Source organism: Mirounga angustirostris, unplaced genomic scaffold, assembly GCF_029215605.1.
Source record: "Mirounga angustirostris isolate CCGP_5_RB_7025 unplaced genomic scaffold, mMirAng1.0.hap1 SCAF_8, whole genome shotgun sequence".
Lineage (NCBI taxonomy): Eukaryota > Metazoa > Chordata > Mammalia > Carnivora > Phocidae > Mirounga > Mirounga angustirostris.
Window position 1 is genome coordinate 28251948 of NW_026991716.1, and position 140567 is coordinate 28392514.

A 140567-nucleotide genomic window follows, 5' to 3' on the forward strand; every position below is an offset into this window, starting at 1 on the left:
TTTCTTTTGTTGACTTTTTTTTTCTTTTCCAGTCAGCTTAGAACATCCTCCTCTTTTCAGAGGTTAGAAAATATTTGGATTTTTTTTTCGTATCAAATGATATTTTTGTTTCCGTTGTTTTATAATGGCACCTTTCTGCTGGGCTTTATTTCATAATTGCTTGTTTTTTTAATGAACATTATATGTTCAGTCGGCTCTTTGAGGACACTGAAGTCTCTTGCTGGTTGCCCTTTTCCCCTCATCTGGCGTGAATCCGTCTCCAGAGTGTTGATTCTGCCGGCTGACTTTCTCGGTATGTTTTTGTGTAGTTCGGAACTAAGCCTCCAGGTTCATTTCCTGTCTTTTTCTTTCTGTCTCCCTTCTCTGTTGCTCAATCCTCCTGTCCAGTGACTGAGTGGTTGCTCTCCCTGGGGCGCTGGGGCGGGTCCAGAGGGAGGTCTTATAGGCAGCTAGGGCTCCTGCCCTGGTGTGACCCCGGGCATGACTCAGGGCAAGAGGAGGCTGTGTTAGGTCCACGTGCAGACTCATCTGGGTATCCAGGGACCTCCCTATCCATCTATGTTCGTGAAGATGGTGGGGAGAGGCCAGACGTGGCTCCTGGAGTTTTGATCAGTGAATGTGGACTCTGGTCCCCCACCTCAAGCAGACAATTGAATTCTTTCTCATCACTTGGCAGGCCTTGAATTCCTAGCTGCCCTTGACTGTTCCAAGACTCAGAGCCCAAGAGGCCTCAGCTTCAGCCCTATTCATTTTTTGCTTTTATATTCCATTTCTGAGAATATCTGTGGGTATATTCTCCCCTTGTTGAACATGGATTTTTTATTTTCTCCAATATTTTATATATCATTGTTCCGCACTGGAAGCCTCTGGGCTATCTGTTCTGTTTCACTCACGTGTCCATGTCTTTTGTACAAGCATTAATTGTACGTGCTACATGGTAGGGGGCTACTCTAACAAGTTCCTCCAAGCATATTCTGCTAACTTTCTCTAGGCTGGATCAGGGAGGAGGCTCTATAGTAGTCACCTGAGATGGGGACGGGGGAGGGCGTGCTGTCCCCCACCCAACTCGAGGATGCATGAAAGGAGCCCTGGGATGGCAGCTTTAGGACAGGAAGAAGGTTTCTGCTTGGGGTTCCATGCCAACATTTCATTAGGGGTCTCAAGCCAGGCTGGATCCTGCACCAGGGAGTATATGAGAGCAAACACTGGAAGCTGGAGACGGTCCCTGGATGGACAAACAGAGGTGTCATATGTCATGGGTGTATATGATAGCAGGATGCATCAGGGGCATTATGTAGCCATGTCCTTGGGGCCCAGTGAGTAAATCATCCAATATTCCAGATCTACCCTGGTCTGGGTGAGCAGGGGATTTCCAGTTGCTTCCACAGGGAGGCAGGGGTCACGCATGGCCCCAGTTTGTTTCCCTTCTCCTGCTGCACCAGTTTTGTCCCAGGCTCGGAAGGGGATCTAAACATAGAATCTCATCAGCCTTGTTTGCAATATAAACAGACCCGGTTCCTGCTCGAGTCCCCTCTTGGCTATGAATTCAGGGGCGGTAAGGAGCAGCCTCTGCCCTCCCCGAGGCCCTGGCTCCCCTTGCCACTAGCAGTCTGCGCTCAGGCCCAGTGGGGCTGGAGAGCAGACAAGGGCCGGCTTCCCGAGCACGACCCACTGGCCTACCTGCTTGGCCAGACTGGGCACCCGTGCAAGTTTGTCCCAGAAGCCAGTTCTTCCTGGAACTGAGTGTCATTTCAGGACAGAGGATGCCAGGAGTCATAACTTGGCCCTGCAGCAAATGAAAGTCTTCCAGTCCTGCCTGAGATGGCAGATTGTTCAGCTCGGCCCGGGGGCCCGAGCTGGGACTGCGGTGGCGTGAGCAGCGGCTGGAAGCCCCACCAGGGGGAGCCCTCGGCACGTCTTGCGGTGGTGGGTCTCCGCCGAGCCTCCCCGAGGGGGCGTGGGGGTGCACGCCTGATTTCGTTTTTCTACCGCACACGTTGAACCGTGCCTCCATTTTCCTAGGTCACGGATTGGACTTGACCTTCCGCCACGGTTCAGGTCCCGCCGAGCTTCGGCTGGAGTAGTTCCGACGGGGTTCGGCACGCGGCAGGCGCCGAGAGAGAAGGCCCGGGGCGGTGTCTTCACTCCCCAAGTGCTGCTTTGTCCACCGCACCTGGTCACCGAGGTCCCGAGGACGTCCCGAAGCTTCAGAGGCCCGGGCACAGGGAGGAGAGAGGCGAGGGCCCCACTGCTCTCAGAGCCCCGGCTGCCAGCAGCGCCCCCCCCCCCTTTCTGCCCTTGCCCTGTGCTCTAGAGACCGCGGGCGGGGCTGGGAACGCACAGAGCAAGGGCTGCTCGGGGAAGACACTGCCCGGGCGAGGAGCGGGGGGGGGGGGGGGGGGGGGGGCTCGCATCTGAGGGAGGGACTGGCACGGAGAGTGGGGTGAGGCCTGGCAGAGAGGCTGCGGCCACCTTTCCAGCTTTAACTGCACAAATACAGGTGTACTCTGGCTCCTCGGAAAGCCCCACAGGCCCCCCTGCCTGGGTTCAAAACACTAGGGGGCTGTACTGTTAGAAGCAGTCAAGTAAGTCGGAGGGAATTTCAGGGTCACGGGGCTTGTCATTCTCAGGTGCAGGCTGAGAAAATGCCAGGCTCTCCCAGGAAACCTACCATGTTCCGCATAGTGCTGCCAACGTTGCAGGTAAGAGACGGGGGGGGGGGGGGGGGGGGCGCGAAGGAGGGACCTAAAACTAGGGCCTGCTGATCCTTCCGTGGCTCCCGAGTTTTAAATACTGGACCTTTGAGGGAAATGAAAGGGTTCACGGAAAAGCCAGGACTTAGGAGAAGGGGACACTAAGAGCAACATGCGCCCCTGGACTGGAGGGGCAGAGGTGATGTGATGAGCCTGGGGACACTTGTGGGTCCTAGAGGAAGGGGTCCTTGGGCTAAGCCCTGGGAAGGTGGGAGAAGTGCCAGAAAGGATTGTGGGACAGGAGGGAGGCCCCTGTCTTGCTGCCTTGAGCCCTGCAGGCTGCAGCCCTTGGGAGGGCAGCACTGTGCGGTGCTGCGGGCTGGGCCAGGTCTCAGATGCCTCAGACTGGTGCCCTTGCCTCAGCGAGAGGCGGGCGGAGCAGAAGTGCTCCCGACACACATATGGCTACTGGGGAACATGCTGCAGCCTAAACCGGAAACAGCCCAACTATCCTTCCACAAGAGAATGAGAAGAAGAAAAACTGTAGCAGCTTCATGCAGTGGGATGCTTCTCAGTGATGAAGGTGAATCATTTCACAGCAACTTCTGACAACACAGGTGAATCTTCAGACAGAAAATCGAGCGAGAGAAGCTGGCCATAAAAGGGCCCCTATTGTCAGGTTCCATTTATATAAAGCTCAAGTCCAGGCAAGACTGTAGAAGTCAGGAGAGTGGTTACCCTTTGGGGAGGGTAGTGACTAAAAGGGGACATGAGGGAGGCCCCTGGCATCCTGGGAATGTTCTGTTCCTTAATCTCGGCGCTGGTTGCATGATGTGCTCAGTGTGTGAAAGTTCATTGTGCTGTACATTTAACGATTGTGTGCTTTTCTTTATGTATATTATGTTTATGTAAATCATTTTTTAAAAAGATGTAAGTATTAGAAATGAGTCTGCAGAATGGAGTGAGGGAAGTGGGAGTGGTCTTTTGTCATCTCAGTGCCCACCGTCCTCAGTGCCCCCCTCAGAGGATCTTTGCTCTTGTCTCCTCAAGAGGAGGGGTGGGGGAGCAGAATTTAAATGGTGAAAGACTTTTCTTTTTGCTCACCCTTTTAATGGCTTCCTGAATTGATCTCATGCACTTTTCAGCTCCTGCAAAAACTGAAATGAACTAGATGGGTTTGTGTTATTGAGAGCTCCCAGTTTGCTGTCTCCTTCATCAAATACAGCTGGACTCTTGAGTGTGAGCCTCGGCATTTGTAAACCGGGCAGTAAGGCCTGTGTGCTGTTCACAGCAGCTAGGCAGACACTGCTGATCAAGTTTGAGGTCTTCCTGGTATCTTCTCCAGGGCCATCAAGTTTCATAGGTGCTGTTGCTAAAGCAGGACTCAGCTCACCTGGAATCACCCGGAGGGAGGGGGCTACTTCTATGCAGTGCAGATTAAAGATGGCCACAAATCCTTTGCTCCTTGTCCCATTAAGAGGGGGCTTTCCCTTGAATCTGGGTGATTCTATGGCTTTTTGATCAACAAAAATCAGTAAAGTGATGCTGAGCCAGTCTCCAGACGTAGGCAACTTCCACTTCCTGTCTCTTGGAACACTCTGGGAACCCTGACCTGCCATGCAAGGAGTCCAAATTCCCCAAGACCGCATGCTGCAACAGCCGTGTGCAGCACTCCCATCGACGACCGGTGGAGTCCAGCTGTCCCCACCAAGGAGACAGAAACGTGAGGGAATGTCTTGAGCACTCTAGACCAAGCCCATCTGCATCTGATGGTGCCAAGTGATTTCAGTCAACATCAAGAGCAGAAGAGGGGCTCAGTTGGTAGAGCATGTGACTCTTGATCATGGGGTCATGAGTTCAAACCCCATGTTGGGTGTAGGGCTTACTTAAAAATAAATAAATGAACTGTAACTCTTACATTAAAAAAAAAAGAGAGAGGGGCGCCTGGGTGGCTCAGTCGTTAAGCGTCTGCCTTCGGCTCAGGTTGTGATCCCAGGGTCCTGGGGTCGAGCCCCGCATCGGGCTCCCTGCTCAGCAGGAAGCCTGCTTCTCCCTCTCCCACTCCCCCTGCTTGTGTTCCTGCTCTCGCTGTCTCTCTCTCTGTCAAATAAATAAATAAAATCTTAAAAAAAAAAAAAAGAAGAATTGCCAGACTGACAGACAAAATCATGATATGAGGCAGCGGTGGTTGTTTTAAGCCACGAGGTTTGGCATAGTTATTTCTCAGCAATAGGTCACTGGAAAAGTTGAATCTTTACCTAGACCAGAGCCTTCACGCCCGTGATGAGCAGTTCCTTGGCTCTGAAAGAATTCATCTCCTTAACTCACTTTGCCAAATTGTGGCTACAGTATTTACTAGCTCTCCATTCCATTAGAATTTATCTAAGCTGCCAGGCTCGTGGCAGGATAATTTATTGTGGAATTATTTTTTATTTTGTTCTTGTTGCTCTATGCACATTTTCCTCATTGAGCAAGTTATGAAGCTTTTGTTCTCAATTCTGAGCTGCTTTTTGGGTATGGAGTGGGTGGGTGTCGTTGGCATCTGGATTATGTGCTAACACCTAGGCTGACAGAGACAGAAGTGGGCTGTGGGTGTGCGCTGAGCAGAGGCTGAGATTCTCTGGGGTCTGGAGATTTGAGGTTTTCTCCCTATGAATAGTGGACACCCAGGCCCCTAATTTTGCCCAGAGCATTCCTAGGCTGGAGGATGCCTCGAGAGGCTGGGCCTAGTTTCTCCCAGTAGGAGCACCTAGGCCAGGGTCCCCCAGGGAGACCCTGCTGTCAGTGACATGGACACGTGGGAGGGCCAGGACTGCAGGGCTTGGCAAGCCTCTGAAAGCAGAGGGAGCGACCGAAACGGTGACTGCCACAATGGACTGCATGTGTGTGCCACCTGAAAATCCCTATGTTGAGGCCCTCACACCCAGTGCCTTGGTATTTGGTATTGGCGCCTTTGGGAGATAATTCGGTTTGGGTGAGGTCATGAAGCTGGAGCCCCCGTGAGAGAATTCATGCCCTTATAAGAAGAGGAAGAGACCAGAGTCCTCCCACCCCTGCCATGCGAGGTTAAGTGAAAGCCTGGAAGAGAGTGCTCACCAGACACTGAACCTGCTAGCACCTCCCAGCCTCCAGAACTGAGAGAGAAATGTCTGTTGTCTAAGTCATCCAGACTGTAGTATTTCATTATAGCAGCCTGAGCTAAGACAGCTACCACTAAGTGCCTGGCCTTGCTTTCAATTTTTCTGGCACAGCATAAGCCCCTGATATTTTGTAACCTTGTGGAGGGAGGACGGAGCCCCACTAATGACTAGGGTTGAGTTTCTTCCCAGTGTGGCAGGTTGGGGCACAGAGTAGATTCCATTTGATTGAGAAAAAATAAGGAATGTGACATTTGGTGTACATTTTGTAACGAAAATTGATAAACAACATAATTCTCAAGTCATTGGAACATTTTATGGCCTTCTCTCTTTTTTCTTTTTTTTTTTGCATTGTGGCTCCTCTGTCCATTGAATTCTAGGCATTTTCCTTGGCAGGTTTTTCCTGAAATGTCTCCAGGCTTGGAATTTTTATTTTATTTTTTACAAAAAGAAGGGCATGGAAACAGAAGAGAGGCTTCCTCAGAAAAATAAAAACCAGGTATTTTTTTTTTAAGATTTTATTTATTTATTAGAGTGAGAGAGAGAGAAACAGCATGAGAGGGGAGAGGGTCAGAGGGAGAAGCAGGCTCCCCGCTGAGCAGGGAGCCCAATGTGGCACTTGATCCCAGGACCCTGGGATCATGACCTGAGCTGAAGGCAGTTGCTTAACCAACTGAGCCACCCAGGTGCTCTGAGATTTTTTAAAAATTCTCATCTTTTTCTCCTAACAAATATTTCCTGGGTTTTTCATTCTTTTTTCTCTATTTCTGTTTGGAAACTAGTCTGTCTTCCAGTTCACCAAGCATGTTTTATGCTATTTTTAACCCATTGTTAACCCATCCCATCTCTTGAGTTCTTAATATCAGGTGTAATTTCTTATTCCAGAATTTCCATTTGATTATTTTATAGATTTCAGTTTTGTGGTGAAAGTTTCCATTTTAATATAGGTTCTCCATCTTTTCCTCTCTTTCTGTGAACCTATTAACCATAGTTCTTTTAAAGCCCTTGCTTGTTAAAGCAATATTGGGATCACTTGTGTGTCTATTTATATTGCCTGTTTTTCTCTTGGTTTTCATTTTCATGGAAGTGTCTCTTTCATTTTTATGGAAGTGTCTTTTGTCTACTGATTTTGATTTGATATTAAAACATTGTTTATAAAAACTGTGGCTAGGCCAGATGATGATGTCTTCTACTACAGAGTGTTCACTTTTTTTTCTGCTAGGCAGACAGAGTGGAAGCTGAGCACCTTGATCCAGTTGGTGACCTAGCTATGCTAAGGCTGAATTGCAGTTGTTTATTTAGTTAGTGTTTATGGCTGTAGCCCACCTTTTATTTGTTCTTGTTCCTAGGGTATAGTTCTCAAGACTTTGAGCTAAGAGCTGGTGAGTTCACTGCAGTCCTTCCCCTGGAGAGTCCTTAACTCTAATCTGTAGTATTCAAAACTTTGAAAGACTGTGGAAAACATTATTCATTTCAGAGGTTTCTGCCTGCAGCCTATGTGCCTTCAAAATTTGGTAAATGTCTTGAAAGGATACTGTAGTTTTGAGACCTCTTAAGTCTCCAGTTTTGTCACCCTAACTCCATGGCATTCTGTCTGAGCCAAGGTCAGATTCTTAGCCTTTTGCCTGAGTCCAGGGTCAGCAAATGCCTCTGGGAAAAAAGCAGCTTCAGATCATAAGCTCACTTTCTTAAGTCCTCCCTTTAGAACTTTAACTAAATTAGTTCCATGGTATGAGTTGCTTCCTCAGAATCTCTGATGATTAGAAACATTGTTTCATCTGTTTTTTCTAGTTTTTTTTTTTTTTTTTAAGTAATCTCAACACCAAACATGGGGCTTGAACTCATGACCTGGAGATCAGGAGTCACACACTCTACTGACTGAACCAGCCAGGCACCCCTCTAGTTGTTTTTTGTGGCCACTTTAGTTTGCCACAGATTACTCTAGCCTACCCAAACTGGAAGTCTTCTTGTTTAGATTTTTAACAATCTTTTGAATGTTCTCTTCAAATGTTTTAAAATATATTTTTAAAATTACTTATTTTATTGAGATATAACTGACATAACATTGTGTTAGTTTTAAGGTCTTTTTAAAATTTGTATTTATCTATTGTTATTTTTTTAAAAGATATTATTTATTTGAGAAAAAGAGAGAGAGTGTGAGCAGAGGGGAGGGGCAGAGGGAGAAGCAGACTCCCCACTGAGCAGGGAGCCTGACCCAGGGCTTGATCCCAGGACCCTGAGATCACGACCTGAGTGGGAGGCAGATGCTTAACTGACTGAGCCACCCAGGCACCCTGTAAGAAGTCTTTTTAGTAGATATTATATTCATGTAGTTCAAAATGAAAATTATATCAACAGGTACATGAGAAATATCAGTCCCACCCCATCCCTGTCTTCTTTGTTCTCCCTGGCTTTGCCCATGTAAGTAATCATTTTTATTATAATAGTGTCTTATTTATCCTTCCAAAGTTTCTTTATGCAAATATATAAATACTTTATTTCCTCCTTTCTTTTTTTACTTTTAATTTTTTTTTTATAATTTTTTTTTTTTTTTTTTACAGATTTTATTTATTTATTTATTTGAGAGAGAGAGAGAGAGAGAAACAGCATGAGAGGGGAGAGGGTCAGAGGGAGAAGCAGGCTCCCTGCTGAGCTGGGAGCCCGATGTGGGACTCGATCCCAGGACTCCGGGACCATGACCTGAGCCGAAGGCAGTCGCTTAACCAACTGAGCCACCCAGGCGCCCTTTACTTTTAATTTTTATTATTTTTTTAAGTAAGCTCTATGCCCAATGTGGGGCTTGAACTCATGACCCCAAGATCAGAAGTCCCATGCTCTACTCACTGACTCAGTCAAACACCCCAATTTCCTCCTTTCTTACACAAAAGGCATATTATATTATGTATATATATAATCTTATAAAATATTATTATATATTCTCTTTCATTTTTAAAATTTTTTAAAGATTTCATTTATTTATTTAAAGAGAGCATGCGTAAGCAGGGGGGAGGGGTGGAGGGAGTGGGGAGAGAGCATCTCTGGACTCCGCATTGAGTGCTGAGCCCAACGTGGGGCTACATCTCACGACACTGAGATCATGACCTTAACTGAAATCAAGAGTCAGATGCTTAACCGACGGAGCTACCCAGGTGCCCCTCCTTCCTTTTTAAATTTTAACAAAATATTCTGTATATAATTCCATAACGAAGCACATTTAGCAATTCCTCATGCCTTGGTCTCTTTTTGAGAGCTGTATAGTATTCCATTGGTTGATACCACAGACTTATACATTCAACCAGTCCCCTATTGCTGGACACTTGGGCTATATTACAATATAATAAGTTGTGATTATAAACAACGCTACAATGACTAACTTTAATACCTGAACAAGTTTGCGTTTGTGTGGGCAAATCTATAGGATAGAAGGGAGATTTCTGGATCAGGGGTTAAATGCATTTGTAATTTTGGTGTATATTACAGGTTCTGCTCCTCAGGACTGTGCCATTTGCACGAGTACCAGCAATGTATGGGACAGTGGGTTTCCTCAGCCTCACTCATGCACTGCGATGTCCAACTTTGAATTTCTGCCAACCAACGAAAGATTTATATAAGTTTCACATGGTTGCACTTAGGCTAATTCTCATACCAGCATTTCCCTCAGAGTATCCTCAGACTCTTCTTTTTTTTTTTTTAAGATTTTATTTATTTGAGAGAGAGAGAATGAGAGAGAGCACATGAGAGGGGGGAGGGTCAGAGGGAGAAGCAGACTCCCTGCCGAGCAGGGAGCCCGACGCGGGACTCGATCCAGGGACTCCAGGATCATGACCTGAGCCGAAGGCAGTCGCTTAACCAACTGAGCCACCCAGGCACCCTCCTCAGACTCTTCTTTCATGTCAGACACCTTAATTAGCTCTGGGACAGGGAAACTGAAGGGACCACACAAAAAAAGCCATTTTTTCCCTCTTTGCTCCTTTTCTGGCTTCTATTCTTGCTAGGATCTGCACACCCACCCCACTCTACACAGGCCTTCTAATGCAAATAGCATATGTACTCCTTGTAAAGGACAAAGAGAATGATGTCTTTGGAAACTTCCAGCACAATAGATAACATCTAAGGAGTGACTAGGAGGGGTCCTCATAAACATTCTCCAAGACCGCTGACTCCAAACACCTTGATGCCAGGACCCCTGACTTCAGAGAATGAGTGACTTATTAAGGACACCTGGACCCTGTCCTCTGACCAGTTCCTGGATGCCTAAAAGGACACATACACCAGATCACAGTTGCCAGTAAAAACCCCAGACCCCAAGCAAAGATGAGACTCATGCTTTTTTCCTTTCCAAGTCTCCCAGACCTTGGTCTGTGTCTCTCTTTGTATGTATATATCTTCAATAAGCTCTGCTTTCACCTCTTGCTGGCTCCCATCTGATCTCTATCCTTCTCGATGCCTAAGAACCTTCTTGGTTTGTCCTGCAGGACCCCCATGGGTCCTCAGACCCAGGATGCTGGCATCAGTTTCATCCATCTAGGACTGGAATTTAAAGCAATCAGTCTGGAATGTCCTGATCAACACTGGTGAGGTAATCCGTGTGGTAAAACCCCCTGCCTTCCCTTAAGAGAAGGTAACTTTGCCTGAAATAATCCACTCCTTTTGACTTCCTGTCCCACTCTCTTGCCTATAAAAATCTTTCGTCTTGTACAAAATCTTCAGAGCTCCCTTCTATTTGTTAGATGGGATGCCTGATTCATGAATCATTGAGTAAAACTGATTAGATCTTTAAATTTACTCAGTTGACTTTTATATTTTTTATTTTATTTTATTCTTTTTAAAGATTTTACTTACTTATTTGACAGAGAGAGACACAGCGAGAGAAGGAACACAAGCAAGGGGAGTGGGAGAGGGAGAGGGAGAAGCAGGATCTCCGCTGAGCAAGACTCCCCCAGTGCGGGACTTGATCCTGGGACCCTGGGATCATGACCTGAGCCAAAGGCAGGCGCTTAATGACTGAGCCACCCAGGCGCTTTTCCGTTGACTTTTTTAAAAACAGTATCTATTTTCTACTAGTTCTGTACTGGTTATTTTATATATATATATATATATATACCTGCTCTGCTGTCCGTATATACCTGCTCTGCTGTCCGTAGCTGGAGAACCAGAAAAGCCGGTGATGTGATCAGTATGAGTCTGAAGGCTCAAGAACCAGCAATGTGACTTCTGAAGGCAGGAAGAGACAGATGTTCCAGCTCAAGCAAAGAGCTTCCTTCTCCTTTTTGTTCCATTCAGGTCCTCACAGATTGGATGATGCCCACCCCCTATGGGGGGGGTGTGGTATGGGGGGCAGTCTATTTTACTAAGTCCGCTGATTCAAATGCTAATCTCTCCCAGAAACATCCTCACAGACAGATGCACCCAAAAATAATGTTTTAGCAGTTATCTGGACATCTCTTACCCAGTCAAGTTGACACATCAAATGAACCATCACAAGGAGTAATAGCTAAGGTATAAAAATCCCATCAGAGTTAAGGACTCAGGTGAGAATGCCTGGGTCCTCTCTTGTTGATACATGAGGCCTAGGGTCCTACTTAGGTGTAATTTTTACTGCCTCACAATTACCTATTTTGAAAATTTATCTTACATTCAAGACAACATTTTCATTTTGGTCTGATTTTCAACATCTTTGGGATGAATAGGTAAGTCCAGGAGGGAACAGGATGGCTGAGGCCACACCGGGGGGGGGGACCAAGGGGGGTCTGTGCAGGTCCTCAGTAAGAGGCTACCAGGTGAGACACACCGAGCAAGGGGCTATCAGGTGAAATACCTAGCTGGGTGTCTCCTTGGCTGAAACTGTTGATTCTGCAAAATAAAACACATTCCTTCCCTGCTTTTGCCTCTCCCCCTCTTCCCTTCTGATAGCTTTTAGCCCTCTGATTTGAAAGACTTCCTACTGCATCCTGGCTAAGAGTACCAGTCAAATGAAAAGACACGTAGGGTGAAATCTAGGAGGGTCCCAAACACAGAGCTTCCACATCCTCTCCCCATAGAATGGGTGCCTCACCTTCCAGGCACATGGATGTGTTCACCAACCTGGAAGCTCTCCCAAACTTCATTATGTAGGCATTAATTGATTGAATCTTGGCCATATGATTGAACTCAATTTCCAGCCACTCTCCCCTGCTGGGAGGTTAGCCTGATTCAAAGCCCCAACCTTAAATCATATGGTTGGTCTTTCTGGTGCCCAACCCCTCATCCTGCCATCTCATTAGCGTAAGTTCAGGTGTGACCAAGGGGCTCATGAATTACAAAGATACTCCCATTATTCGGGAAATGCCAAGGATGTGGAGTCCCCTTCCCAGGAACCAGGGACAAAGAGCAATCTTTACTGTATATGGTACAACAGGGACACATAATATAAAATAAAAGAGAGTTGAGAAATGTTGACTTGTCGTGAGAAGCCTATCACGGGAGTTTTAAGGAACTCACACTTAAATATTTAGCAAGTGCTTTAGGGAAGAAATCAGCCAGGTATAGTCTCTTTTTGCAGTGGAATCATAGGACTCAAGCTCCTAGTTATTGCAGGAATTGAAATGTGGATGTAATAAAGCCCAGGGTGCTGTGAAGGAATTGGTGCTCCAGAAGATGAGAGAGGTTGAGGGACATGTCAACAGAAACATGGAATCTGTCAGTTTATGTACTCTTTGCTTTCTCTTAGGAATGGAACAAAATTAAATGTTAACCTGGGAAGTGTTATGGAACAATATGTCACAGCTGCTAACTCAGGAAATGAAGGAGTATGCCCTGGTGCAGTGCCATGGCCAACTGCCCCTCCTTGCCCCCAGAATCCTGAGGGAGCAGGTAAAAGCAAAAGCATAGCTCTTGGCTGGGTTTGCCAACAATGTTGCTGAATAAACTCACATAAACTCATTGCAAAAGAAGCCAAAAACTCAAGGGTTTGGAAAAGAGGACTGGAGAAATTTATTTTGGGTGCCAGACAGTGAGGTGGTAGGCTCACACCTTAACAACCGACTTCTCCACCGGCAGGATGGACATCTAGAGTCTTACAGGGAGAGGTTGGGGGGCAGGGATGTACAAGAGAGCAGGCAGAGGGTGCATGATCATGGGCAGGGGAGGGGACCTGTGGGGTGTGGTCTTCTAGGTGTTCCATTGCAATCAGGACTTTTCTCATCTAGTGCTTACCAGAAGGTCATTGTCAACGCCTCAAGAAAGTGTGATAAGAAATAACTATTGGGTCCATAGTTGAGCCAGAGGACTCACTGACAGAAGCATATAGAAAAGTTGACTTCCTCCCTAACTCAATCCTATGCTTTCATTTTCCACATTAAAATGTTTCCACATTTATATACATATGGAATTGACTTTGCATATAGAGAGACAATTCTAATTATTATTGTATTTCAAATGGTTAGAACCAATATCATTCTTTCCCCACTGGCCTGAAATGCATGTCTTACCATATATCAATTTATATACACGTAGGTTTATTTGGGGGCTTTACATTTTGTTTCACTGATTTATGTCATTCTTGCACCAGCAACAGTTTAACTCCTGGGACTTTTTAACATACTTTAACATCTAGTAGGTCTGACACCCCTTCTTTATTTTTATTTTTCAAAAATGTCTTGAAAATTTATTATATTACAAATCTTATTATTATTGTAATTGATGCAGGGTTGTTGAGCACAACAGTCAAGAAAGAATTGAGACCTTTACGGTGCAACTTAGTAAGTTTATTTAAGTAGCATGGAGACTGCTGTGTGAGGCTGGTGGTTACATACTTAGTAATCAAAGGAAGAGGGCATGCGGGGAGTATCAGATTACAAAAGTTTCTTTGAATTTCTACTTGCAAAAATACTTTTGCAAGATTCTTCTGGTGTTTATCAATCAGTTCAGTATTAACTATTGGTGAGATATACAGGCAGTCATGAGACCCTTAAAGAATGTAGCGACCAGCACATATTTGATCCTTATTGAAACTATGTGGGTTTAGGTCAGCCTTCCAGACTAAGGGTAAACATTTTCCTGCTTCTGTCCCTTATCATAATGACCTTGTATTCATAGATAACTTGGGGGAAATTAATGTACAATATTGAGGATTCACATTCAAGTGCTTAGGGTATTTGCATTAACATTTATGGGCCTTCAAAAACATTTGTAATCTTCCCATGGATGTGAATGTTTCTTTTCAGCATGTTTCAAGTATTTTATATATTGATATTGTAAATGAGAATTTTTTGAATGATATTTTCCAACAGGCTGCTGTTGGTAAATGGCAAATCTATTACTTTTGTATATTATTTTGCAATTATCCACATTCTGAACTTAATGGTTTTTCAGTTTACTCTCCAATTTTTAAGGAAGATAATCAAGTCTGCAAATAAGAATACATTACTCTCTTCTGCCTTTCCAGTGTATATTTACGTTCTTTAATTTTATATTATCTTATTATATTGGATATGACTGTTTATTGCTGGAAATATAAGTAATAGTTAATACTAGTGGTTATAGTAGGAAATTTGTCTAATTCATGGTATCACAGGAATAGTTCAGTAAGTATTATGTTGGCGGTTGATTTGCGATAGACATTCTTTAGCATAAGGATCTTTCCATGTCTAGGTTCTAATCTTTTTTTTTTAATATCTATACAGACTTGATTGTTCAATTTTATCAAATGTAAAATAAAAATGATCATATGGTTTACTTTCTCTGGCCTATAAATGTGGTAAGTTTGAGTATATTTTAAAATATTAAGCTATCTTTGCATTCTTGGTTGGTCATGGTGTATTATTCTTTTACTGTTTCATACTAAATTTTTACATTCTGGATTGAGACTCTGGAAGTCTTAAAATTTCTTTCAGAAACTCTTCCTATATCCAATATGCTCCTAAACTAACCTCACAGAAGGAAGACATTTTTTTCCTTTGTTCTTTGTCCAATATCAAAAGAAATTTCCAAATTCCAGGTAGGTCAGGCTGCTAATACCTACAAATCAATTCTGATAAAACCATTTTACAATAAACAACTGTTGCTAAGTGATTTCTCTTACTAGGCATTGGATTAAGAAAAATATTAAAAAAAAAAAGAAAAATATTTAAGCCCTAAATTTCTCCATAGTTTCAAAAGTATACTGTAGTGATAAGTCAGCAAAATCTTAAACAATATCCCTGTGACAAAGACCCTTACAGCTGTTCAAAAAAACACTGTGCTTGGGGCAGCTGGCTGGCTCAGTCAGCAGAGCATGTGACTCTTGACCTCATGGTTGTGGGTTCCAGTCTCATGTTTGGTATAGAGATTACTTAAAAATAAAAATAAAAAAATCTTAAAAAAACTCCACTCTGCAGGCACGTGGGTGGCTCAGATGGTTTAAGCGTCTGCCTTCGGCTCAGGTCATGATCCCAAGGTCCTGGGATCGAGCCCTGCATTGGGCTCCCTGCTTGGCGGGGAGCCTGCTTCTCTCTCTCCCTCTACTGTTCCCCCTGCTTGTGCTCTCTTGCTCTTGCTATCAAATAAATAAATAAAATCTTAAAAAAAAAACCCTCCATTCTGCTTTATGATAATTTTCAAGCACACACAAAAGTAGTAAGAAGAATATAATGAATCTTCCTATGTTCATCACAAAACTTCAACAACTGCCAAAATTTGGCCATACTCACTTAATCTACTCCTCCCACTTTTATTTTTTTCTGGAGGTTTTTTTAAAATAATTTTTTAAAAAGATGTATTTATTTATCTGAGCGAGGGGCGGGGGAGGGACAGAGGGAGAGAGTATCCAAGCAGACTTCCACTGAGTGGGGAGCCTGACGTGGGGCTCAATCTCACAACCCATGCGATCAGGACCTGAGCCAAAACGAAGAATTGGAAGCTTAACCGACTGAGCCACCCAGGGACTCCTCTGGAGATCTTTTTTTTTTTTTTTTTAAAGATTTTATTTATTTATTTGACAGAGAGAGAGAGAGCGATCTTTTTAAAGATCTTTTTAAAACTGGAGATCTTTTTAAAACAAATTCCAGACATTGTACCATTTCATCTATAAATTCTTCAGCATTATACCCAATTCTTTTTTTTTTTTTTAAGATTTTATTTATTTGACAGACACAGCGAGAGAGGGAACACAAGCAGAGGGAGTGGGAGAGGGAGAAGCAGGCTTCCCGCTGAGCATGGAGCCTGATGTGGGGCTCGATCCCAGGACCCTGGGATCATGACCTGAGCCAAAGACAGATGCTTAACGACTGAGCCACCCAGGCACCCCTATACCCAATTCTTGTTTGAGTCCCTGCAAGCTGAGAGCATAATCACAAAGCATAATTCATGATAAGAGATTCTATAAAGGTTTAAAACAGTGTGATCAAAATTTACAATGTTGTGAATGTCTGGAATTACATAATCCACAGAACTGGATGTACTGCATACCCTTCAGGGAATCCTACGTGGACTTTGTTTCACTTAACTGAGTTTTTGGTAAGAATTGGAGGGAGGGAACAATATTCAAAGTTATATGTTTTGGCAAAAACTTAAGAGTGCAAGTTATTCTTGTTGGTGTTTAAGAGAGACCCATTAATCAGAAAGTGGATTTGGCATCCTTGTTGAAAAATTACATAGCCTAATCAGAATTCATGACACCTAGTCACTGCACAGGCATGAGCTCTTGGTAGGATTCACTAAGCTGAACTGGCTTTCATCAGAATGGTGTCTCTTAAAAGTGGATAGCCAGAGTGAAAGAAGCCAGATAAAGAAGAGCACATCCTTTATGATGTCACTTTATGAAAGTCTAGAAAATGCAAATTAATCTACAGTGTCAGTAAGAGGATCAGTGTTTACCTGGGAATGGGGCCAGGGAGGGGCAGAAGGAAAGGAATTACATAAGGGAATGAAAACTTTTGGGATGGTCACTTACTGATTGTGGTGATGGTTTCACAGACATTTAGCTCTGACAAAACTTATCAAAGTGCATACTTTAAATCTGTCCAATTTATTGTATGTCAATTATACCTTCATAAATATGTTTTTTCAAAAAGCATAGCTAAAGGGCAGAGTGGTGGAAAGCCTGCAGATGCCCTTCCAGAGGTGTGTGCCTACAGTTCCAGGCCCAGGTCACAAGTGGAACTCGAAACAAGAAAAGAAAGGAGTCTGCAAGCTGACAACTATGAGCCCACAAGTTAATCCACTCTGGGTGGAGTCCTAACCAGCCGGTTGGTTGAGCCAAGGGGTGGAGACCTGAGCTCTGTTGGTTCAAAAGGTTGCCCTGGAGATACAGTCTTTGCCTCAGCAGCTTTCCTGGGATTTTCTTCAGGCTGCCTGATAAAGCTCCCAGTTCTTAGTACAGCAGGACAATTTTTGTGTACCGGGACCTTGTCATGCTCAGGTGAAGCTGAGAACATAGTGTTTGTTTCTGGTCTTCTGTCTAAATATAAAAGCTAAAAAGGAACAAAAATGAACATGGGAATTATCTAGTACCTGTATCTCCGAGAACTGTGCTGGGTGGAATTTAACTATGAGGCAGGGGGAAGGTGCCAGTCAGTCACTGGGATCTAGAATTTTGCCTGTTAGCTTAGGACCCCAATCTGGACAACTAAAATTTCAGGAAGGATTGACCAACTTTCATATGAAAAATTGGTTCAAGGGGTGGCCCAATGTATTTGGGTAGAGGGAAGGCTGCCCTTGCTGGTGTCTCTCTGCCTACTTAATAGACTGCTTCAGAGGAAGCACACCCCATAGATAAGGCCAGGTGTGTCCATTACTGGGGACAGCTTTACTTATACCACTAGAGTCTTGACCCTGCAAGCTCTGGAGTCCTATAACAAGTTCGTTGTATCTCCTACTGGAAAATATTGGGGGTGCTCCAGGGTTGATATAGGAAACCATCGTACCTGCCTTGAGCTTTTTCCTCATGCCTGAAGGTCTTTGGCTGCCCTAAGAAATGCAGGAGAGTAGTGCCTGAATCCTCCCCTTTGGAAGATGGTTGAGGTATTAGTTTAGATTTGAGCTAAGCTCTAGGTCCTCAGGGGCTGACTAGAGCAGAGCATCTTACCCAAGACAACTGAAGTTGGAAGAGTAGGGAGAGTGGGCCCCAGATCAGGCCTCAGAGAGCTGAGCACCAAGCCAGGGAGCCTGATTTCCCAGGCAAGTCTAGGATAGGCGAGGGAACTCAGTCAGGAGCAACGAGAAATGGGAACAGGCTGGGAACAAAATGGTGGGAGATGGTTGCTTTGAACAGACTCCAAGAGTCTGCGGCTCTTGCCAATCTCTCTATAGGCCATGGGAGCATCATTCATGAAGGTGGCAAGTTGGTTTGGAGCTATAGAGGCAGGGCAAGCACCACTCACACCCCTACTACAGGACTGTGGCTCGCTTAGGGTCACCAGTGGAAGATTCTGAAATGTTCTGGGACATTTGGTGCGGGAGGCTCTTTCATAAAACCATATTGTTGGGCCATACTTCCCCATGGCCCGAGTATTTGGAGATGACCGTGATGTTTGATCCTAAAAAGATCCTGATGGTTCATGTAGTGGCCACTTGGTATTTCCTGGCACCTCTCAGCAGATCATATTTTCTCAGTCACTAGTAGTTGTCCAGAGGATCGTTACACTTTGCCAGGAAAAGGCCATCCTGACTACAACAGTAGTTAGATTGTGGGTCCAAAAGTGCTCCTCTTGTGGGCTGGACAGGTTCCCTCTTAGTCTTGGCAGCCTTTCAAGTCACTGCCTGGATGCTGCTTTATGGGGCTGGGTCTTTCAAGCCCTTGAAATACAGAAACTTTCAATCCCTCCTTTTGTTAAGTGTCTATTGATCAGGAAACACGCCCTATTAAGAGAAGATGCTACTCAGTGGGTTCATGTGATTATTTCATCAAGTGAGAGATTCTTTCATTCTATGAGTAGAGTGTTTTGGAAATGATGTTATAAAGTAAGTTCAATAACTTAAAAGGTCCATCCCATTATGGGAGAATAGATCTCCTACATCCTAACTTGGACCTTGGACCCCTCTAGGGTTGGAGTGGTGAGAGGGAGAGACTTAAGGGGACCAGGAGAAGTCTGATTTGGCTAGAGTTACTGTGAGGTAGCATAAATGAGCCCTGGGTCATTAGGCATAGCTGATTCTTCCTTTCATTAGACACTTTGTGAATTTCTTGGAGATAAATCCTTGCCTTTGCTACGGTTTCTCACTCCCTGATCTTTTTTTTTTTTTTTTTAAGATTATTTATTTATTTATTTGAGAGAGAGAGCACATGAGAGGGGGGAGGGTCAGGGGGAGAAGCAGACTCCCCGCCGAGCAGGGAGCCCGATGCGGGACTCGATCCAGGGACTCCGGGATCATGACCTGAGCCGAAGGCAGTCGCTTAACCAACTGAGCCACCCAGGCGCCCATCACTCCCTGATCTTTTAACATGGGCAAATGTCTTTCTTAGGCTGGTCAACTATACATCTTTCTGCAGCCTCCAAGAGTCTGGCAACTCATCCCTTTATTAGGATCACCAAATCCCTCTGACTGACCATTTTGGACAGGATCTAACATAATCTTGTGCCCGCTCTCTCTTTTGCTGGCCCCACATCTGGTCCACAGGAAACATCATGAATCCAGTGCCTCTGGAATGTGGGAAGCTGACAGCCTCTCAACCCAGCAGCCTCCCTTGCACCACAATGAGAGCAGCTAGCCAGCCCCTTGCCCTGGGCTTCAATCAGGGCAATACCTTAGTTCTCCTCAGGAGGCTGAATTGCACCCCCTTCCTACTCGACTATGGTTCAGAAGCTGCTCTTTCACCTAGGGACTCTGGCCCCTTCTGTTGTTAGTCCCCTCTTTTATTTAGGAAGAAGTTCAAACTTTTAAGAAGCTCATTGTCTTTCTTTCTTTTCTTTTCTTTCTTTCTTTCTTTCTTTCTTTCTTTCTTTCTTTCTTTCTTTCCTTCCTTCCTCCTTTCTTTCTTTCTTTCTTTCTTTCTTTCTTTCTTTCTTTCTTTCTTTCTTTCTTTCCTTCCTTCCTCCTTTCTTCCTTCCTCCTTTCTTTCTTTCTTTCTTTCTTTCTTTCTTTCTTTCTTTCTTTCTTTCTTTCTTTCTTTCTTTCTTTCTTTCTTTTCTTTCTTTTCTTTCTTAAGTAGGCTCCACACCCAGTGTGGGGCTTGAACTCACAACCCTGAGATCAAGAGTCACATGCTCTACTAGAAGCTCATTATCTTGAGTAAGAGCCACTGTTTGCTTTCCAGATACCAAGCCCACCCACTTGCCTCATACATTCCAGGGCATCACAGAAGAATTATCCCTGGGAGCTCGAGGGGCACTGCATTCACATTCTCCTGTTTGAACTTCCAGGCCACCTTACCCGAGGCCACGTGTAGCAGGACTCCACCGCCACTGCCACCATCCCCAACAGGTCAGGGGTGCTCATCCCAGAGATGGTGCAAGTAGTGTTTCAAGACTGAGTTTCCAAAATGTAACCTGAGTTTCCCAGGTTCTCACTAGCCTACACAGATGTGCAAATGGGGCTACCTCAGGGTAATAAGCCAGATTGCAGTGTCTCTTCCCAACCCCTGAAAGGTCCCCTTCTCTGCCCAAGTATTTCTGGGGTCTGAGGGAAGTCTCACAGGTGCTCATAAACCCAGCCATCCAGCTATACTGCCATTCTGTGCCTAGCCCCTGCTGAGTATCAGCCCCAGTGAACTGAAGCACCGAAGTCACCGAGTCCACAGTGGGCATGTCTGTGCCCAGAGGGGAAGTGTCCCTCTCTTTCCTGTTCCGCCTCATCAGAGGGCTGCCGAAGCAATGGCATGTGCTTCAAGGACTTGCAGAGCTTCCAGAACCAGATTCAGGTTGACATTCAGTCCCCTGTTTGCCTGGGAGGACTAGAGGTGGTGACAAATCACATCCACTTACTCTTTAATTCAACAAATATTTCCTGAATCCCTCTTTCATGCTAGCCATGTGGCAAACAAGATACATGTGGTCTCTGCACCCATGGAGTTGACAGTCCTATTGCAAGACCAAAACAAAACAAAATACACAATGACAAAAAAAGGCCACTTGAAATTTTATGTTCAAGACTTGGTTATTGGGCCCAGTTCATTGTGCTTGCCTGCTGCTTCTGCTTGGGCGAGTCTTGCACACGAAGCCTGCCAACTCTCAGGCAAATAGATGCTGACAGCCTGCCTCACCATGTGGAGCAAACCCCTCCTTAACCCATGGCTACACTGATCCTTGCTGTGCTAAAATTGTCTGATTTTTTTCCACATGTAGTGATAACCAAAGAAAAACATGAACTGTATTTCTCTAAGAGCTTTCTTCCTGCCATTCCACACCATGGTTCCCAAACTCTCCATTCCCTGTGGCAAAACTTGATAGTGAAGAGAATGGCCTGGTGGCTATGGTAACTTCAAAACCATAAGAGGAGGCCAGGGTTTTGTTCATCCTGGCAGAAGAGGGAGGCAGGCCAGTGCAAACATGGGGAGATGGGAAAATTTGACAGAAGGTGAAAGGAAGGAGGGTGTGCAGAGGGGGAAGTGGAAGGTTGAAGAAAGAGGTACCAGAGGAACTGAGGGAGGTCTTGGAGGCACATTCTTCATTGGCCTAGGGAACCCCATGCAGAGATAGACTGAGGTTCTGGGCAGCAGGTGCATGGCAGAGAGCAATTGGTACAAACCCCTGAGACTCCATACTGTTTGGATTTTGGCCTTGAAAACCTTGAGTACCAACCTTCCTTGGGATTTTCCATGAGAGTGAAAAGTCTCCTGAACTACCAAATGGCATGTGAACGGGATGTGTTCTTGCCTCACTTTCTACAAAAAGGAAAGGATCTTATGAAAAACATCCAGTGAACAAATAGTAAGACTGAGCCCCCTTGCCTGCTTGCCATCCTGTCCTGAGTCTCCCTTGCTGCACATCTGCCCCCAGCTGTGAAGCCCACAGAAACGGAGCTCAGTTTGATGGTCATCCAGGGTTGAAAACCAGCCTGGAATTTTAGCTTCCTGTCTAAGAAAATCCAGATTTTTTTTTACACCATTATAATTTCAGATTTCCTTTTTTTTTTTTTTAATTTTCTTACTTTCTCGTTCTGTGGCTTGAAATACAGAAACTTTTTTTTTTTTAAGATTTTATTTATTTGATAGAGAGAGACACAGCGAGAGAGGGAACACAAGCAGGGGGAGCGGGAGAGGGAGAAGCAGGCTTCCCGCGGAGCAGAGAGCCCGATGCAGGGCTCGATCCCAGGACCCTGGGATCATGACCTGAGCCAAAGGCAGACACTTAATGACTGAGCCACCCAGGTGCCCTTGAAATACAGAAACTTTCAATCCCTCCTTTTGTTAAGTGTCTATTGATCAGGAAACACGCGCTATAATAACATTAAGAGAAGATGCTACTCAGTAGGTTCATGTGATTATTTCATCAAGTGAGAGATTCTTTCATAATTTGAATAATTTCATTCTATAAGTAGAGTGTTTTGGAAATGATGTTATAAAGTAAGTTCAATAACTTAAAAGGTCCATCCCATTATGGGGAGGATAGATCTCTGCAGAGAAGTTTCCTTCTCCACTTTGTACCTCCAACCCCCCGCTGCTCAGTGCAGGGTTTTCATGGAGCACACGGGCCACGCCTCACTCAAGGGGAGCACCCCGCAAAGATTGGAGGAATGACTCCAGGAGGTTGCTATACTGATGTTCTGAACCTGGCTCCTGCTGTGGGCAGTGGCAAACGGACAGGTAGCTCTTCCAGCGGAGGAGTTGGAATGCTCTTTTCCAGAGACATGTGAACTTCACCCTCAGCTGATGATCTGCCAGGAGGGGTGGCTGACTAGCAGGACACAGAAGGAGGTGCATCACTTTGTCTGTATCACTGTTGCCCTCAAGTCAGGGGACAGGTCATTGTGAAGTTCTTGAGCGATGCATGGGATGACTCTTGGGCACTCCCCCCAGGTGAATGTATCATAGATGGGAGTATAGTTTATGGCATGATGCCTAAAATTAGGCAATTACAAGTCTCAGATTGTCACTTTTGGTGCCTTGAGTGGGACATGGTGGTCTGTTCCAGGAGCAAAGCAGCAGAATTTAGCACTTATGTCAGCCTTCTTTGATTTAAAACACTGTCAGCCCCCTCCCACCCTGACCGCTGGGCCTTTAGGACCCCTCCCCCCAGCCCCCACAGCAGTGGATCCTAGCCAGGCATGAAGTCTGCTGTTTGTACTTAGGTTAGTTAGCTCCACCCAAGGGTGAAGAGCAATGAAGTTCATGGGGAGGATCTCCAAGAAGGACGGTTTTTGCTGCCTGCAATCCAGTAGGCATCATAGGTTATCTATCCGCCTGTCAGCTTTGGTTTCCTGATATGTAAATGATTTAGAATTAGAAGCAAATGAAAGACAGATGTAGTGCTGGCACCCCTGCCTCTTAATCTCACTTCCCCTTCATATCATTCTTTATAACATTATGCAAATCTGATCATGCCCAGGCTCCGTTTTAGAAAGGCTTTCCAGAACCTGTTGGATTAGATCCAAACCTCTTGGCATGGCAGGCAAATCAGTTTAAGAAAGCCTGTCTAGGGGCGCCTGGGTGGCTCAGTCGTTAAGCGCCTGCCTTCGGCTCAGGTTGTGATCCCAGGGTCCTGGGATCGAGCCCTGCATCGGGCTCCCTGCTCCACGGGAAGCCTGCTTCTCCCTCTCCCATTCCCCCTGCTTGTGTTCCCTCTCTCGCTGTGTCTCTCTCTGTCAAATAAATAAATAAAATCTTTAAAAAAGAAAAAAAAAGAAAGCCTGTCTAATCTCACGAAAGTTTTTTGTAGAGGACACTTTGGGTGCTCACAAAAACAGTTATCCCTACTTCCTTCCTGGTGAAGCTTTTGCAGATTGTATTTATTGTTTCAGTGCTGCCTTCTCATAAATTCAGGGAAGGAGGTCCCTTCAAGGTCCAAAGAGATACATGTATTACTATGATCAGTCTAATGTGTCCTCCATCGCTCTTGCCATGACTGATGTAGCAGTAGGGCTCTGGGCCCAGCAAGCAGTGAGGGAAAGTTGGCTGGGGCGCTTCTGGGAAAACCTTTCTGCCTCTGAACATGGTTGTTGAAGATGTGGTATCTACTGCTTCAGCAGCTGACCACAGTCCATTAGAATGAATTCCAGCACACTGACGATGGGGGAACAGAGGGATGGAAAGAGGCTGGGTCCTTGATGATATCATCAAGCCACCAAATTAACCCAGAACTTTTTGTCTGGAAGCCTTTTAAACCCGAACATTTTTCACTTGCAGTCACCAACATTCTGACTGATAAATTTGCATAATAGAGTCTTTTACAGTTCACCTCTTCTTTCCTTCTACTTAATGCCTGCCGTGGTCTCTCTCACACCTCCAAGCTCTCGCATTCAGTGGTGCCCTCTGCCTGGAGTGTTTCCTCCCTGCTTTTTGGCCTGTAAACTCCATTCATCCTTCCTGTCCAGCTTTGCTGTGACCTCCTCTGTGAGGTCTTCACAGCTCCCCCACGCAGACTCAGGGGAAGCCATCCTGTGGCCCCACTGCTCCCCATTGCTCCATTCTTTACAAGAGCAATGCTTCCATTTGTGGAACAGATAAGAACTTGCCCATCTGCTCTTGCCAAAATCATTTTATGAAAAAAGTATCTCCAAACCTTCTTTTACTAATCTATCTGATGGAGAAATTCAAGCATCCCATCAAAGCCATTATTCTCAGTAGCAAATACAAGTTTGTAGAACAGTTAAAATCTTAAATTAAAATACCCTTTTTATTATGGAAAGTTTCAAACATATTTAAAAGGAGAGGCAATGTGGGGCGCTTGGGTGGCGCAGTCCATTAGGCATCTGACTCCTGGTTTTGGCTCAAGTTGTGATCTCAGGGTCCTGAGATAGAGCCCTGCATTGGGCTCCCCACTCAGCGTAGAACCTGTTTGAGATTCTCTCTCCCTCTCCCTCTGCCCCTCCTGCTCATGCTCTCTCTCTAAAATAAATAAATAAATCTTAAAAAAAAAAAAGGAGAGGCAATGTTATAATAGACTCCACTGTGTCCACTCTGCCTGCCTGTAGCACATAAATGAATGACCAGTCTTGATTCAGCCACTGGCAGCCCCGTCTGCCCCGAGGCAGTCTCACGTTATGTCATTTCCCGCATTAATATTTTACTCTGATCTCCAAGAGTCACAGCTCTCTTTTGAAAAAAATATAACCACGATATCATTATCGCTCTTCAAAATATCAACATTGATTCCTTCACGGTATCAGTAAATAGCCAGTCAGTGTTGAAGATTACTTTTCTTTGATTGTGCTGATTGTTTTATGCACACACATAGACAGTTTCTTGGAAAATCAGGATCCAAATAAAATCCATATATTGTAATTGTTTGCTATGTCTCCTGTCCTTTAAAAAATTATTTAAATTTTATTTATGCCTGTATTTTACTTTACACTATGCTTTTCTAATATAGCCAGGATTTTTTTCTTCTCAGCATTCCTAATAGAATTAGTGTTTGAACGCAGGGACCACTTGCCCAAACAAGGTGACAGAGAGGACAGGCTTCAGTGGTGAGTAATCCGTAGGCTGCAGTAAGCAAAATCTCTCTTAAAGAGAAAGTGGTGAAGAGCTTCAAAAACTCTTCTGAACACAAAAGAGAAGGTGTCTTCTTCCTTCCCCTTTCTTTCTTTCTTTCTTCTTTCTTTTTCTCTCTTTCTTTCTTTCTTTCTTTCTTTCTTTCTTTCTTTCTTTCTTTCTTTCTTCTTCCTTTCTTTGTTTCTTCTTTTTCTTGTCTTTTTGTTTTTTAATTACAGTGCCTCTAACTATATCTTGGCTTCCTCAACTTCTTAATTTTGTCAGTTCATTTATGGGAACAAATCTCTCTATCAAAATCTATACTAAGAAGACCCTCCTACATTTGTGGTATGAGTATAAAATGGTTCAATTTCCAATGGAGGCAATCAAAATCACAAATTTCCTTTTACTCAGCAAGGCCCCTTCTATGAATCTTCCCTACAAACATACTCACTCACATGCAACATGACTCCTGTGCCAGGTGGTTTGTGCAAGAGTTTAGAAATAACAAATGGCCATGAGTAGGGGGCCAGTTTTTTTAAATTATGGTATTTCCATACCATGGAAACTGTGCAACTATAAAAACTATGCAAGCTCTTGATATACTGATAACAAACACTAATAAGTGAAAAAAGTGGGAAACTGAATAGTACACACACACACACACAGCATGATTCTTTTTGTTTAAAAAAACAAAAAAATGGGGGCACCTGGGTGGCTCAGTCGTTAAGCGTCTGCCTTCGGCTCAGGTCATGATCCCGGAGTTCTGGGATTGAGTCCCGCATTGGGCTCCCTGCTCAGCGGGGAGTCTACTTCTCCCTCCTTTCCCTGCTCGTGCTCTCTGTCGCTCACTCTCCCTCTCAAATTAATAAAATCTTAAAAAACAAACAAACAAAAAACTCAACCCAAAACAAAACAAGAAAAACAAAAAAAATGCGTGTGTGCGTATGTTATGATTTTGCTTCCATATGTATAGAAGGATAGAAAGAATATCAGAAAGATATAAATAACTGATTGGCAGCATTGCTGCTGGGGAAGGGAACAGGATGGCCTGGGACTTGGGTTGGAGGGAAGCTTCACTTGTAGGTACTTTCAGATCTTTTAAATTTTGAACTGTAGGAATGTATTAACTATTCAACATTAAGATGATCTAAATATAAAACTTAATACTTAAGGGGCGCCTGGGTTGCTCAGTCAGTGAAGCATCTGACTCTTGATCTCAGCTCAGGTCTTGATCTTGGGGTAGTGAGTTCAAGCCCTGCATTGGGCTCCAAACCGCCCCCCCCAAAGTTAATACTAAAAAGCCTCAGCCAAGGGATTGGGAGTGATCTGTTGCAGGGCTCACATCCTACTGTTGGCCGTGACCTCCTTACACATCCTTCCATTGGCCTCTCGGACACCTTGCTCCCTCGGCTCCTTCCTGTTAGCTCAGTTCCTATGGGGGCAACTCTTCCCCTGCTCATTTTACATATGGATGCTCCTCAGGGCTCAGTCAGGGTGCCTTCTCTTAGTCATTCTACACCAGTGGTTCTCTCTCATTCCTCCCCATGGAAACTCATGGTGCCTTGCTCTCATGTGTTTGTGCAAAGTCCCTCTTTTGTTTATTTATTTATTCCATTTTCCTCCACTCCTAATTTATTTCTCTCTCCCTTGGGCAGTCATTCTAATGTGCTCTTCGTCTCTCCTCTTGCTTGAATGTGTTTTTGTAAACTGTATTGCTATTTTGTGTGCATGTACTCTTAAATAAACAGTATTAAAATAATATCATGTTATAAGTTTTTTTTACTTCTTATTTTTTCATTCAATGCTATGTTTTTAAGACCCATCAGTATTTCTATCTTAGAGAACTGAACCCTACCCTTGCATGGTTTATAAGTCGATTAAGCATCTGCCTTCAGCTCAGGTCATGATCCCAGGGTCCTGGGATGGAGCCCCACTTTATTCAATCAATAAACATTTATCACGCACTTTCTATGTGCCAGGCCCCATACTAGGTGCTGGGGATATAGTAGGTGAGCAGAAGTGGTCAGAGTTGATGGGGCAGAGAGGAAAATAGTGGGGGGGATCCCAATAGCAGACTTGACTGCTGGGGCTGGCAGGGACTCTAGATCATGGTGGGGAATTTTAACTTCATCCTAGGAGAACAAAGGGAATCACTGAAGAGTTTTAGTCAGGGGATAACATGATCAGAGGTTCATTTTGATCTTCTGTCTGCAATGTGGGGGATTGAATGTCGTGGCCCAAGGTGAAGGTCAGGGGGGGCTGGATCATTCTCAGCAAGACATGTGAATTAGAAGGGCTGATGGAGGAGATGGGATAAATCTGGGGGACACTGTCAGATTTGAGAAATATTTAGTAAGTAAAATCCATAGGACCTGGTGCTGGGTTGAATATGGGTATAAAAGAGAGGAAGAGGTACCAAGGTGGACTCTAAGAAACTGGGCTTGTCCAGGTGGACAGTGACAGGCAACTTTCTGAGAGAAGGAACACCAGAAGAGGTCTAGTTTGGGTGGCAAGGCAAGGAGGGAGGTTCTTGATGTGCAAATTATTTTTTAAAACTTCAGTAATAACAAATTATTATGTGTATATGTGTGTGTGTGAATTGTTTATTGTTGTTTGAAGCTATTAACTTTTAGGGTGGTTTGTTACACACGATAGAAGACTAACACAATGGATTTTCACCAAATTTGAAGATTTTGTTTGATAAAGTATGACTTAAAATATATGCTATGTGGCATACACTGTATCTAATTTAACAGACCTGTGGTCACCTCAAAGAAATGGCAGTCACCCACCAGAGCAGATTAAGTTTATGTACAAGGAGAGGCCTGGAAAGACATTCCAAGCTTACTAAGATGCTATGGACGAAGTAATCGCAGGTAAGAACCTTATATAGGAAGCTATAACTGTGAGTGTTCCAAATTGTAGTGACTAATTTGCTATCTAGCTGCTTCTCACACAGGCATCTCCATGGAACCAGGCTTCAGGTGGCATAGGAATTTATTTAATATCAATTGATAATGGGGACAAAACAAGGGTCCAGCTAGTCTCTGATATAGAAGTATCATCAACTGGCCACCTTAAGTCATAGGGCTTTGTGAAGATCAAAGGAAATAATGTGGAAAAGATGTGGGGAGCACAAAAGAACTATGCAGATGTATCAAGGATTATATATCAGTCAGTTTTGTTATGGTGACAAAAACCCCACACTCTTAAGGGCCCATAGCATCCAAGGTTTACCCTTTGCTCATGCTGTATATTACAGGTTGGCTGTGGCTCTTCCCATGTCACACCAGGACCCAGGTGGAGTCATGGAGAACCACACACTGGCTTTCAAAGCTACTTACTGGAAGTAACATATCACTTCTGCTCACATTTCATTGAGTAGAGCAGGTGATGGCCAAACTTGGCATTAAGAGGTGAGAAAGTGTAGTCCTCCCATATTTTTGCTTGTTCTATTGTCCTTTCTTCCTTCCTAATGTTCCAAGAGTCCTTCTTTTATTATCTCCTTTCTACTGTAGTTTAGGGTCAGAATGATGATGACAAATTCTCTTAGTTCTTCTAAGAATGTCTTGATTTCCCCTTCATTCCTGAAGGGTATTTTTCATGGATGTAGGATTCTGAGCTGACAGTTCTTTTCCTTCAGCATTCGAAAAATATTGTGCCACTTTCTTCTGGTTTCCATGGTTTCTGTCATTTGAATTGTTTTTCTCCTATAGGGAATGTGTCATCTCTTGCCGCTTTCAAAATTTTTTGTCTTTGGTTTTCAGGTGTTTCATTATAATGTGTCTTGATGTAGATTTCTTTTTTTTTTTTTTAAGATTTATTTATTTGACAGAGAGAGAGACAGCGAGAGAGGGAACACAAGTAGGGGGAGGGGGAGAGGGAGAAGCAGGCTCTCTGTGGAGCAAGGAGCCCAATGTGGGGCTCGATCCCAGGACCCCGGGATCATGACCTGAGCTGAAGGCAGACGCTTAATGACTGAGCCACCCAGGCACCCCGATGTAGATTTCTTTGAGTCTATTCTGTTCATGGTTCACTCAGCCTCTTAAACCTGCAAGTTTATGTATTTTGCCAAATATAGGAAAATTTCAGCCATTATCTCTTCAAATTCTTCTTTATTTTTATTTTTTTTTGTTTTAAAAAATTTTATTTATTTGACAGAGAGAGAGAGAGAACTATGAATTTTTATGCTTCAATACTTGAGCAGTTATTAAGCCTTAGAAAGAAAACAAAGTAGAAATAAAAACACATGAGAGAACTGGAGGGAGAAGCAGCCTCCCCACTGAGCAGGGAGCCCAATGTGGGGCTCCATCCCAGGACCCTGGGATCATGACCTGAGCTGAAGGCAGATGCTTAACTGACTGAGCCACCCAGGTGCCCCTCAAATTCTTTTTTAGTTCCACTCTGATTTTCTACTCCTGCTGAGACCCCAATGACACAAAATTAGATCTTTTGTTATAATCACAGAGGTTCTTTCTGTTCTGCTATTGAGCCCATCCAATGAAATTTTAATTTTGATTATGGTATTTTTTGATTCTAAAAAAAGAACCCTGTAGTGGGGGCTCTTTACTATTGGGCAGGGATGAAAGTCTGGGATCTTCATTGAGTCTTCTCCAATGCCACTCCAAAAAAGGAGAGGAGGCACTCAGGGTATCAGAGCACCAGGTCTCAGAGGAAGTCTAGGCTCCTCACTCAGCCTTTGCTGATTGAAGTGGAGAGGGAGCTGCATTTTTCCCCTGGTGTCTGGCTGGGATAGGACATTATTTTTTTATTTTTCAGTTTCAGAGGTAGAATTTAGTGATTCATCAGTTGCATATAACACCCAGTGCTCATTACATCACCTGCCCTCCTTAATGCCCATCACCCAGTTACCCCATCCTCCCACCCACCTCCCTCTAGCAACCCTCAGTTTGTTTCTTAGAGTTAAGAGTCTCTTATGGTTTGTCTTCTCTCTATTTTTATCTTATTTTATTTTCCCTTTCCTTCCCCTATGTTCATCTGTTTTGTTTCCTAAATTCTGCATATGTGTGAAGTCATATGGTATTTGTCTTTCTCTGACTGACTTATTTCGCTTAGCATAATACCCTCTAATTCCATCCACGTCGTTGCAAATGGCAAGATTTCGTGGGGTTTTTTTGATGGCTGCATACTATTCCATTGTATATATATATACACCATATCTTCTTTATCCATTCATCTATTGATGGACATCTTGGTTCTTTTCATACTTTGGCTATTGTGGACATTGCTGCTATAAACATTGGGGTGCATGTACCCCTTCGGATCACTACATTTGTATCTTTGGGGTAAATACTGTAGCCTTGCACTGGATCTTGAAGGTGAGGAAATTTCTGGTCCTTAACAGGAATTTGATCACTACAGGTTGCCTTTGGAGGTTCCCAAAGGCCCAGGCTTAGTTCAGCCCTGCTTTAAAACTTGAGTAATGTATGAACCCTTTTGGAAGAACTACAATTCTCATGGACTTGATTTAAATTATTTTTATAATTTAAATGTGTGCAAACCCAGCTAACCATGAATTTTTATGCTTCAATACTTGAGCAGTTATAAAGCTGTAGAAACAAAAGAAAGTAGAAATAAAAACACATAAAAGTAAAAAGGTAATTTAAGCTAACTAACCTGATGTGACGAATAGCTGTTTTTCTGAAATGAAGTTGCTGCTGGCAAGATGAACACATACTGCCTAATACAGGTACTCGTGAAATTGACACAGTATCCGGTGTGTGCCCGGTGATGACTCAGTTCTCCCCATACTTGTGTCTATTCAAATTGCTAAGAAATCGTTGTCAGTACATGTTCCCTGGGCTTTACTTGGTACAAATGCAACCCAGACAATTACAGAAGTGCTAACTTGACCATAAGAAGGAAAACACAAACATGAACAAACACAGGTACTCACATACAGGGCTGGGATCAGTTATTTATGATCCAGAAAATGCTTATGATACTTTTTAAAAATTACCAATGAAACAAAAACATGGAATTTAATCATTTTCATGGGGCATCATGGGTTCTCAGGAGTCCAGGGACCTCGGTTTGAGAAATGCTATCTTAGTACTGACCTTGACTTCTGGTGTGACCTTGAGCAAATCTTTTGCCATTGTTGGATCTCTGTACATTCTTCGTACACAAACAAGAATGATTTGGGCCACCAGTATTCTTGGGAGATGAAGGCAGTTAAGAGTATTTTTGAGGACTAAAAGGAAGGGATAAGGCTTTTTACAGACTCTAGATCTGGGAAAATAATGATGGCTAAGACCCTCCAGTGTAGCTTTGGCTATAGAGTCAAAAGGATTCGGGTTTGAATTCCAGATCTGCCAGTTGTTACGTCTGTGTGTGGGCATTATTTGACTTCTCTTATTCTGTTTCTGCCCCAGTAAAAGTGGGCATATATCAAAATGCCACATCACAGAGCTGTGGCGAGGGCCAAATGAGATGACTCAGGAAAGTGCTGAGGGCAGAGCCTGGCCCTAGCAAGGCTCATTAATCAGCAGCAAGATCAGGAAGAGGCCAGGGGCTGCTGACAACAGAAGAGAGAAAGGGAAGATTCTGAGATTCTGTCTATAAATGACAATATTCCTGAAAAATGGCTATCAGGATATTTCACCCCAATGACACCTCCTGCGACCCTAAGCTTCCACTCAGCCTTTCTCCTGCCTCCTTCCCTGTCTGCCCTCCCAGGCGCAGGCTGGAATCTCTTGCCCTCCAGGCTTTCACGGCTTTCTCTGGTAAGTAGTGTTGGTCACCCGGGAAGCGAGCGCCCCCTGTAGCCGTTCTGTTCATTACAGGGACCACGAGCCTCACAAGAGAGTCTGAGGAAAGGGAGTTTCCAGGGGAAGCAGCGCTCAAGACGCTCAGGCGTCTAGTCTAGCCTCACAGAGGCTGTTCTGGATCCCCTCCTAGTTCCCTCCCACTTCTGGAAGAGAGAGGCAGAGGAATTTAGGAGAGGTCCTGGGTGGGAAGCAGCAACTTGCCTCAGATGAGGCAAGTTACAACCTCTCCAGGCCCAGTTCCCCTTTCATGAAGAGCCCCGCGCCACCCACCTCAAATGCTCCAGAGGAGACAACCAAATGATAGGTGAAAATACCAGAAAAATATCTAGCATGTGCACTGCTTTCCTGTAGAATCTCAGCATTTTCTCATGGCATTCCTGGCTGGGGACGAGGGGGGGGTGTGTGAAACACTGGCTAGATGTGGACAGGATGCCATGGGATCAACCCATCCCTCCCCCTCAGCTGTTGCTCTGCCAGATGCTGCCAACACGCCGCTTCCAGAAACCACCTTTAAAATCTAATCATGCCATCGCCCAGCTCAATATCCCAAGGCCCTTCCTCCTCACCTTCGGAATAAGCCAAACTACTAATGTGATTACCTCACCTCACTCTGCCTCTCTGGGTTTACTCACCTGGGCAGACCCTGTCTTCCGGTCACAGCTGCATTCTCACATAACCATGTTCATGCCTCCCTTCTTCGGCCAGGACTGGCCCTGCCTCATCCCTGCAAATCTCTGTCTGACTTAAGGCCCAGTTCAAGCTCTAACTCCTCCATGAAGTCTTCCTTGACCTTGACTCAGGAGGACCTGGGCTGCTCCTCCCCTGGGTTTCCTCAGCCCCTTCCACCTCCAGGTAGAGCACGGGTGATGCTATCTTCTGTGATTATAGACACACACACATACACACACACATATGCAGATACATGTCTGGCTCCCCTCTAGACTGTAAATGCCTGGAGGGCATGGAGTGGGTTGTGTTCCTCACTGTATGTCTCATAGTGCTTACTTTCAGGGCCCTGCCCCGCACAAACCCTTAGTAACTATGGAATCAGCTGGGATGTGGAACTCAGAGACACAGGTGACACGGTGAGGGAGCAGCACAGGTAGATCATGTTAGTGGAGTTCGGCTGGTTGCTTCCGTGAAAAGGGCCTGTGCTTTTCAGATGCCATCTCATAATATCACAGCAGACTCCAGGGGCAGGTATTATCCTGTCCGTCTTACTGGTGAAAGAGCTGGGATGTAGTAGGATGCAGCTCGAGAAGCTAGATGTGAGTGGCAAGGTCAATCCTCGCCTCTGAGAGGCCGAGCCTCGCTTTCTCCCCTCCCCATTTGGTACTCTGCTTCCTCCCAGCGCTGTGAGAGGCCTGGTGACTACCTCCCTCCCTGCCCCACCCCCTCCCAGCCTAATCCGTTACCTTCAGCTTTGAGGATCATATTTTCCAAACTAAGGATTGGCGTACACTGTCTGACAAGGACATCTGATTTCAGAGCTGACAGGTCAGCATATGTCTGAAGTTGGGGCCGTTCTTGAAAACTGAGGGTGTTTTCCGGAAAATCCTGAGAGAAGGAAGTGGATTGTTAGGGACCCAGAAGGAGGCCTCCAAAGGACTGCAGCCAGTCAATGCTACTCTCTCGTCCCTTGCCTGGATTTTCCCCCCTTGGCAGGACCAGACGCCCCCTGCCTAAGTAAGCCCTGGGCCACAGATAGCCAATGCTGCTTCCCCCCCTGCTGCCTCCCTCATCCCCCTTTGTCTGGGGTCTCTTTGTCTGGGGTCTCCCTTTGGTTCACTTTTGAAGTCCTCTGCCCCCTCCCCTCCTTTCTTTTGGCCCGGCGGCTCCCTCCCTCTCCGCGGGGCCGCGAAGCTCGGGGGAGGGGCGCGGGGCTGGGTTGCCATGGTCACGTCGAAGGCGGCCGCAGCTGGCCGGGGCAGCTGCTCCCAGCCCGGGATAGGCGGACAAAGCCAGGCGCCTTGGCAGCCCCGGACCTGGAACCCCGAAGGCCTGAGGGGGGGGACTGGGACCCAGGAGAACCCTGAGCTGGAGGTGAGAGCGCAGACTGGGAGGACAGCAGTGGGGACTGGAGCTGGGCCCACCCCTCTCGGGGAGGGACCAGGTGCTCTGGGCCTGTGGTGCGGGAGGAAGGCAGCCTGACCACAGCAGGAGGCCAAGGAGGCCAAGTGGAGTTGGGGGCCATGGTGCCGCAAATGGGCTGAGGGGCTAGGATGTCCCCAAAGGGAGGTATGGGGCCTCCGTGTCCTGTCGCCCAGAAACAGGTTCGGTTCAGCCATTAGGCCTGTCTCCTCTGGTCCGTCCCTCAGTAGCCCCTTCCTTTCCTAGCCTCTTACACTTGTCATCTCCCTCTGTGTCTTCCTTTCAACCCCTGTGCCTCAGTCTCCCTCCTCTTCCCCCATCTCTTGGTTTCACTCCAACCCCTTCTTTTCTCCTTTGCCCTTGTTTATTGTCCCCTCGGTCTCTCTGCCACCTTTTAGGCCTCCTCACTTTCCTGCCCTACTTTCTGAGTGCCCCCCTCCTCTGTCTCCACTCCAGTTAGCTTCTCTGTCCAGCTCTCTTCTCCCCAAGTCTCTGTCTCCCTCCTTCCACTGTGTGTGCCTTTATCCCCATCCTGCCCCCGTTCCTTTCTGTGACCCCTAGTCCCCCCCACCCCTCCTCTGAGTTCCATCCCCACTGTGCCGTCATTCCCCACCCCCAGGCTGCCCACCGCTGAGCTGTCTCATTTTCCCCCCCATACTATGTCATCTCTCCCTCCTCCTTCCACTTCTGGGCCTCAGTTTCCCATTTGTACTTGGTGGTATCAAGGCCTGACTCCTGGTTGTGGCCTTGCCACCGCCCTCCCCCCCCAGTCAATTCTCATTCTCCCCAGCTGCTGACCCGGCCTGTTTGCTCCAGAGGCAGCTGCATCTCTTGGGAAGGGAACTGCAGCTAGTGTGTGTGGGCTCTTCTGGTCCATCCCCCCTCTCACTGGTCCTGTGGGCTTCCTTGCAGTGACCGGGTGGTCTGCAGGCCTGAAGCTGCTGCTCTCTCCTACGTGCCTCTTCTCACGTTTTTTGAGCTCTTTCCCCTCCTCTCCTTCCTGGGGAGCAGGAGACCATTGGCTTGAAGGGGAGGGGAGAAGCTGGAAAGGCAGGCATGGATGTGGGAGGGGTGGACCGTCCTTTGGGGGCTCAGGAAGACACAGGGGTCCCTGGAGTTGGGAGTGATGCAGCTGATATGGGATGGGCTCTAGGGCCAAGAAAAACTGTGTGGACACTCTCAGCCTTTGGCACTGCTCTAGGGGCCCCTGGATAGCTGGGATTTCCCTCTCTGGCCCCTGGGAATCTCGGCTCCGAGCCCCACATTCCAGGCGGCTCCAGCCACCTTTCCACTGTCACTTGACTCCGCTGGGCCCCAACCCTGCATCCCTCCCACTCCTCCAGCTTTGGGCTGGGGCGAGGTGGGCATCACCGACGAGGAATTTCTCCTGGGGGAGACCAGGGGACAAGAGTTTCAGGATTCTATGGTTTCCTCTACTCTCCCCACTGGACCCCTCTGTCTGGCCCCGCCATGCCACCTGGCCCGGGAGCGTGGGCCTGGGGTGTGGAATGTCCCAGTGGGATGTGAGGGGCTGTCGCTCCTTCCCTGAGGCTTCTGGAAGCAGCCCAGCCCGGTCTGCCAGCCCAGGGTTCCTCCGAGCACAGTCCCTGGAAGGAGGGGTCGAGAGTCTGCCCAGGTGAGGTTACTGGGGAAACCTCGGCCCCACCCCCGGCCTGGCTCCACCCCCGGCCCAGCCTCTCCAGGGCCCAGATTCCCCAGCGGCTGTCTCCAGAGGGGTACGTGCTCTTGGGAACCCCTGGGGTTTTGTCGGCGGAGACGGTGGGAAGTGGCAATTCTCCGAGTGACCGTGGGGCTGTTTATTAATGAGTCCCTTAGCAGTTGGGCGTGCTGGGATTGGTGTGTCCTTGGTGGTTTGGAGCTCTTGCCCATACCGAGGGCCAACTTCTTCCTGGTAGTACTTTTGTGTACTTGTCTGGTTGGGACGTCGTGTTTCTTTCTTGGGACTGTTGTTGGGACTGTACGTAGGGTGTGAGTTGATGTCTGCTGTGAGGTGCAGTGGGGCGGGGATCTGCAGTGGACTCAGAGATCTTTCTGAGCCAGTGACGTTGATAGGTGGCTGACAGGTGTGGATGTGGAGAGATGGTGGCCTGAGGCCGAGTGGAGTGCAACACCTCCCACCACAGCTCCTCTGTCCTGCCCACCTCACCCAGCCTCCTTGCCCATCTTCTCTGGGACTCCTGTTCCTGGTCCTTTTGGGCTGTGTCCAGTTTTCTCTTTGTCTCTATCCCCCACAACCCCCTCACCTTATCCAGGCCTATGCCTGCCAGTGGTCAGAGCCTTGACGTCACCTGGGCCCAAGGGAGGCTTGCCCTGAGGACTCCCGGGCCTTGAGCCGGGAGCCCAAGGGAACCTGGGTCTTGGAGTCTGGGCTGCAGGGTCCTTGAGAGGACTGGGGGATGGAAGGTAGAAGTAGAGAGAGAATGGGGCTAGGAGAGAATGGGGGACCATCAGGCTCTGGGGCAATCTGGGCTGGGGTGTAGAGGACAGGAGGCCAGAGGGTGCCAGAGAGAAGCAAAGGTTGGTGGTGTGAAAAGTGTGAGGCTGGGGGGCCTGGTTGGACAGGTGAGCCCTGCTCCCTTCCTCCATCCAAACTTCTGCTGCTGGGCTGGGCACCGGGCCTGTGGGAACCTGCTCCTTCTCTGTGCCCTGGGGCTGCCCCCTTCACCTCCCTCTCCAGGAACTGAGCCCAGAAAGGGGGAGTAGGGAGGGGGCCATCTCCTCACGGGGCCTGGATATGTGGGAGGCCCCAAGCGGGGCCTCAGCTTCGGCTGTTCCCTTTAGTGGGGACCCTGGGGCCTGGGGGTTGGGCCGCGGGTAGGCGGAGGGGGCTGGGCGCACAGTGTCGAGGGGACCGCGGGGTGGTTTCCTGGGGGAGGCCGGGGCGCGCGGGGGAATGCGGGGTGGGCGTGGCGGGCGGAGCGGAGCGCGCGGCCGGGAGGGCGGCGCCGGGCGTGGGAGCGGCGCGGACGACGCGGGCCGGGAGGGGGAAGGGCGGCGACCCGGGCAGGCGGGCGGAGGGCGGCGGGAGGGGGAGCCGGGCTTGGGGGGAGGCGGCGCCTGGGCCCGAGCCGCCCCAGCCCTGGCTCCTCTCCCCGGAACAGGCCCCCGACAGCTGCTCGCGGGAGCCGCCTCCCGACACCCGAGCCCCGCCGGCGCCTCGCGCTCCCTGCTCCTGGCTCCCTGCGCCTCCCCCGCCCCTCGCCCTGCCGCCGAGGAGGCCCCGCTCCCGGGTCGGACGCCTGGGTCTGCCGGGAACAGCGATGAGAGGTAGGGGGCGCGGGCGGAGGACCCCTGCGGGGCGGAGGGGCCGAGGCGGAGGCCGGGGGCTCCAGGGGAGGCTCGGCGGCCGGGCGAGGGCCTGGCGGCGGAGGCAGGACGCTCCCGGGCTGTTCTTGGTTGTCCAGCTGCGCCAAGTGTGTCCCTGCCTGAAAATGGGGGTGGGGGGGACCTCCCTGACCTCCGAGAAAGTGTGTTCCAGCATTGAGGAAGGACCCTTTACTCAGTGTGAAGGAACTGACACCCAGGAAGACAGGTGCTCTTGTGTGGCCCCGTTGAATCATCCCCTCGGGCCCCTGGAGAAGTGGGCCCGCTCTCCCAGCAGGCCAGTCCCTGTGGGCATCCAATCTGCTAAGTGCTAAGCCTCCACCCGGCCAGCTCCCAGTGGGACAGCCTGCCCTCAGCCCAGCAGAGAGAGGCACTGACACCCTAACCCGCCAGTGACAGCCTCTGGATGGTCAGTTGGTTCTGTCATGAGACTGGGCCACTGCTCAGTGAGCACCATCCTCAGTGTCCCACCCCCCCCTCCACAGCCCCCGCGGCCTGGCCGGGTCCCCTGCTGGCTGGACTTTCCTTCCCAGCACCCCTAGCCCCAGCCAATGCTTCAGGCACCTAGGTGCGTCCAGAGTGAGTGCTACAGTGGAGACAGGTGAAGGCTGAGAGTATGGGAAAATGGAGCCGTGCCTCTTTCTCATTGCCCGCCCAGCCACTGCCTTGACTTCCCTCTGGCTTGGTCTTGGTGTGTACTAGGCAGTGGGCCCCAGTTCTCTTGGGATCCTGTGCCTGAGAGCATGAGTGTGTGTGTCTCACAGTGTCCTCTAATCGCAGGAGCATGTGGTATCTGTCATTTCACGTTCACAGATGTCTGAAGATGGCTATTTACTAAGCGATGGCACTGGATTTTAAAGAAGGCCGACATGTGGATGGCGTTGATGTGTGCGTGAGTGTCTGTGATTGCCCCGGCTGGGGCGAATGTGTGTAACAGATTCAAGTTGGTGTCACATGTGTCTGTCTCTGAAAGTCTGTGGAGAGTGTCTGCGACAGAGGTGTGTGTGTGTGTGTGTGCGCGCGCGCGCGCGCACATGCACGCGCCTGTGCACATGTGGGTGTGTATGCTACATCGAGCCCCAGTGTTTACAGTCAGCTCTGTAAGTTTGCATGGCTGACGTTTGTGTGTTGGGGGATGTGGGTGCACAGAGCTGTGTGGGTGGTGTTTGTGGGGGTGGGACAGGAGAGGGAAGGACCTGAAGCTGTGACCAGGTCCCTGCTTTGTAACGGGTTGAAACGGAGTGGAGTAGGGTAAGGCGGGGTGGGGTTGGGGTAGGCCTTCTCAGCCTGTCCTCTGTGTGTCTGACCCAGTGAGAGAGAAATAGGGTGACTGGAGTGTTGGAGGGATTGTCCCAGACATCTGTGTTTCTCTGCTTGGCTCTGTGCCGTGTACTTCTGAGCCTGCTCTATTTACCTCTTGCTTTGTGTTTCTCGCCCTGTCCCCCCCTGCCTCCTATCCTCTGCCTGTCTTTGTGTCTTTGCCCGGAGCTCCTCTCTCTCCGTCTGGCTCCGATGACTCATCTGGGATAGGCATGAAGGTTACCCAGGGGAACAAGGGCCCCGCTGTTCCCGGGAGAGGTGGGGGTGGAGAGCAGCACCCAGGAATTCCAGGCCAGCCGCCTGGGACCCTGCAGCCTGCTCCCCTGCACGTGGCTCCTGGACCTCCAAGGGACCAGGTGTGATGCTTCTGGTTCTAGCTCTTCTTTGATGCCTGGGTGCCCCCCGCAACTCAGTCAGCCCCCTCAGCTGCTGCTTCAGAGCTGTGGGGTCTCAGCTGCCTCTTACATTCCTGCCCTAGAGCATGATGGGAGCAGCTGGAGGAGGACAAAGGGATGGGGGAGTATCCCCCCACTCTTCCTACCTCCTGGGGTGACCTGGCCTCCCTGTCTTTAGACCCGCCCTCATCTCCAAGGCAACTCAGGCTTTTCCTCAGCGCTGGGCTTTTCCTTCAGAGGCAGCCACCTTGAGAAAGTGGGAACTGGGGGGACAGGATCTTATCTGGGTCTTAGGAAGGGAAGGCAGAAGGAGGAGAGCTGGGATAGGATGCTTTGGTAGATGCTGATGGCAGAGGTGGGAGAAGGACATGAGGGGTGGCACTAGGGGTTCCTCCGGATTCCAGGGCCTGGAGAACTCAGTGCAGACCTCCAAGAAGAGGCGAGGTCAGAACAGCTTCTCCTGCTGTTGGGGCTGCAGAGGGTAGATACCCAGATTCACAAGGAGATGCCAGTTGGAATGGTTTTAGGTAGTGCATGCCACTGGGCCCAGTGAAGAGCAGGGATTCCCAAATTTTCGTGGGCACAGATCACCTGGGGATTGTGTTAAAATGCAGATGCTGATTCTGCAGATCTAGGGGAGGGATGAGGTTCTGCCTGTCTCCCAGGTGCCCGCGTGCTGCTGGGGCTGCTGGTCCAGGGGTCACATTGGGCTTAGTGGGGCTAGAGGACAGTGAGATTGGAAAGCCCTGGGGTCCCCCACTTCTCTTAGCATTCTGGGATCGTAGGTGGGGTGGGTACCAGAGTTTAGCCCAGCATCTGGCACATGGCGAGCATTCTAACAATATAGCCGACGCTGTTAAGCGACTATTGGTGTTGTCACTTTACTCCTGTTCTTCCCAAAGCAGCCCATTCTGCCCGTCGGTTGTTGGCTGTGACTCGGGCCCCTGGACTGCCCTTTCACTTACCCTACCACTTGTTTGCTCCCCTGCAGAGATGCTGCCCCCGCCCCCTTAGGCCTGAGGAGTCAGGAGCTATGGGGCCAGGGGCCCTCTGTTCCCTACCGCTGCTGCTGCTGCCGCCGCTGCTCTTGGTGGCAACTGGACATGCTGATATGAAGGGACATTTTGACCCTGGTGAGAAGACTGGCTCCTGGGTCCCTGAGGATGGGGCTTGGGAGACAGAGCCAGGGGCCTTGACCCTCCGTATGCCTGTGTTCACCCAGCCAAGTGCCGCTATGCCCTGGGCATGCAGGACAGGACCATTCCAGATGGGGACATCTCTGCCTCCAGCTCTTGGTCAGACTCCACTGCGGCTCGCCACAGCAGGTAACTGGCACACCTGGGGGGCCGCTCTGGAGGGGGCTCCTGTGGGGCCTCTTCCTGCCCTTCCAAGTCCTCTGCCCAAGCCCAGGGGCTTCTGGGAGGGCCAGTGCCAATGCAACCCCACCCCCCATTGTGAGGGGCTGTAAATACTAGAGACAGAGGCAGACCGGATGTTCTTTGTGACCTCTTGCCACCCCCCCCCCCAGGCTGGAGAGCAGCGACGGGGATGGGGCATGGTGCCCTGCAGGGCCGGTCTTTCCAAAGGAGGAAGAGTACCTGCAGGTGGATCTGCGGCGGCTGCACCTGGTGGCTTTGGTGGGCACCCAGGGGCGGCACGCGGGAGGCCTGGGCAAGGAGTTCTCCCCCAGCTACCGGTTGCGTTACTCCCGGGACGGCCACCGCTGGATGGACTGGAGGGACCGCTGGGGTCAGGAGGTGAGGCTGGCATGGGCAGCCCCCAGGGAAGGTTGGCTCTCCTCTTGCCCCCAGCTATACTGTAAATGCCATCTGTCCAGCGATGACTTTCCCAATTTATACCCTCTCTAGCCCAAGCCTCTCTCTTGAGCTCCATGTCATGTTGCAAACATGACCACCTTCTGGGCGTTTACACCTGGATGTCTAAAGGGCATCTCAAACCTACCATAAACTTCCCAAGCTGAATTTGAATCCCATTCCAACCCCAAACCTGCTCCTCCCCCAGCTCAGACCAGTTGCTCAGGCCACAAGCTAGGATGATATCGCCGATTCCTCTGGTCTCTCACTCCCTACTTCCAAAGCACCAGCAAGGGCAGTCTGTTCTACCTCCACATTTCCTGAATCCAGCCCCTTCTCACCACCGCCACCTCTACCACCCAAGGCCATGCCCACACCATCCCCAGCTTAGATGAACATGCTGGCCTCCAGACTGTTCTCCCTGCTGCTGTCTGTTCCCACCTGAAGTATCTCCACCTCGAGGCTACATCCACTATACCTGAGAAAATGCAAATCAGATGAGGCACACCAGGCCCATAACCCTCCACCGGCTTCCCACTCTGCCAGAACAAGAGCTAAGCTCCTTCCGGGGTGCGGAAGCTTAGCCTGGCCTGGCTCTTGTCCGCCTCCCGTACTCCTCTTTCCTATATTCTTGCTCCACTTGGGCCCACTGGCTTTCTTGCTGTCCCTGGAACAAGCAAGGGTTCGTCCCACAGCTTTAGGACTACTTGCTGGTCTCTGTGCCTGGAGAGCTTCTCCCCCAGATGTCCCCAGGTTCTCCTTCCACTCAGTTCTCCTCTAGATGTCACCCCCTCAGAGTGCCCGCCTCTTCCTGCTTCAGCCCCACACACTGCCTCTGGCTCTTCACAGTGGTTTCTCTCCGTGCGGTGTGGGGAAGGGGGAGGGCGGGAGGCTTGCCACTGAGAATGCGCGTGGCTGGCATGGGGTGAGCACTCAACCAATGCCTGCTGAGCAAACAGAGAGGATGGGGTGAGGGGAGAGGGGGAAGGCCGCAGCACAGGTGTGGAGCTGTGAGGACTGGGTAGAATCCGCACACGGCGGGGTGGGTGGCTTAGAGACAAATGGAGACAGGCGGTGCTCGAGGCTGACTGGAGGCTGAGGACAGACCGTCCGGCTGAGAGATGTGTCGGAGGTCTTTGCTGCAGCCTCTCATTTTAGAAATGCCTGGCTGTACCCCATAGCCCTGTATGCTCAGCACCAGCCTTCATGAGTCTCCTTGGGCCACTGTGTGCTGGGCAGGGGGACAGCGGCTGACTGGGAAGTGAGGTCCAACCCGGAGCCTTTCCCACTCACCCACCCTGTTTCCTGGGCCACAGGTGATTTTAGGTAATGAGGACCCTGGGGGAGTGGTGCTGAAGGACCTTGGACCCCCCATGGTGGCCCGGCTGGTTCGCTTTTACCCCCGGGCTGACCGGGTCATGAGTGTCTGTCTGCGGGTGGAGCTCTATGGCTGCCTCTGGAAGGGTGAGTCATTCAGACCCCCGAGAATTCGCTTCCTGGGCTGGGGCCAGGGGAGAAGGGCCTCCAGGATCCTCTTTCTCCTGTTGAGAAGCTGTCACTCTGAGTGAGGGGGTGCCTGGCCAACTTGGTCTCCTCCATGCCCGTGGGCCTGTCTGGGGACACAAAAGGGGACTGATGCAAGGGAGCGGGAGGGAGGCTTCCTGCCTAGAACACCCCTCCTCCTACCCCGCCCCAGACGGACTCCTGTCTTACATGGCCCCCGTGGGGCAGACGATGTACTTATCTGAGGCGGTGCACCTCAATGATTCCACCTACGATGGACACACCACACATGCTGTTGGCGGGTAAGAGAGGCCGGCCCTGCAGGGCCTGAGCCTGGGGTGGGAGAAAGGGTGTAGTGGGTGGGGTCAGGGGCCTGGGCAGTGAGATGCAAGAACTGGGGAGAGGGATGGGTTAGGTGGGGCCTTGGAGACATAGGATCAGGATTGAAGGGTAGCAAGGTGACTACTAGCTCATGTGACACTTGGTGCGAATTCGAAAAAGGCACGCCTTTGCTAAGACACATCTGTTGGAAACCGTCACGGTAAATGTACACACCATAGGTTGCATGGTGCTCCCTAGAGGTGGTGCCTTCCTGCAGCCTGCAGCCGCAAAGGACCGAGCTAGTCCCTGGGGGTGGGAAAGAGAGAGCCACTGGGGGTTGGGGCAGGAGGTCTAGGCTGGGGGTGGCAGAGCACATGGAAGGGTGACACTCCTTTCTCTCCCACCCTCCGCTTCCTCTGCTCCCCTGCTCTCCAGGCTGCTGTACGGAGGTCTGGGTCAGCTGGCAGATGGTGTGGTGGGGCTGGATGACTTCAGGAAGAGCCAGGAGCTGCGGGTCTGGCCAGGCTACGACTACGTGGGGTGGAGCAACCACAGCTTCCCAGGTGGCTACGTGGAGATGGAGTTTGAGTTTGACCGGCTGAGGGCTTTCCAGGCCATGCAGGTAAGCGCATCGGCTCTTCTGAGACCAGGGTGGTTGCTCCTGGGGTGCTCACCTGGGCTCTCCTGGCCTTGACCCTGTGTTCCATCCTCCCTTCCCCCCCCCAGGTCCACTGTAACAACATGCACACCCTGGGAGCCCGCCTGCCTGCTGGGGTGGAATGTCGCTTCAAGCGGGGCCCTGCCATGGCCTGGGAGGGGGAGCCTGTGCGCCACGCCCTGGGGGGCAGCCTGGGGGACCCCAGAGCCCGGGCTGTGTCCGTGCCCCTGGGCGGCCGCGTGGGCCGCTTTCTGCAGTGCCGCTTCCTCTTTGCTGGGCCTTGGTTACTCTTCAGCGAAATCTCCTTCATCTCTGGTAAGCCCCTGGTCTATGCCCAGTCCTCAGCCTCTGGGATTGCCAACCTGCAGGATGCCAAAATATCCACTCCTGGCACCAGATCTATCTATCACTCGTGAGACTTCCCAATCAGGGATGCCCTGAATAATCGGAACGCCTCCCTACTCCTTTCCCCATCCCTGTCTTGCTTCATGAGCCCTTCACTCATGACTGATACTGAGCCAGTAGGACAGTGTCGGCTATAAAAATCCTGAAGTACTCTGTGCTGGTTGAGGAATAACTTCTTCTCCGGCCTCCTGATACCCCAGATCCCCACCTGGGGCTCTCTCCATGGGAATCCTGTATCTCCTCACAGTCCAGCAACTAAAAACTTTGACATCCACACCAGCCCGGCCCCTCCCCTTCAGATGGGCTGGTACACACACTGAGTATCACCCCTGCTCCTGGTGGTAGAATTCCATAGGTCTCCTGCAAGTAGCTTCCCTTTGGTCCCTCTTCCCTATCTGACTCCCTCCTTTCTTCTCATCCTTCCCAACAGATGTTGTGAATGACTCCTCTCCAGCCCTGGGGGGCACCTTCCCGCCGGCTCCCTGGTGGCCACCTGGCCCACCTCCCACCAACTTCAGCAGCTTGGGTGAGCAGCCCGGGGCCTCCTCCCGGACCAGTGGGGCCTGTGCTGCCATTCGTCCCTGGGGCCCCCCAGGGTGGGAAGCTTCCTGCGGTTCTGACTCCCCTGTCCCTGCCAGAGCTGGAGCCCCGAGGCCAGCAGCCCGTGGCCAAGGCTGAGGGGAGCCCAACTGCCATCCTCATCGGCTGCCTGGTGGCCATCATCCTGCTGCTCCTGCTCATCATCGCCCTCATGCTGTGGCGGCTGCACTGGCGAAGGCTCCTCAGCAAGGTGCGCGGGGCGGGGCCTGGGGGCCTGGGCGGGGGCAGGCGGGGGAGCGGGTGTGGGGAGTGAGGCCAGGCCGACGCCAATGTGTGTGGGAGCCCCTGCGTCAGTTTGGGTCCTGCGGGGACCACAGAACACAGTCTAATTAGAATAATCAGAGGCGGGCTTAGGAAAGTGACAGGTTGCAACGGAGCGGGCAGCCTTATGGAAATCGCGAAGAGTAGTGCAATTCCCACAGAACTGTTACCGCCCGTGGGCTGTGGGCATGCAAGATGAGAGGAGGGAAGTTACCAGAACCTGGAGTGGGTCTGGGGAAAGGCTCCTTGAGAAGAGCAGTGGACTTGGCTTCAGGGATACAGTTAGCCTGAGTCCACCTCTCAGGGAGGGGCTGGGAGACTAATCACTCTGACCTTATTCCCTGCCTGCCCAACACACTCCTCTCCGGCCAACCCAAACCGAGCCTGTTGATTCAGTCCACACTGGTCAACCTCTTGGGGCAGAAGCTGGATGGGAAGCTGGGAGAGTGGAGCTAGAGGGGCAGAGAGGAGCTATAGAGGAAGAAGCCAGGCACACTCCAAGCCCTTGCCTTCCTGGCGAGGGTTGGGTGGTGGTGAGATGCATGAAGATTGATGATTCTAGAACTATCTGGTCAGATTTGGGTGGGAATCCCACTGTGGGACATCAGGGGGCTCACCTACATGCTCTTGAACCTCTGTTTCTTTACCTATGAAACAGAGTTAACAGTAGATACCACTATGCGACTGTTGTGGGGACTGACGGGGAGAAGGGGAACTTGGCATTTAATGAGCTGGAATCATGTGCAGTTAACATTCCCATTCCCGTGACAAGGCCGAGCGCCGGGTATTAGAAGAGGAGCTGACAGTCCATCTGTCTGTCCCTGGGGACACCATCCTCATCAACAACCGCCCAGGCCCTCTTGAGCCACCCCCTTACCAGGAACCCCGCCCTCGTGGGAATCCGCCCCACTCTGCTCCCAGTGTCCCCAACAGCTCTGGTAAGACCTGCCTTGTTCTAGTCCCACCTCCATTCTCTGCTTATTTTCTTATTGTATCCCTTTTCCTCTCTGTTTTCATTCTCTTCTTTTCCTGTCTTTCCAATTTCAACTCATTTCCTTATTTCTGTGTCCCTGGTCACCACACTCTATATCACTCCCATGTCCCTACCATATAATTTCTCTCAAGAATTTTCCATGTATTACCCCTAATCCCTGTCTCTGTGTCCCATACACATCTCTCTCTCTTCTTTGTTGTGCCCTCTCGTTGTGTCTTCCTGGCCCCTCTCCTTTCTCCTAGACTTGCCATGTTCATTCCATTCATCAATCTATCCATCCATCCATCCATCCATCCATCCATCCATCCATCCATCCATTATCCATCCTTCTATCCATATTAATACATCCATTCATCCATCTGTCCATCCATTCCTCTATCCACCATCTGACCCTTTATCCATCATCCATCCATCCATAAATATCCATACATCCGTTCATCCTTCTATCATCCATCCATCCAACCACCCATCCATCTTCTATTTATCTGTCCATCCATCCATCCCACCATCTGTCCTCTTTCTATCCATCTATCCATCTATTATCCATCCATGTTCATACATCCATTCACCTATTCATCCATCTGTACATCCATCCATCCACCATCCAATCACTCATCCATCATCCATCTATCCATATATATTCAAACATCCATTTGTTTATCTCTCCATACATCCATCTATCCATCCATCCACCATCCAACCATTCATCTATCATCCATCCAGCCATCCATATATATTCATCCATGCATTTGTCTATCTGTCCATCCATCCATCCAACCATTCGTTTATCATCCACCCATCTACCCATCCATCTGTCCATCCCTTCATTCATTATTCATCCAGCTATCCAGCACTCTCCAGATCCTTGTTTTATCCTGTCCCTGTCTCTCAGTACATTCATTCCCATCAGCCCTGGTCTTGCCCTGTTCCAGGTCTCCCTGTCTGTCTAGCCTTGAGTCTCATCCCTTCCCCGTGTCTCCCCTCCCTCCTTCTCCCGACAGCGTTGCTGCTCTCCAATCCAGCCTACCGCCTCCTTCTGGCCACTTACGCCCGTCCCCCTCGGGGCCCCGGCCCCCCCACACCCGCCTGGGCCAAACCCACCAACACCCAGGGTAAGCCCCTCTGCCTCTAGGCTCCTCCAGGCTCCCCAAACCTCTACTGGGGCAGGGAAAAGTCCTCACACCTTGCACTCCCTCTCTCCCTGCTGTGGCCTCTTTTGCTCTCCTGAGCTCCCAAGGAGGAAGCTCTTATGCCCTTAGCTATCCTCTGCTGTGCTTGTTCCTTCTTAAAGCCTTTCCCTTGAGCAGAGGAGCAGAAAGCTCACTGGTTCTCAGCTCTGTCCTCCTCCTCCTCATCCACCCCATCTTTTCTGCTCTCCAGAGCCAGAGAGGAGGTTGCTGTGCTGACCCCAGGTTCTCTTGTAACTCCTCCTTTGTTTCCCCTCTCTCTAGAGCTGCGAGGAGGAGGGCCTCTCACCCTGGGTGCTTGCCCTCTCCCCCCATGCGCTCTCTCTCTGCAGTCCCAGAGGTGAAGGCTCACACCCTGCCCTTCCTGTCTGCTCCTCTTCTCCTTGGTGTTGCCTTCTCTCAGTGTTGCTGCTTCCCCAGGGCTAAGAGGGGACAGCTCTGCTTCCTCTCCTCTGTCTGTAGATTTCTTGTTGTCCTGGCTGTGAGGAACTGTCCCCCTCTCCCCCTTTCTGTGTGCCCCTGTCTCTGCTTGTCTTTGAACTTGGACTGTTGGGTCAGGGAGGGTTTGGGTAACCACGGCAGGGAGGAACCAAGGCTGATAGTGTGTGTGTGGGGGTGCGGGTAGGTAGAACAGCCAGGTGAGCAGGAGGGGCCGGCGGCAAGTGGGACAAGGGTTTGGAAAGTAGGGGGTGACCAGATGACTGGCACCATCCTTCTTCTGATGGTGGGTAGAGGAATTCCTCTTCCAGTCAAGACTTCTGTCATGGTCTCTTGGGCTGTGCTGGGATCCCTAGAAAACAGACTTTATGACATTCTTTGTTCAACCATTTCCATTGCCTTAAACTCTGGAACAGCTCACTCTCGTCTCACACCAGCGTCTTCTCTGGTTTGAGGTTGGAGGGTAGGATACCAAGAAGATGGAGGGTAGACCTAGTCTCTCACCCAACTGGGAGACAGGGGGCCTTTGGGAGGCTAGGGTGTGGAGAACCATGGCTCTCGGGGGCTGCTCCTGATGCCTCGTCTTGTCTTCTTTCCCCTCACCCCTCCAGCCTGCAGTGGGGACTATATGGAGCCCGAGAAGCCGGGTGCCCCGCTTCTGCCCCCACCTCCCCAGAACAGCGTCCCCCATTATGCCGAGGCTGACATTGTCACCCTGCAGGGTGTCACCGGGGGCAACACCTATGCTGTGCCCGCGCTGCCCCCAGGGGCTGCCGGGGATGGGCCTCCCAGAGTGGATTTCCCTCGGTCTCGGCTCCGCTTCAAGGAGAAGCTTGGCGAGGGCCAATTTGGGGAGGTAAGGAGGATCCCTGCCCAGCTATCGGTAGAGTCTCGACTATCTGGGGCTCTGACGCCATGCCCATACATCCCCATCGGTCAGAACCTGTCATCCATGACTGTGTTATCCCAGCTGACCTTGTGACCTCAGTGAACCATGTGACTTTCTAACAAACGAGCTTCTTTCCCCAGGTGCACCTGTGTGAGGTAGAGAACCCTCAAGATCTGGTCAGTCTTGATTTCCCCCTTAATGTGTGCAAGGGACACCCTTTGCTGGTAGCTGTCAAGATCCTACGGCCAGATGCCACCAAGAATGCCAGGTGAGGTCCAGGGATGCTGTCTGGGGATAGGGAAGGGAGGCCATGAAGAGTGGGGAGCCATCAGGAGAGAAATATGGTAGAGGCCAACAGAGCGGGAGTGGCTGGGGAAGGAAGTTTCCATCTCAGGCTGATCTCAAGCCAGGTCTCAGTGTCACTAGTGAGTCAGCTTGTCTGCTGGGGTTAGGGCGCTGGTCTACATGGGCAGGAGAGAAAGTACAGATCAGCCCCTCAGTAGCCCTGCCACCTCCCTGCTTTCCTAGGAATGATTTCCTGAAGGAGGTGAAGATCATGTCGAGGCTAAAGGACCCAAACATCATCCGGCTCCTGGGCGTGTGTGTGCAGGATGACCCCCTCTGCATGATTACTGACTACATGGAGAATGGTGACCTTAACCAGTTCCTCAGTGCCCACCAGCTAGAGGACAAGGTGGCTGAGGGGGCCCCCGGAGACAGGGAGGCTGCCCAGGGGCCCACCATCAGGTACCCACTTGCCCAGGCTGGCCCTTCCCTGAGAGCTCCCTGGGGGGGGTTCCTCTCCCCTTGCTGCAACCTGGATCCAACATGGGATGGGGAGGCAGGTAGAGGTTCAGGAGGGTGGGGACTGGGATGAGCAATACATGGCCATGTTCATCTGGGAACTGAGGAGCAAAAGCCAGAAGTTACTACAGTGGGGTTGCTGAAGGGACCTGGCTTCTGTCAGGAATCTCCGTCTGCTCTCTCTCACCCTCACTGCCTGAGTTCAGACAACAAAGCAGCAGCTCCCTGGGTCAGATGAGCCAAACAAATGTTGAGTGGGCACCTACCCCTGGCCTGTACATGGGCATTCCATCTCTGCACCAGGAGTGGATGTGGCCCGGTCCCAGGGAGTGGGCCCCACCTTGTCTCCTAGGAATCTGTGAGGTGGGGATGAGTCTGGGACAGCCCCCAGTGACCCTGTCTTGTTGGCTCCCTCCTCAGCTACCCCATGCTGCTACATGTGGCGGCCCAGATTGCCTCGGGCATGCGCTATCTGGCCACACTCAACTTTGTGCATAGGGACCTGGCCACAAGGAACTGCCTGGTTGGGGAAAATTTCACTATCAAAATCGCTGACTTCGGCATGAGCCGGAACCTCTATGCTGGGGACTATTACCGCGTGCAGGGCCGGGCGGTGCTGCCCATTCGGTGGATGGCCTGGGAGTGCATCCTCATGGTGAGAGGCCCTGAGAGAGGTGGGCGGGGCAGGGCCGGGCAGGGGCACACTGGCTGCTCCGTGGTCCCAGTCAGTCACTTGCCTTCGGGGCTGCAGTTCCTTCACCCCTGACTTGAGGGTTGGGCCAGTGCTCTGTGAGGTCCCCTCTGGCTCTAGGGAGCAGAGAAAGCAGGGAGGAATGGTATGATGGGAAAGGGCCCAGGAGCCAAGAGTGGGTACAAGGGCTGGAGTCAGGGAGCAAGAGAGGTTAGGGGAGACAGGAGGCTAGAGATAAAAAGGCAGGAGTTGGGAGAGAATCAGGACCAGAAGATGAGGGTCGGGGTGGAGAGGAAGGGTGGGTAGAAGAGGGAAGAGGTCAAGGAGAGGACTGGAGCCTGAGAAAGTAGACAGAGCCCGAAGGAGGGAGGAGCAGGCTTGCTGGGAGGGGACCAGCCAGGGGGAGTCGGGCCGGGAAAGTGCTGAGTGGACGTGGAGCTCCCTGTGGGGAGGGGAGGAGGGTCTGTGTTGCCTGATGTCTTTCTCCGCCTTTGTTGCTTTATCCACACACCAGGGCAAGTTTACGACTGCAAGTGACGTGTGGGCCTTTGGGGTGACCCTGTGGGAGGTGCTGATGCTCTGCCGGGCCCAGCCGTTTGGGCAGCTCACTGATGAGCAAGTCATCGAGAATGCAGGGGAGTTCTTCCGGGACCAGGGCCGGCAGGTCAGAGCAGAGGAGAGGGAAGTTAGGGTTGTGGGTCTGGGAGGGCCAGAGCCTATCATCTTGGGGACTAAAGAACATTTGTTCCCTGCCTTTTGTCCACGCTGTCTAATGCAGGTGTACCTTTCTCGGCCCCCTGCCTGCCCGCTGGGCCTGTATGAGCTGATGCTTCGGTGCTGGAGCCGGGAGCCTGAGCAGCGACCACCTTTTTCCCAGCTACATCGGTTCCTGGCAGAAGATGCGCTCAACACGGTGTGAATCACACCGAGCTGCCCCTTCCTCAGGGAGGATTCAGGCAAAGCCAGAGGCAATAAACAAGAGGATTTTAATGGCACCCCCACTCAATTCCCTTGCCCCGACCCCCCTTCACCTCTGAAGGAGACGCAGTGTGACCATAGGTGGGCTGGGCCTACCAGGGAGCTGACGCCTTCCCTTCCCGGGACATACTCTCACGCCCCCTTCCTGCTCCTCTCCTAGAAGCCTCTGCCACCCACCCAGCTGGCCCTGTGGATGGGATCCTCTCTGACCTCTTCTAGCCATCCCTGGTGGGGGGCGGGGAAGATGGGGGCACATATAGGGCAGACACTGGATAAGGCCTATTGGAGCACCTGGGCCCCACTGGACAACACTGGTTACTAGAGAGAAGGCTGTGGCCTCCCCAGCCTCTCTCTCCTTCCGTCGCACACTGGATCCCACGGCTGAGAATCTGGGGATTGAGGAGGACAAGAAAGGGAGAAAGATGTTCCCTTGTGCTAACTCCTGGAATTGTCCTTGGCTTTGGTTTCTCCCTCCTCCATCCCCTGAAACACTGGACCTGGGGGTGATCCCTGTCCCCCACCCCCAGCCATCCCCACTTCCCACCTGCTGTGTTGTAGCTAGAACTTCTCTAAACCTGTATGTTTCTGTGGATTAAATACTGGGATTAGGGGGAAAGAGGGAGCAATGGCCTGCGGCCTTGGGGTTGGACATCTCTGTTGTAGCTGCCATATTGGTTTTTCTATAATCACTTGGGGTTTGTACATTTTTGGGGGGAGAGACACAGATTTTTACACTAATATATGGATCTAGCTCAATGCAGTTTTAATATCCTGCACTAGGCAGGTAATAATAAAGGTTGAGTTTTCCACAGCTGTGAGTGGGTTTCTTGGGGTTTTGGTAAAATCTGCTTCCTGTGTCTGCTCCCAATTCATTTCCATTTCCTTTCTTCTCCTTTCTTCTCCCCATTCCATTTCCTATCGTGTATCTTGCCCAGCACAGTGTTCTGTCTATAAGCCAGGCCCTTGCCTGTGGGACCTCAGGTCCTACATGAATGTGTGAACTTTGTCAACTCCAGTGGGAGCTCTGCAGGAAGCTTGGAGGGGGCTGAATTAGGCTAGATGTCTTAACCTTGTTTGACCCATGGATCCCTTTGGCAGACTAGAGAGGTCTACTTATTCCTCCTCAGAATTGTTTTAAAACGTGTTACACACACACATACACACACGTGTATATCTCATATGATCACAGAAGAGATCAATGGAAAGAGTTTACTAAAATGTTAAAAAAAATCACACAGTAACCTATGTGTTTTTAAAATATATTTAATAACAATATCTAGCAGGAGGTGTAATAACTACTACTATCTCCAAATAGTAATAAGCATAAAAGATACTCAATACTCGGAGATTTCTACAAAGGTAGTGGATACAAACAGAGCTGCGGTGTCTCAGTGACAAGTCCCAGGCCCTGCTAATACTACTGGGGGTTTTGCTCATATTCATACTTGGAGGACATGCTAAATTTCTGTTAGAGGTTAATAAAAATGGAGCTGTAAATTTTTTGGGCCCTAATTCTAAGACCCCCTTCAAGGGTCTGGAAGTCCCAGGCAGAGAATCCTTGGATTTGGCTGATAAGATGTACAGATGACCCAATAGGTGGGAGCTATTTGGATGGGACCCAGAATCAAGAGCCTAAATTATTTCAGAGCTTTGGAAGGATGAACCACAACCACCAACGGAGCATTTAACAGAGTTTAAATTGGTTGGGGAAAAAATCACTTGCAAGTATTGGAAAAGGCAGACCTATCTTGATGGAAGTTCACGTGAAATAAAGACCCTGGGGTCTTGGCTGATGATATTCACAAAATGAGCCAATTGGATAATGAGGATACCAATAAAGGTAATCTGTTGTATTAAAAACCCCTTGGGATCCAGGTTATAGATCTAAAAGTCCTGCTGAATCCTATGTGAGTCCAACCACTGTGACCCAGGTGTTTTTTTTTAATTTAATTTTTTTTTTAATTTTTATTATGTTATGTTAGTCACCATACAATACATCATTAGTTTTTGATGTGGTGATCCACCATCCATTGTTTTCATATAACACCCAGTGCTCCATGCAGTACGTGCCCTCCTTAATACCCATCACCGGGCTAACCCATCCCCCCTCCCCCCTCCCCTCTAAAACCCTGTTTGTTTCTCAGGTCCATAGTCGCTCGTGGTTCATCTCTCCCTCCGATTTCCCTCCCTTCATTTTTCCCTTCCTTCTCCTAATGTCCTCCATGCTATTCCTTATGTTCCACAAATAAGTGAAACCATATGATAATCTGCTTGACTTATTTCACTTAGCATAATCTCCTCCAGTCCCATCCACGTTGATGTAAAAGTTGGGTATTCATCCTTTTTGATGGCTGAGTAATATTCCATTGTATATATGGACCACATCTTTATCCATTCATCTGTTGAAGGGCATCTTGGCTCTTTCCACAGTTTGGCTATTGTGGACATTGCTGCTATGAACATTGGGGTGCATATGGCCCTTCTTTTCACTACATCTGTGTCTTTGGGGTAAATACCCAGTGTGACCCATGTTTTAAGACACATGTTGATGGGTCAGGAGTTTAGAGGCCAGAACCCAGAATGTGAACAACAGACTCAATGGCAGTGAGCTGAGAACTCCCAAAGCTCTAGACCTATGCAACCACCTGGAGTTCATTTGAACTTGTCTCAGAGTATTCAAACCTGCTCCTCCATGGGTTCCTGAGTCAGTGAATGGTGGTATCATCCACTTAGCTTCACATGCCAAAAATTTGGGGGCATCCCTGACACCCCTTCTCCTCACCTTCCAAGGCCAGCCTATCATGAAGCTCTGTTGATTTTGCTTCCCAGATTTCCCTTAAATTTGTCATTTCTCTGGGCAGAAGACATGAACAGACATTTTTCTAAAGAAGACATCCAAATGGCCAACAGACACATGAAAAAGTGCTCAATATCGCTCGGCATCAGGGAAATCCAAATCAAAACCTCAATGAGATACCACCTCACACCAGTCAGAATGGCTAAAATTAACAAGTCAGGAAACGACAGATGTTGGCGGGGATGCGGAGAAAGGGGAACCCTCCTACACTGTTGGTGGGAATGCAAGCTGGTGCAGCCACTCTGGAAAACAGTATGGAGGTTCCTCAAAAAGTTGAAAATAGAGCTACACTATGACCCAGCAATTGCACTACTGGGTATTTACCCCAAAGATACAAAAGTAGGGATCCGAAAGGGTACGTGCACCCCGATGTTTATGGCAGCAATGTCCACAATAGCCAAACTGTGGAAAGAGCCAAGATGTCCATTGACAGATGAATGGATAAAGAAGATGTGGTATATATATACGATGGAATATTATGCAGCCATCAAAAGGAATGAGATCTTGCCATTTGCAATGACGTGGATGGAACTGGAGGGTATTATGTTGAGCGAAATAAGTCAAACAGAGAAAGACATGTATCATATGACCTCACTGATATGAGGAATTCTTAATCGCAGGAAACAAACTGAGGGTTGCTGGAGTGGGGGGTGGGGTGGGAGGGATGGGGTGACTGGGTGATAGACACTGGGGAGGGTATGTGCTCTGGTAAGCGCTATGAATTGTGCAAGACTGTTGAATCTCAGATCTGTACCTCTGAAACAAATAATGCAATATATGTTAAGAAAAAAAAAAGAAGAAGAAGAAGAAGGTAGCAGGAGGGGAAGAATGAAGGGGGGGAAATCAGAGGGGTAGACGAACCATGAGAGATGATGGACTCTGAAAAACAAACTGAGGGTTCTAGAGGGGAGGGGGGTGGGAGGATGGGTTAGCCTGGTGATGGGTATTGAGGAGGGCACATTCTGCATGGAGCACTGGGTGTTATGCACAAACAATGAATCATGGAACACTGCATCTAAAACTAATGATGTAATGCATGGGGATTAACATAAGAATAAAAAAAAATTTGTCATTTCTCTTCATCTCCATCACCATCCTGGCACATGCTACCTCCATCTTGCCCGGACCACTGCAGTAGTCTCCCAGGTTCTATTCCTGCTCTTTTCTGATTTGTTTTCAGCTGCAGCCAGACATAAATCTGACCCCGCTACTTTATTTCAAATCCTTTAATGGCTTCCTGTTGACCTTAGAATAAAGAACAAAATCTTCCTGACCACGTTTGCTCCCCTCGTTCCTTCAGCATCCTCCCCCAATCTGTCCTTTATACACTACTGGCCTGCTTTCAGTTCCTGCAACTGGCCACAGTCCCTCCTGCCATGGCCTTTGCAGAATCTTGTTTCCCTCCCTGCTGTCTTTGCCTTGCTAAGCCCTGCTTGCCCTTCAGCAATCTTCCCCAACTTGGCCAACCAGATCAAATCCCCTCTTGCTGCTCTCAGGCACAGGACTTTCTTCTTTGTAGTAGTTACTACAGGCGTGATTTTTTTTTTTTTTAAGAAAATAATGAATAACAATAGTATTTACTGGGCACCTACTACGTTCTAGGACCATACTTATTACATATTATGTCTTATTTAATACAACATATGAAATAGGGGTGCCTGGGTGGCTCAGTCGTTGAGCGTCTGCCTTTGGCTCAGGTCATGATCCCGGGGTCCTGGGATCGAGCCCCGCATCGGGCTCCCTGCTCAGTGGGAGGCCTGCTTCTCCCTCTCCCACTCTCCCTGCTTGTGTTCCTGCTCTCGCTGTGTCTCTGTCAAATAAATAAATAAAATCTTTAAAAAAAACAACATGTGAAATAATTATTGCCATTTCACAGAAAAGAAAACTTAATTGGCTTTTTAAAAAGATTTTATTTTTATTTTTGCGAAAGAGAGAGCGCACGAGTGGGAGGGGGAGGGGCAGAGGGAAAAACAGATCCCGCTGAGCAGAGAGCCCAATGTGAGACTCTGATCCCAGGACCCTGAGATCATGACCTGAGCCTAAGGCAGACGCTTAACCTATGAGCCACCCAGGCGCCTGAAAACTTACATGTTTTAAGCAACTTGCTCAAGGCCACACAGCCAGGAAACTGCAAAGCTGGTGAGAAGCAGCTGGTAGGCTCCTGGCTCTCTATTCTTTCTCTCCAGGATGCTGCCTGAGGGGAAGAGGTTATGAACTCTCCATCACAGGTTGGATAATCCTATGTCGGGAAGCTCCTAGGAGCCCAGGCTGATTATCCTGCTCCAGAAACTCAGCCTGTTCCTGACATCAGACAACTTGCGCCCATTCACTGCATCCCTTCAAGCAGGAGAATCTTTGATCATAGAAACAGTCTGTATCTGCATGATCCAATAGGTAGCCACTAGCCACACGTGACTATTGAGTACTTGAAACGGGGCTAATGTGGCTGAGGAACTGAATTTAAAATTTTAGTTAATTTAAATTTAAATAGCCACAGGTGGCTAGTGGCTCCTATTCTGGACGGGGTAGCCTTAAAGATTTTTCTCTACACTGCAGGGTCTCCCCAGCTTCCCTTTGCTTGCTCCTGTCAAAATGAAGCATATGACCTATTTCAGTTTTACACACACATAAAAGCTTCTTACAAAGATGGCACTGAACTAGGCATGCCATTTTGTAATCTGCTTTTCTCCACCTCGTGATAGGTTGTACATAGCTCAGCCACTATGCAGTGTCCTAAGTGTTGCCAGTATTCTACATTGTTGCAATGACCCACATTTTATCTAACCAACTCCCCATGATGGACATTCCGGCTGTTTCCATTGTTTTCATAATACAATAACAGACACACATAAATATCTTTATAATATCTTATAAATATCTTTGCATGTATATCTCTGTATCCATGTGGGAGAACTTCAGTATGATACATTTCTAAAGGTGGAGTTGGTAGGTCAACCGGCAGTTACATTAAAATAACTGGTACATACTGCCAAAGCCCCCTTAAAAAGGTGTGACTATGTCGACTTTCAAAAAAAGTATATGAGTACTTATGCTCCTATGCGGTGACAACATCCAGGTTGTCAATTGCCCCCCCCCTTTTTTTTTGCTAATCAGATATTTTACTGTTTCTTTAATTTACTTTTCCTTAATTACTGGCGATGATGAGAGCTTTTTCATTTGCTTATAAACAATTTATATTTTTTTCTGTTTATTGCCTGTTACATCTTTCTACAATCTTTCGATTCTGTTCTTTTTCTTATTGCTTTGTAAAAGCTCTTTGTATTGTCTATTTTGTCAAATATTTCTTCCAGACTAATTTGTCTCTTATTAGGTTAGCCATAAATAAGCTTTGTCAGTTTTGTGTCATCCTTGAGGATTTTATGCACCGACTGTTAAAGAAACGGAAAAACAAAACAAACATGGGTGAGCGTAACAGAGTCTTACACAGTTCTTGCCATTTTGGTCCGTGGTCCCTCACATGTACTTCAAATCCCAGCTTCGGGATTTTCTAGATGAACGATTGGGGGCAAATTTCTTAATCTCACTAGGCTTTGGTCTTCTAGTCTGCAAAGTGGGAATAATAAAACTTACTTTATAGGAACTTGGGGATATTTGTAGCTCTGGCTTTGGCTTAAGACGTTCCCTTCCCTTTTCCTGCAGTAGCCTCATAAATCAAATCAGACCCAACAACTGGTTTCTTTAAAAAATTGTATTTATTAGAATCTTCGAAAAAAACGGGGTGGTGGGAGCACGGTGGACGTGGCAATTAAGACTGAGTACTAAAGTTGAAAATAGAGCTACCATATGATCCAGCAATTGCACTACCCCGAAGATACAAAAGTAGGGATCCGAAAGGGTATGTGCACCCCGATGTTTATAGCAGCAATGTCCACAATAGCCAAACTATGGAAAGAGCCAAAATGTCCATCGACAGATGACTGGATAAAGAAGATGTGGTATAGGGGCACCTGGGTGGCTCAGTCATTAGCGTCTGCCTTCGGCTCAGGTCATGATCCCAGGGTCCTGGGATCGAGCCCCGCATCGGGCTCCCTGCTCCGCGGGAAGTCTGCTTCTCCCTCTCCCACTCCCCCTGCTTGTGTTCCCTCTCTCGCTGTGTCTCTCTCTGTCAAATAAATAAAAAATCTTAAAAAGAAAAAAAAAGATGTGGTATATATATACAATGGAATATTATGCAGCCATCAAAAGGAATGAGATCTTGCCATTTGCAATGACGTGGATGGAACTGGAGGGTATTATGCTGAGCGAAATAAGTCAAACAGAGAAAGACATGTATCATATGACCTCACTGATATGAGGAATTCTTAATCGCAGGAAACAAACTGAGGGTTGCTGGAGTGGTGGAGGGTGGGAGGGATGGGGTGGCTGGTGATGGACACTGGGGAGGGTTTGTGCTATGGTGAGCGCTGTGAATTGTGCAAGACTGTTGAATCTCAGATCTGTACCTCTGAAACAAATAATGCAATATATGTTAAGAAAAAAAAAAGAAGATAGCAAGAGGGGAAGAATGAAGGGGGGGAAATCAGAGGAGTAGATGAACCATGAGAGACGATGGACTCTGAAAATCAAACTGAGGGTTCTAGAGGGGAGGGGGGGTGGGAGGATGGTTTAGCCTGGTGATGGGTATTAAAGAGGGCACGTTCTGCATGGAGCACTGGGTGTTACGCACAAACCATGAATCATGGAACACTGCATCTAAAACTAATGATGTAATGTATGGGGATTAACATAACAATAAAAAATTAAAAAAAAAAAAAAGACTGAGTACTTACCTGCCGAGTAAGGCGCAATGAGTAGTGCTAACTCCTCCCTCTCAAGAACGCTCTAGAGAGTGCTTTACTCCAATTTTACGAGGAGTAAAAAGCTCAAGGAGCTCAGTTTGTGTGTCTCTAAACTAAGCGTCTCACGAAGGAGCCATGTCCGCGCCTCCGCCAGGAAGCCCTCGGGGCACTTTTCCTCCCGGGGTCCCGCCTCCCGCTCAGGTCGGTTAGACTCGCCGTCAGCGGCGTGAGCTGAAAGCGACGCGGAACAAAGCGGCGCGGCCTCGGGTGTCTTCAGCCCTCTCAATTAAAGGCCGGCCTCCCTCCTAGCGGCTTCCTCGCGGTGCCTTTTGGGAGTTGTAGTCAGACGCGCTTCAGCCTATTCCGGGGCGAGCCTAGACAAGACTCGAATTCCCAGAATGCCCCGCGGCGGGCGAGTGTGTGCAGCGCCTATTCGTATCTTCCCTACTTTTCCACTCCTTCCCCTCCTTTTCTTCTCTTCTGAATCCTCCACTCTGGACTCCTGTCTAGTTCTTTGTCCCTCTCCCCATCTTTTTCTCTCATTTTCCATCGTCCATTCTCCAATTCCCGGGAGCCAAGGCGAGACCTTAGCTACGATTAAGCGACGACTTGAGACTCAAGGTGCACGAAGGGGGAGCGACACGGAGTGGTAGGGGGGCGCCGAGAGAGAGGGGATGGGGGAGGTATGAGAGTTGGGTGAGAAGCGAGGAGTAGGAGGAAAGTAGGAGAAAAGTTAGGAGATCGACATGTCGATCAGGGTGAATGGGGTGAAGTCTTGCGGGGCAAAGAGGAGAGGTGGACAGATTTGGGAGACAAGGAGGAGAAAAGTAGTTCATTGTTGTGCCCGGCAGGACCTTTGGGGCCAACAAACAGATGGGAAGGACTGACAAATTTGGAGCTCATGGGCTAATCTGACCAGGAGAGGGGAAGGGAGAGGGGATTGGGCTTAAACAAGTTTCCTTGACACTGCTTAGGTAAAGACGAGACAAGACATTGAAATAAAAAAATGATTTTGCCAATATGGGACAATTAACAATTCTCTAATTTGGAAATTGAGAGATGACTGGAGTTGAGGCTAGAAGTGGGGGGAGGAGGCAAGAGAGAAGAGGAGGTTGGTCAGGTCTGGGAGAAAGGAGAGGAGATGAGTAACATAGAAGAGGAAATCATAGAAAGGATGGGTTATTGTGGGGGCCAGTGGATCTGGAATAGGAATGAGGTGAGGGATGACATTGGCATGGACTGTGGGGGTGACTTTCTAACTTTGCATCTCTCAGGTGATGGAGAGCACCCCCTCAAGGGGTGGACTGAACCGAGTACACCTACAATGCAGGAATCTGCAGGAATTCCTAGGCGGCCTGAGCCCTGGCGTATTAGACCGATTGTATGGGCATCCTGCCACCTGTCTGGCTGTCTTCAGGTAACGCTCCCCTTCATGGCAGGGACCATGTTGAGGAAATGTAATGAGGCCTTCAGACTGGAATAAGTTATCATGAGTTGAAGCTTAGCCCTCGGGGGCTTGAAGACTGAAGTGTGTCAGGCCAAAACAGATGGAGCTAGTGGGGACAGCAAGACTGGTAAAGGAGTGGGGGGTGGGATGAGATGTTTGCGAGCTTGTTGAGGGCAGAGATGCAGATAAGGCAGTTTCTGATATTAACATTTGACCTGTACCCCCTTCCAGGGAGCTCCCATCTTTGGCTAAGAACTGGGTGATGCGGATGCTCTTTCTGGAGCAGCCTTTGCCACAAGCCGCCGTGGCCCTGTGGGTGAAAAAGGAGTTCAGCAAGTGAGTCTCTGCTGCATGCTCAGCCAGATGCAGATTTCTCAACAACTAGCTATTCTAAGTGTCCCTTGGAATACTTCTAGGAAATATTAATGGATACACCACAAAGCTTGTACGTAAAAAATAAATTTGGGAAACTCTGCGTGTATTTTCCCTCTTGGAAAATTGTGATGTCTACAACAAGATTCTGGTAGGCATTGCTGTAAAGAAATTTGCCTTAAGAAGACACTCTTTTTGCTGTATGAAATGGTGTTCCAAGGGATAACCAGTTCGGAAAAGGCAGAAGTGGAGGCTTTTATGGGCCCCCTTCTTCTTGTTCTCCAGACACCCTCTTACTTCCCTGCTTCTGTTTCAGAGCTCAAGAGGAAAGTACAGGGCTGCTGAGTGGCCTCCGTATCTGGCACACCCAGCTGCTCCCTGGTGGTCTCCAGGGCCTCATCCTCAACCCCATCTTCCGCCAGAACCTCCGCATTGCCCTTCTGGGTGGGTATGTCACTTCCATCTTCCTAAGCTAGGCCAGGAGAACTAGTATTTAAACTGCTGGGGGCGGGGGGTGGGGGGGAGAGCCCCTGAGGGGCCCCTCTGGAACCTTGTGGTCTCCACCTTTGGGAGCTCCTTTAGGAATAAGTTGGACGAGATGTAGCTGCATGATGTAGGAAAGAAATGTCTCACGCTCATAGCCCATGGAGATGAAGGGGGAAAGAGGACAGAGAAGCAGGCAGGGAACGCAGGCAGGGTTCCTTACTCTTGGCCCATCCTGGCGTAGGGGCAAGGCCTGGTCTGATGACACAAGTCAGCTGGGTCCAGACAAGCACGCGCGGGATGTTCCCTCACTTGACAAGTACGCCGAGGAGCGATGGGAGGTGAGGACTTGGGACTCTGTGCCTCTGCTTGTGCTCCTACGTCTCATGGCCCTTAGAGACATCGTTCTCTCTATCCACTTCTGTTCCTCAGGTGGTACTGCACTTCATGGTGGGCTCCCCCAGTGCAGCCGTCAGCCAGGACTTGGCTCAACTCCTCAGCCAGGCTGGGCTCATGAAGAGGTGAGGAAACCAGAGATACATCAGATCCCTGCTAAACTGAGTGTCTGGGGTGGGTTAGGATTGCAGGCAGTTAACTGAGAAAGGAGAGCTGAGTGGAGTACAGCCAGAGAGAAACCAAGACAAAATATGAGAAGACAAGTGGGGATGGTGGCCTCTCTCTGCAAACCTCCACCATTGTCCCTCTCTATGTCTCTAGCACTGAACCTGGAGAACCACCCTGCATTACTTCGGCCGGCTTCCAATTCCTGTTGCTGGACACCCCTGCCCAGCTGTGGTACTTTATGTTGCAGTATCTGCAGACAGCCCAGGTGAGGAGGCTGCTTGCCGGCATGCTCTGATCTTCTCAGGACCCACTGAGAGATTACCCTTGCAGACTGTCCCCTGATGTTCTATCCCCTCATTTTCTCCCTTCTATCCCTGCCCCTTTGTCTCTGCCCATTCCTCCCTAGAGTCGGGGCATGGACCTAGTGGAGATTCTCTCCTTCCTCTTCCAGCTCAGTTTCTCTACTCTGGGCAAGGTAAGCAGGGGGATGGAGTTGGGGGCTTGGGTGGGCAAGCTGGTGGGTAGAGAGATGGGAAGGGGAAATCAGGTTATGGGCAAAAGCATGAAAGATAAGAATGAACAAAGCATAGATGGGAAAAGAGGGAATGAGTGTATGAAGTTGGGAGGGGGAGAATGGGATATTTTGGACCCAACTGGCCACCTCTCTTTCCCAGGATTATTCTGTGGAAGGTATGAGTGATTCTTTGTTGAACTTCCTGCAACATCTGCGTGAGTTTGGGCTTGTTTTCCAGAGGAAGGTATGCACACCCAGATACATGGCTTCTAGGAAAGAGGCAGGGTGGTCTCTTACCTTGGCCTTTAACAAGGAGTGGGGTCTCAGATGGTACCTTCATTTGTAGTGAGTATAGCATAAGTGTAGAGTTGTTGAATCACTATGTTGTGCACCTGAAACTAATGTTACATTATGGGTCAACTATACTCAAAAAAGAGTTGGGGTCTTGGGAGGCAGTAGCAGAGGGGAGTCGCCAGGACCGAGTACTTGGGTCCCTTGGAGTTGATAAGTTGGGAGTTGGGGCTCTTGCCCTCGGAGGGGTCTGGTGTCTCAGGCAGGAAGATGGTTAGTGACAGCTGAGAGAGAGCCAGCCCTCTGCCTTCCCCTTCTGTATTTTCCAGAGGAAATCTCGGCGTTACTACCCCACACGCCTGGCCATCAATCTCTCATCAGGAGTTTCTGGAGCTGGGGGTACCAGCCATCAACCAGGCTTCATCGTCGTGGAAACTAATTACCGACTGTATGCCTACACTGGTGAGGCCAGACAGAGGGCCCCCGAACAGCAGAGCGGGGAGGGGAGTGGGGAGAGGGAAGGAACCAGGAGGGAGTGCCAGTTTATGTTCATGTTTACCTGGCAGTTTACAGAGTTCTCGGACATTCCTCGTCACCCTTGAAGGTCTTGAGGGAGTCTGGGTGTGGGGATAGCCTTCTCATCTTCTCTTCCTGTCCCTGGGCCAGAGTCGGAGCTGCAGATCGCCCTCATTGCCCTGTTCTCAGAGATGCTCTATCGATTCCCCAACATGGTGGTGGCGCAGGTGACCCGGGAGAGCGTGCAGCAGGCCATCGCCAGTGGTATCACAGCCCAGCAGGTATCCCCACTTGGGGAAGGTGGGGGCGGGAAGATAGGCTGCACTTGGGCTAGGGGGTACAGGGTGCTCATCTTACAGAAGGCTAATAGTGGCTTTGTTTCAGTGGATGGTGGTGAGTTGTTTGTGTTTGAGTGTAGACCATGCACATGAAGGGAAGTCAAGGCTCTACGCGTGGGGAAAAACACAGGGGGGTGGGGGAGGTATAGATTTGTGTCTCCACCACCAACCCCTTCCTAGCTGTGTCTCCACCACTAACCCCTTCCTAGCTGCCTGGTTGCTTGACTTCTCTGAGCCTCGCTTTCCTCATCTGAAAAATGGAAGTAATAACATTTCTCCCCTCATGGGGCTTGGGGAGGATTCAATGAGAGAATAGCAGTAAAGCCTTTGGCTCAGAGCCTGTCATGCAGTAAGTGTTGCTGCTATTTTAAAAAAGAAAAACAAACAAGACTATAGAAAGGGCAAATGTGCTAGAGAAGAAATAGCAGACATGACCAGTGGGAACAGCAACTTGGGATGACAGCTGAACAGGAATGGGTTAATGACAGGCACGTGGCTATGGATTTTTAACAGTAAGCTGATATTCCAGTGACATTAGGTAACAGCTTAGGTACCTTTCCTGCCCTCTTACCTGAGCCCCTGATCCCATTCTTGTCTGTTTTCCCAGATCATCCATTTCCTAAGGACAAGGGCCCACCCAGTGATGCTCAAACAGGTACCAAGCTGCTGGAGGCTGACAGCCCCTGGCACCTGACGATGAAGTGATGGAAAAGAGAAAGGGACAGCGCAGTCTGAGGAATGAGTAGACGGCTGGGGTTGTCTGGGGCAGTATTCCTGCATCTTCACAGCCATTGCTTGCCCCTACAGACGCCTGTGCTGCCGCCCACCATCACAGACCAGATTCGGTTGTGGGAGCTAGAAAGGGACAGACTCCGGTTCACTGAGGGTGAGTGGCTTCTAGTAGCTGGTTCTTGGTCACGGGCCAGGGGAAGGACAATTTAGTCTTCATGAACTGAGAAAGCTATTCATGCATTTTATTTGTTTGTTTATTGCATGGGTTGGGAGAGAAAAGCTGGCAAGACACTATTTTGGGGGTGAGTGTGTAGTAGTAGATTGTCTTAAATCAGTGCAGGGTGGATTTAGCTAGAAGTGGGAAATTGGGAGCCATAATTCATAGTAATTTCTCCGGTTTGGTGAGCATTAGTGGGTTTTCTTACTGTGTTCTATTGCCTTACTGAACGTGGCTGGATCACACTACTGTTACTGGAACAGACAAGCATCAAGAACTCGTTTTTAAAAATAGTGGTGGCTGGCAAGCCCAGACCACTGCCCTGAGGCTGCCGCCCAGGGGCCTCACGTTTTTGCCTTGTCTCCCGGCTGCCCCTGCCCTGCGGACTCCAGGTGTCCTGTATAACCAGTTCCTGTCGCAAGTGGACTTTGAGCTGCTGCTGGCCCACGCTCGGGAGCTGGGCGTGCTGGTGTTCGAGAACTCGGCCAAGCGGCTGATGGTAGTGACCCCGGCCGGGCACAGCGACGTCAAGCGCTTCTGGAAGCGGCAGAAGCACAGCTCCTGAGAGTGCGGGCTCGGACCCGGGCGGGGTGGGGCAGGGTGGCCGCGTGGAGGCGGGCGCGGCCTCAGAACTCAGGTGTTTTTTATTTACACGTCGGACTCTTAATTGTTTAATAAAGTTGTGGAAATGAGCCACGCGGCCCCGGGCGCCTCCCCGCGAGGCTTCCTCTCTCCTCGAAGGACCCGCTGGTCGCGGCGCCGGCGGCCATTGGACCGGAGGGCGGCGAATGGGGCCGAGCCGGCTACCGCGCATGTCCCGAGCGGGACCCCGCCTCCCTGCCCCGCGCGGCTCGCGGGTCACGTTCCGGGGTTGGGTTCGCTGGTTCCCTCCCCGTTTGCTGTTGCCGCGGCCGCGGGGCGCCCTGGGATAGCGGCGGGCTGGCCCGGTGAGCGCGCGCCGGAGCGGCCTCCGCGGGGAGGAGGCGGGGGTGGGAGGTGCCGCGCTGCCGGGACCCACGCGGTGCGACGGGCGGGAAGGCCGGGCCGAGCAGGGCCGGGGGCAGCGCGGGCGGTGTTTGGGTAGGACTCCTTGCTGGCTCTCGGGCGCGCTGATGTCGACCTTCTCCCAGAATCCCTGAGTCCTTTCCCCGCTTGGGTGTCGGCGGTCATCCCCCGACGCGGATGCACAGGTTGAGGGCGACTCCCGACACCATGCACTCTAGTCCTCACTAGAAAGCATCGTGTGGGAGGGAGTGGACAGAAAACAGACCAGTCCTAGTACAAGGCAGGGAATAAGGAAGAGGGTGTGACCCACCCACCCACATCTTCTCCTGTGCTTTATCTGGAACAGATCTTGGCCCTTTCCAAGCACTCCTGATGCCTCATTTGCCTTTGGCCTCTTTTCGATCACCATTCTGGGGGCTGAGGCCCTCACAGGGCCTCCCCAGGTTCCATCCCCTCTCTACCCACTCAAAGTCCCATGGATCCTCCATCTCCCGGAGGAACCATGAAGCCAAACAGAAGCGCCAGCGAGAGAAGCAGGCGGCGCTGGAGGCTGGGATAGCCCGAAAGAGCAAGGTTAGGGGTCAGACAGCTTGCCCTTGGTTCTTTTGAGAAAGCTTTGGAGCGGGCTGGAGGAGAGACTGGTTGGATTCCAGATGCCCGGGGTATCCTGGAAATTGTACCCCCCCACCCCCGCTTTTTGGTCATTCTCTCCAGTCAGCTGCAGAATCCAGTAAGGCCTGGACTCCTAAGGAGGTGGTGGTGTATGAAATCCCCACGGAACCTGGTGAAAAGAAAGGTAATTGGGGAACTTGAAGGCCTTTTCACTCACATTTTTGTTGCCCATTTGGGCTGCTAAAAATGCGGCCTGGGAACAAAGTTCAGGACTTAGTGGAGCTCTCCTCTGCTGCAGATGTCTCCGGGCTCCTGCCTCCTGCATACAGCCCTCGGTATGTTGAGGCTGCCTGGTACTCTTGGTGGGTGCGAGAGGGCTTCTTCAAACCAGAGTATCAGGTTAGTACCTGGAACGGAGTGGTACTAAATGGTCCCCAGGACAGAATGGCCTTTGAGCTTGGTGGGTAGAAAGGAACCTCAGAGTCTGGAGCTTACAGCTGGCCTGCCCAATAAAACGGGAGAGCTTGTCTTCTGCCCCTGGTGTCCAAAGGGTTTTCTTGGCAGGGTTTTCCCTTTCCTGTTATTTGCCGGACTGTTTTTCCTGCAGTTCTTTATGCTTTGGAGACACCAGAGGGTGCTATTCCCCCAGGTAACATCCAATCATCTTTTGCCCTTTGACCTTTCAACTTTCTAGATGAAGCTGCCCCAGGCTACAGGGGAGACCTTTTCCATGTGTATCCCACCTCCCAATATCACCGGCTCCCTACATATCGGGCATGCACTGACGGTGGCCATACAGGATGCCCTGGTGCGCTGGTGAGAGAGGAATGGGGATGCTTGCCTTCTTGGAGGGGAAGGAGAAAGTGTGATAGGCTGGAAGGAGTAAGAGTAAGCTCAGGGATTTGTGTGAGGGTGTTTGTTTTGCAGGCACCGGATGTGTGGGGATCAGGTGCTGTGGGTCCCTGGCTCCGATCACGCAGGAATTGCTACACAGGTATGCATTTTGCCACTTTGCCCTTTTCTTGGGTGAAGGAGAGTTGTTCTGCCAAAGTGACCTGATTCTCTGTTCACTTGCCTCCTAATCTTACTGTAGGCTGTGGTGGAGAAGCAACTGTGGAAGGAGCGAGGAGTGAGGAGACATGAGCTGAGCCGGGAGGAATTCCTTAGGGAGGTGTGGAAGTGGAAGGAGGAGTGAGTATGATGGGTGGAGGTGGAGGGGCCGAGGTGGCAGGCTTCGCCCTGCTTCCGGCCGATCTCCCCAACTTGACGGGCTCTTCCCATCCAGCCCTAACTTCCCTCAGCGAGGGGATCTCTGGATTCCTTTAGCTTTCAGCGGGGTCTCCAAGCTCTGTGTGTGGTATGTGTGTGTGCGCGTGTGTATTATATATATGCTTTAAAATGCACACATTTATGGGTATGGGCATGTATGTATATTTTTTCTTCACTTATCCCATGTTTCCTGACCTGGATTTCACTATCTCTTCTACTTACTTATTCCTACCTTCCATTTGCTTGAAATTACCCTCATTCTTACGGGTCTGTTACCATGTGCCATTTTCTCTGTAAAGCTTCTTCTGGTTTTTCCCAAATTAGCTGCCCCCTCCTCTGTTATCATAGAACGTTGTTTTTTTGTTTGTTTCTTTAAGTAAACTCTCCACCCAATGTGGGGCTTGAGCTCACGACCTCCAGATCCATAGTGCGTGCTCCACCGCCTGAGCCAGCCAGGCAGCCCAGAACTTTATACTTATTTTAATGCCATAGAAGGTCCCTACTGAGTTTGTGTGTCTGTCTCCCTGGGCTTCTCGAGGCTAGATCAATGCCACACTCCAATACCCGGCATTGCTGGTAGTATCACTGGGCCTGGTACATAGTTGGTGCTCGGGACAAGCTTGCTGACAGAAGTCTCTCTGGCACAGGAAAGGTGGAGAGATCAGTGAGCAGCTCCAAGCTCTGGGGGCCTCCCTAGACTGGGACCGAGAGTGCTTCACTATGGATGCTGTGAGTGCTCCATGCCTTGCTCCCTGTGGGTGTCGAGGCAGTGTCTAGAGACAGGTGTGGGCAGGCAGGATGTTGTGTGTGTTGGGGGTGACGGGAGGTGGGGAGAATGCCTGGGTCCCTGAGTGTGGTGATGGGCTGAGAAGGGGCTGTTAGATGTGGACGCTGAGGTCATTCCCTAGGGCTCCTCGGTGGCTGTGACCGAAGCTTTTGTGCGACTCTACGAGGCGGGGTTGTTGTACCGGAGCCAGCAGCTTGTCAACTGGTCCTGTGCTTTAAGATCAGCCATCTCGGATATTGAGGTGAGGCAGAGGAGGAGGAGCGGGCCTTTGAGAACTCCTAGGTGGGCGAAAGCTCAGACTCTGCAGCCAGACTGCCAGGAGTCACTGGGTCCTGCTGCCTACCAGCCGTGTGACTTCTGGCAGGCCGTTAGCCTCTGTAAGCCTCAGTTTTCCCAGTCTGTAAATTGGGGGTGATGGAAATGCCTGTGTCAGGGGGGTGTTGTGAGAATCAAATGAGAATTCATGGAAGGTGTTCACGATACCAGTACACAGTGTAAGTGCTCAGTGAATATTTCTCTAACTGTGACTGAATTGGGGGCTGGGGTGGCAGTGGCTCCTGAATTCTCTGAGTGTCTTTAGATGGGCTGCAGGGAGCCTAAGGCAGGTGGGTGAGTGGAGGTGGGAAGCCTGCAGAAGGGCTGCTCTCCAGCCCTGCTGCTTGGATTCCTCCAGGTGGAGAGCCGGCCCCTGCCTGGCCGCACGGAGCTTCGACTGCCTGGCTGCCCCACCCCTGTGTCTTTTGGCCTCCTTTTTTCTGTGGCCTTCCCTGTGGATGGAGAGCCTGGTGAGGGTAATCCTCCAAAAGGTTGCCTGCTTATCTCTGCTTTCTTGAGCATGTGTTGGGTTGATGGGAGGGAACCCACCAACCCGTTTCCCACATGGCCTGGTGGGAGGCAGATAAGGAACCTTGGTAGTGTTTGTGTTCTCGGGGGCGTTTATTCTGGGTATTCTGTGTCACATGAGAAAAGTGCACATGGTAGCTGCCCTTCAGGAGCTTAGCATCATTCTGCAGGAGGCTGCTACCCTGAAAGAGACAAAAGATCAATTCTGAAGTATGGTTTGAACAGTAAGTGTCTGGAAGAGTTCAGAGAAAATGAAGAAAGATTAGCCGGAATACACAGAGGAAGTTTCTCAAGGAGGGGCTGGTGCTTGCCCCAGAGTGTGCACAGCATTTGTGATTAGGGCCCCGAGAACTCTCAATGTTCTCTGGGCACCAAGTAAGGATTCTAGTTGCTTTTGTTAACGATCTGTTTCTCCCATGCAAGTTTTCGAGAAATTCCTTAGCACCAGACAGCCTCCCAGGCTTCTGGTCATCAGCTTACATGGAAACCCCAGGCTCCTAATATTCTCTAGTTGCTCCTCGGGGCCTGCTCAACCTTGATGGCTTCTCGCCTCCTCCCTTCTCTGGTTCTCCTGGCTTCAGTTATGGGAGTGAGGGGCCAGGTAGATGACCAGCCTCGAGTGCTTGACTTCTGTCTTCAGACGCAGAGGTTGTGGTGGGAACCACAAGGCCAGAGACATTACCTGGAGACGTGGCTGTGGCTGTTCATCCTGACGACTCCCGACACGCGGTAATACACAGCGCGCCCTCTGCCCCCGGAGCTTTCTCTTCCTACCCTTTTTGATGGGAGCGCCTTCTTTCCTTCGATTTCCTCTTCCTAAGACTTCTCTCATCTCCGCTCTCCAGTGTCTCTGACTATATGCCTTTCTTTTCTTGATGTTCTACCTTTTCTCTAGCTCAGTGGTTGACAAATTATGGCCCATGGGCCAAACCCATCCCATTGCCTGTTTTCGTATGATCCACACTTGCACGTTTAGGTATAATCTGCAACTGGGTGTCATTACCTAACTGCCGCAGCATCAGAGCAGAGTAATTGTGCAGAGGCTGAATTTGCCTCTTGGCCTGCAAAGGCTAAACCACACTCCGGCCCCTAAGAAGAAGTTTACTGGCCACTGCTCCGGCTCTTTACCTTCTGGTGCTGAGCCTCTTCTTCCCAGGGTTCTCGCACTCTACACGTGTGCCTGTCCTTGATCTCGTGCCTTTCCTTTCAGCATCTGCATGGGCGACAGCTTCGTCACCCCTTGACCGGGCAGCTTCTCCCCCTCATCACAGACTGTGCTGTTCAGCCACATGTGGGCACAGGTGGGTGGAGGTCATGGGAAGGAGAGCAGGCCGGGGATTCTGGAGGAGTGGGGAAGCACCAGGAAGAGGAAGAAAGGAGGGGAGGGAAAGCCTCTTCAAGGGTAGTCTCAGCGGACAGTGAGACGAAAAGGGGGCATAGACCAAGAAGAGAGGGGAGGGGTGGGGGCGTGGGCGCTGACAAAGCCCTGTTGAGGGTCCGTGCTCACGGTGGGTCTGCTCTCCCAGGGGCAGTGAAGGTGACTCCAGCGCATAGCCCTGCAGATGCTGAGCTGGGGGCGCGGCACGGCTTGAGCCCCCTGAGCGTCATCTCAGAGGATGGGACCATGACCTCCCTCTGTGGGGACTGGCTACAGGTGTACCGGCCTCAGTGTCACCCTGTCCTTTGGGGGCACCCTCTGCCTTTCCTCACCTCCTACCCTCTCTCGCTTTCTTGTTTTTTTAGCGACCTTTACCCTTTACTGTTGCTATTTTCTCCCCAGGGTCTTCACCGATTTGTGGCCCGAGAAAAGATTATGTCTGCGCTGACAGAGCGGGGCCTGTTCCGGGGCCTCCAGAACCACCCCATGGTGCTTCCTATTTGCAGGTAACCCCATTTTAACCCTTTTACGTAGGACTTCCCCGGGAAGGGCGTGGACAAAGTTCAAGAGTACAAGACGGAAGGCTCTGTACCCCTTGCAAGGGAACGGAAGCTCTGTGTCAGTTTTGTTTTTTGCTGTGTTCTCTGTTCCGAGGGCCTGGCGTGTAGTAGGGTCCCATGTCCCCTGGGGGGAAAAGCACAGAACCCAAGGAGCAGCATACTCACCCCGTCTCTTTCTCAGCCGTTCTGGGGACGTGGTTGAATACCTGCTGAAGAGCCAGTGGTTTGTCCGCTGTCAGGAGCTGGGGGCCCGAGCTGCCCAGGTGAGGCTGCAGGGCGAGGAAGGGCCAGCGCCTTGGGCAGCGAGAACTCCCCTGCAGCTTGGAACGAAGAAACGGGGAGGCTGAGACCCTCCTGCCCCACGGACCTCTGGCCCCGGCATTTGAGAAGGAGAGCTGTGGGGATGGAGGCAGGGTGGCCTAGACAGGGCTGGCTCATCTCCCTCTCAAACCCAGAATCTCCTCGGGAGCCTTGGGAGGTCCTTTCTGCGTAACGGCACCACCTCAGGCCGCTTGTCCCGTCTCGGGAGGGTGCTGGTACGGGTGCAGGAAGGGAAGCACTGCCTAAGGGCCTTTTGCTCCAGGCTGTGGAGTCAGGGGCTCTGGAGCTCAGTCCATCCTTCCACCAGAAGAACTGGCAGCACTGGTTTTCCCACATCGGGTAAGGGTGAGGGGAGCTCTGGGGAGGTGGGGCGGGCTGAGGCACTGCTTGTGCTGAGAAATCCCCGACGTCCTCTCTGCAGGGACTGGTGTGTCTCCCGGCAGCTGTGGTGGGGCCATCGGATTCCCGCCTACCTGGTGGTAGAGGAGCACACGAAGGTTGGTAGGAGGAGGAGGACGGGAGGGCTGGACGTGGTGGAAAGACAAATGGCCATAGCACAGGAGTCAGAGGATGTCCGGTGCCGGTCCCAGCTCCCTGCCTTTCCTGGGCTTCATGCCTTAGTCATGTAACCCACCATGGGGTCAGAGCTCCTGAGCTGGCCCTTCTTCCTCTCACTGCCAGAGGGAGCTGGCCATTCCCAGGTCACATGCGAGGACGTGAGATGCAGTGATGTTTCACACCTGGCGGGTGTGACTCTTCCTCACTCTCCTCCAACCCTTACTTTTTCTGTAGGGTGATGAGGAGGACTGTTGGGTGGTCGGGCGGACAGAGGCTGAGGCCAGAAAAATAGCTGCAGAACTGACAGGGAAACCAGGAGCAGAGCTGACCCTGCAGAGGGGTGAGTGTCTGGGTTGTGGAGGGCAGGGGAGGGCAGCTGGGCCATTGGGGGAGCAGATCCTGAGGTGGAAGAGGTGGGGTCAGGAAAGTTGAGAATGGGGCAGAGGGCCTGACAGTGGTCTTGGGGGGAGGGGGGTGTTAGGCTGGAAAGATGCACAGCCGTGGGGTTCCATCTGTCCCCATTCCCTGTTCTGTTTCTCAGATCCTGATGTCCTGGACACATGGTTCTCTTCAGCTCTTTTCCCCTTTGCTGCCCTGGGCTGGCCCCAAGAGGTGAGGGGGGTTGAGAGGAAGAGACTGAAGGTGGGGATATGATGAACTAGACACCTGACACCCCCCCGCCACGAGAGCCTCGAGGAGAGCTGCAGACACAGGGCTTGGCTTCTCATTGCTTCTCTTTTTCCTCCTAGACCCCAGACCTTGCTCGTTTCTACCCCCTGTCACTTTTGGAAACGGGCAGTGACCTTCTGTTGTTCTGGGTGGGCCGCATGGTCATGTTGGGGACCCAGCTCACAGGGCAGCTCCCCTTCAGCAAGGTAATGGCCCTTCAGTGCCCAGCCCCTCTCTTTGACTCCCCAGTTTTCCCTAAATCTTGTCCTCTCTTCTAATCCCTAACGTGCTGTTGTTTGTGGTCCCAGTTCCTTTCGCCTGATTCACTTCCTATCCTAACCCCTGATGCACGGGGGCCAGAGATGCCCTGGGTACCTCCAGGGAAAGGCTCCCCTGGCCCCTCCGCTGACTCCCTCCGTGCCCCCAGGTGCTTCTTCATTCCATGGTTCGGGACAGGCAGGGCCGGAAGATGAGCAAGTCCCTGGGGAATGTGTTGGACCCACGAGACATCATCAGTGGGGTGGAGCTGCAGGTCAGGATGAAGAGTCTGGCGAGGGATGGCATTTGCGGGAGAGAAGAAGGGAGCCTGAGGAGAGGAGCCGGCTGGGAGGGAGAGTGGCTGGGACCCTTGTAGGGGCAGGGTCCCAGACCAGGGCCACTGAAGTACTTACCCATCCCAGGTGCTGCAGGCGAAGCTGAGGGATGGGAACTTGGACGCCACAGAGCTGGTGATCGCGGCCGCAGCGCAGGTGAGTCACCAGCGTCTGCCCCTCTCAGCCTCAAGCTCGCGGCCGCCGGTGTCCTGCACAGCCCAGGCTTCTGGCCCTGCAGCCGCACAGGCATCTGCCACCCGTCTTCTCCCTCTGGTTGCAGAGAAAGGACTTCCCTCATGGGATCCCTGAGTGTGGGACAGATGCCCTGCGGTTTGCCCTGTGCTCCCACGGGGCCTTGGGTAAGTCTGGGCAAGGGAGGGGCTGGGGCTGTAGGCCCCCCGGCAGACGGGGGTGGGCCAGGGTCAAGGATTCCCCATGCTGCTGCCACCCACGTGCACACTACCCCCTCCCTCTCCCTCCCAGGGGGCGATTTGCACCTGTCTGTCTCTGAGGTCCTGAGTTCCCGGCATTTCTGCAACAAAATCTGGAATGCCCTGCGCTTTATCCTCAATGCCTTAGGGGAGCAATTCGTACCCCAGCCTGCAGAGGAGGTAAGAGAATAAGAAGAGAGGCTTGAGGGGCAGAATCATCAGGTCTCTGAGGGTTGAAGATGGCATTTGGAGGGAAAGGAGATGGGGAGTCAGTCATCCCCTCCTGAAGCCCCCTTCTGCCCGCAGCTGTCCCCCTCGTCTCCGATGGATGCCTGGATCCTGAGCCGTCTTGCCCATACTGCCCGGGAGTGTGAGCGAGGCTTCCTTGCTCGAGAGCTCTCACTCACTACGCATGCCCTGCGCCACTTCTGGCTGCACAGCCTCTGTGATGTCTACCTGGTGGGTCAGACCGGGGCTGTGGCGTTTCCTTCTGCCCCCGCATACCTGCTTCCTGCTCCCTGCTCCCCTGGAGATCCGACTCCCTGGCAGAGAACTCGGTCTCTCTTTTTTTTAAAATGTTAAATATCATTTACAGAATCATTATTTTTTTAAAAGATTTATTTATTTGAGCAAGCGAGCGAGAGAGCATGAGCACGGGGAGGGGCAGAGGGAGAAGGACAAGCTGACTGTCTGCGGAGCAGGGAGCCCGACGTGGGGCTTGATCCCAGGACCCCGGGATCATGACCCGAGCCAAAGGCAGCCGCTTAACGACTGAGCCACCCAGGCGCCCTCTGTCTCTCTGCGATAGGCGAGAAAATTTAGTGCTTCGCTTTCTAAATATGCAAACCACACGGACAGTTTTACCCCCCTCCCCACCCCTGAGGACACCTGCCGTAGTTTTCCACCTTCCGTGTGCGCCAGAGTGTGTTCTGGGACGGCCAGTGGTGCCCAGGATGCTGTGTGCTCCTGCCTCGTTTACCCACAGCCTTTCCCACGGGCAGGGCAGTGCGTGTGTGGGAAAGGGACACGGGTGTGGCCCGGCCTGTCCCCTGACCCCATGGCTTCTTCCCTAGGAGGCTGTGAAGCCAGTGCTGTCGCGCTCGCCCCATCCCCCGGGCCCCCCTCAGGCCCTGTTCTCCTGTGCCGACACCGGGCTCCGCCTCCTCGCCCCACTGATGCCCTTCCTGGCTGAGGAGTTGTGGCAGAGGCTGCCGCCCAGGCCTGGCGGCAACTCTGCCCCCAGCATCTCCGTTGCCCCCTACCCCACTGCCCGCAGCCTGGTGAGTCACGTGCCCCCCGTGTCTGGGGATGGGAGCGCTGGGGAGGGGCTGGGGAGCAGTCTTCTCCAAGGGTTTGGTGCTGTGGGGTCACGGGGAGTCTTGGTTTGTACTTCAGCGTAGGGTCTTTAGGAGGATGAGTTGTTCTTACAGGGCTGTGTTGGGGGCAGTCTTAGCCCAGTGGGCAAGAGCAGGACTGCACTGCTATGTGACCGTGCCTCAGTTCCCCGTCTTTAACCAGGGGTAGTAATAGTTTGTGTCATGGTTGTGGTGAGGATTAGATGTTAGGTATAGGAGGGCCCCCAAATACCTGCAGTTTTAAGCTTTAATAATTTCAGAAGGATAAATGCTATAAACTCACCCCCAAAATCATTTTAAAGTTTATTTAAATTTTTTTCTGCTTCCTTGGTCTTGTGAGTACTTTTGGTTGCTCGCCATCTTTGATCAGAGCAGTTAACAGACCTTAATCACAGACATCGACTGAGACCTGCTTAGATGGTGCCCCAGGTTTTGCTTGAGGTGGTGCATTTTGTGTGTGGTGCAGAGGCCGGATTCTGTCGCCCTAAGCAGGTTGGGGTGGCGGGTGTGGGACGGAGCCAGGAGAGCTGATGCCGAGGCCCCTGGGAGCCTGCCTGTCAGCTGTGGGTCTTCCTCTCCAGGGGCACTGGCACCAGCCCGAGCTGGAGCAGCGCTTCTCCCGGGTCCAGGAGGCTGTGCAGGCACTGAGGGCTCTCCGAGCCACATACCAGCTCACCAAGGCCCGGCCCCGAGGTGAGATGGGCCCTGGGTTCCTGAGTCCCTGCAGGAAGGAGGGGCTGGTGGAGGAGCGGGGTGAGCCTGGAGGGCAGAGTCCAGAGTTAGGAGGTGCAGGGTGGGAGGGGAAGCAGGATCTCATGCTCTGACCCTGACAGTTTCCCTTTCCGCCTCAGTGCTGCTGCAGAGCTCAGAGCCTGGAGAGCAGGGCCTCTTCGAGGCCTTCCTGGAGCCCCTGGGCACCCTGGGCCACTGTGGGGCCGTGGGCCTCTTACCCCCAGGTGTGGCGGCGCCCTCCGGCTGGGCCCAGGCCCCACTCAGTGACACCACTCAGATGTACATGGAGCTGCAGGTGCCCAGAGGAGATTGGAGGGGGAAGGGAGGGATTGAAAGGATGTTGGGAGGAGGGCAAGGTGCGGGTTCTGTAAAAGTGAGGCGGGCTCCTGAGAATGGGGCAGAGAGGCATTGGACAGGCTGCCCATGAAGCAGAGCTGCACGGGGTGCAGAGAAGGCTGAGCCCTTACTGTTCTTCCGCAGGGCCTGGTGGACCCCCAGACCCATCTGTCTCTGCTGGCTGCCCGAAGACACAAGTTGCAAAAGCAGCTTGATGGCCTCATGGCCTGGACCCCATCAGAGGGAGAGGCAGAGACTAAGAGGCAGCAGAGGGTGAGGCTGGAGGGCTGGCTCCCTGCAGGAACGGGGGCTGGAGGGCATGGGCCTTCTATCGGGATCCTCACCTCCTTCTCTTCTCGTTTAGCTTTCTTCCCTCCAGTTGGAATTGTCGAAGCTGGACAAGGCGGCCTCTCACCTCCGGCAGCTGATGGATGCGTGTCCCAGCCCCGGGGAGCTCTGAGCACCAGCTCACTATCCCTGGCGGTTTTTTCCTCCCCCAGACCTGCCTTCGAGGACAGACCGATATGGCAGCTGTCGGGGAGACCATGTGGCTCACCTCCCTCATTTCATAAATGAGGAAACAGACTGGCTTGGTCGGTGTCACTGGGCGTCCTCAAGATGCCTACGTTCCTGCCCAGCCTCCCTCCTATGCAGTCCCACCTGGAAGTTTAGGAATGAGATAAACCTTTAAAATCCCAAACATCCCAAAGGCCTGTGGGCCTTTTATCCCTCTATCCCCTAGTGGTGGACTTTCTTGCCTCTCAGTGGTTCCCTGAGACTTTGGTCTAGGAAAGGAGGGTGGCTGCCTCTTGGCCTTGGACTCTGGGCTGCAGTGGAGTATGCATGCTGGTGATACCGGCCTCGTTGGAAGAGAGAGGAGCTTCCTAGGACGGTCTGGGTACAGTGACTTGGGTTCCACCTGCTTCTTAGAATTATTGCCAGTGCCTTGGCTTCTGCGGGCCCTTCCTCCTCACCAAATGGAAGCTCCCCTGTTCCTTGGCCTTATCTTGGGGGGTACTGGAGAGGAGCAGGTACTTCCTGTGGGCCCGAGGGGCTCCAGAGTGCACTGGGGCTGGAGTGCTGCTCCCATGCCGTGTCCCTGACACCAGTTGCCAGGGACATGTTGCCCAGCCTCTGACACCTGTACGTCCCCACTGACGCAGACAGCCACCCACCCACCCTGAACATCTCGTGTCCTCCCCGTGGAATTCAGGGGCCTGCCTCTTACACGCCCAAGTTATATTCTGTCCAGCATCTCTGAGTAGCTACTGTTTATGGTGGGCCTCTCAGGGTCTGGGTCTTCCGTGATGCCATTGAGAATCTCATGGTGGATATTTGCTCCATTTTGGAAATCAAGAAATGTGCTCTGAGAATAAAAGCAACTTGTCCCAAGTATCAACTGGGATTCAACCCAGTAAACAGGTGCAGTTCACTTTGGCCATGATAAGCAAGCTTCAACTAGAATGGTGGCTTAGGCAAGGTGGACGTTTCTGCTGCTGGGCAGAGGTAGGGCAGGGCTCTGCAGAAATGGAGGCCCACACCCCACTGGATCTTATTTCCTGCCATTCTGATGCACTCCTTCCAACTCGGGGTCTAAGATCTGTCCCAGCTCCCCACCCCCGTTCAACAAGTACTTCTTGAGTACTTACTACTGTGTGCTGGGCCCTATTCTGGACCCTTAGATTCATCAGTGAATAAAACAAAGATCTTTGCCCTTGTGCTACTTTCACTCTAGTAAAGATTCAGAAAGAACCCATGTAAATAAACTGTGCAGTGTGTCTGAGAGTCATAAATGCTATGGGGAAAAAAGGGTAGAACAAGTTAACATGGGAGGGGGGCAGATTGTAGTATTAAATAGGGGGTCAGGGTAGAACTCGTAAAAGTGAGATGTAAGCAAGGACTTGCAGGAGCTGCAGGAATTAGCCAAGTGGATGCCTGGGACGGAAGAGCCAGAGCAAAACTAAGGAGCATATCTTGAGTACTCAAAGAGTAGCAAGGGGGCCAGTGTTGGGGCAAGAATAGGGGGTAAATTCCATTGTGGGGTAGGGTGTCGGGAAGGCTCAAGGCAGACCATCCAGTGCTCTGCTGTCCTAAATGGTTACCCCTTGACTAATTAAAATTAAATACAACTAAACATTCAGCTCCTCAGTCACACTAGCCACATTTCAAGTGTTCAGTAGCCACATGTGGCTAGTGACTACCATACTGGTCAGTGCGGGTCAGTCTTGGAAGAGAGATTTTTTTGGGAAAAGAATTGGGAAATCACAGCCTGGTGATCCCAGGCCCTGAGATCTAGGAATCAGGTTGAGGAGCAGTTAGCGGTTTGCTCCTCCAGTCTTTTGGAAATCCAGACATCCAGTCCCCCAACTTGGTTAGGGCCTACACTCCTGACCCAGGGGTGTCACCGGCCCACTGGTGCAGGCTAGGAGCAAGTCATGAAACACTGGGACCCTTTGCGGCTCCCAGTTACTTCTCTTCTAGCCTGCTGGTCCCAGGACAATTGTAAAAAACTAGAGGAGTTTTGTTTCACAGGTTTTTCTTTTCACTCCGCCATTTTCTATTCTCCCCTCATCTTCAGGGATAGTCTCTACAGAGCCATGCCTTCACCTCCCTCCAAAGGAGTTAGCATCTAATTTCACATGGTGTGTAGGTGGGAAGTATGATAGGCAGGGCTGAGGGCTGTACAGAATAGGAAACGATCACATTAATACACCCAAATGGTCAAGTTTGGGCTGCATGCTTGCATTTTGAGAGAGGTGGTAAGAAGTCAAGGTAATCTTGGGTGAGGAGTCAGATGAGTGCCTGCCTCACGAGTATCCGGAGGAGGACCCTTGACCCCTGAGGGGACTAGGACTTATATGTTGGGACCGGGGTTCCACCTTAACCACCCCTACTGCCCATTCCCACTTATCTGGCATGTGCCCTCGGTAGCTGGTCCACGTAATCCTCACGGGGGTCCAAGCGGCAGGTACTAGCAATCATCCCCAGGTTGCAGGTGAAGCAGATAAGAAATGTACCTAGGACTCAAGCGTGGGCCTGTGGGCCTGGATGTCCTCATAGCCAGCCCGTACAAGCTCTGCTCCCCCACTCCTCCCCACCACTCACACCGGGCTGGCCATCCCTTCACGGGTAGAACCTCTCATCTCCCACCGGGGCTGCCTCCCCCCATGCCTACCTCCTACCCTAACTGACCTATGTGGGGCCTGTTCTGTCCACATTCCTCTCTGGGCTCCTGAGCTCCCAGCCCCAAGGCTGAAGCGAAGAGAGATGAAATGAAAATCCTGCTCAATCCGAGGCAGTTGTCTGGTGTCGGACCTGTGTCTGCTGCAAATGGCCCTCGAGGGAGTGACTCACCCTCGGTAAGCCTCAGTCTTCATCCGTAAAATTGGATAATGACACCTGTTATGCTACATTCAAGATCGCTGCAAAGCATCAAAATGGGAAGGCATCGAGCCTGGAACGAAGTAAGAATTCAGTACAGGCTTGTTTGCTTTACTCCTGGGTGTTCTGAAGATCTCAGCTTCAAGTGTATGTTCACACACATGCGTATGTGAGTGTGGTGCGTGTGTCCCCAAACAGTTAATTCCCCAGATTCTTTCTAGGCCTTTCACACTGGTGTTGAGGAAGAGGGTGTCTGTCCCGGAACCCCTCTGCTTAATAAGGGGGAGAGTCAGAGACTTTGGTGTCCAATTCTCTTTTCCTGCTGGCCCTTTACTCATGAACCCACAAAGGCAAGTCACTGAATTCAGCACATTTACTCAGCAAGGTTAGGGCATCCCTCTTGTACCTCGGTGGCCAAATGCCTGGGCCAAGGCGGGGACACAGGGTTTGACCATTCTCAGACTTTGCAGATGACATAGCGTGGGGATCCTGCATGATGGAGGGTGACGTTGGTCCCTGATGGGAGGTGAAGGAGGAGGCAGAGCTGGGGGAGAGAAAGGGTTAGAGGGAAAGGTGTAAGATGGTTCTCACTCATCCCTTGGAGATGGCCAGGCCCCAGCAGAGAGGCTCACACCGAGTCAGAAACATACTTCGAGGTCACACAGCCTTGTCTTTCCCCTCCCAAAGAACTACCTTCTCGAGCAATTCCAGGAAGCTGGACTCATAGGAGAAATTTGTTAGAAAGGAGTCCTTCAGCTTCAGCTGCAAAGTCATTCCTGGCCCTAGAGATCCAAAAACAGAGCTTAGGGCCCAGTAATTAGGGCCATATTCCCTCAGAGACACGAGTACCCCATCCCCTGCTCCCCTCCCCCATTCCTCTTCCCTGACAATGCCCTTCCAGACCCTATCGATCCAGGGGTTCAGCCCCAGGCTGAGAGCTCAGGACTGGGTGCTGTGTCCCTCTCACTCCCCTCTTTGGCCTCTCCCTGCCATGAGCACCCAGGCATCAAGCCCTCCGGCCCTCACCTGTTCCCTGTGAGCTGCCCAGGAGAGTCAGGAAGAGGAAGAAGGGCATCCTGGCCCCCATTGTGGCCACCTTGCTTCTTGCTTCCCTGATGGACAGAAGAGATGTCTGAAGCTCTGGCTGGCTCTCCTTACCAGGCCTGCCTTTCTGCACTCCACTCAATCCTTAAGCCCAGGCGTTTGGAGGGAAATGGGAGAGGGAAGCTGGGTAACTGGATTTTCCGGTTTTCCCAATAAGACTTTGAGGACCCAGGAGAGGGCCATTCACTGGGCTGTTGGGGAAAATAGAAGGTGGTTCCCTTTCCTCAATCCTGTGCCCCCCCCCCCCATATCTGGAGACTTGAGGGGGAGGGTGCCCAGTCCTACAGAGAGAGAAGTTAAGGAGGTGTCCCTCCTATAGTGTCTGAGCCCCACCCAAACTCGGGCCTCTCCTTGCTCTTTAGGGATTAATTATTAACTGCAATTAATTTCCATCTTTCACACCACCAAAGGGTTCAGGAATGTGGGCCCAAAAGGGAGGGGTAGATTACACCAAGTTTCTTCCCAAACCCAGGTGTCCTGCTCCCCCAGGCACAGTGGTTTTCTAGGTGAGAGATCTGGGTAAGGGGGAACTTTCATCTTTGAATGTTGTGTTTTAGTTGTTCTAAAGCAACCTATCTATTCAGGCGGAGACACAAGTTTCATCAAATATCCTCCCACCCCCTGCCTTATGAACAGTCATCCTCCCAATCAACAGCTGTATACACAGGCACCCCGAATGACGAAACCAAGGACAGATATGGAGAGAGTTTGGAGCCCATCTAGTTTACCCTCTTACAAATTAGGAAACCAAAGCCCAAAGAGGCCACATGACTCACTAAGGTCACACAGCAGGTCAGTAGCAGAGAGATTAGAACCCATCCCTCACCATGCCAGACACAGGGACAAGCTCAACAGATTGACACACTCGTCACATAAACCCCCCAGAACACACAAAACACATGCCCTTTGTCCTCCTACTTGCATGACTGTATTATCGCCCTCCTCCCTCGAAAACCAGTGGGCCCAAGCACGGAGGGATGGAAGCAGTGAGACCACTGGGCGGACTCAAGGAGAGAAGCCAAAAGCAAAAGCAAGGAAATAGATGGAGGGAGACACTGCCTACGCCATAAAAATAAATAAAGTGAGGCATTCAAGGATTCGCAGACTTGCACAAGAGAGCAGGCAGACAAGAACGGAAAGAATAAATGGACAGAAAGATCAGCAGGCAGAGGAGGTATGAGCCGGGGGCAGAAAGCAGGGGCACAGACAGATGCTTTGGGGCATCTGAGTCTTCTTAAGAGGCAAGTGGGGGCACCCTTATGTCTTTCCCAGCTGGTGCCCCCAACTCTTTCTATATAGTCATAGCTGACGCTGCTGTTTGCTAGGAACATTAGAACCCTTATTTCCTTTGATGCTTGTAACGACCCTTTGAAGTAAGTACTAGATCACCCCATTTTAGGGGTGAAGAAACGAAGACTTCGGTCACATGACTTGCCTGAGATTGCATAGGTTGGGAGTAGTGGATTCAGCGTAGTCTGGCTTCAGAGCTAGGTTCTGAACTTCTGCATTGCACTGTTCCGGAACATGATTCATGTCTTCCCTGGTGCTCCTCTTCTCCCCTTGCCTCTTCTCTGCCAAAGGAATGGAAAGTTTTGTGAGCCACAGCCAGCTAGGTGAGAGATGGCTCAGGTGTTTGCCCTGCCCTGAGGTCTCCCAAAGGTCAGATGCAGGCCCCAGGCTTTGACATTCTCCACCTCCATCCAGCTCCCAAAATCTGCTTCCTCAAGGGACCCGTGTATCCTCACCCCCCAGTGGTTGTACTTCTAGGAGCAAGAGCACTCTGGGAGAGGACACCCTTCCTTTGAGGAAGGTCTGGGCTGGAGATTGACTTGGGCATGGGAGATTGGTCCCAAGTCTGGGAAGAGCCTGAGGGCCAGGTAAGGGAGTCCTCAGCCTCTCTCACTCACTCTCCCCCTCACCCAGTGTTTCCTGGGATCAGGCTGGGATAGGTTAATCCCCCGGGGACAACTTGGTGATCTCTCCCTGGGGATGGAGATCCTGGGGTTGATGGAGGCCCGGACATATCTGGCTTTCCTGAGACTTGTAATCAGCCTGAGAGCCTTTAAAGAGTCAGGGAGATGGATCTGGAAAGGCACCACGGATGCTACACTGGTGCTGTTTCTGGACCTGCAGGAACACCAACCTTCGAAAAGGGGTGTTGGGGTGAAGATGTGGGCTCTGGACCCAGGGACATGGCCAACTCTTCTAACCCCATCACTTCATTTTTCTTCTTCTTCCAACAGCTCAGCTGAGCTTATCGGGAAACACAGTATCCGGATGCATCCTGACTACCTCTGAGAGTCCCTCAGGCTCTCAAGATACCTCTGCCAATCTCCTAACTATTTCTGAGGAGATCTCTGCTGGTCTCCTCACTGTCTCTGCTGGTCTCACCACCATCTCTGGCAAGATCTCTGCCAGTCTCCCCACTGTCTCTGCCGGTCTCCCTGTCATCTCTGCTGGTCTCCCCACCATCTCTGCCATCTCCTCACTGTCTCTGCTGGTCTCCCCACCATCTCTGAGGAGATCTCTGCCAGTCTCCCCACTTTGTCTACCAGTCTCCCCACCATCTCTTCCGGTCTCCCCACTGTCTCTGCCAGTCCCCCCAGCATGTCTGGGGAGATCTCCACCAGTCTCCCCACTTTGTCTACCAGTCTCCCCACCATCTCTGCTGGTCTCCCCACTGTCTCTGCCGGTCTCCCCAGCATGTCTGGGGAGATCTCTGCCAGTCTCCCCCCTGTGTCTACCAGTCTCCGCACCATCTCTGCCAGTCTCCCCACCATCTCTGCCGGTCTCCCCACTGTCTCTGCTGGTCTCCCACCATCTCTGGAGAGATCTCTGACAGTCTCTGCACCGTCTTTGTGAGTTTCTCAACAGGTGCTTCAACTTCTGGGGGTTTTCCCAGTAGTCCTCAGACTTCAGCTACCACCATTTCTGGGAGCACTGCAGTAACAGTCTCGGTGTCGCCAGGTGATATTTCTGTTGCTCAATCCATCTCTGAAGGGCTCTTTAGCTTGGCCTGTGGCTCAGGGCAGGGGCTTCCGGTGCTTGGCCATGGGTAAGTCGACAGTTCCCCAGAAGCTCACCGAAGCAGTGCCCTGGCCTTGGTGGCTATACAAAGGCCCCCCTTCTGCTTTTCAATTCACAAAGTGTTTCTCTTGTAGTTGGTGCCTTTTGTATCCTGCCCAAGACTTTTTTTTGCCTATGTCAAAGTAAAAAAAAATATTCTCCTATATATTCTTCTGGAAGCTTTATTATTTAGGCTCTGAAATTTAAGCCTATGATCTATCTTCGATTAATTTCTGTGTATGGGGTGAAGTAGAGGTCAGTTCATTTTCTCCCCTTATGGGTAACCAGTTGTCCCAGAACCATTTATTTCAAAGACCCTCCCTCTCTGCGCACCATTGAATTGTGTGAGTACCTTTATCCAAAGTCAAGTGAGCATATATGTGGGGGTCTATTTCTGGACTCTATTCTGTTCTTCTGTGTCTATTCTTATGTCAGTGCTGCAGTACTTAATGACCGCAGTTTTGTACCAAAGTTTCAAGATCTGGTAGGATAAGTCTTCTACTTCCGTTTTGCTTTAAGATTTCTTGGCCATTTGTAGTCTTCATTTTCATAGAGTCAGTTCATTAACTTATACCAACAACTTGCTGGGATTTTGACTGAGGGTGCACTGGATGTAATTTCTGCTTCTGCTCTCACTTTGATTTCTTCTGGCCATTTTCTCTCTCTGCCCTTCTAGGATCTGTCTCTCTCACAGCAGCCCCAGGAACTGCTCCCACTGTGCCTGGCCTTCCACACCCAGCATGGCTCTCAGGAGTTTCCACTCCCGTAATGGCTAGAGCGGCCACCACATGCCATGAGCTCAGCCTCCACACCAGTAAGGTGCTCTTATTTGCATTGAGCCATTTAACAGTAAAGGTGTTGGTTGGACCCATTCTCTCTTATTCTTCTGCAGCCAGCCCTCACTCTTGGAGGGAGTGTAGGAACAGGCATTTAGTGCCTGCCTTCAGCTGTGTTTTGAGTATGTCTGAGGACGTCCACAATTCTTAAAGGGGTTTTGGTGCTTCTGGTCACACCAACAGCCAGATGTCTCTTACCTGACTGCTTCCTTAAAAAGTTTCCAACTTCCTTCCTCATGGCCTGATCTGTCTTTCTGGTGCAAGAAGCATCCCCTCCAAGATCCTATTCCCCCTCCTCCCTCTGTTTCCTCCTCTTCTGCCCTCCATTCCCAGCAGGGAAGGCATGGGCAGCCTCCCCCCAGGTAGCTGAGGACAGGAAATGAGGAGAGGGAAGACAGAACAACAGGCTCTAGCTCCCCTTGATAACTAGCATCAGGCCAGGGGGGTGGGAAGGACTGGGGTTCAGAAGAAGGAGAGAGGCATGCCTGGGCATCCTCATAGCAGACACATCGCAGATTGAGAGAGATATAGACAATAGAGCCGGAGATACTGGAAGAAGGTTCAGAAAGACGGAAAGACGTGGATGTCAGTGAAGAGTTTAGAGACCGACAGACATACGTCCACAGGTGTCGGGGAAGAGCTGGCTGTGGCTTGGATGGAAGCCCTTAAAAAACCCCTTCCACTGAGATTCTATTCTCAAGATGCAGAGAGAACTCCACAGAGAGGTGTGGTCTTTGAGCTGCATAGACATCAGAGTCACAGAAGGAAAGATGGAAAGCATGGAGGACAGTGGGGAGCTGGGGGTTGAGGTCCCTCCTGCCTTGATCACTGTTTCTCTCTGCTCCTCAGGCCCAAAGCCTCAGGAGAAGAATTCCGTCCGGGACTGGGCCATCGTGCCAATCAGTCTCACTGTGGTGGCCGCAGTGGCCAGCCTACTGTATGGTATCAAGAAGGTGCGTGAAGCTGTGGCCCAAATGTGTGGGTCCCCAAGGCCAGTGGGGCTGGGACCTGGCATTCCAGGACTCTGAGAAGAACAGGGGCTTCAGGGAGGAGGATGACAGCCTGCCACACTTAGGGAGAGGTGAGGGGGAAAGGAAACCTTGTCTGGGTGGCCGAAACACTGACCAGGCAGGGATGGGGACTTGGGGCCACTGAAAGAGAGGCTGGGGAGGGCTGGAGGTTGACCAGCCCAGGGAGACACTAAATTTAGCAGTAGGCAGTGAAGAGCTGTCTGCTCTGTGGATCACGTTAACCTGGGTGTTGAATCCTAGCTCTACTATTATAGCTATATGACCTTGTGCAAGTTACTTAACCTCTCTGTGCTCCAGATTTCTCATTAATAATAATAACTAATACTTAAATAGCATATATTATATGCCAGGGGCTATATGTACATACATACCCATGTACCTGTGATGTAGGTGATTTTATTACACCTCATTTTAGAGATGATGTGTAGCCCTCATTTGATAAATGAATGCTGGATAAAATGAGAATGATAGCATCCATTTCCAAGGGCTGTTGGAGAATGAAATGAGCTATACATGTAAAGCCCTTAGGTGCTTGGCATTAGTAAGTGCTCAGTAAATTAGTCTTATTGATCATTATTATTGTTTTGCTTGGAAAGGAATGCTGAGAACCTGAGCTGTCAAAAAGAGGCAACAGTGCCTGGGAGAGCGGAGGGCTGGACAGCAGGCTCCTGGGGCCCTCAGTTAACCCAACCTATCCATCCCTCGTCTCCCAGGCCTGTCGGTTCCAGAAGGAAATGAGTGTGGAGTGTGGCTGTGGCTCTGTGAGCTCTTAGAGCTGCCCCCAAGAGGACACCAGCCAGAGCTACCCTGTCAGATGAAGGAGCAGGACCAGGATGGTTGAGTATCCTTCCCCCTTTCTCTCTAAAATAGACTCATCCCCAGTCTCAGCTTCCCATTCAGCTAGCTGGGGCCATTTCCTACAGTAGATTCCTGGGGCTACTGGCCCAGCCAGGTCTCCTCCACCAACATTGTAAGGGGAAGTCCATGGTCAGTCACCAAGTGGGAGGCTGAGATTCCAGTCCCAGTCGTGCCACCAGCCTGCCATCTGGCACCTAACTTCTCTGATGCAGTTTTCTCATCTGCAGAAGGAAGGACCAGAGCTACATTGTCTCCAGGGGTCTTCCAGCCTTCATGGAATCTAGGTCTGGATGGCTGGAACCTTTGCCCCTCACCCTTTCTTCCCATCCCACCCTCTTCCTCAGAGAAGCTCATTAGCTTTGGGCCTCCCACGTTCAGGATGGGCAATTCTCCCTTCACAGCTCCTTTCATATGGAGCCCCTTTGGGCTGGCTCCTTGCCCTCCCAAGACCCCCAATTCTCTCACTTTCTCACCAATTTCTCCTCACAGCCTCCCTCAGGGGGTTCTGTGATGCCCCCTTAGACCACTTTGAGTGGATGAAGGACACAATTCTTGCTAAATAAAACACTAGCCCCTCCACTCATCTCCTAGCCACTGTCTATCTGTCAAAGCACGTGGGCTTTGCCATTGGGCAGGCATTGGCTGAGTCTGGTCTCCTGTTTACCAAGTGTGTGACCTTGAGCAAGTCACTTTCCTGATCTGAGGTTGCTTATTCTCATCAGTAAGAATGAGGCTGACATTGCTAACCTCATAGGTCGTAACAAGGTAAGGTGCTCAGCGCATTCTTTGGTACACAAGAAATGCTCAAACGTTAGAAGCCAGTAGGGTTGTCTTGTGACTGGCCCCTCAGCCTCTGGCTCAGACACAACACACTCTACTCACACTAAGAAATCAGCTTGAGCCCCTACTGACCTCCCAACTCCTCTAACTCAGACGTGTGGGTCCCCTGGGGCAAGTTGTGGCTAAAAGAGAAGGGAGGATGTTTATTTACCCAACTAAAACAGAGACTGCCAATCTCAGCACTACTGACATATTGGGCTGGAGGGTTTCTTGTTGGGGGGACCGTCCTGTGCATTATGTATTATGTTGAGCAGCATCTCTGGCCTCTAGCCACTAGATGCTAGTAGCATCCTCCGAGTTGTGACAAGTTGTGACAAGAATATCTCCAGACTTTGCCAGATGTTTGTTGGGGGAGTAAATCTGTCCTTCTCTGTTGAGAAGCACTTTCCTAGAAGCCTGGGTGAGGCTGGAAACTACCGGAAAAAGGGTTGTCAGTCGCTCTGAGTCCAGATGGAGTTGCAGTGGATGACGTGTTGCCGCTTTAGGTGCCCCGTCTTGCAGGGTGCATTGCTTGGGAGGCAGGCCGCCTAGTTCTGACGTCAGCTTTTGGCCTGACTCCATGCAGCCTCATCAACCTCCCATTAGTCACATTAATGAGCAGTTGGCCTATTCTCCTCTTCTCACTCATTCCAGCCCTGCCTCGGGCTTAGGGACAAGTCACACCAAGTGATGAGAGAAATTCACATGTCCAGTCTGCTGGTCCTCCCATGAGCCCCACTGCCCTGAGGCCCTGGCTTCTTGCCCTTTAGATCTTGACCTTCTCCTCTGCCTCTGCCTACTCTGCTGCCTGCAGAAAGGCATTTGGTGGCCCAGGTACCCCCTCCAGACAGCCGAACAGTAAGTGCTTACTGACTGTCTACTGTGTCCCAGGCGCTGCCTCAGGTGATGGGGAAGCAGCAGAGGTCAAGGCAAAGACCTCGCCTTCAGGGTGCTTACTTTCCATGAGAGGAGGCCCACTGTGAGCAGATCAACTGAGTCATAGCGGAGTGGTGACTCGGACACCTGGACTCATGACTTTCTCTCTCCTTGACCTCGGTAGTTTGTCCCCCACTGCAACTCCAGCCCCAGACACTGTCATTTTGGGAGTCCAGTGAATTAATTTTGACAGTCTTCTGAACTAATGCTTGCTCTAGACAAGGAATCAGGAGAAAGGAAAGATGGAGACTCCAGGAGATCCTAGAAATGAGATGTCTGCATTTCTGTATAGGGGTGGATGGGGACTTGAGGCAAAGAGATGGCCACTGGGCTGATATGGGAGAGGAGGGGAGGGGTGGGCTGAAGGCAGAGCCCTTGTATATGGGGCACCTCCACCAAAGATAAATCTCAGCCTCTGTGTCCTGTCTGAATCCCTGGTGAGGTGTGCGATGTCAGGTCCTGGGCTTCTGTATCTGTCTTGTTGCTTGTCCCTGTCACTGCCCTCACTGTCTCCACATCTTGTTGTGTCATCTCTGAACATCTGGAAGCACCTGTCTCTGCAGTAGTGGGCCATGTGAGGGCTTTCCTCTTCTTTGCTTTTTCACCTGATACTCATGGATGACTCCACCCAGGACAGAAAGACTGACCATGTGTGAGTAAGGGGTGTGGAAAGCAGGGCTGACGTGAGAGAGGCAGGAAGGCAAATGTGAAGCTGGAGAAGAACCAGAATTTGAATCTCTTCCCATAATCTGAGCACCCAATCATCCCCCTCTCCGCTCCACCCAACAGAGCTCAGTCCTTCTAGAGTCCAGCCATTTGCTCCCTACTTCCCCAGAGCCCTGGAGGCCACCCGCACCCAGTCCCCACTCCCTCTGCTGGGGCTGGGTCAGGAGTCTGCCCCCTCTATGTTCCTTTTCTCAAATCCCACCCATTCGGCAGACACCCAGGGGCCTGGCTCCATGACGCAGCAGCTGCGGTCTCCTGTTATCAGGGCACCGCTGTGGGGTGGGGCGGTTCCATTTGCTTAAGGTTTAGGCCTGAGGGGCCCCAGCCCCCATGACGTCAAATATGGACCCATTTAAGCTGAGGGGACCACAGCCCATGGCCCCAAGCAGCTGTCCAACTCCGACATGGCCCAGCCAGCCCACTGCGTTCGCTCTACCTTTGGCCTCCAGTGCTGCCTCCTCGTCCTTCGAGCTTCTTGGGAGGCAGGTAAGATGCCCTCAGAGGCAAAGGGGTCACCATAACACAGGGAGACAGAAGGCTGAGAGGGATTGTTTCTTAGCACTTATGGGGTTGAATGACCAATGAAAGAAATGAATAGCAGGTGACTGTGCAGCGGGAAGGGGTGTGGGTGAATTGCCTAGGCTAGTCACTGCTCAAGTTTGCTGGCTAACGGGCAGGTAGGAAACGAAATCCAGCCTGTGCTTTGCTTCTCAAGACATGGCCTGCAAGGCTGCGTCCACCCGGAGCGGGGCTTCCTCCGGTTTACAGAGAGACACTCTATGGGCTGGTATAGCAGGGGGGACCTGACATTCGCTAAATCTGCTGTGTGCGAGGAGCTCACAGGGGCTCACAATACTTCATCTCATTTTAGCTCCTCAAATCCCCTAAGGTGGTTAACAATATAGTTAGGAGAGTGTGACCCAGAGAGGTAAAGGGACTTGGCCTATTCTCCTCGTGCAGCTAGAGGGTAGCAAACAGGGATTCTGACACTCCACATTGCCTGCTTCCCTCCAGAGGCATGGGGCGCATTTCTCTCCCAAAAACCCTGTTCTAGTAGATCTTGGTTCTACTCTGGAGTGTGGCCCATTTAATTAGTCTGGACTTCCCCACACCTGGCCAATACCAGCAGATGATGCTTACTGAGCACTTGCTATGTGCTAGGCATTGTTCTAGGCACTTCATCCACGTTTACTTATTTAACCCTTATAGCAACTCGATAAGGTATGTGTGGTTTTGTCCCCCTATGTTACAGTTGGGAAACATTCCAGGGCTTCGGTGAGAAAATATATATGGAAAAGTTTAATGAGCAAAACAGAACCTACAAGTTGAAGTGAAATCACCAAATTAGTTCACTTAGTTAAGAAAGAGTTCTGTGACTGACCCCAGGGAGTAGAGACCAAACACAGGGGCAGCTGGGAGGGGACCTGGGTGATTTGAAGGAGGGTCTTCATAAGGCAGACATACACAAATAGATTCAGAAAGACTCTCTAGGTACTGAATAGGGTTATTCATGGCAACGATGTTGATGATTGCAAACCAGGGTCCAGAAAGTTGTGAGTCTGGATGCTCCAGACAGTATTTGGGGCAGGGAGGATAGAAGCTTCTCCTTCTAATAGTGCTTGACTGAGGGTGATATTGGAGGAAGTTTCTCCTTCCCTGAGCTCAGGTCATGTTGGGGCCAGAAGGGATGGGGGCAAGGGGACCAAGTGGATGGTAGATGGTAGGGGCAGGGGCTGAGGAATCTTCAAGCTGCCTCTGCTAGGTCTCAGCAGTGCATTCTGTTTGTGCCCTGACTTGATGTCCTTCCACCTACCTTGAGGGCCTGGGGACAGAGGTACCAGAGCCATCCTCAGCATCCCAATCTCCAGTCTCTTCTCCCTGCCTTCCTGTCAGGCTGCTACCCCACCTGCTGCTCTCCACCGCCTTCTGTTGTGCTGTTGCCCAGGAAGAGGAATCTGTAGGTACAGAGAAGAAGGGCATGAGTCATGAATCAACATACACATTCACTTTTGAGCGAGATTTGCTCTAGGACACAGACAGGTGCAGGGCAGACTTGAGATCCAAATTCTAAAACAGGACACTCTGGGCTCTGTGTGTGTTGTCTGGGGAGACGGCCACTAGAACTTGCCTGGGTGGGATGGAGGGGAGGGCTGAGGGAAGGGCCAGGGCAGTGGACACTCCGATCCTGTAGAGAAGAGCAAGTGGATGATAGGTGGAGAGGGCTTGAGACTGGGATAAGGTTGGGATGGGGTCAGGTTGGAGCTGGACTGTGTGGCCAGCTGGGCACATGACTATGTCCAGCAGGGAGTGAGGCCAGGGTAGAGAGGGAAGAGTGATGAATGGGATGGATGAAGACCTTAGCTCACAGTTCCGGCCCTTCTCCCCCATCATTTATCCACAGGACTAGTCAATACCCAGACTCAGATAACTGGATCTTAGAAACCCAGAGTCTGTGTCATGCAGCCACAGAATCAGAGGTGCAGAAACTAGATTAAATCATCTATGAGGGGAGCACAAGTGGGGCTGAGGTCCTGGAGAGAATCTAAAAAGGATGTTTTCCTATAATAAATGTTATTTGATTTAATTTATATGACAGAAATAATATATGCTCATTATAGAAACTGGAAAATTGAAAAAATGAGACAGAAAAATAAAATATCTCCTAATACTCCCCAGTTACCCACCAAGGCAACTATTTGAATATATTTCTCTTTAGTCTTTTTATTCTGAGTTTTAGGTCACATATTGAGCTTATGTTCTATAGACATTTCAAGCATTTACCCATATTATTACAAATGGAGTAAGCCATTTTCTAGGGGTAGGACACCAAGAAACACCAGATATGCTCCTTTGGGTGAGGCTGCCCTGACAGAGACCCTACATCATGAGTCACCTAGCAGGATGCCCACCTTCTTTTCAAATAAGAGAATGAAACAGATTGAACAGACCTTTGGAACTGCACATAATTTTGATATTGTGGATTTGTTTTCATTCTTTAATCCAGGCTGAGCATCCACCTCCAGTGTCTTGTGCTACATCCAGATTTTCCTCTCTGCCTATCAGTGACCAAAAAAGTTACTTTCAGGCCATTATTATAGTCAGTGAAATGAATATCTCATGGTGAAAACTTCCTAGGGAACTAAAACTGCTATCAATGGTAGATTTACTGGGGAGAAGAGATGGTCATCTCATAGCAGGTGGGTGGGGGGGAGGGTGTTAGGCACTGATTTGCTTCATGGCTGAACTCAGAACCAAGGAATTCTTTGAGTTTGACTCCAGATTTTATAATCGATGGTTCCACAATTATGTGATGTAGATCTGGAATTCTAAGATCTAGTTATCTGAGCCTAGTTATTATGTGGCCCCTGGGGTTAAATGACAGCCAGTATCCCAGAACTGGTGTGCTGCAGGACTTCTTTTAACATCGCAGGGGCTTGAGGCATCTGGGTGGCTCAGTTGGTTAAGCATCTGCCTTTGGCTTCGGTCATGATCTCAGGGTCCTGGGATTGAGCCCCACGTCGGGCTCCCTGCTCAGTGGGGAGCCTGCTTCTCCCTCTCCGTCTGCTGCTCCTTCTGTTTTTGCTCTCTCTCACTCTCTCTTAAGTAAATTAATAAAATTTAAATTTAATAAAATAAAATTTAAATTAAAAAAAAAGAACATCTCAGGGGCTCAATTATTTCACAGGGCAGAAATTACCCTTTGGTTTTCCAACCTTTGGAGGTCACAGTTATGTTTGCTTTTTTACTTAATGTGCGTAAGGAAAGGTTGTTGGTCCTGTTTCTGAAGAGTTTTCATCAGTCTTAAAATATTCTGTCAATCGGGGCGCCTGGGTGGCTCAGTCGTTAAGCGTCTGCCTTCGGCTCGGGTCATGATCCCAGAATCCTGGGATCGAGCCCCGCATCGGGCTCCCTGCTCAGCAGGAAGCCCGCTTCTCCCTCTCCCACTCCCCCTGCTTGTGTTCCCTCTCTCGCTGTGTCTCTCTCTGTCAAATAAATAAATAAAATCTTAAAAAAAAAAAATTCTGTCAATCACCCATTCAACAAATATGTAGAAAGTGCTTCCTCTAGGCTGGGGACCGAGCAATGAATAAACCAAATAAAAATCCCTGCCATTATGGGAAATATTCATTATATACTAGAGAATGATGAGTGTCATACTGATAAAACACAGCAGGGGAAGTGGCCCAGGAATGCAGGCCAAGGTGGTCAAGGCCTCAGAGGTGTATGGAGTAGGTGGGTCAGGAGAGATAGCAGGGGCTGCAGAAGGCCATGGGCTCAGGCTGCGCTTACTACCAGGAGAACAGGGCACAGTATGAGACTCTTTCGAAGACTACAATTTGGATTTAATAAACTCTTTAAAGAATCTTCTATGCTCAAGCTGGTGCCGTCGACATCATTGTTATTTACAGTCGAGGATGTGGAGCTTTTGAACATTTAAGTGACCTAAGCAAGGATGCAAAGCTAGTGAGGGACAAAGCCTGAACTCTAATCCTGTCCTCTGCTTCTTTAAGGCCAGTGGAATTTGCTACTGTACCACTGCTGCTCATTTATTTACTCCGTGTGTATTTATTCATCCCTTATCACATTTTAGAGCATCTGGGATAGGGATTTCCTGGGTGGCTCAGTCAGTTAAGCGTCCGACTCTTGATTTCAGCTCAGGTCATGATCGCAGGGTCGTGAGATTGAGCCCTGTGTCAGGCTCCGTGCTGAGTGTGAAGCCTGCTTTAGATTCTCTCTCTCCCTCTGCCCTCCCACTCTCTCTCTAAAAAAAAATTAAAAAGTAAAAAAAGTAAAAGCATCTGGGGTGTAGTGAGAAGCCCGACTTTGCCAATTATTTAATCTCTTTGAACTTCCTTTCCTTACCTATAAAATAGTAAGATCATATATTTGTCTCACAGGTTTGGGGTGAAGATTAAATAAACAAATGTAGAGACATTCTACATTTGTAGAGACCACCTCTTCCAAATGGCATTCTTTAGGCGTTCCACAAATGCCAGTATTCTTCCTTTCCCAACAGCTGGGCTGACCTATAGTTTGTGTAATGTAGTCTTAACCAGTAGGAGCCTGGGCCTGGGAACCCAGAATGTGTGTTCAAACTCTGGCTCAACTTCGTACTTGGGGAGTGTCCTTGGGAGGTTACTTAACCTCTCTGAACCTTGTTTTCTCATCTATAAAAAGGGGAGAATAGTGAATAGTTCTCAACTTCAAAGGGCTGTTGTGAGAAGTAAATGAGTTAATACATGTCCTCATTCATAAGACCTGCTTGTCTCACAGTAAATGTGCAAGAAAGCTTGGCCACGGCTACTGCTGTGGGATTGTGTGCAAGTCACCATTCCTCCAGGGTGAAACTTGAAACTCAAGTTTCTGGGCTGTAAGATAGGGAGGCTGACAGCTTCTAAGGCACCTTTTGGGGGAGCTGTGAGATCAGTCACCCTAGAAGAAAATCCAGGAAGAGAATGTCTATGAGGCAACCACCTGAGCTCTTGGCCCAGAGAATGTGGCCAGTGAACAACAGCTATCATTGGGATTGCTGCTGAGGGAATCAAAGAATGGAACTAACATAGTGGAGTGAGGGCCTGAAAATTCAGCCCTCCTTTCCCCAATCTCGAATCCCTTCAGAGACTTGGGCCTCTCTAGTACCCTCACCCTCTTCTTTTCCCACCCATATTTCTTTCAAGGAGTTCTCCAGCCCCTTACTCTCGTTGGCAGCAGGGAGGTGGGTGGATTGTGGTTTTCTATGATTGGGAATGGGTCCAGGTTCTGGTTGCCGCCTTGAGCTAACAGAGACTGGAAATCTCAGTTTTGTAACAAAACTATCTCTCTCACTCTTTGGCGATCTCCTGGCTAGGTGTCAGAGACATCTCCTCTGTCCCCATTGGTTGTTTTTCCATGTAATTAAGGTCCATATCTGTTCACTGATAGAGGTTTTTTTCTCTCACACCCTGTTCTTAAACATGGTCAGTCCCTTCCAGAATTCAGCTGCCTCGTTCACTCCTTTCAGGACCCCCAACCAGATATCTTTTTCTTTCAGGAGGGTGACCTTCGTCTATCCCAGATGGCTTTAGGTGTGTGAAGGGGTGGGGTAGTCATTGGGGAACCATAAGGATTGAGTCATCTCATCTATTTCTCTGCATCCAGACCAAACTTTAACACCAAAATGGAAGTTTCCCATCTCCCTTTTCTATCCACCCTCCTTTCCTCTTCTTACCTTTCTCTCATTCATCATCTATGTCTACTTATTAATCCCTATGGGAAGTTCTGCCAGAAATCTTACCTCAGTCTCTCACACAGTTACATTTGGGATGGAGCTGGAATGTTATGGGAAGATAGAGATTCTGATATTTGTTCCCTTTCCTCTCAGCTCTGTCATGGGAAGGGAACTTCATCCCATAAGTATACAAACTCTAAAGGAGCATTTGTGGGGCAAAATGCCAGTCAATATCTGATCTCAAAATCTTATGATTTGATAGGCATGGCAGGAGGTAGAGGTTGACCGGCACACAAATAACTGTAATGTCAAGTTGAAGGGTATTAACAAATAATTTTTTGAGTACTGAGATGAAGCTAGATCTTATCTGCTTGGAAGGATCTGGAAAGATGCCATAAAGCCAGAAAGGTCTGAAACTGAGAACTGAAGAGTAGAGGTGGAAAAGAGGTGAGGTGGCTACTTGCTGAAGGCACAGCCTGAACAAAGGTCCAGAGACTAGAGGAGAAAGTGGGGATTATATATCATAGTATTCTGAGGATACTGGCTGGGGAGATATATCTAGGGTAATAAAGGGATCCCTAGAAACAGAAGTGGACAGAGAAGCAAGGAAGAACATAATGGAAATTTTTATTTGCTTTTCTTCCTTCACAGGTGCTATCACATTTCAAGGACTTCAGAAAACTGGTGATTCCCCAGCATCTGATCATTTGTTCCCTCCTACTTCAGGCCTTGTTTATAGTACACCCTCTGATCATATTGCTCTCCATTCAGGCCACAGCCCTCCAGACCTCAGTAAATCTACAGAAACGCATAAGCTAAAACACCATTGCAATACTACACACCGTTTCAAGCCAACTTACAATCCTATAGATAATTCCCAAAACTCTACAAGTCATCAGGAAGTTCCTCCTACTTCTGAGAAAAACCCCAGCAATCAAGGAAAAGACCCAAATGTCCGGAATGAACACTCTGTTGATCCTACTGACTCTACTAACACACATAAAGGACGGTCTGCTGCAAAACATCCAATCACAGCACCCAAGAACAAAACAGCTTGCACTAAGACCAACAAAACCAAAATAAGTCCAGGAAACCAACATAAAACTGTAACACCTTCAGGAAACATCAACACACGTGCTCACTTCGGCAGTACATATACTAAAATAGGAAACATCAACACTACTTTAGACAGTAAAAGCATTACTTCACACAAGACCATAAGTCCTGTCCACAATGCGGTCAGTCTAGAGACCAATAAAATACTTACACCCTCCTCAGGCAAAAGCATAACAGCCACAGATGTATCATATGAGGCTACAAGAACCCCAGAAATGTCAAAAAGAGCTGAAGATCATAGAACAGTTGCTAGTTCCAGAAATACAGTTGCCTCAGACAAGACTGTGATGAAGACTATAGAACACATAAACAGGACCACATCAGCCATTGAAAAGACCACACAAATGCCAGCCACACTTACAGTACACAGGCATAAGACCACATCAGCTCATATAAATATCACAAGATCACTAGGAAACCCAGTGGAAAATGGAAAAGGGGCCACATTGCCTTATAAGAAGAACCCAGGAGTTCCAGCAGAGCCTACAAAACATGGAGAAGAGACTAAATCAACCAATGAGAAGACCACAACAACCAAAGAAAAGTCCAAGAAACATGGACAGAACAGCACTCCCTCCAGCAGGAAGACCACAAGAGCCTCAGAAGAGTCCAGGGACCATGAGGGGAAGACCACCAGAGCCCTAGAAGGGCCCAAGGACCATGGGGGGAAGACCACAGGAGCCCCAGAAGGGTCCAAGGACCATGGGGAGAAGACCACCCTAGCCAATGGGAAGACCACCAGAGCCCCAGAAGGGTCCAAGGACCATGGGGGGAAGACCACAGGAGCCCCAGAAGCGTCCAAGGACCATGGGGAGAAGACCACCCTAGCCAATGGGAAGACCACCAGAGCCCCAGAAGGGTCCAAGGACCATGGGGAGAAGACCACCCTAGCCAATGGGAAGACCACCAGAGCCCCAGAAGGGTCCAAGGACCATGGAGGGAAGACGACAGGAGCCCCAGAAGGGTCCAAGGACCATGGGGGGAAGACCACAGGATCCCCAGAAGGGTCCAAGAACCATGGGGAGAAGACCACCCTAGCCAATGGGAAGACCACCAGAGCCCCAGAAGGGTCCAAGGACCATGGGGGGAAGACCACAGGAGCCCCAGAAGCATCCAAAGACCATGGGGAGAAGACCACCCTAGCCAATGGGAAGACCACCAGAACCCCAGAAGGGTCCAAGGACCATGGGGGGAAGACCACAGGAGCCCCAGAAGGGTCCAAGGACCATGGGGAGAAGACCACCCTAGCCAATGGGAAGACCACCAGAGCCCCAGAACAGTCCAAGGACCATGGGGAGAAGACCACCCTAGCCAATGGGAAGACCACCAGAGCCCCAGAAGGGTCCAAGGACCATGGGGGGAAGACCACAGGAGCCCCAGAAGGGTCCAAGGACCATGGGGAGAAGACCACCCTAGCCAATGGGAAGACCACCAGAGCCCCAGAAGGGTCCAAGGACCATGGGGGAAAGACCACAGGAGCCCCAGAAGGGTCCAAGGACCATGGGGGGAAGACCACAGGAGCCCCAGAAGGGTCCAAGGACCATGGGGAGAAGACCACCCTAGCCAATGGGAAGACCACCAGAGCCCCAGAAGGGTCCAAGGACCATGGGGGAAAGACCACAGGAGCCCCAGAAGGGTCCAAGGACCATGGGGGGAAGACCACAGGAGCCCGAGAAGGGTCCAAGGACCATGGGGAGAAGACCACCCTAGCCAATGGGAAGACCACCAGAGCCCCAGAACGGTCCAAGGACCATGGGGAGAAGACCACCCTAGCCAATGGGAAGACCACCAGAACCCCAGAAGGGTCCAAGGACCATGGGGGAAAGACCACAGGAGCCCCGGAAGGGTCCAAGGACCATGGGGTGAAGACCACAGGAGCCCGAGAAGGGTCCAAGGACCATGGGGAGAAGACCACTCTAGCCAATGGGAAGACCACCAGAGCCCCAGAAGGGTCCAAGGACCATGGGGGGAAGACCACAGGAGCCCCAGAAGGGTCCAAGGACCATGGGGGGAAGACCACAGGAGCCCCAGAAACATCCAAGGACCATGGGGAGAAGACCACCCTAGCCAATGGGAAGACCACCAGAGCCCCAGAACAGTCCAAGGACCATGGGGAGAAGACCACCCTAGCCAATGGGAAGACCACCAGAACCCCAGAAGGGTCCAAGGACCATGGGGGGAAGACCACAGGAGCCCCAGAAGGGTCCAAGGACCATGGGGAGAAGACCACCCTAGCCAATGGGAAGACCACCAGAGCCCCAGAAGGGTCCAAGGACCATGGGGGGAAGACCACAGGAGCCCCAGAAGGGTCCAAGCACCATGGAGAGAAGACCACCCTAGCCAATGGGAAGACCACCAGAGCCCCAGAAGGGTCCAAGGACCATGGAGGGAAGACGACAGGAGCCCCAGAAGGGTCCAAGGACCATGGGGGGAAGACCACAGGAGCCCCAGAAGGGTCCAAGGACCATGGGGAGAAGACCACCCTAGCCAATGGGAAGACCACCAGAGCCCCAGAAGGGTCCAAGGACCATGGGGGGAAGACCACAGGAGCCCCAGAAGCATCCAAAGACCATGGGGAGAAGACCACCCTAGCCAATGGGAAGACCACCAGAACCCCAGAAGGGTCCAAGGACCATGGGGGGAAGACCACAGGAGCCCAAGAAGGGTCCAAGAACCATGGGGAGAAGACCACCCTAGCCAATGGGAAGACCACCAGAGCCCCAGAAGGGTCCAAGGACCATGGGGGGAAGACCACAGGAGCCCCAGAAGGGTCCAAGGACCATGGGGAGAAGACCACCCTAGCCAATGGGAAGACCACCAGAGCCCCAGAAGGGTCCAAGGACCATGGGGGAAAGACCACAGGAGCCCCAGAAGGGTCCAAGGACCATGGGGGGAAGACCACAGGAGCCCGAGAAGGGTCCAAGGACCATGGGGAGAAGACCACCCTAGCCAATGGGAAGACCACCAGAGCCCCAGAACGGTCCAAGGACCATGGGGAGAAGACCACCCTAGCCAATGGGAAGACCACCAGAACCCCAGAAGGGTCCAAGGACCATGGGGGAAAGACCACAGGAGCCCCGGAAGGGTCCAAGGACCATGGGGTGAAGACCACAGGAGCCCGAGAAGGGTCCAAGGACCATGGGGAGAAGACCACTCTAGCCAATGGGAAGACCACCAGAGCCCCAGAAGGGTCCAGGGACCATGGGGGGAAGACCACAGGAGCCCCAGAAGGGTCCAAGGACCATGGGGGGAAGACCACAGGAGCCCCAGAAGCATCCAAGGACCATGGGGAGAAGACCACCCTAGCCAATGGGAAGACCACCAGAGCCCCAGAAGGGTCCAAGGACCATGGGGGAAAGACCACAGGAGCCCCAGAAGGGTCCAAGGACCATGGGGGGAAGACCACAGGAGCCCCAGAGGGGTCCAAGGACCATGGGGAGAAGACCACCCTAGCCAATGGGAAGACCACCAGAGCCCCAGAAGGGTCCAAGGACCATGGGGGAAAGACCACAGGAGCCCCAGAAGGGTCCAAGGACCATGGGGGGAAGACCACAGGAGCCCGAGAAGGGTCCAAGGACCATGGGGAGAAGACCACCCTAGCCAATGGGAAGACCACCAGAGCCCCAGAACGGTCCAAGGACCATGGGGAGAAGACCACCCTAGCCAATGGGAAGACCACCAGAACCCCAGAAGGGTCCAAGGACCATGGGGGAAAGACCACAGGAGCCCCGGAAGGGTCCAAGGACCATGGGGTGAAGACCACAGGAGCCCGAGAAGGGTCCAAGGACCATGGGGAGAAGACCACTCTAGCCAATGGGAAGACCACCAGAGCCCCAGAAGGGTCCAAGGACCATGGGGGGAAGACCACAGGAGCCCCAGAAGGGTCCAAGGACCATGGGGGGAAGACCACAGGAGCCCAAGAAGGGTCCAAGGACCATGGGGAGAAGACCACCCTAGCCAATGGGAAGACCACCAGAGCCCCAGAACGGTCCAAGGACCATGGGGAGAAGACCACCCTAGCCAATGGGAAGACCACCAGAACCCCAGAAGGGTCCAAGGACCATGGGGGGAAGACCACAGGAGCCCCAGAAGGGTCCAAGGACCATGGGGAGAAGACCACCCTAGCCAATGGGAAGACCACCAGAGCCCCAGAAGGGTCCAAGGACCATGGGGGGAAGACCACAGGAGCCCCAGAAGGGTCCAAGCACCATGGAGAGAAGACCACCCTAGCCAATGGGAAGACCACCAGAGCCCCAGAAGGGTCCAAGGACCATGGGGGGCAGACCACAGGAGCCCCAGAAGGGTCCAAGGACCATTGGGAGAAGACCACCCTAGCCAATGGGAAGACCACCAGAGCCCCAGAAGGGTCCAAGGACCATGGGGGGAAGACCACAGGAGCCCCAGAAGGGTCCAAGGACCATGGGGGGAAGACCACAGGAGCCCCAGAAGCATCCAAGGACCATGGGGAGAAGACCACCCTAGCCAATGGGAAGACCACCAGAGCCCCAGAAGGGTCCAAGGACCATGGGGGGAAGACCACAGGAGCCCCAGAAGCGTCCAAGGACCATGGGGAGAAGACCCTAGCCAATGGGAAGACCACCAGAACCCCCAAAGGATCCAAGGACCATGGGGGGAAGACCACCTTGGCCATTGGTTCTTTTATACTCACCACATCTCACATGGAGCTGAGTTCCACCATGTCAGAGACCCCAGGCAACAAAAGCCATCCATATCAGAACAAAGATGGCTCACAGAGAGGTCTTCATGCTGGAGGAATTAGAGAGAATGATTCATTCCCCGCATGGGCCATAGTTATTGTGGTCCTGGTGGCTGTGATTCTCTTCCTGATGTTCCTTGGCCTTATCATTTTGGTAAGGGAGAGGGATGCTACAGGGGAGCAAACCCATGAGATAGGGAGTTGACAAGAGATTATGGATCTGAACCAGAGGGAGTAATTAGCTCAGAAAAAGAGGCATGGTAGTGGGGGTGGTGGTGGTAATAGAGGGGTAATGGTGGTGAAAACTATGGGGCAAGACAATGATGCATGGGGCATGAACAATGGCATTGGAAAGAAGTCTCTGGCTGAGAAAAAAGGGTGTAGAATAGGGGAAAATTGGGGTTGGAGAAAGAATCTGGGATGTGAGAATAGGGTAAATTAGGATAGGGAAAATTGGACAGAGGAGAAGGAAGCAGGAAGGGAGATGGAGATGAAGTCTGGGACTTAGTGCATGGGATCTAGGGCTGGAATAAGGATCAAGGTTTGGATGGAATCTTGGGAAAGGAGGAAGCTAAAGGTCTAGGGTCAGGAGGAATAAAATCAAAGGATTATGGGTGTTGAGGAAAGCAAATGACATAGCAGACGAAACCCATTCCTCCTTTCTCCTAATCACAGGTCTCCTATATGATGAAAACACGCCATGCACTGATCCAGAACAAGGAGGACAATGACCCAGAGGATGATGGGGGTCCTAACTCCTACTCAGTCCACCTGATGGAGCAGCAGACTCTTGGAATGGGCCAGATCGCTTCCCCACGGTGATCCTTTAGAAAGTGCCCTGCTCTTCCATGCCCTTCCTAAGATGAGGAATTACTCACAATTCATATTTCCTGGACTCCAGGAAGGGCAAAGTACTGACAGTTAACAGCATTAACCCTTCATCAGCTGTGTTCTTATTGAAACTGATCTAAGGATGAGATGATAAGCAAGAAGGATATGACTCTGGGAGATATAAAAGAAAGAATGAATAATATGAGCCTGTGTTCTCTGTAGAAGATTATGGTCTCAGAATGAAAAGATGTTTGACGGCCATATGGGGTGGGCACCAATACTGGACACTGAGTCTTGGGAAGGGCAGCCTGGCTAAGGGAAGTTTGGGGGCCTTAGAAGGCAATGCCCCAGATCTGACTGTAAGTTGGGTTTCAGGACCCATCTATAATATTTCTATCTATTACTTAGACTTTGTGTGTAAGCAGGCTTGTCTTTGAATTCCCAGGACACTTGTCCTCCTCCTTTTTAAAATGGAAAAGTAGTAGGGGTGCCTGGGTGGCTCAGATGGTTAGGCGACTGCCTTCGGCTCAGGTCATGATCCTGGAGTCCCGGGATCGAGTCCCGCATCGGGCTCCTTGCTCGGCGGGGAGTCTGCTTCTCCCTCTGACCCTCCTCCCTCTCGTGCTCTCTGTCTCTCATTCTCTCTCTCTCAAATAAATAAAAAAAATAAAAAAATAAAATAAAATAAAATAAAATGGAAAAGTAGGATCTGAGAAGAAAAGAGGACTTATTTCCTTCACTGTCTCTACACCTGGGAGAAAGGAAAATTCCAGAAAAGATCATAAATATCTCTCATCTAGATGGTTCTTCCCTCATCCTTCTGAATCCTTTCATTTTCTAAGTGTCTATAGTAGGCATCCTGCTGGTTTGGCTTGCTGGGTTGTGGGTGGCATGCAGGGAGGGATTTTTGTTCAGCCTGCAGTGTTACCCATTCATTCCCATCAGGCTTTCCCTGATGGTGTTCCCCACTCATCATTTATTTTCCTGTCTGTTCTACCAAAAGCCAGTCTGGGCTTTTTCCTGGAGGAGTCACTCACCTTCTCGATTGCCCCCATTTTCTCTCTTCTCACACTTTCACCCCAGATTCTGATTTTCCAACTTGTAGGCATCTCATCTGGATTTTCTCTCCAACTTATTAAAGCCCTTCTACCTATTACTGATTTGGCAGAGGGGAAAAGAGTAGACAGATAAATAGATAGCTTCCTATCTATTGGTCTTTTTATAATAAAGTATAAAATATTTGTAAAGTGAGAACATCATAATTACTGGACTATCAGTGGGGAGAAGTCCTGGCTGGTGTTCCTGACTCTGGCTGTGACCTTACAGATGACCTTAATCAGGAGTGGTTAGAGAATAGGAATTCTTTGGAGGGTCATGGAAGAGGAGGTTGAATTTCTATTGCTCCTGAGTCACTCCTGAGTTCCTGCTGGGCTCATTTGCATGGTGACAAAACAAGGAGAAAATGTGTTAATTAATAAGAAGTATAAGACATAGTTGCCACCTGAGACACCAATTTAAGAAAATTAAAATTAAATACATAATTCAATAACAGTTATCACAAAGCAATACTACACAGAATAAAACAGGACTCTAATGAATTAAACCCAATATTTATGGGCAACTACTACATCCCAAATTTATGTTAGGACACTAGTCCTGCTCTAAAACCATTCCACGCCCAAATGTCAGTCCCAGCAGAACCACTGCCCATCATCCACATAGCCTTGGCTCTCACTCTTACCAAAGGAGGATCAGCAACATCCTTGAGCAGAAAAGACACTTCAGTTTGTCACAGTCCTTCCAACCTGAACTTCATTTGGAATCAAAAAGCAGTCACTGTTTGCTACTTTTGGCATTCCCATTTGCAGGAAGCTAGAAGTCTACCACGGAGGGTGGTCCTAATGTGGACACTCATGAGTTATCTGCCAGGGTCCACTCTAGGCTGGGTGGGCCCTCAGGCCTCAGGATCTCTCTGACTCTCCCACCAGAGTTCTGCTCTGCTAAAGGCAGGATTGTAGCTTGGGGTCCAGAACGTTGGCACGCCAGATGTCAGAGGGACCCCAGAGCTGGGTCCCTGGAAAGAGCCTTGAGGCAGAGAGGGACACCTGGGATCTGGAAGAGGGCTGGGGTGCCTGAGTAAAAAAAGGACAAGGATGCCAGGTTTTTAGTCATCTGGGCACATGGCGACTCAGCATGTGGCAACTGTCAGGACAGGAGTGTCACTCTTTCTCAGAAGAAAAGAAGATACCGCCTATCCCTAGCCTCTAACCATTGAATTTCTCCACCCTGGACCCTAATTTAAAAAACAAAACAAAACCAAGCAGGAACACATCTGCCCACCCCCCACCCCCACCCCCACCCCTAGGGAGTGCCAAACATCCAACCTGACAAGGCAGCCAGATGGAGCCCTGCGGGTCAAAGGGTGTATATTCAGGGAGTGTAGAGGGCTCTCCAAACGCAATAGGGACTATGGGCTCCAGCACAGAGGCTGACTGTCTCCTTTCCCACTTCTCTCCTCCCCTACTAATGCTCACTTTGAAATCTAGGGGGAAGTCCTCTGACAAGCTCCAAGGATGGGCTCTCATTAGAGAAAATTACATTATGAGCGGTAAGGAGGGAATGGCTCCCTCCTCACAAGCTTAACGCCACGCCCCACCCGACACCCCGAGGACAGATCAGTGCCCAAGACCCCTAGAGCTGAGGTGGGCGCCAGGTGCGAGGGCAGAGGGGTGAGCCCGGGCAGGGCCGGCCAGGATCTGGGGTGAGGGACAAGGGACCAGAGCAGCGGGGACTCCGGTGTCCCTGGGTCCCTGAGTATGCGGCACTCCCTTCTTCCCTCTAGGCTCCACTTGGCTCGAGGTTCCTGGATCTAGCTCCGTAACTGAGCCGATCAGTGGTTCACAGCCGGCACCCCTCTCCCCCCAACCCCGGGGCGCCCCTTCTGCCGCCGCGGACGACACGCGGCCACCAGCCGAACCGTGAGCCCGGCACAGCCCCCGGCTCTCGCGGGGTGCAGTGCCCAGCGCTTCCTTCCACTCGCGCACATTGCACGGTCGGTCAGAAAACAAAAGTCTGCGCGGTGCTTGCTCTCAGCGCATCACGTATTTCCATCCTCTGGCAACTCTGCGGGTTTTTTCTTAGTACACTTGTTCGACAGACGGCAAAACTGAGACTCAGAGAAGTGCCCGTTCAAACCCACACAGCTCCTGGGAACAGAGATTTTTCTCCCACTCCAACGTCACTCCGTTCCTTAGTGTAACTTGGCAGCATGACCTGGATGGGTGGGACGTTTCCGGGACCACCTAAGGCACAGAGCGTTATGGAGGTTTGGCAAGAAAGCGTCCAGCTCCTTCTCCCACAGTCCGTGTCTCCCATCCAGCCTCTTGGACTTCCCAGAGCTTTGTTCTTCTGGCCCCACAGGGCGGGGCTCTATCCTGACAGCCTCTGTCGCCTTCTGAGACTCATTCTCTGGCCTCTGGGTCACAGTGCCCCCCCCTCCCCACCAGCGCGCAGCCCCTCCCCCCCCCCCCCCCCCCCCCCCGCCCCCCGGAGCTGACTGTGCCAGTGCACCTGCTCCTGGACAGTGACTGCCAGCAGGGTGAGAAGATTCAACGATTTGGGACCCAGTCACCCTCGTTTTCTCCCTGCTGCCTCCTACAAAGTCCTCTGCTCCAGAAATGAGACATCCCCAGAGAAAACAGATTTTTGCTGACTTCTGGCCCCAAGGGTGGGTCTCCTTTCCTCTGACAGGTTTGATCCCCTTGCTCTCTCCCTCCCTGTGCCAGAGATGCCTCTCCCTGGCGAGGGAGGGCCCAGAGGTTGTGGCTCCCCCACACCCCCCTGCCCAGCAGCACCTAGAAAGCCCACGGCCATAGCCAACGGAGGCAGGAACATGAGCCAGGCATACTGTGCAGCGAGTGTTGGAGCCCAAGAGTCCAGCCGTCCCGGTCCCTGGCTCCCTACTACCATGGAACTTACCCCAACTGACCTTACTCCTCCCACAACCCTGGCCCTAGCAAGCTTTTGAAACTTCATGACACAGTGAGACTCCAGGCATCAACTCGAGCCCTGCAGTCCACCTCTGCTATAGAACCCAGGCATTCTAGATAAAACTTCCAATGTCGATTGTTTCAAGATGCCGAGAGGAAAAGTATTGCCTGCCTCCTGCATCCTGATGTGGCTTCTCTTTGGAATCCTGGGACTTGGTAAATGAATTATCCATCAATCACAGATGACACGGAGGCCACAGAAAGTCGGGAGGAGACGAGGGTCTCTGTCCCAGACACTACTTGCATATTCTCATTCTTTTTCTGGAAGCAAAGATGATAAACTTCTTTTTGCCCATTTCTGTGAAAGTCAGTACTGACCCTAGCCCCCACTGACCATGACTGTGGCCCTCCTCACCTTCATCTTGCAGCAAATCCACCCTTCTCCTCCCCCTCCGACCTTTAGCTACAAGCAGGAACACGAATAGCAGCTTTATTTTGATTTTCCCTTAGATTCCTGGAGTGTAATAGCTACTTGATAAATGTTTTGTATCTAACTTGAAAATCCTAGTTTCTATATCATCGTTAATTCTTTATTAGAGCTAGGCTCCAAGTCTAAGTAAAGCCAAGGAAATGAAAACATCCCTTCCAGAAACGCTGCCTAAATATAAGTCCTTGGTCAGCTCTCAGAATTCCTGAATAGAGACACATGTGGAGGGACCGCAGAGACCCCAGGGCAGTGGGAATTAGCAGATGAAATTAGCCAGAGGAGAAGTAAAGTCTGGGCTCTCATGTTCCTAGCCATTTCACCTGACTTCTCTCTTAGACTCCTCCAGAATTCCAAGTTTCTCTTTTTAATTATTAAAATCAATGCCAAATAACTTATAAATGCTCTTCATTTCCACTGTAGGATGGAATGCCTAAAAAGGGAGTAGGCAGGGTAAGTGTGGAGTCGATAGAAACAGGCCTGGGTCTTTAAAATAAAGAAGAAATAAAAAAGGAGCACCTGGGTGGCTCAGTCGTTTAATTGCCTGCCTTCAGCTCAGGTCATGATCCCCAGGGTCCTGGGATCAAGCCCCACGTCAGGCTCTCTGCTTAAGCAGACAGTCTGCTTCTCCCTCTCCCTCTGCTCCTCCCCACTGTTCATGCTTGGCTCTCACTCTCTCTCTCTCTCAAATAATAATAAAAAAAAAATCAGAAAGAGGCCTGGGTTTATTTTTGTGTATGGTGTAAGGAAGTGGTCCAGTTTCATTCTTCTGCATGTGGCTGTCCAATATTCCCAACACCATTTGTGGAAGAGACTCTTTTTTCCATTGGATAATCTTTCCTGTTTTGTCAAAGATTAGTTGACCATAGAGTGAGGGTCCATTTCTGGGCTCTCTATTCTGTTCCATTGATCTCTGTGTCTGTTTCTGGACCATTTCTTTACACCATACACAAAAATAGACTCAAAATGGATGAAAGACCCAAACGTAAGACAGGAGTCCATCAAAATCCTAGAGGAGAACACAGGCAGCAACCTCTGTGACCTCGGCCACAGCAACTTCTTCTTAGACAAGTCTCCAAAGGCAAGGGAAACAAAAGCAAAAATGAACTATTGGGACTTCATCAAGATAAAAAGCTTCTGCGCAGCAAAGGAAACAGTCGACAAAACCAAAAGACAACCAACAGAATGGGAGAAGATATTTGCAAATGACATATCAGATAAAGGGCTAGCATCCAAGATGTATAAAGAACTTACCAAACTCAACACCCAAAGAACAAATAATCCAGTCAAGAAATGGGCAGAAGACATGAACAGACATTTCTCCAAAGAAGACATACAAATGGCCAACAGACACATGAAAAAATGCTCAACATCACTCAGCATCAGGGAAATACAAATCAAAACCTCAATGAGATACCACCTCACACCAGTCAGAATGGCTAAAATTAACAAGTCAGGAAACGACAGATGTTGGCAAGGATGCAGAGAAAGGGGAACCCTCCTACACTGTTGGTGGGAATGCAAGCTGGTGCAGCCACTCTGGAAAACAGTATGGAGGTTCCTCAAAAAGTTGAAAATAGAGCTACGCTATGACCCAGCAATTGCACTACTGGGTATTTACCCCAAAGATACAAATGTAATGATCCGAAGGGGCACCTGAACCCCAATGTTTATAGCAGCAATGTCCACAATAGCCAAACTATGGAAAGACCCCAGAAGAATGGATAAAGATGTTATATATATACACACACACATACACAATGGAATACTACTCAGCCATCAAAATAAATGAAATCTTGCCATTTGCAATGACGTGGATGGAATTGGAGGGTATTATGCTAAGCAAAATAAGTCAATCAGAGAAAGTCAATCAGTGAAATATGATCTCACTCATGTGGAATTTAAGAAACAAAATAGAGGATCGTAGAGGAAGAGAGGGAAAAATAAAACAAGACAAAATCAGAGAGGGAGACAAACCAAAGAGACTCTTAATCATAGGAAACAAACTGAGGGTTGCTGGAGGGGAGGAGGATGGGGGGATGGGGTAACTGGGGGATGGACATTAAGGAGGGCGTGTGATATAATGAGCACTGGGTGTTGTATAAGACTGATGAATCACTGACTTCTACCTCGGAAACTAATAAACTATTAATACATTATATGTTAATTAATTGAATTTAAACCAAAAAAATTAACATTAAAAAAAAAAAAGAAAGAAACAGGACTGGGTGGTATTTTTTCTTTTTTCTTTGATATTTGTTTCTTGTGCCCTCCCTCTGGTCCCTCCCAATGACTTTCTCCTGGAGACTGTTGTCTTACACATTCTATTCTCTTCCTTCCTCTCTTTCTGTGAACCCCTTCAGCTTGAACCATTATTACTGCACATGACTTCCAAACTCATCTCTAGCCTGTCTTTGCTCTGAAATCCAGTCCTGTATTTCCAGGCTTATTTTTCCCATAACATCTTCACTCGGATATCACGTCATACTGAACATGACACACATGTATTTGTCCAGCAAACATTTTTGATCATTTCCTCCATGCTAGATCGGAAGATACATCAGTGAACAAAGCAGCAACATGTCCTGCCTTTAGGGATCTCACAGTCCACTAGGAAAGGCAGATATCACAAAAGGAATGACACATAAATACAGAAGAGTAACAAGTGTGCAAAAATGCTAGCAGGCACCGCCTCATCTTCCCACCATCAGGTCTTTATAGTTTCCCCCATCTCCATCCATTCTCTCCCTCCCTGCTCCCTCTTTACATTGGAGGAGTCTCACTCTAACCTGAGCTCTGGTTCCCATCCCACACTTCCTGCCTTTCAGTAGGTTTCTCCCCCCCACCTACACGCTGTCTACTTCTCCTTCTCCAGGGTCCTTCTCATCAGCATCCAAACAAGCTCTAGAACAGTGTGCACAAGAATCACCTGGGAGAGATTCTATTTGTCTACTTATTTATTAAAAATTTTTATTTTTTATTGAGGTACAACTGATATACAACATTATATTAGTTTCAGGTATACAACAAAATGATTGGATATTTGTATATATTGAGACATGATCACAATAAGTCTAGTTAACATCCATCACCACATATAACTACAATTTTTGCATGTGTGTGTTGAGAACTTTTAAGACCTACACTCTTTGCAACTTTGAAATATACGACACAGTATTATTAACTATAGTCACCATGCTATACATTATATCCCCAGGACTTACTTATCTTATAACTGGAAGTTGTACCTTCTAATCCCTTTTACTCATCTTGCCCACTCCCACTCCCTGCCTCCAGTAACCACCAATCTGTTCTCTATATCTAGAGCTGTTTTGTTATAGCTTCCACATATAAGTGAGATCATACAGTATTTGTCTTTCTCTGTTTGACTTACTTCGCTTAGTGTAATGCCTTCAAGGTCCATCCACGTTGTCACAAATGGCAGGGTTTCCGGGGCGCCTGGGTGGCTCAGTCGGTTAAGCGGCTGCCTTCGGCTTGGGTCATGATTCCAGGGTCCTGGGATCGAGCCCCATGTCAGGCTCCCTGCTCCGCGGGGAGTCTGCTTCTCCCTCTGCCTCTGCCTCTCCCCCTGCTTGTGCTCTCTCTCTGTCAAATAAAGAAATAAAATCTTTAAAAACAAAACAAAACCAAAAAACAAATGGCAGGATTTCCTTCTTTTTTATGGCTGAATAATATTTCATTGCATACATAGGAGATTATTTCTAAAATGCAGGTTTTGGCCCTTGTCCCTTGGGGTTCCTGAGTCAGTAAGTTAGGGGTAGGGGCTGGGATCTACATTTTAACAAGCTCCCAACCTGTGGTCCAGGGACCACACTTTGAAAAGCTCTGCTCTTCCAGCATCCATCTTAACAAGCCTGTATCTTTCCCAGCTCTGCCCTCTGTCATTGCCAAGTTTCTTGAAATAATTCCCTATAAACACTATCTCCATTCTCTCATCTTCTACTCACTGCGTATATATTTCCTTTGCAGATTTTATCAGAGTAACTCATGTAAATAGTTTTAGAAGTCCGGTAGTCCTACAGGCTCATTACAAAAAATACTCATCTCTGATGCACCCCTCCTTTTCACATCTGATCCTTGCTGTTCAGAGGCAACAACTCCCAACTTTTAGCTTTTTCTCCTGGTATTTGCACCTACACACTTAAACATCACATTCGTATTACATTGCTATTCATAGATTTTTAACAAAAGACCTTAAATGAATCTTTTATTGGGCTAAATAATATTGCAAGACTCAAAATAGCTTCTTGTCCCAATTTTGCCTCCAAAAAGACTTAATAATTTATATGTATCCAGTATCATGTGGAATGAATTTTTCAAAACAAAACAAATTTTTAAAATTCAAATCTCATCAGTTAACTTAATTTTTAGCAGCAATTATTAAATAAAATGAAAAAGAAATTCTCTAATAGCAAATTACACAAGCCCAAGAGAGAATTATCCACGCCTATTACCCTAGTGTCTTAGAACATAATTTATCTAGCAATTGGTTTGCAAATTTTAAAATCAACTGCATTAAGACATGACAGCACATTTGCTGTTAACTCCTACTTGTGTCTTAAGAAAGCTCTTATTGAAAGAAAAAAAGTTTCACAGGTAGTGGGTGCAGACTGGTGATTTAGGAAATTGGCAACTAAAAATCAGTCTTTATTAGCATTGCCAGCCACAGCTGCAGTGAAGTATGGAATGTTCTTCAACATGCTCCAAGTCCATGAACTGGCACGTCAGAATTCTTCCTTTTCTTTTTTGCAAAGCAGCATACTAGCAGAGTTTTCTGAATATGCACCTTCCTCTTCATCAGCTCTGTGGTGGGGACACCATCAGGCTCAGCCTGTGGTGTTGTTGCTGATCTCCTCTTCCTCCTCCTCCTTTTTTTTCCTCAAAAATTTTATTGTGGCAAAACATGCATAACCTAAAATTCACCATTTTAACCTTTTGAAGTGTACAGTTCAGTGGCATTAAGTGCATGTGCATGGTTGTACAACCTTTGCTGGGGACTTCTTCCTGAGTCCCCCTCCTAGAATCACCACACTCGGGCCCTGTTTTGCATCCGTGCTGTCCAGGTACTTGAAACGTGGGTAGGGGCAGACGTCTGATGCTACAGTTTGGTCTTGCTGCTCATACCCTTCCAGAAGCTGTTCTAGAGCAGCACAGCTCTAACCTCCATGGGCCCCTGGTGTGCTAGACTTTCCCCTGCAGCCATGTAGTCATTTCTGAATAGGTGAACTAAGACTTGAACAACTGTCTTCTCATAACCAGGTGAATAAATCTTAATGTCCTTATAACTGTTTTCTTTTCTGAATAGAGTGCTGCCTGATCAATTCTTGTGCCAGCAATCTAGAGGCTTTCCCTAAGCATTCAACTGCTGTTGAAGTGGTCCTCATTTTCAAACATGTTGGCTGTTGATAGTATTGTGCAGTCTTTTCCAGATCTAATTTTCTATGAGCTTTCCAGCTAGTTCCAGGGCCTGCTGTGCTGGGAATGCCGTTCTCATGAGTGGGGGGAGGGGCAGAGGAGAGAATCTTCAAGCAGACTCCTCACCGAGCAGGAAGCCTGACATGGGGCTGGATCTCATGACCCATGAGATCATGACCTGAGCCGAAGCCAAAAGTGAGCCACCCAGGCGCCCCCACCAGTTGGTAGTTTCTGCATGTCCTTCAACATTATGCCTGTTGCTCAGAAGCTTTGTTTTTCCATATTCAGAAGTGGCACTGTCATAATCTGGCTTCCATGAAAAAAAGCAGTTTTCAGGTGTATCTCCGCTTTGATAAGATGTTGATTTCTCTTTTGAGCCACGTTTCCACAGTCTGTCCCTCACGTGAAGGGCAAGAGAGCCTCTTCCTCTTGGGCCCTGAAAGAGCCCTAGTTAGTGATTCATAGATTTGTTTGTTTGCTTGTTTCCGATGTTATCTATTTACTTATTCGCTGTCTTTCTCCCTGACTTGAATATAAGCATCATACCTATATTTTACCACTATGTCCCATGCCTGGAATGCCACATGCCTTACAGAAGCTTCTTTTTTTTTTTTTTTAAAGATTTATTTATTTATTTATTTGTGAGAGAGAGAATGAGAGACAGAGAGCATGAGAGGGAGGAGGGTCAGAGGGAGAAGCAGACTCCCTGCCGAGCAGGGAGCCCGATGCGGGACTCGATCCCGGGACTCCAGGATCATGACCTGAGCCGAAGGCAGTCGCCTAACCAACTGAGCCACCCAGGCGCCCGCCTTACAGAAGCTTCTTAAGGAATATTTTTGAATGAATGAATGAGAAGTACTGGACACAGAGAATGCCTATCAGAGAGAAACTTAGATCAGTCTCCTAGATTCTTCTCTAATCCATTCCCACTGCTACCATTGCTCTAGCACTTTATACTAAAAATTAAATAAAGGAAAGAAAGACATCATCCCAAGGATCTTCCCCTACCGTTTCCCTGTGTCTCTTTATTGAGAGAATTTTTACTTACTGCTAACACATTAGTTCTGACCTTGACTGCCTAAAGAGAGCCTGCAACATCTGGCCTCATCCCAAATTTACAGACTGACTGGCCTTCATTTCATGATAACAACCCATGGGCTCTCTTCAGGAAGGGACAGTATGCTGCAAGTCCCAAAGGGTGAAGGGGGATTTGCACTTGAGGGTCTCTGCTCAAGTGCCCTCCCATTTTGGTGTGACCTACTCCTTATTTCCACTTAGCTAAGGGAATACTGCTGGGGAGATCTGTCCACATGACCTCTATGTTTTCAAACAACACATTTTCTCCTTCATCTGAGCTCCAATAATCCTTAGTGTTAGAGAGATGATATGCAGTTTCTATTTGTGTTGCCTCCTTAGCATGGGTTAAATAAGAAGATTCACCTAGGCAAATAGAGGACAAAATCCCCACAAAAATGAAAAAAACTGAGAACCCTGATTAGTAAAATTCTGAAGAAAGAAGAAAATACAGAGGTGATTGATCAAATGATTCATTCATTCGACAGAACAATTGAGTCAGCAGTCATGCCCCTGGCATCTGCATAAAAAGAAAAAAAAAAAAAGTAAGAGGAGAGAACTACCATAGCTGCGCCCTATAAGGTACATGCTTCCACATGCAGGGTTAACTACAGTCTGGGTACCATAGTTCTGCTGACTCAACAGAAACAAGAATGACAGGTATGTGCAAGGCTCCTAATTAAATATAAAAAAGTGTACAAGTGGGGGGCGCCTGGCTGGCTTGCTCAGTACAGCAGTCAGTGGAGTGTGCAACTCTTTTCTTTTTTAGGACTTCATTTATATGAGAGAGAGAAAGAGAGAGGGCACGAGCAGGGGAAGGGGCAGAGGGTGAGAAAGAAGCAGACGCCCTGCTGAGCACAGAGTCCACACAGGGTTCAATCTCAGGTCCCTGGGATCATGACCTGAGCTGAAGTTAGACACTTAACCAACTGAGCCACCCAGGTGCCCCAAGTGTGTGACTCTTGATCTCGGGGTTGTGAGTTCAAGCCCCACATTCGACATAGAGATTACTTAAAAAAAAATCTTTAAAAGAAATACAAAAGTGAGTGTTATTATTCCTGAATAAAAATTAATGTACTTTAGGGAGGATTATCGCTCCTGGGCCCACCGCAACCTTTGAGCCCTCCACGTCCTTGATCACAGCTTCTGGGCACACTACCAAGACAACCACAGCCTCAGGGGCCACTGCAGAGTATGTCTCTACAATGGACTCCTCCACAGGCCTCAGAGCAACTCGACCTTTCAGACCATCTCAGTCTCCACCACAGCCTCTGAGGCTACCACACCCTCCACCACAGAATCTGTACCTACCATGACCTCTAACATAGCCTCTGATGCCACTACAGTTTCCACTAAAGCCCTTGTGGCAGTTGCTAAGTCTGTGCTCTCCTCAGGCACTCCCAATAACTGCCGAGACCACCACAACATCTGTGTCCACCACAGCCTCTGAGAGCACCGCTTCCTCCATGATGACATTTGTACCCACCATAGTCTTCACTATGACCTCTGAAATCACCACAGATCCTAGGGCCACCGTAGATTTCACTGCAGCTTCAAAAACCACTGCAGAATCTGTATCCACCACAGGCTCTGAGATCACCATGCCCTCCACATCAATATCTATGCCCACAATGGCCTCCTTCTCTGCCTCTGAAATCTCCATAAGCTTGGACACCACCATAGCTTCTACTACAGCCCCTGCGATCATCACACCTTCCACTACAATGTCTGTGCCAACCACTTTCTGCAACACTGCCTCTGAGGCCACCCCAGTCTCTGAATCCACTGTGCTCTTCGTCACAGTCTCTGAGATCACCAAACCATGTCTCCCATAATAATGCCTGGGCCCATGACTACCCCCAAAATAAGCTCTAAGATCACAAGAGCCTCTAATACCACCATGGCCTCCTCCACCAATGCTGAGAACACTTTTGTTTCCACTGAAGCTTTGGAGAGCGCTCTGGCCACTACAACAGCCTCAGAGATGACTAGAGTTTCCATTAAAGCCTCTGTCACAACTGTAGAGTCCGTGCCTTCCACAACTGCTGAAAGACCTGTTAAAACCACCACAGCATCTGTGCCCACCACATTCTTCCATAGCCTCTGAAGCCATCACAGGCCTCTGAGATCACCAAAGATTCTGACTCCACTATGGTCCCTCCCACCACTTCTAATACCACCAGATCCTCCACCATAGCATCTCTACCCATGACAGTCTCTACTACAGCCTTTGAGTCCACTGTGGCCTTCAGCATAGTCCCTGAGACCACCACATTTTCCACAATAATATCTCTGCTCCTCATAGCTTCTACCACAGGCTCTAAGAACACAATAGCCTCTGAGACCACCATGGTCTCCACCATCACTGCTGGGACCACTATCATCTCCATTGAGGCTTCTGAGATCACTCTGGGTTCTTCCTTAACATCTGTACCCACCATACTCATCACTGCAGCCTCTGAGACCACCAGTGCTCCCAGCACAGCTTCTGAGATAATCACATCCTCCACCACAATGTCCATTCCAACCACAGCCTTCAGCATAGCCTCTGAAATCACCATAAGTTCTTCAACTATCCCAGTCTCTGAAATAACTTCTGAGGCCCTCAAGTCCAGCATTACAGCATCTGTGCCAATGACAGCCTCTATCCCAGACTTTGAGGCCTCTGGGGCCTCTACCAAGGTCTCTGAGACCACCATGGCTTCCACAATTATATGTGGGCCCACAACAGTCTCTAAGAATACAGTTTTTGAGACTACTATGGCCTCCACCACCACCTCTCTGAGACCACCATGGCATCTACCATCACTGCTGAGACCACTAAGATCTGGACTGATCTCTCTGACAGCACTGTGGCTTTGACCATAGCCTCTGAGGCAATGACAGAATCTACTAAAGTCTTTGTGACACTTGGAGAATCTGTGACCTCCACAATAATTCCAGCATCTGCAGACACCCTGACTGTCTCAACCAGCTTCTAAGACCCCCATAGTTTCCTTCTCGGCATCTGGGCCTACCATATTTTCTTCCACAGATTCTGGGGACACCAAAGCTTCCACCTCACCTTCTGGACCCACCACAGCCTCAGAGGTCACCGCATCTTTTTTTTTTTTTTTTTTTTTTTTTTTTTTTAGAGGTCACCACATCTTTAGTTTTGGCCTCATCACCCACCTTGGCCTCTACCTCTGCCTCAGGGGTCCCCAGAGTCTCTATCAGGGTCTCTGGACCTTTCACGGTCTCTTCCATCACCTTGGTGCCCATCAAGGCCATTGACTTTTCTACTCAGTCCATCACCAACACAGCTGTATCAGGTACTGACCACCATGTCTTCTCTAAGCACACACACCTACCTCCAGTGTCAACCATCACCTTTTTGCCTGTTTCTGTCATTTCTGCTCTAGACTCTAGTCAAGCCATCACTCCTGTTGGATATACTTCTGTTCTCTCTTCTTGAATCCTATTTATTTCTACTCTGGTCTCACCTTCTTTTGCTCAGGGTCCATCATTTCCAACCCAATCAGAAACACTTCTTTGCAAGTTTCTCCCCCCGTCCCCAACACACAAGTTAATTATATTCCATCACTTCTGCCTAGAGGGAACTCACCGTAACTCTGTGACAAACACCCTAATTTGTCAGATACTGTCATTTCCGAGCCAAGCACAATCAGCTCTGTTCCACCCACCACCTGTGACACTGCCATCCCATCTTCAATATATTGAGCCCTGGTCCAGGGACTACAAACTACACTTCATGGGCCAAATCTGGCCTGTTACCTGTTTTCCCAAATGAGGTGTTATTGGAACACAGCCACATGTACTCCTTTATATCTATAGCTGCTCTCCAGCTACTTTGCATACTTGTGGCAGAGACTTTGTGACCCAACCAGCTTAAAAATTTACCATCTGATGACCCTTTACCAACCCTTGCTCCAAGTTTGGTTAAGACCAAAAAATGACTTTTTTCATCTCTGGCACATGCTCCGAATAAAACCACCTCTGCACTTGCCATCAGCTCTCATGTTGGATGTGATTCTACCCACTTTGTCCTGAGCTACCCAGTGCTATTCCAGTGACTGACACTGTTCTTGTATCAGTGTAACCACTTCCAGTCTAAGCACAACCCTTTTGCTGCTGATGCCACCTGCTCTATGTATTAGGTCCTCCCGCCTTGTTCTGAGTCCAGCCTCTCCTTCCCTAGGGCCAGCTCCTCTCTGTGGTCAGGTTCTTCCACATATGTTCTGAGCACACTCACCTCACCTTTGTTGACCACCATGATTGTGTTAGATTATGTCACCTGTGCTCCCAGCCGTGGCCACTGTCTCACCCTCAGTAAATCTGCTCCCATCATCCCTTCCTCTAGCAATGTCCTTATACCTTAAATGTGAGTACACTATAAGAATATCAGACCCTATCTCTTATCCCAGCCTACCCTCCCTATTTGGCTGATCACTTCTAAAATTGAATAAATCCATCTCAGTCACGTTTCCTCAATCTGAGTCTCCACCATCACCAGCACCACCAGTGGACATAGCCTACCTCCTCTTCTCTAAGACACTCACCTCTCTCTGAGGTTTCAGGGGAATCACTTTCCACCATCTCTCCTCCCACCACAACAGCTCTTCTCAAACCACCACCACCATTAGTGTGTGAGATCAACCCCTCTGCTCTAAGTACACCTGCCTCCTCGTCAATTATTGTCACTATAAATGCATCATATCGTGTGATCTGTTCCCTAGGCACCAGGACCACTGGAACCAGACCAAGCACCCCCATGTCTGTCACCATGGCCCCTGCAATGGACTCCATATCCCCTGCTACCAGGAATATTGTCCCTGAGATGGACCCAAAGACCTCGGACCTGGGCACATCCACTTTTGGAGCACCATCTATCAGCTCTGTTCCAAATACCAGGAACACCAGGATGAGATCTACCCAGGAGCCAACCACCACTCCTGGAAGCAGTACACTTCACATAAAATAGACTCAGTCACCACGGGCACGGACACAGTTACCATGAGCCAAATGCCAACATGGGACGAAGGCAAGTAGATATTTGCAGCCCTGGGGCATCATCCTCATCTCTCTGTCTGTAATTGTGGTGGGTACTGGTGTTAGTGGGACTGAGCTTTTGCCTGGCAAGTTACTGTGAGTAGAGATGGAGGAACTAATTACATGATGGATCATGAGTAGGAATAGAATAATGAGAATAGGACCACTAGGATGTTCAGAACAAGAGAGCAGTGTGTGGAGAGTCACATACATCCTAGCCCAGTCAACATCAGAGCATCAGGAGCATACCTCTAGCCTCACAAATCAGCTTTATCAGCTCATTGCAACAGGAGAGACTGTACACCACAGTCAGACTAAGGAGCTTTGTACCAAACTAAGGAAAAGAGTCATTATAGTGTTGGGGGAGTGTGGAGTTTTGGTTAAAAGCAGCAGAGTTAAAAGTTTTGGTTAAATGCAGCAGAGTTAGAAGTTAAATGCAGCAGAGTATTAGTAAGCTTACAACAAAGCAGGATGAGTACAAGGGTCAACAGGAGCTCCAGAATGTGAAGTGGACTCAGTTTCCTTGGAGATAACAAAGTTACACTAGATGGGGAGTGCTGTTATAGTTGACCATTGAACAACGTGGAGGTTAGGGGCACTGACATCCCTCACAGTCAAAAATCTGTGTAATTTGTGTCTCCCCAAAAACTTAACTACTAATAGCCTACTGTTGACTGGAAGTCTTACCAATAACAAACAATTGATTAACACATATTTTGTATGTTATATGTATTATACTGTATTCTTACAATAAAGTAAGCTAGAGAAAAGAAAATGTTATTAAGAAAATTCTAGGGGTGCCTGGGTGGTTCAGTCAGTTAAGCGTCTGCCTTTGGCTCAGGTCATGATCCCGGGGTCCTGGGATCAGGCCTGCATTGGGTTCCCTGCTCAGCAGGGATCCTGCTTCTCCCTCTCCCCTCCCCCCCCCCCGCTTGTGCTCTGCCCCTCTTTCGCGCGTGCTCTCTCTCAAATAAACAAAAATTTTTAAAAATCTTAAAAAAAGAAAATTCTAAGGAAGAGAAAATACATTTACAGTATTATACTGTATTTATTGAAAAACTTCAGTGTATAAGTGGACCCGCAGAGTTTGAACCCATGTTGCTCAAGGGTCTACTGTATTCAGAAACTCTTATCTGCCCTTGGGTTGGAAACTGAAGCTGCTTCTCTGTGTTCAAGTAACTTAGATTCTCCAGACAAGAATAGGATATTTGCTTCTTATGAATATAATTTCAAACAGGAAACTTGTGATAGTCTATCAGTTTAGAGAATCACATTTTTCATTGACAAAATCACTGAGTGAGTAAGTCACTGAAAGAAGGGAGCTGTTATGAAGGTTTACAACTGCAGTGTGTCTTTGGGGAAAATATTTTCCTGTGAACCTTGCGGCTGGCTTTACCCATGTTGTCATCCCAGCCTGAGGAATGGCAGTGCAGACCGTTACTTTCTCAGTCTGGTTTTTACTTTCTCACATAGCATGATATAAAGACCACAAAAGAGAGAAAGACAGAAATCCTGACTACGGAGTTGATTGGTGAGAGGTACACAACGGGCATTTGGCAAACACCAGCTGGCAGCCTGATCTTCACTGATCTGTTGTTCGTCCTTCCTCCCTTCCTCCCTCCCTCACTTCCTTCCTTTTTTGAGGTAAAATTGACATATAATATGATAGTAATTTCAGGTGTCCAACATAATGTTTCGATATTTGTATACATTGGGAAATGATCACCACACTAAGTGTAGTTAATATCTGTCTAGGTCTGTAGCTTCAAATCATACAAACTAGGTAGACAGGAAACCATCTTAGAACCACTCATTGTTTTCCAGGTCTCCTTCATCTTTGGGAAGATCCTTCTTCCCTCCTTCTTTGTCTCTTCCAAATGCCATGTGACAATAAGGAGAAAATTACTGGGATGTGGTACAAATTGAAACCCTAAAATACACTGGCCACTATATATATATATGTTTTTATGTTTTTCTTTTTGTTTTTTCCTTTGCCCTTTATAATTGCATGCTTACTATGTGCCAAACACCATGTAGTGCTTTTAAATACACCATCATTTTTTTCTCAAACCAATCCAGTGAGAACTTAAATTTCTGGCTCTATGATGCTCTAGGTGTGTTGACTTAAAATACCCTGAAAAACTTAAAATGGTGGACTAATATATCTTTTTTTGTTTGATTATATATGGATTTCATTGATTAAATCAGCTTTAATAACCAGGGCATCCATCTTCTCTAAAACGCCTTATAATACACAATGTTGTCAACTTATAGGCAGTACTTGAATGGGAATGGATGACTATAGATGACTTTTTAAAATATCTTCTTAAATGAGTCAATGAGTTGGTGGAAAAGTAAGGAATGCTAGAATTAAAGACTTAGCTAAGGTAGGAATCCAAGGAGGTAAGAGGAGTACTAAAGTCAACATTTGCCAAACCCAGTGAACTTAATCTTCAAGCAGTACAGCCTCAGTCAGACCAGCGTGGGTGGGGGCTCTTGCAGTAGACCCTCCCATAAATCTGAAACCTTCAGGGAGAGTGTAAGCTAAAAATAAACACACTCTTCCTCTAAGGAAGTGAAAGCAAAATTACCTGTTTCTAAACTTTGTAAAGGGGAAGGGAGGAGAGAGGGAAGTATCTCTTGAGAAATGACTTGTAACCACAACAATATTTTACATGGTTTGCAGTTCCAAATCATGGGTTATTCAAAAGACCTCAAGCCTATCATTTAATTTATGAGAATCCTCAAATGGTAATGCATCCATATCCTTGGCCAAAACATGCAAATTCTCTGTGGGAGATCATGCCCTCATCTTAGGCTTCAAAGTACTTCTACAGATAACATCACAAGAAAAATAAACTCAGCCATAAACCTCTAGTAAAACCATCTCAGTCATAAAGCATCAGTGAAAGCCAGCAAGAAACAAAACACAAAACAGCAGGATCAGATCCACAAAAACTGGAGGTACTGGAATTATTAAATACAGAATATAAAGCAAGTAGGTTTAAATGTGTGTCATAGCTTTCTGATTGCCCACTAATATCCATTCTCCATCTTTAACAATCATATTCTCAAGTTGTAGTCAAGCACATGCCCCCTCGGCTACTCACCATATTCTCCAGTCTCTCAGCTTATTTTGGCTGTATGACTATGTTCTGGCTTATGGTGTGTAAGCAGATAACAATAATCTCTCATGAAATTAAAAACCAAGACAGAATTAAAACACTTGATAAGATTAGGGTATGGGGGCGCCTGGGTGGCTCAGTTGGTTAAGCGACTGCCTTCAGCTCAGGTCATGATCTCAGGGTCCTGGGATCGAGCCCCTCATCGGGCTCCCTGCTCGGCGGGAAGCCTGCTTCTCCCTCTCCCACTCCCCCTGCTTGTGTTCCCTCTCTCGCTGTGACTCTCTCTGTCAAATAAATAAATAAAATCTTAAAAAAAAAAAAAGATTAGGGTATGAGTTGGGAATTGGGTAGTAATTATTAAAGTTCCAAGGTTCTTGTGCTGTTTTGAAGGACAGTAAAGATACTAATTACATATAGTCTCTGATAAGTATGCATGCAAAAAAATTTTAGGATTATGTCTAGAAGGTGGAATCTGGACTTGAATTCAGGACCTCTGCCTCCAAATAATTCTAGAGGGAAAAAGAGAAAAAAGGATTTCTTAGAGTGCTTTTGGCCTGTCAGCCATAAAATGCAATTGCTAGGAGTCTAAAGCCCAGCCAGTCATTGAATGGTTCCTCACACTTCAGCCTCAGGAACTGCTTCAGCCTCACAGCCACTAGGCAGATCTGCATCAGCCTTTTCCAGCACACTCCATCCCCTCCTGACTCTCAGACTCACTCATAACTTCCTTCATGTCTCCAGCTACCTCCTGCTTCTTTCAAACAGGTCTTAAATGTCAGGAATACTCATTCACCCACAAATAAACTATCTGAGATAAACTATCTGCTTCTTCCACAAAGCTTCTCATTAACAGTAATGAAAACAGCTGACTTTGGTCACACAGACTGTGCACTGAAACTCCCATCTATCAACCCCCTGGCCCTGACCACAAGATGCCTTCCCCATGAACTCCCAAAACCCTCTGCTCATTTGGGTCTGCTCAGTCTTACTTGTTTAATTGACTGTGTGTCCTTTGCTGTTACATCCTTGTCCAGACCAGCATGAAGTTTCTAGAGGACTCAGACTGTATATCTCCCTCCCCCAACAGACTTGAAGTCTCCTAATATGTTATCTGTGGTATACCCTACTGAGAGATGTTTCATTAGGCTGATGAGAAGAAGCATCTGAAGGATTCCAGGGCAGAAAAGGTCCCACAGATTTCTCTGAAAACAAACAAGAGGGAAATTCCTATGCTGGAGGGTCAGAAGGGGACCCTATACCACCCCTTCACCAGCTAGGAGTCTGACAGATGGCTTCTTCTACACATTCAACACTCCCCATGCCCTCAGCCCTCATGCCCCAGAGACCCCAAAGATGCCTTCATCAACCCCTGGATCTCCCTTCCCCTCTTTATTCAGTGTGCATTGTTGAGTGCCTACTGCATACCCAGAAATGCTCCATCTGTCTTCTGCCTATAACCCAGAAGCCCAGACCCCTAGTTACTGCTCTCTTTTGAGTCTCCTATTTCCATTTGCTTCAGAGATGTAGGGTACCACCCACTTAGCTCACTTCATTAGGGCTTTTTCCTTACCAAAGCGGGCACACAGAACTTCTTGACCAGGAAACAAAGTCTTGCAGTAGAACAGGTTTCTGGCCCCATCCCTGCCTTAGAGGGTGGGTCCCTTCCACTCTGACAAATTTGATCTCCTCATACCGTTCGACTTCCTGCTCTGATCCAGCCAGTCCAGTGCCCTGCCTAGTGTGATCATGTCATTCTCCTTTCTCACCTTCCTCTTGACCCTAGTCTATTCCTTCTCAAGCTCAGTATTGTTTTTTAACTGCTCATAGTTGGCAGAAGAACAAGTCAACTTCCCAACTCCTCCCCAACACATATGAAGCTATAAAGGTCCCTGCAGCTCTTCCATAATAAAGAAAAAGGCAATAACATTGCATGGAGGAAGCTTAAGGAACCCAGGCTTCCAGTCTTCCACCCAAGCTCAAAGTTCTTCCCGAGAACAAGTACTTAGGAGACCCAAGCTCCTGGAAGCTCCAGTATTTATCTCTTCATCTTGAACTCTCCTTTTTCAAGAATCCTGTTCTTTGCCTTCTAGATCTTGGTCACAGCTGGGATTCGGGCATCATACTTTCCAACAATGAGGCAGATAAAGATGCAGAAACTTCTCCTTAAGTATTGGTTACTATTGCATCTCCTACTTTTAGAAACTGGTAAGTGATTTCCCTTAAAAGTGGGTGATCTGAGAACCTTCAAGGTGCTTTGGGGGATGCTGACCACTGCTAGGACTAGCTCTTCCATAGAGTGGGGATCATTGTTTTACCCCAATCACTTCAGTCTAATTAGGTATCACCCAGGAGGCAGTCAGAGCACAGTGGTTAAAACTGTAGACTCTGGTCTCAGATTGCCTGTGTATGGATCATGGCTCCACTGTAACAGTGTGTGTGTACTTCGGGTGAATTGTTTAATTTCTCTGTGCCTCAGTTTCTGCATCTATAAAATGATAATAACCTGTGTGGTTGGCTGGGGGGTTAACTACTAAGAACGGGAAGCGTTGACTGTGGTGTCATTCTTACTCTTGGTCATCTCAGTTTCTTCTTAGTTTTATTCATGATTCTGATCTTAACGCCTATTTGTACCACACAGCTGATATGGGGGCCTTTCAAAATAGAGCTAAAACTCTAATCCTATGTTAGTTCAATTAGGCCCAAGGAAAAAATACACGTGTGTGGAATGAATTGATAGGCACTCATGTTCCAGTTAGTGGTAAAAGGAGCCACAAATTAATTTTGGTTATCTGGGGGAGATTGAGTATCTTTGTCCTTCAGTGTTGTGAGGGGCAAAAAACAGACACAACCTTAACTCTGTCTGAGTCTCCAAGAAGGTTGAAAAAATTCCCTATACCTTACAGCCCTTTATCCTGGGAGATCTAAAACATTTAAGCTACATATGACTTGTGCTTCTCCAGCCTCTGCCATAGACATCAGGAGCCCCTGGAAATTGAAAGCATATAGACTCACCCAGCCCCTTGTTGAAAGGCCACATCTCAAAATCTGATTCATTTAATCTAGAATGGTTTGCCTTTATTATTAACAAGCTACTCAGACAATTCCGATGTAGATGTTTTCTGAGTAACACTGAAAAATATTTTCTTGGAAGGGAGCAACACTACTTTAAGAATGAATTAATCGATATATACTAGTTTCACAGGGCTTTGCAATTCCTTTATAATACTTCTTATCTGTATTGGATCTTATATAGTAGAATATGGAATAAGCTTACTACCAGTGGAACCAGGTTATGTAACCCTGGTATTGGGGCTGGGTGGGGAAGGCAATTTAGCATGGTAACTGAAAGTGCACATCCAGTACCCTAAGTAAAAATTCCTGCTCTACCACTTACTATCTGCATAAATAAGGGCAAATATTAACATTTCTAAGCCTCAGTTTCTTCATCTTAGCTGTTGATAATAATAGTAGCTAGTTCATAGGGCTGTAGTGAGCATCAAATAGAATTACCCATGTAATGAATTTAAACAAGCATTAAACCAGAAAGTACTTATGCTCCTTATATGTTTGTCATCATTTATGATTATCAGCAGGTGAAACATCCACATCAGGCAAGACTGAACACAGCATAACTTCTAGTGGGACCACTACAACCTCTAACACTAAATCCAGCACAATCTCTGGAGGGACCAGCACACTTGTCAACACTGGACTCAGCACAGCCTCTGGTGGAACAAGTATAGTTTCCAACACTGGATCTAGTGTGACCTCTAGGGGAACCAATACAGCCTCCAGTACTGGATCCAGCACAACCTCTGGAGGGACCAGCACAGCTGCCAATACCGGATCCAGCACATCTGGTGGGACCAGTACAGCCTCCAACACTGAATCCAGTGTGATCTCCAGTGGGCCCAGCACAACCTCCAATACTGAATCTAGCACAACCTCTGGAGGGACCAGCACCCCTGTCAACATTAGATCCAGCACAACCTCCAGAGGTAGTAGCACACCTATGAACACTGGATCCAGTGAAACCTCAGGTGGGACCAGTATAGCCTCCAGCACTAGATTCAGTACAACTTCCGGTGGGACCAGCATAGTCTCTAGGACTGGATCCAGCACAACCTCCAGTGGGACCAGCACAGCTACCAACCCTGGATCCAGTGTGATCTCCAGCAGGACCAGTGTAGCTTCCAACACTGGATCTAGTGGGACTTCCAGTGGGACCAGCACAGCTGTTAACACTGGATCCAGTGTGACTTCCAGCAGGACCAGCACAGCTGCCAACACTGCATCCAATGCAATCACAGGAGGCTCTAGCACACATTCTCTAACTGGAACACACACAACTTCCAATAGGATTGGCATGAGCGCTACCACTCCAGTGAATCATGTGACACCCAGTGGGTCCCTGAAACCATGGGAAATCTTCCTCATTACTCTGGTCTCAGTTGTAGTGGCTGTGGGATTCTTTGCTGGGCTCTTCATCTGTGTGGTGAGTGCCTAATATGTAGGAAAGTGTCTGGGGGAAGGAGTAGCAGGAACATAAGGAAATGGGGTATGAATAGTAGGGCCACCAAGTTGGGGGGTGGGTAGGAAGGAAGGAAAGATCAGGAGAATGTTACTAAAGAGAAGTAGCAAGTTAGAACTGGAAGAGTCAATCAGTGTGCTGAGGGAACTATTGACTTGTGGGAAAAGAAGACCAAAAGAAGGAATAAAGTCTAGAGGAAGGAGTACTAGGTGAAGGAGGTGATATGAAGGGGAAGAAGATTCCAGAAGGACTCCATGTTAAGGCTCGGGACAAGGGGATATGATTCTGAAATGATTCGCCCTTCTTTTTCTAGAGAAATTCCCTGACCCTGAGAAACGTCTTTGACACAGCTGTCTACCATCCCCATGGCCCCAACCTTGGCATGGGCCCTGGAGGGAATCACGGAGTCCACCACAGGCCTAGCTGGAGCTCTAACCGGTTCTGGAGGAGACCAGTATCCTCAATAGCTATGGAGATGAGAAGGGGATACAATGGGCCCTGAATGGCCCCTGAAGCCAGAGTGCCACCTTCTTCAAGGAGAAAACCAACCTGGGAGACCAGAGACCTGAGTGTCCTTTCATTTGTCCCCAGGGGTCCCCTCCCAGCTTTATTTGGGTCTCTGACAGCCCTGGGGAAGACACTCCCTGTCTCTTGCTTTTACTAAACTGTGGAAAGAGGAGACTCTATTGGTCATTTAGCTAAGAAATAAACACAAACAAAATATATGACAGAATCTGTGTATGCACATGAGTGAATGTCTACAGCGCCGAGTTGAATTTCCCTGTTATATGAGAGAACCTCCATGCCGGAACCCACTTGGCATTCAAAATCTCCACAGTAAAATCCAGAGATTTCATTCCTACCTGTCCCCTTTCTCTAATCCTTCTTGCCCCAAGCAGGAACACTGTGTTTTTGAGACTGACTAGATTGATAGGGGAATTGAATTAGGAGAGATGAGAAGGGAGGGCAGGTGCCAGGATTCTACAGGCTCACTGCTTAGGCCTGTGGTACACAGAGATTATGTCATGGTACATAGAGAACCCAGAGCATGATGAGGCAGACAGGTGCAATTACATGTGCCATGGGGCAGGGCATGTTCACTCTAAATCATAGTTTCTTGGGCATTTACATTTGCTCTAGACCTGGCCTACTTGTCAGAATAGAGGTGCAATTTGACACTTTTCTCTCTCACAGTGCTCCTTTCAGAAGCAGGAAGAGAGTTTCCTTTTACCAAGGAAAGACTTTCTGGCTTTAACCCTTCTGGCCAAGGTCTAATCTTTCAAGAGGCTCATAGCAGAGACACCTGTGGTAAAGCCTGTGATTCTCATGAGTCCCCTCCCAGAAGGGCTGAACATCTCTTTCATGGGTGCAGGGGTGAGGCCTACCTGTTCCTACAGGTCTTGAAGGACAGAGGGGAGCTACTTTGGAAGGTTGAGTTGCTCCAAATCCACAAGGCAGTGAGAGAAATCCCATCGAGGACAGAGCCCTCAGACAGGATTAGTAGTTTGTTGGGGGATTCACCCCAACTTGTAGCAGTGGAAACTGCTCTGCCTTCCGATACTTACTGGGCTTCTCTAGTGTGAGCAAATCAGTTGATCCTAATCAATGAGGCTATGCTAAGCCCTATGCAGGCCCATCATCATCACCATTTCACTTAAAGGGATTCAGCACCAGAAGGAAAAGCTGAGTTGAGCAGCCTGAAAAGGTGCCTCCCAGTGGTGTAAACAGTGGAAAGCATACTGTGAAAGTCAGGCAAGGGAATCCATTTAGATAATTAAAAATTGTAAACATGAATTTTCAAGTTTAAAATTGTAATAGATAGGGCACCTGGGTGGCTCAGTTGGTTAAGCGACTGCCTTCAGCTCAGGTCATGATCCTGGAGTCCCAGGATCGAGTCCTGCATCAGGCTCCCTGCTTGGCAGGGAGCCTGCTTCTCCCTCTGACCCTACCCCCCCTTGTGCTCTCTCAAATAAATAAATAAAATAAAATCTTTAAAATTGTAAGATAAATGGAAAGAGGCTGGCCACTGTTGTGATAAAATTAGTAACCTGGAAGAGCAAGCGGGAAAAATAGCTTAATTTTACAAAACAATACAGAGATGAAAATCGCCCAGAAAATAGAAGTCACTTGGAGAATAAATTCAGGAAGACTAACATGCAAGTAATAAGGTTCAAAACAGAGAAAAAACAAAGAGATGGATGAGAGGAAGTAAAAGAACTATAGAGAAGGTTTGAATCTGCATAGTGAAAGGGTTCACCAACTACAGCTCTGTAAATATAATAAAAATCATTGACATCTATATTTTTAAAGAATTTATCTATTTAAGAGAGAGCGCAGAGAGAGAGAGAGCATGGGTGGGGGGAGTGGCAGGGGGAGAGGGAAAAGCAGGCTCCCTGCTGAGCAGGGAGCCCTACAGAGCTCCATCACAGGACACTGGGATCATGACCTGAGCTGAAGGCAGACGCTTAACCAACTGAGCCAGCCAGGCACCCCCACTGGCATCTATTTTAAACAAATGAACCATAAGGTATGTACATTCTATTTCAATAAAGTTACTAAAATAGGGCGCCTGAGTGGCTCAGTTGGTTAAGCGACTGCCTTCGGCTCAGGTCATGATCCTGGAGTCCCGGGATCGAGTCCCACATCGGGCTCCCTGCTCAGCAAGGAGTCTGCTTCTCCCTCTGACCCTCCTCCCTCTCATGCTCTCTGTCTCTCATTCTCTATGTCTCAAATAAATAAATAAAATCTTAAAAAAAAAAAGTTACTAAAATATTATTACCAGGCATATCATTTAAATAAAAGTTTTGATTTCCAAAGATAAGCAACAAATGACTCAAAGCAATGAGCACTTCAACATAGAGGAAGATGGAAAGGCAAAAAAGTACAGTAAACAATTTAGCTTGTGATTAATTCACATGGTTAGGCTGTGAGTATCTTGCTACTCCCAGCAACTGGAGTGTATGTGTAGTTTGGAAGCATCATTACTTAATTTTCATCACGGAATACACTTACATGGACCACACATGTTTTAACTTGACAAAGTCACAGCTCACCAAGCATATTTGATCCAAGCAAAGTCTAAGAAGTGGACAAAATTGGGGCGCCTGGGTGGCTCAGTCGTTAAGCATCTGCCTTCGGCTCAGGTCATGATCCCGGGGTCCTGGGATCGAGCCCCACATCAGGCTCCCTGCTTGGCAGGAAGCCTGTTTCTCCCTCTCCCTCTACCCCTGCTTGTGTTCCCTCTTTCATCGTGTCTCTCTCTCTGTCAAATAAATAAATAAAATCTTAAAAAAAAAAAAAAAGAAGTGGACAAAATTAGTGCTGCCCCTCTCCAGATCCCATGCTTTTGCACTGTTGGTCTAACACAACAATCTTTGAATGGAGTTTGTCCCATATCCTTGGAGGTACATGAAGACTTTCTAAGAATATTATGCAGGTATTGGATATTTTACAGAATCATTTTTAAGATCCTCATCCTTTGCCTAAAACTGATCTGTCTGAGAAGACCTCTGTGGTCAGAGCATCAGGCTAGTTAGACTTTTCTTTTTTTTTTTTTTTTAAGATTTTATTTATTTGTGAGAGAGAGAATGAGAGATAGAGAGCATGATAGGGAGGAGGGTCAGAGGGAGAAGCAGACTCCCTGCTGAGCAGGGAGCCTGATGTGGGACTCGATCCCAGGACTCCAGGATCATGACCTGAGCCGAAGGCAGTTGCTTAACTAACTGAGCCACCCAGGCGCCCTAGTTAGACTTTTCTAATTCACAATTTACCGCCACCCACCTTTTTCTTTCTAGCTCCCATATTATTATGGGGTGCATTTCTCTGGGTCTCAGTTGGCTCATCTGTAAAAATGAGGATGATATAGTACCCATTTCATGAGGTTGCATGCACTTCATGAGTGTCTTTGTAGCACTATAAATTTTGTTATTGTTTTTTATATTGGGTAAGTTAATGTTTCATATTTTCCTGAAAATATGGAAAATAATTGCATCAGAAAAACTTCTTCATTTACCACCAAAGGGTTATTGGCAACTGTGAAATTTAACCCTTAGAGTCTTACATGTCACAGGAAATTTTTAAAATGTTTATCAACATTTCTTTTGATATAATCAGCACCACAGAAATACGAACAATTGTAAGAGAATATTATTAAAGATTATATGCCAACAGATTGGACAGCCTAGAAGAAATGGATAAATTCCCAGAAACATATAACCTACCAAAACTGAAGCAGGAAGAAATAGAAAAGTGGAACAGACTGTTTACCAGCAATAAATTGATTCAGTAATCAAAAATCTCCCAATAAACAAAAGTATAGGACCAGACAGCTTCACAGGTGAATTCTACCAAACACTTAAAGAGTTAATATCTATTCTTCTCAAACTATTTCAAAAAATAGAAGAAGGAAGACTTCCAAATTCATTCTATGGGGACACCATTACCCTGATAACAAAACCAGATAAAGACACCACACAAAAAAGAGAACTATAGGTCAATAGCCCCAATGAACACAGATGCAAAAATCTTCAATGAAATACTAGCAAACCAAATCCGACATTTAAATCATACATTTAAAAATCATACATTTAAAAAAACATTAACCACGATTTCAAGTGGGATTTATTCCCAGGATGTAAGGGTGGTTCAGTTTTTGCAAATCAATCAACATAATACACCACATTAATAAGAGAAAGGATAAAAAACTATATGATCATTTCAATAGATGCAGAAAAAGCATTTGACAAAGTACAACATCCATTCATGATAAAAACCCTTAACAAGGCAGGTTTGGAGGGAACATACCTCAACATAATAAAGGCCTTATATGAAAAACCCACAGCAAACATCATACACAATGGGGAAAAACTGAGAGCTTTTCCCCGAGATCAGGAACAAGACAGGGATAACCACTCTCACCACTTTTATTCAACATAGTACTGGAAGTCCTAGCCACAGCAATCAGACAACAAAAAGAAATAAAAGGCATCAAAATCAGTAAGGAAGAAATAAAACTTTCACTATTTGCAGATGACATGACACTATATGTAGAAACCACTAAAGACTCCACCAAAAAACTGCTAGAACTGATAAATGAATTCAATAAAGTCACAGGATACAAAATCAGTGTGCAGAAACCTGTTGCATTTCTATACACTAATAATGAAGCAGCAGGAAGAGAAATTAAGAAAACAATCCCATTTACAATTACACCAAAAATAATAAGGTACCTAGGAATAAACTTAACCAAAGAGGTAAAAGACCTGTATTCTGAAAACTATAAAACACTGATGAAAGAAACTGAAAATGGTACAAAGAAATGGAAAGACATTCCATGCTCATGATTGGAAGAAAAAATATTGTTAAAATGTCTATACTACCCAAAGCAATCTACACATTTAATGCAATCTATCAAAATACCAATAGCATTTTTCACAGAAATAGAACAAAGAATCCTAAAATTGTATGGAACCACAAAAGACCCTGAATAGCCAAAGCAACCCTGAAAAAGAAAAGCAAAGCTGGAGATATCACAATTCCTGACTTCAAGTTATATTACAAAGCTATAGTAATCAAAACAGTATGGTACTGGTTGATCTATTGGTATATATGGTACACAGATCAATAGAGCAGAGTAGAAAACCCAGAAATAAAACTACAAGTATATGGCCAGTTAATCTTCAACAGTGGAGGAATGAATATCCAATGGGAAAAAGACAGTCTCTTCAATAAATGGTCCTGGGAAAACTGGTCAGCTACATGCAGAAGAATGAAACTGGGCCACTTTCTTGCATCATACACAAAAATAAATTCAAAATGGATTAAAGACCTCAGTGTGAGGCCTGAAACCATAAAAATCCTAGAACAGAGCACAGGCAGTAATTTCTCTGACATGGGCCATAGCAACATTTTTCCAGATAGGTCTCCTGAGGCAAGGAAAACAAAAGCAAAAATAAACTATTGGGACTACATCAAAATAAAAAGCTTCTGCACATCAAAGGAAACAATCAACAAAAGTAAAAGGCAACCTAGTGAATGGGAGAAGATATTTGCAAGTGACATAAACAATAAAGGGTTAGTATCCAAACTATATAAAGAACTCATACAACTTACCACCCCCCCAAAAAAATAATCCAATTTAAAAATGGGCAGAAGAGGGGCACCTGGGTGACTCAGTCGTTAAGCCTCTGCCTTCGGCTCAGGTCATGATCCCACGGTCCTGGGATCAAGCCCCACATCGGGCTTCCTGCTCCACGGGAAGCCTGCTTCTCCCTCTCCCACTCCCCCTGCTTGTGTTCCCCTCTCTCGCTGTGTCTCTCTCTGTCAAATAAATAAATAAAAATCTTTAAAAAAAAAATGGGCAGAAGACATGAACAGACATTTCTCCAAAGAAGACATACAGATGGCCAACGGACACATGAAAAGATGCTCAACATGACTCTTCATCAGGGAAATGCAAATCCAAAATACAATGGGATATTACCTTACACCTGTCAGGATGGTTAAAAACAAAAACACAAAAAACAACAGGTGTTGGTGAAGATGTGGAGAAGAAGGAACACTTAGCACTGTTGATAGGAATGAAAACGGTGCAGCCACTCTGGAAAACAGTATAGAGGTTTCCCAAAAAGTTAAAAATAGTACTACCCTATGATCCAGTAATCGCACTACTGGGTATTTACCTCCAAAATACAAAAACATTAATTCAAAAGGGTAACTGCATCCCTATGTTTATTGTAGCATTATTTACAAGAGCCAAATTACGGAAACAGCCCAGCTATCCATCAATAGATGAATGGATAAAGAAGAGGGGATATACGTATACAGTGTAATATTATGCAGCCATTAAAAATAATGAAATCTTGCCATTTGCAATGACATGGATGGAGATAGAGAGTATAATGCTAAGGGAAATAAGCCAGTCAGAGAAAGACAAATACCATATAATTTCACTTGTATATGGAATTTAAGAAACAAAACAAACAAATAAAGGGAAAAAAGAGAGAGACAAACTAAGAGACTCTTAACTATAGAGAACAGCTAATGGTTACTGGAGGGGAGATGCGTAGGGGGATGGGTGAAACAGGTGATGGGGATTAAGAGTACATTTGTCTTGATGGGCACTGGTGTTGCATGAAAGTGTTTAATCACTATATTGTACTCCTGAAACTAATATAACACTGTATGTTAACTATACTGGAATTAAAATAAGAACTTAATATAAAAAATGCTATGCTGAGGCGCCTAGGTGGCTCAGTCAGTTGAGTGCCTGACTCTTGATTTTGGCTCAGGTCATGATCTCAGAGTTGTGAGATCAAGCCTCCACTCTGGTTCACGCTCAGCTCAGAGTCTGCTCTCCCTTTACCCCTCCCCCTGCTCGGGCTTGCTCTCTAAATTAATTAATTAATTAATTAATTAATTAAATCTTTAAAAATGCTATGCATATTAGTTTGTATGTTTTAATTTTGTGATAATACAACAATAATTTGAAATTTTTGAAGGCACAGCATTTTCTTATCCTAAAACAAATCTTATCAATTTAGTATTACTTTTTCCTCCGAAGTTGCAAACTGTAATTTGTTCAATAAAACATATATGACCAAAAAGTGACAAGTAAATTTCAATTTAGTAGTTTAAATCCACAAGTTCACGGTGTCTACATTCATTAGTAATGATATCTTTTAGTGTGTATGTTTCCTTTTTAAATAAATGACAGAAATCATAAACTGAGAATAGATAGAAAACAAAAAAGACAATGTGAGGAAAAAAACACACAAAACATATCCTTTGGTGCATAGAAGCATGATAGCATGGCCAATAAAACTCCTTCAAGCAAAAAATACTACAGTAGAATAATGTGGGGCAAGGAAAATGTTCACAACGCAGAAGGAACTATGTGAAATTTTGATTGTTGAGGAAGAACTTGCTTATATGCTACTAAAAAGGATATTGGTGAGTATTGAGATGCTACAGAGTTGAGATGCTATTCAGAGTTGAAACATTTATTTTATTTTTAAAAGATCTCATTTATTTATTTGAGAGAGTGAATGAGAGAGAATACATGAGCAGGGGCAGAGGGAGAGGAAGAGGGAGAAGCAGACTCCCTTGCTGAGCAGGGAGCCTGACTGGGTCCTGGATCACGGGCATGGATCCCAGGACCCTGAGATCATGACCTGAGCTGAAGGCAGATGCTTAACCAACTGAGCCACCCAGGTGCCCCAGAGTTGAAACATTTTGTAAAGAGTAGTGAAACTGTTCCATTGTTTCAGTGTTTATATTTACAATATGGTAGAAATTACATTCTTTGCAATTACTACATTTATTATTTAAATGTTAGATTAAACATAAGCAGATGAGGGAATATGCAGTTTTTCAAAATTCTTTTTGAGAGTATATGAGTGGAAAAATTGAAGACCATTGCTCAAGCACACAAAAACATTTCTACACAAACTGGTTCAAGGTATTTGATGAAGTCTAAGCAACCTCATGAAAGAGCTTCACTTCTAAATCTGAGGATGACTGCGGCCATCAGGGGACCAGCTTGCAGGAAGATGGGTCAGAGACATATATCCTCTAGGTCTGTATTTCACAGAAGGTCATGTTTCTTTTTATGTTATTTTCTGAGAAACCACATGTCATACGGAAAGGCGGTTTGGCAACTCCTTATACAAATGAGATCTCTGCTGGAATTGAGGATTCAGAAAGAGAAAGCATACTCTTGTCCAGCCAATTTGGAGAAGGACACAGTGAGGTTGGGAGACAGGCAGTGAACTCAGGAATTTCCTAAATAAAACTTTCAGCACAAGAGAAGGAAGAATTTCACATCTGCACTAGGTGTTTACCAATTGCCTACTTTACGTAAGTGCTTGGTTCCGGAAATTCCTTACTCCGTGATAATCTCTTACTCTGCAAAATAAACAAAAGTTCTAAGCCCTCAGCCTCTGAATGTTCTTTCCTTCATAGTCATCAGACTATGCGAAACAGGCACTCAAAAAATGACCTCTGACAGGCAATCTGCCCCTAACGCATTAACTCTTCTGACCTGTGCCTTCTGATGACTATTTCATCTGTTTTTTACTACACCACATGGCTGGGCCTCTGCAGCTTCTGTGGTCGTATATTTTAGCTTTCCAACAGCCACAGCTCCAGAATTTCTGTATTGGATGAGGTTGCACGAACAGGCAATCTGGTTAGAAGAAGATGGGTATGGGACCAGCCAGACTTGAAGCCTTGTTTGTGCCTGCCACACTCTTCAATGGCAAAAAGCACACGCTCCGAAGCTGGCTTCTTAGTTTGCCTCCTGATTCTAGCACTTATTAGCTTTGTGAGTTTGGCCAAGTTACTTGCCTTCTCCGTGACTGAGTTTCCTCCTTTATAAAATGGAGACAATAGTAGCCCTGTGTCTTAGGGTTGTTGGACGCACAGGCCCCAACTGACCAGATGGGATAAGAGTGAGCTCAAGAGAGACCTGCTTGAAGGGCCTGAGTCCTTTCTCCATGCTACCAGTAGGAGATAAATTCCCCCCAGAGAACATGGGATAAAGAAGTGAAAGGAAGTGAAAGGAGAAAAACAGTGCTGCGAGGGGGCATTGGATTTCATATGGGCTGAATGTTAATCTAAAAGAGTCCTCTAAAAGTATTTTTTTTTTCATTTTTAAAGATTTTATTTATTTATTTGACAGAGAGAAAGACAGAGAGGGGGAGCGGGAGAGGGAGAAGCAGGCTTCCCTCGGAGCAGGGAGCCCGATGCAGGGCTCAATTCCAGGACCCTGGGACCATGACCTGAGCCAAAGGCAGATGCTTAACTGACTGAGCCACCCAGGTGCCCCACTTTTTTTTTAAATTTTTAAACTAGGGTTATCATATATGCAGTAAAGTGTGCAAAGTGGACACATCATAAGTGTTCAAGTTGTTGAATTTTAACCTATAACACTTTATATCCTCTATCCAGACCCTGCTGTGAAGCATTCCCATCATCCCTAAATGTAGTCACCATACAACGTTCTTATAACATTATTGACCATATTCTCTATGCTGTATTTTTCATCTCTGTCACTTACTTGTTTTATTATTGGAAATTTATATCACTTAATCTTTTTTTTTTTAAGATTTTATTTATTTATTTGACAGAGACACAACGAGAGAGGGAACACAAGCAGGGGGAGTGGGAGAGGGAGAAGCAGGCTTCCCGCAGAGCAGAGCAGCTGATGCGGGGCTCGATCCCAGGACCCTGGGATCATGACCTGAGCTGAAGGCAGTCGCTTAACGACTGAGCCACCCAGGTGTCCCTCACTTAATCTTCTTTAATCTATTTCCCCCATCTCCCCACCCCCCTCCTCTCTGGCAACCACCAGTTTATTCTCTGTATTCAATAATGTTTTTGGGGTGCCTGGGTGGCTCAGTCAGTTGAGCATCCAACTCTTAATTTTGGCTCAGGTGATAATCTCAGGGTCGTGAGATCGAGCCCCACGTCAGGCTCTGTGCACTCAGTGCGGAGTCTGCTTGAGATTCTCTCTCCCCCTCTCCCTCTGACCCTCCTGCTCATGCTCTCTTTCTCAATAAATAAATAAATAAAATATTTTTTAAAAAAAGAATGTTTTTGTTCATTGGTTTTGGTTTTTTATATATATTTTACTTATTTTTTTTAATATTCTACTTGTAAGTGAAATTGTATGGTATTTGTCTGTGTGACTTATTTTATTTAGCATAATGCCCCCTAAGTCCATCCATGTTGTCACAAATGGCAAGATCTCATTGTTTATTATAGCTAAGTAATATTCCATACATATATATCCATATATATATCTTCTTTTTTTAAAAAAAAATTTATTTATTTATTTGACAGAGAGAGGGAACAGAAGCAGGGGGAGTGGGAGAGGGAGAAGCAGGCTTCCCGCCGAACAGGGAGCCTGATGCGGGGCTCAATCCCAGGTCCCTGGGATCATGATCCGAGCCGAAAGCAGATGCTTAACGACTGAGCTACCCAGGCGCCCCCCATATATATATCTTCTTTATCCATTTATCTATGAATGGACATTTGGGTTGCTTCCATATCTTGGCTATTTTAAGTAATGCTGCAATAAACATAGGGATGCATATATCTTTTCAAACTAGTGTTTTCATTTTCTTTGGATAAATATCCTGTACTAGAATTACTGGATTATATGGTAGTTCTGTTTTTAATTTTTTGAGGAAACTTCACTATTTTCATTTCATTCACTTGTCATTTCTTGTCTTTTTGATACCAGCCATTCTGACTGGTGTGAGGTGATATCTCATTATGGTTTTGATTTTCATTTCCCTGATAATGAGTGATTTGAGTATCTTTTCATGTGTCGTTGCCCATCTGTATGTCTTCTTTGGAAAATATCTATTTAGATTCTCTGCCCATTTTTTAATCAGATTGTTTGGGGGTTTTTTTGGTGTTGAGTTGCATAAGTTCTTATATATTTTAGATATTAACCCCTTCTTGGATATATCATTTGCAAATATCTTCTCCCATTCAGTAGGTTGTCTTTTTATTTTGTTGATGGTTTCCTTTGCTGGGCAGAGGCCTTTTTTGCGGGGGAGGGGCATAGTCCCAATAGTTTATTTTTGTTTTCTCTTGCCTGAGGAGACATATCCATAAATACATCACTAAGGGCAATGTCCAAGAGCTTAGTTCCTATGTTTTCCTTTTTTATTTTTTAAAGATTTTTCATTTACTTGAAAGAGAGAGAGAGAGCATGAGTGGGGGGAGGAGCAGCGGGAGAGGAAGAAGCAGGCTCCCCACTGAGCAGGGAGCCCTACACTGGGCTGGATCTCAGGACCCTGGGATCATGACCTGAGCCAAAGGCAGACGCTTAACTGACTGAGCCACCCAGGCGCCTCACTTCCTATGTTTTCTTATAGGAGTTTTCTGGTTTCAGGTCTCGAATTTAGATCTTTAATCCATTTTGAGTTTATTTTTGTATATGGTATAAGAAAGTGGTCCAGTTTCATTCTTTTGCATGTTGCTGTCCAGTTTTCCCAGCATCATTTATTGAAAAGACTGTCTTTTCCCATTGTATATTCTTGCCTCCTTTGTTGTAGATAAACTGGCTATATAAGTAAGGTTTTATTTCCCAGAGTCTCTATTCCATTCCATTGATCTATATCATACTCTCTCTTTTTTTAAATCATACTCTTTTGTGCTAGTAGCATATGCTTTTGATTAGTATAGCTTTGCAGTAGATCTGGAAATCTGGAACTCTGATACCTCCAGATTTGTTCTTTCTCAAGATTGCTCTGACTATTCAAGGTCTTTTGTGGTTCCATACAAATTTTGGGATTATTTGTTCCAGTTCTGTTAAACTGCTGTTGGTATTTTGATTGTGATTGCCCTGAATCAAGAGACCTTTTAAAAGAAAATGAAATTGAATGGAGTGCCCAGCTGGCTTAGTTGGTGGAACCTGCGACTCTTAATGTCGGGGTTGTGAGTTTGAGTCCCACGTTGGATATAGAGATTACTCAAAAATAAATCTTAAAAAAAAAAAAGAAAGAAAATGCGATTGAAACACCAACATTTGGCAAGCTGAAGTCCATATCCTCATCCCTCAACACAGCCCTGCCTGCTATTGGTGAGGACAAGAGCCCAAGAACTAACTCAGATCAGTTATAGCAAATCAAGTCACATTTTTTCCCTTGCACTACGGAGTTGCAAGGTATAAATTTTAACCCACTGCTAGTTGTGAGGCCTAGAAATAAGGACCCTTATGAGTTAGGATGCCCTGATCATGCTGACAGAGCCATTGCCAAAGATAGGCTGGGAAACTGGTGATGCCATACCCTAATCACTGAGGGATTCACTCAGTGTCATTGACTGTCCCCACTGTTGGAAAATCCACCAAATATCTCACAACCACGTGTTGCCCCTCATCCAGGGAAAAACACGTGGAGACAACCTCAAGATCTTTACAACCTCCAGATCTCCAGCTTCCCCCAAATAGACACCTATTGACATTTAAGATCCATTTGCTTCCTTCTCTTCTTTCCTTCTTCCTGCTTTTGGAAATGAGACATTCCCAGAGATAACAGGTTTCTGACTGTCTCTGTTTCAAAGGGTGGGTCCCTTCCACCTGACAAGTTTGATTTCCTCATTCTGCCCCCCTCCCTGCTCCTCCTCATGCCTGAACCCATTGATTTGGTGGACTAGCCCCCTCTTCTGTTTTGGTTCCTACAAGGACACCTCTCTCCAAATAGCCCTGAACTGCAGGAAGCAGAGTGCAGAGATGCTCCTCCCTGGGAAGGGAGGGCCCAAAGCTCTGGTTTCCCCTGAGCAGCAGGTACAAATGCCTTAGATATACCCATGAGAAAAAAAGATGACTATGAAGTCAAACTGTGGAGCAATTTGTGGAGCTTCCCTTCCCCCGCCCCCACCCCTCGAGGCTTACCCTGGCTCTGGCTGGCCTTCAGTGCTTTTCCTGCAACTTTATTTTCTGTCAAAGCCCTGGGGGTATGCCCCTTGATTCTCTGTCTCTGCAGCCCACCTCTCCTCTGGGGTCTAGGCATTCTAGATGACAACTTTCCATGTGAGTCATTTCAGGATGAGGAGAGTAAAAATCTCTCCTGCTTCAGGGTTCCTGTTGCCGTATGGTTCCTTTACGGTTCTTTGGACTCCTGGCACAGGGTGACTTGTCAGTTCACAAAGGAGAGGGGTATGGAGGCCACAGGTCTGAAGGAGGCAGGTGTGCCAAGCTCAGGCACGTCTCTTCTTTCAGAAGTAAAGATGATTCACCCTTCTGCCCATTTCTGCAAAAGCTAGTACTGACTGCAGCCCCACCGACCACGCCTCTGATGCTGTCTTCCTGGGAATCCATAGTCCTCTCCCCAGGCTGGGACTGTGAGTAGGGGTGTCTCACTTCCCTTTGTATCTGGCATAAATGTTTTGTTTTTGACTGGAACATCCAAGTTCCAATAGCATCCTTAATACCATATTAGAGCCAGGTTCTGAGTCTTAAGTGAAGTAAATATTTTTTCCTCGATTTCAAATCCATGCTTCAATCTCTGAGTTACCCTGAGATAAACAAATTGGAGGCTGACTAGGAAGCCAGGGCTCCGGCACTGAGTCAATAGTGGCCATGAAAGAAAAGAGCCTGAAGGAGAAGGTATTAGGGCTTTTGTGTGGTTCCAACTGACTGCCTGAGCCTCTGCCATTGACTCTTGTCTCTGATTTCTAAAAATATCAAGTTTTCTTCCTTAATTATGAGGACAAGGTTAATCAGCTTATCTATTTCCTTTGCCTTTATTATAGGATGACAAGTCAAGAACAGAGAAGTGCAGACTTGAAAGAAAAGGTCTAGGTTGAATGACATAGAGGATTTGGGGGTGATTTTTCTCCTCCTTTCTTCCCCAATGTGTATGTCTCTTGCATCTTGTTCTTGATTTGCTTCCTCACTCTGCACTCCCTCCTTCAAGGGATCCCCCACTGTAGTCCCATTTGATTTCAAACATTAATCTTTCACCTCATCCTGAACATGTCATTTATATAGTCATTCAACAAACACTGCTGGTGCTCCTACCCTAGGCCAGGCCATGGTGAAGAATGGTGCTCAGAGCCATAGTCCCTGCCTTTATGGAACTCTTAGTCTACTGAGAAAGATAGACATGAACAACATTTCAGTATGGAAAAGAACAAGTGTGAGAGATGCCGGCAGGCACCCATTTTCCCAGCAGCAGGTGTATAAAGTAACCCATCATTCCCACCCCTACTTCATTATAAGGAATTAGCAAGGATTAACCCGTCCATCTGAGTCCTGGACCTCACATTCCTGCTCTCTCAAGGTGTTTTCAGTGAGTTTTCTCCTTTTCCCATCTTTTTTCCCTCCACTTTTCATGGATCCTTTTCATCAGCATCCAAACAAGCTCTAGTCCAGTGTGCATAATTATCACTCAGGGGAATTATTAACCTAGGCTCTGAGGCTCGGATCCCTAGAGATCCTGATTCAGTAAGTTTGAGGGGACAATGCTGAGACCTCATTGATAGCAAGCTCCTCAGGCAAATGAATCACAGAGGTCCCCGGACTAGACATTGTTCTCATAATATCCATCTTTACTCCTCCCCACCCACACCATTCCCCAGCCACTGCCTCGCCCTTCCTTGTCCTTCATACACACTTTCTTGAAAGAGTTCTCTACATTTGCTATTTCATCCCACCTCCCATTCACTTCTTTCTTTTATTTTTATTAGGTAATGCATGTAAGTCGTTCTAAAAAAGAAAGAAAGCTATAAGACTTGTAATAAAACTTCAGACCTGACCCCTTTCTCCTACTGCTTCTCATTCACGAGTCCTACTCTCTAGGGCTTCTTTCAGCATTGATCTTCAGATTTCTAAATAACATTCTTAAACTACTTGTTTGTTGGCTGGGGTTCCCCCACTCCACTTTTCAGGCATGATTTATTGACTTCCTTCTTTTTTTATTTTTTTTTTATTTTTTAAGATTTTATTTATTTATTTGAGAGAGAGAGAATGAGAGACAGAGAGCACGAGAGGGAAGAGGGCAGAGGGAGAAGCAGATCCCCTGCCGAGCAGGGAGCCCGATGTGGGACTTGATCCCGGGACTCCAGGATCATGACCTGAGCCAAAGGCAGACGCTTAACCGACTGAGCCACCCAGGTGCCCTATTGACTTCCTTCTAATGAAAAGGAGGATTTAGCTCTTAGACTCCACCTAAGTGGGGTATATATACATTTCATGTTCCATGTCACAATCCTCCCAGATGTTTATATCAAATTTTTGATGGTCAATTAGTATTTAGTGTTTACATTATGATAACTACACAAGAAACACTTGTAGCTGGGTCATATCTTGCA

At 48.5% G+C, this 140567-nt stretch overlaps 5 protein-coding genes across 19 annotated transcripts; 4 read left to right on the forward strand and 1 right to left on the reverse strand.

Moving 5' to 3' along the window:
• Positions 1 to 2650: 2650 nt before the first annotated feature.
• On the forward strand, positions 2651 to 51654 carry DDR1 (discoidin domain receptor tyrosine kinase 1). Of its 9 annotated transcripts, XM_045866513.3 has the most exons (19): positions 37228 to 37528; positions 38399 to 38477; positions 40292 to 40433; positions 40523 to 40625; positions 40829 to 41057; positions 42431 to 42578; positions 42811 to 42919; positions 43374 to 43560; positions 43665 to 43911; positions 44432 to 44527; positions 44640 to 44791; positions 45635 to 45800; positions 46858 to 46968; positions 48093 to 48337; positions 48511 to 48638; positions 48899 to 49117; positions 49595 to 49829; positions 50380 to 50529; positions 50644 to 51654. In XM_045866513.3, the coding sequence occupies exons 2-19, from the start codon at positions 38427 to 38429 to the stop codon at positions 50782 to 50784; spliced, it is 2859 nt and encodes a 952-aa protein (XP_045722469.1). In that variant the 5' UTR covers positions 37228 to 37528; positions 38399 to 38426; the 3' UTR covers positions 50785 to 51654. The 9 variants fall into 9 exon arrangements, with proteins under 9 accessions (XP_064453402.1, XP_045722473.1, XP_064453401.1 ...); XM_064597332.1 differs by lacking the exons at positions 37228 to 37528; positions 38399 to 38477 and adding an exon at positions 2651 to 2702; XM_045866517.3 differs by lacking the exons at positions 37228 to 37528; positions 38399 to 38477 and adding an exon at positions 3151 to 3310.
• Positions 51655 to 58896: 7242 nt separating this feature from the next.
• On the forward strand, positions 58897 to 64663 carry GTF2H4 (general transcription factor IIH subunit 4). The gene is made up of 14 exons (XM_045866524.3): positions 58897 to 59120; positions 59774 to 59916; positions 60178 to 60282; positions 60635 to 60766; positions 61046 to 61142; positions 61234 to 61322; positions 61519 to 61630; positions 61772 to 61840; positions 62040 to 62123; positions 62500 to 62632; positions 62837 to 62967; positions 63632 to 63679; positions 63832 to 63910; positions 64366 to 64663. The coding sequence occupies exons 2-14, from the start codon at positions 59777 to 59779 to the stop codon at positions 64536 to 64538; spliced, it is 1392 nt and encodes a 463-aa protein (XP_045722480.1). The 5' UTR covers positions 58897 to 59120; positions 59774 to 59776; the 3' UTR covers positions 64539 to 64663.
• On the forward strand, positions 64662 to 76841 carry VARS2 (valyl-tRNA synthetase 2, mitochondrial). 7 transcript variants are annotated; one of them, XM_045866520.3, is made up of 30 exons: positions 64662 to 64920; positions 65325 to 65551; positions 65693 to 65774; positions 65889 to 65989; positions 66285 to 66406; positions 66518 to 66584; positions 66684 to 66781; positions 67507 to 67588; positions 67768 to 67887; positions 68320 to 68437; positions 69130 to 69218; positions 69700 to 69790; positions 70016 to 70143; positions 70270 to 70373; positions 70609 to 70690; positions 71011 to 71087; positions 71170 to 71245; positions 71541 to 71646; positions 71848 to 71918; positions 72056 to 72181; positions 72403 to 72507; positions 72656 to 72724; positions 72849 to 72927; positions 73052 to 73179; positions 73306 to 73458; positions 74073 to 74279; positions 74936 to 75047; positions 75206 to 75381; positions 75567 to 75695; positions 75787 to 76841. In XM_045866520.3, the coding sequence occupies exons 1-30, from the start codon at positions 64662 to 64664 to the stop codon at positions 75880 to 75882; spliced, it is 3480 nt and encodes a 1159-aa protein (XP_045722476.2). In that variant the 3' UTR covers positions 75883 to 76841. The 7 variants fall into 7 exon arrangements, 6 of the variants coding, with proteins under 6 accessions (XP_045722476.2, XP_045722477.2, XP_064453405.1 ...); XM_045866521.3 differs by having other exon boundaries at positions 68320 to 68431; XM_045866522.3 differs by lacking the exon at positions 64662 to 64920 and adding an exon at positions 64952 to 65053.
• A 2419-nt stretch (positions 76842 to 79260) lies between these two features.
• SFTA2 (surfactant associated 2) lies at positions 79261 to 79913 on the reverse strand. Its single transcript, XM_045866131.2, has 3 exons — positions 79830 to 79913; positions 79497 to 79585; positions 79261 to 79347 (listed from the first exon to the last, which is right to left on the reverse strand). The coding sequence occupies exons 1-3, from the start codon at positions 79888 to 79890 to the stop codon at positions 79261 to 79263; spliced, it is 237 nt and encodes a 78-aa protein (XP_045722087.1). The 5' UTR covers positions 79891 to 79913.
• A 34470-nt stretch (positions 79914 to 114383) lies between these two features.
• Positions 114384 to 125408, forward strand: MUC21 (mucin 21, cell surface associated). Its single transcript, XM_064598327.1, has 5 exons — positions 114384 to 114750; positions 115027 to 115124; positions 115300 to 115345; positions 123802 to 124703; positions 125053 to 125408. The coding sequence occupies exons 1-5, from the start codon at positions 114384 to 114386 to the stop codon at positions 125239 to 125241; spliced, it is 1602 nt and encodes a 533-aa protein (XP_064454397.1). The 3' UTR covers positions 125242 to 125408.
• Positions 125409 to 140567: the final 15159 nt, after the last annotated feature.

Excerpts from the sequence above, each read along its gene's own strand:
- MUC21 (XM_064598327.1), top strand. The coding sequence starts at position 114,384 with ATGGTCTCCACCATCACTGCTGGGACCACTATCATCTCCATTGAGGCT. Across the intron at positions 115,125-115,299 it reads GACCCACCACAGCCTCAGAG|GCCATTGACTTTTCTACTCA; the intron begins GTCACCGCATCT and ends GTGCCCATCAAG. Across the intron at positions 124,704-125,052 it reads CTGGGCTCTTCATCTGTGTG|AGAAATTCCCTGACCCTGAG; the intron begins GTGAGTGCCTAA and ends TTCTTTTTCTAG.
- VARS2 (XM_045866520.3), top strand. The coding sequence starts at position 64,662 with ATGAGCCACGCGGCCCCGGGCGCCTCCCCGCGAGGCTTCCTCTCTCCT. Across the intron at positions 65,990-66,284 it reads TCTTCAAACCAGAGTATCAG|ATGAAGCTGCCCCAGGCTAC; the intron begins GTTAGTACCTGG and ends TCAACTTTCTAG. Across the intron at positions 73,459-74,072 it reads GCCTCTGTGATGTCTACCTG|GAGGCTGTGAAGCCAGTGCT; the intron begins GTGGGTCAGACC and ends CTTCTTCCCTAG.
- DDR1 (XM_064597331.1), top strand. The coding sequence starts at position 31,988 with ATGACACCTCCTGCGACCCTAAGCTTCCACTCAGCCTTTCTCCTGCCT. Across the intron at positions 41,058-42,430 it reads GGGACCGCTGGGGTCAGGAG|GTGATTTTAGGTAATGAGGA; the intron begins GTGAGGCTGGCA and ends CCTGGGCCACAG. Across the intron at positions 49,118-49,594 it reads GCCCAGGGGCCCACCATCAG|CTACCCCATGCTGCTACATG; the intron begins GTACCCACTTGC and ends CTCCCTCCTCAG.
- SFTA2 (XM_045866131.2), bottom strand. The coding sequence starts at position 79,890 with ATGGGGGCCAGGATGCCCTTCTTCCTCTTCCTGACTCTCCTGGGCAGC. Across the intron at positions 79,586-79,829 it reads GGGCAGCTCACAGGGAACAG|GGCCAGGAATGACTTTGCAG; the intron begins GTGAGGGCCGGA and ends TTGGATCTCTAG. Across the intron at positions 79,348-79,496 it reads TCCTGGAATTGCTCGAGAAG|CTCTGCCTCCTCCTTCACCT; the intron begins GTAGTTCTTTGG and ends TCTCTCCCCCAG.
- GTF2H4 (XM_045866524.3), top strand. The coding sequence starts at position 59,777 with ATGGAGAGCACCCCCTCAAGGGGTGGACTGAACCGAGTACACCTACAA. Across the intron at positions 61,323-61,518 it reads CAGGCTGGGCTCATGAAGAG|CACTGAACCTGGAGAACCAC; the intron begins GTGAGGAAACCA and ends CTATGTCTCTAG. Across the intron at positions 62,633-62,836 it reads CCGACTGTATGCCTACACTG|AGTCGGAGCTGCAGATCGCC; the intron begins GTGAGGCCAGAC and ends TCCCTGGGCCAG.